Source organism: Lampetra planeri, chromosome 30 (genome assembly GCF_965212315.1).
Source record: "Lampetra planeri chromosome 30, kcLamPlan1.2.h2, whole genome shotgun sequence".
Lineage (NCBI taxonomy): Eukaryota > Metazoa > Chordata > Hyperoartia > Petromyzontiformes > Petromyzontidae > Lampetra > Lampetra planeri.
Genome location: NC_136136.1, coordinates 5,091,014 through 5,235,192, shown reverse-complemented (window position 1 = coordinate 5,235,192; position 144,179 = coordinate 5,091,014). Strand labels below are relative to the sequence as shown.

General features: G+C 49.0%; 4 protein-coding genes across 4 annotated transcripts; 2 read left to right on the top strand and 2 right to left on the bottom strand.

Moving 5' to 3' along the window:
* Nucleotides 1–9,600: 9,600 nt before the first annotated feature.
* On the top strand, nt 9,601–49,559 carry MIPOL1 (mirror-image polydactyly 1). Its single transcript, XM_078608515.1, has 15 exons — nt 9,601–9,839; nt 18,469–18,560; nt 23,096–23,225; nt 25,315–25,400; nt 30,940–31,148; nt 31,579–31,883; nt 32,915–33,014; nt 33,549–33,654; nt 34,071–34,200; nt 37,654–37,687; nt 38,645–38,815; nt 41,108–41,215; nt 43,420–43,514; nt 45,571–45,891; nt 47,085–49,559. The coding sequence occupies exons 1-15, from the start codon at nt 9,754–9,756 to the stop codon at nt 47,134–47,136; spliced, it is 2,025 nt and encodes a 674-aa protein (XP_078464641.1). The 5' UTR covers nt 9,601–9,753; the 3' UTR covers nt 47,137–49,559.
* A 5,151-nt stretch (nt 49,560–54,710) lies between these two features.
* Nucleotides 54,711–67,352, bottom strand: LOC144728831 (hepatocyte nuclear factor 3-beta-like). The gene is made up of 2 exons (XM_078608514.1): nt 66,793–67,352; nt 54,711–56,227 (listed from the first exon to the last, which is right to left on the bottom strand). The coding sequence occupies exons 1-2, from the start codon at nt 66,880–66,882 to the stop codon at nt 54,842–54,844; spliced, it is 1,476 nt and encodes a 491-aa protein (XP_078464640.1). The 5' UTR covers nt 66,883–67,352; the 3' UTR covers nt 54,711–54,841.
* A 14,786-nt stretch (nt 67,353–82,138) lies between these two features.
* On the bottom strand, nt 82,139–114,699 carry LOC144728830 (tyrosine-protein phosphatase non-receptor type 21-like). The gene is made up of 8 exons (XM_078608513.1): nt 114,088–114,699; nt 110,490–112,029; nt 104,597–104,737; nt 101,852–102,046; nt 94,151–94,279; nt 91,420–91,693; nt 88,859–89,022; nt 82,139–86,549 (listed from the first exon to the last, which is right to left on the bottom strand). The coding sequence occupies exons 2-8, from the start codon at nt 111,456–111,458 to the stop codon at nt 86,421–86,423; spliced, it is 2,001 nt and encodes a 666-aa protein (XP_078464639.1). The 5' UTR covers nt 111,459–112,029; nt 114,088–114,699; the 3' UTR covers nt 82,139–86,420.
* Nucleotides 114,700–125,301: 10,602 nt separating this feature from the next.
* LOC144728713 (potassium channel subfamily K member 2-like) lies at nt 125,302–142,064 on the top strand. The gene is made up of 6 exons (XM_078608322.1): nt 125,302–125,490; nt 128,629–128,749; nt 133,699–133,859; nt 134,333–134,519; nt 138,794–138,936; nt 140,730–142,064. Exons 1-6 carry the CDS (start codon nt 125,302–125,304, stop codon nt 141,321–141,323), a joined length of 1,395 nt encoding a protein of 464 aa, XP_078464448.1. The 3' UTR covers nt 141,324–142,064.
* The last annotated feature ends 2,115 nt before the right edge of the window (nt 142,065–144,179 follow it).

Sequence of the window (144,179 nt, the reverse complement as noted above, 5' to 3'; positions counted from 1 at the left end):
TCTATACAATTGCCGACGTTTCGGGAAATGGTCCTTCTTCCTCTGGGGCAATGTCCGAAACGTCGCCAATTGTATTTGTACTCTTGGTTCTTTCGGTAAAGTCATGTAGGTAAAGAAAATAATAAATACAAATAAAATAAAAGATATAAATAAATAAAATAAAATCACGACGTTTTGGTTGCAACACAAGCAATCATCATCAGGTGTGAACAGCACAGCAAGAAAATGTATATATTTTATGTCTAAATTTATGTATAAATATATATGTATACATTTTCTTGCTGTGGTGATCACACCTGATGATGATTGCTTGTGTTGCAATCGAAACGTCGTGATTTTCTTTTATTTATTTTAATTTCATTTTTTTATGTTTTTTACCTACGTGACTTTACCGAAAGAACCAAGAGTATGGATCCATTCAGTCACGAAAACTTCAAATCTAGAATTGTATTTGTCTTTCGTTTTTGTTATGGCGGTGTTAGTGACGAGAATGTATCTGGGGCTGTGTTGTTTGCGCTTGAGCACCACTGCCTCCCGCAGTTTCACAATGCACGTTGTATGATTTATACATAATTATCTGTAAGCAATAATGTCACACAAGCAATGCTTTTACAATGTCTAAGCCGTAAGAATTATTAAAACATCTATTGGCTTAAATACAAACAATCATTTTTTGTTATTTGCTGGATTTTATATATACACACACACAGCATGTAAACTGTATATGTAAGGGGGGTGCAGAGTTGGTGCAGTAGTTATCGCATTGAAACAACTGGTCCCTGTCATAAAACTGTGGAATTGACAGTGACTGACTCGGGAATGTTTTGACATTGACTTCATACGCAGTGTCGAGCTCTGGGTGGAGCGGTGGGACAGCGGTACATCACAGTCCACTGACAGGTTGCGTCTCGTGGGGTAAAGTGTGCGTACTCCTACCTCTTCCATGAGGTCTGGTAAAAGAGCTATGAAACTGTACGTCTGTTGAACCTCTTTCGCAACGTATGTAGCCGCGAATCGGTGGTGCGGGGGTACGACAAACGGTTCTAAAGAAATTAGTTTTCAATCCAGGTTTAAAATGACATCGCACCCAGTGGCTTCCTGATATCGGAAGAAAGAGCGTTCCAGACGGCCGCAGAAGCGCACCTGAAAGTGCGCGATGCACTGAAGTCAAACTCAGACTCGGAGTCGAACTCAGAAGGCTGCTGCTCGCGAAGCACTTAAGCACGGCTATATATATCTCTCTCTCTCTCTAACACACACACAATGATCCTGCTATATAGCCATAGAGACTGTTGGGGCAAGTGCTGTTTGCGAGAGTACCTGTGAGCACACATATGAATGTCCGCAAAGATAATGACAAACTAACCGAGGAAACAAGAATAAATATGCATGCATGCTATAAAGCTTTCCAACATGTTTGTCCTAGGAAATATTTTATTATTAATCATTATTATTGATGAATGCACATTACCTATGAACTGGATGAGACACACGGACATAAGCAGATACAACTTTTAATTGTGCAAATAATGGAGAGTGTTCAACGAAGAATGGGGAAATATTTACTGTACTTGCAATTACGTTGACAAACAGAAACAGGAACACGTGGATTATACATAAGTTCTAGAGAGACATATTTTTATCTCCATGCAACCGTGGATAGATCACAGCTGGTGGTGATGAGTGATTTGGACCATTCCCGGTCTCGCCCCGGCGTCCCCGGCCCCGATGAGGCGGTTGAGTGGGTGACTGCTGTCAATTATCACGATGATCTAGAAGGGCTATAGAAAAGTGACATTTATAGTCAAGTTTTTCCCCCCCTATAATTCTATAATTATAATAGGTTCGAAAATTAAACAGCCATCTTAGCTTGTATGTGTATATGTTGAACTTCTATCGCACCGTACGTATCCAATCGTGCTAATCGGAGCTTGGCCTATGACCAAATTTGACGTTGCTATTCATACCGAACATACTAAATGGGGTCGATTTTCCACCACCCTCACGAACCAGGAACTCGTTACCGACCCCTGTCCAAGAAACAGTGCTCAGCCCTGAGCTGCTGCAGCACGGGGCATGGCAGATGCGGTCATCTCCTCCTTCATCGGTGGACAATGAAGAAGAGTCAACAGAGTTTACTGATGTGGTCACCAGAGCCAGACCATCGATTTGCATGATCTCTACCCAGCCTCCACGGACGCTCTTGGATGGCTTCGTAACCTCGACATGCTGCAGAGAATATTGTAATTTTTTAGATTGAAACTCATTTATTTAGAGCTGCTTTTTCGTGTTTAGTTTGTTGTTCTTTCCTCGCACCTTCGATTAGCGCGGTTGGCTACGTAGGGTGCGAAAGAAGTTCAACATGTATTTTTACCTTGCCACACGAAATAAGATAACCAAATCACCCTATCTCGTCAGCCATATATACACATACAGTAACATTACATTGAAAATGTATTACTACTACAAGTGAATTGGCACTGCTGCAGTACTACTTGTGCAACTGCGTTTAATAGTCGTAAAATGAATGATAATTACTGTGTTATTTATATATATATATACACATAAGATCGCTTGTAAAGCGATGTCACCGCACACCAAGGGTTATATCACGGGGCCGGACACCGTGCGATGAGCAATACATGGACGAAACGAGCACGGGGGAAGTGAACGCGCACTTTGTGGTGGAGTGATTACAATCTCCCAGTCTCTCTCTCCACAGAGGCCAAATCCCAGCCTCCGGCTCATGTGCTGTCTCTGGGCGAGAATGAGGCCATTGCCATCACGTCACCGTAAAATGGCGAGGTACTGGGTGCGTGAGCAACAAACAAACAACACACCCATACACATAGTACCCAAACGCGGTTTTATGTCAATCTACTGCCGGGTGACGGCCTCTCCCACACGCCGTGCCAGTCGTCTGCTGTCGTTCCAGTAGACTCCACCACGCTTGTCAGTGCAGAGGGTGAGGAAGTTGATTGCGCCACCGTGGCGAGATGTTAACTACCTCGCCTGATATGCAGGAGACGATCCCGACCCTGACGCCTGCTGTATATTTGGAATTTGCGGTGTCTCTCTCCTCGTGGTCCCGTGGATTTTTCTCCGGGACCACCGGGTTTTTCCTCCACATTTAGGAAACATGCGTTTAGAGTACTTACTCGGCTGCTATAAATTCCCACGTGATAAGCCACTTCGTCGAGCTATCATTTGTGGCCAGGTCGATTGTGAAAAAGAGTTACATAGCTCAGTGGGTATTACCCGGTAAAATAAAAAGTGTCGTTTTAATTTGATTGGTCGCCCAGCACAAGGTCAGATATTATTCTCCACTGATGTTGGCTGTGGCCTGGAATGGAACTCTGGTCGGCTGGCTCAATACGCACCGCTCCACACACAAAGACAAATATCCCCCGTATAGCCTGAACAAACTGTCGGAGCAAGTGCTGTCAGCGGGCACACGAAAGAGTGGGTGACCAACACCACGCCTGGCCGCCTCCCGTCGTCTCCCCAGTTCAGCATGTACTCATTTAAGGCTGAGCCCACCTAGGGACGGCCCAGTACCGGTTCATATATTCGCCACTGTGATTGGTCGTGAGCGGGAATGGAACTGAAGTCGGCTGCTCCATAGCACAGTGCACTAACCAGTGCGCTACCGCTTGCCCATAATGCAAACACACGTGTGTTTTTGATTTAAAGCTTTTGTGACTGCAGGGATTCATATTCTTGGTTCTTTCGGTAAAGTCACGTAGAAGAAAAATAATAAAATAATAAAAATAGAAAACAATAACATTCTCACGGCGTTTCGACTGCAACACAAGCAATCATCATCAGGTGTGAAATCCACAGCAATAAAATGTGTATTATTTCCCTTCTACGTGACTTTACCGAAAGAACCGAGAATACACGTGTGTTAATATATCCTTTGAAAATATTTTATCGTGTATGAACTACCTTTAACAATCGTGATAATTTCAAATATTAATCGTTGAAGTTTGCATTCAAACGTGACGTTCCATCAGTGAAGCAATCTTTTACTATAAACGCGTTTATATTGTGAAACATTAAGCAAAAGTGCATTCACGTATCACTGAATTGAATATCGTGACTTCACGAGACGTCACATTTTTCGGATCATCCGCAATTTCATTTCTAGGCCTGACTCTCAAGAGTTTTCTTTTTCAGATGAAATCGTGAACGAATTTTCTACAGCCTAATTATATACGGTTTTAATTTCACTACAAGACATGGGGCGTTATTGACACAAGCGTGGTGAGTTTGTAGTCATTCAATTGTTTGAACACGGGTGACATGATACATCATTGCCTCCTCCACCGTCTATACACAAACCGAGCAAAAGCGCCAGCAGACGCATGTGCTCCTCCAAGTAAGCCACCGGTTGGAAAGGCGGTGCCAAACACACCCAAGCGTGACCTCCTTAACTGAACACACACACACGCACACACACACACGCACGCGCACACACACGCACACACACACACACACACGCGCGCACCAACACACACACGCACACACACACACGCACACACACACGCGCGCACACACACGCACACACACGCACGCACACACACACGCACGCGCACACACACGCACACACACACACACGCACACACACACACACGCACGCACACACACACACACACGCACACACACACACACGCACACACACACACACGCACACACACACGCACACACGCACACACACACACACGCACACACACACACACGCACACACACACACACGCGCGCGCGCCAACACACACACACGCACACACACACACGCACGCACACGCACACACACACACACGCGCGCGCGCACACACACGCACACACACACACGCACACACACACACACGCACACACACACGCACACACACACGCACACACACACACTGCTCAATTCACCACGCGCAGTGCAGGGAGCGACTGGGCACGGACGTCGAAAACTCCAAATTATAAAATTGCACTCCAGCGGATTTCTGTCCCCAAAAACAGGACAATTGCACAATAAACGGTGTAAGCCCAAGAACACCGCCTGCTCGGATCGAGTTTCGTGTCACCGTCGCTTTATTTCATTTTTCTCCGCACTCGGCCTTCCATGCGGATAAACCCACGGCTTTGTATTTCCCTTTGAGCGCCGGCGCGCCGAAGCGGTTTTTTTTTCGCTTCTCGTCGCGAAAAGGGTTGGGATTATTGGGCTCTCCGCTGGTGCGCGGCCGCGATTATTTGTTTTGCTCGCAGGAGGAGTAATGAGTGTTCTTGTTGTCGGGTCCCCAGTGCCCCCACCATCTCCTCCCCCCCAACCCCCTCCACCACCCCCCCGAACCCCCGACGCGCAGAATTAACGAAGCCACGTTTTCGGCGACCGCGTGCGACAACTGGCCCAGCCTCTGGCTGCTCACGTGTGTATGTGTGAGTGTATGGCGAGGGGGTGGCTAAAGCACAGCAAGTTGGCACAGCAGGGGGCACAGGTGGTGCATCAGCCACTCATCTCGGTCATCTCAGTCAGTCGACCCGTGGCACCTGCTGGGTCTGCCCCGTGACCTCCTGCCAGCGGGCGTTCGACACTTCACGTGGTCTCAAGGTGCACATGGCCTGGCACAAGCGTCGTGGCGACGTCACCGTCACTTCGTGGCGAATGGCGGGTATTGGTGTATGGATGTGCAGGTGCTCGCTGACCGCACTTGCCCCTAAAAGTGTGTGAAGGCTATACGGGGGGTCTTTGTCTTCGCGTGTATAGGTGGAGGGAGCGGTAGGGTAGCGATTCCCGCTCACAGCCAACAGCAGTGACGATTATCTGAACCGGTCCTAGGCCTCCCCTTGGTCGATTCAGCCTAAACTGAGTACCTGGTGCAGTGTGTAAACATCGCGGCTCGGGAGACAAAGGCAGCCGGGCGTGGTGCTGGCCACCCACCCCCTCGTGTGCCGTGTCGGTCATGATAGGTGTTTGCTAACAGCACTTGCCCCTAAAGTATGTTAAGGTTATACGGGGTATCTTTAGCTTCGTCTTGGTCCTATGTGCGTTTTATCGCCTTGTTTAAACATAATAATTATAATTGTGGTATTATATTTTGTGGGAACATTTGGGGAAGTTAGATTCACGAATTTTGGTTCAATAATTGGTGCCGCTTTTTGATGAAGTCCACGGTGATTATTCGATCTGGCCCCAGGACCTTACGCTTTTTAAAATTCTGTAAAGGGCAGTGTTTACCTCTTCGAGTGTGACACCTGGGACTTCCCTTTATCCGAGAAGAGAATAAACGTGATTCCCGAAATGTTTTTTGCTGTAGAGAGATCAGCATCAAAGTACTGTACTAAGTTTAAGTTCCATCTCTATGTATGTTTGTTGAACTTCTTTCGCACTGTGGTTTAACCTCCCTCCCGATGGGATAACATTGGATAAATAGAGGCTTAAATATAACTGTAGAAAATATTCATCATCCACGTGATGAAGAAAGAGGAATGCATGGATCAAAGAACAGGTGAATTTAGAGACATCCTATTGACTACGCTTTGGGTCTTTCGGTTAAGTCACGTAGATAGAAAAATAATAAATTAGTCACGAAAGGCTTTAAGTCAAGATTTATCCTATTGACTATTAAGACAATTGAAGTTAGGACAGGGGTAATGGCCCTTTCTGTTGATAGAAAATGCGTATTGATATTACTCGCCCTTTGCCAATTTAAGTTAGTACAGGGGTAATGTTTATAGAACATGCATATTGATATTACTAGCCTTTTGCCAATTGAAGTTAGGACAGGTGGAATGGCCCTTGCTGTTTATAGAAAATGCATATTGATATTACTCGCCTTTTGTCCGTCCAAGGACGGGTGTATTTCAGTAAATCTGAAACTTGCAAGCTAAAAGCAGACCGCGACGTGATATTCATTGCATCAATGCGCGTGCTATTTGTAAGGGCGCGGTGACACAGACCTATTTCATTTAAAGGTTATAATCCCTTGTTCATCATGACGTCCTTTTTACTTCGATGTCTCAACAGCGTCACGGAGATCGCGTGACGTGAGGGTTCTGCCTTTGTAGTGAGAGTTGTGAGTTGACGCTGAGGAGGGGGGAGGAGGTGCCTCGGCCCCCCATGTGGAGTGACGTCAGCTGATAATTATTATTAATGGAGGGGCGTGTCCATTTGGAGGACGTCACCTCTTCATGATTGTTAATGAGGGGGGCTGTTCGATGTGGAGTGACGTCACCTGCTCATGATTATTAATGAGGGGGTTTCTCTATGCGGAGTGACGTCACCCGCTCATCATTATTAATGAGAGGGCCTGTTTGATGTTGAGTGACGTCACTTGCTCATGATTATTAGTGAGGGGGGGGGGGTACTCCATATTGAGTGACGTCACCCGCTCATGATTATGAATGAGGGGTGGGGGGTCCATTTGGAGGACGTCACCTGCTCAAGAATATTAATGAGGGGGGTGGTCGATGTGGAGTGACGTCACGAGCGTTAAGGACATCCCTAGGTGATTGCCCGAAACGTCGCCTCATACATTTTAAGGAAAGTGTTGTTGACGCATGCGTTGAGTGTTGTATTGCTATTTGTGCTTGTGCATAAAGTAAATGTCATTTTCGTTTTCTGTATGTTGAACTTCTTTCACACCGTGTGTAGCCAAGCGTGCTAATTAGAGGTGTGGGGGACGGTCAACACTAAAAGCAGTTCTAAAGAAATTAGTTTTCGATCCAGATTTAAAAGTGCCATAGCTCCAGTGGCTTCCGAATATCGGAAACAGGAGCGTTCCAAACGGCCGCAGAAGCGCATCTGAAAGCGCGCGATAAGGTGACCGTCTTTGCTCGATGGCCAGCAGCCAAAAGCCACTTGCCAACCAAATTGCCATCACATTAATACTCATTGAATTTTGTACAAAGGGGCCGTCGATAAATGACGTCACGCGATTTTGGACGATTTTTGACCCCCCCCCTCGTCACACGATGTCACAAAAAGTCAGACCCCCCCTCAAATATGACGTCACAAAGCTCTGTCCTACCCCCAAAAAAATAAAACATGCTTCCAATCGCTTTAAACTATTGTCATTGTAGTGCGTATTTAATGTGGTGCTGCACTCTGATGTTGTAGGAGAAAACATTTATGAAAAAATCTTAATTTTAGAACTTTCGTGACTGCAGGAATTATTATTTGTTTCTTTCGGTTAAGTCACGTCTAAAGATAAAACAATAAATTAAATTAAATAATAGAATACGACGTTTCGATTGCAACACAAGCAATCATCATCAGGTATAATGAAATAGCGACATAAAATCTAACCAGAAAACTATAGACAGACATATTAGCAGACAGATATCACCAAGATACCTACCTGTGTTGCTCTCGCTATGTATCTTGGTGATATCTGTCTGCTAATATGTCTGTCTATAGTTTTCTGGTTAGATTTTATGTCGCTATTTCATTATACCTGATGATGATTGCTTGTGTTGCAATCGAAACGTCGTATTCTATTATTTAATTTAATTTATTGTTTTATCTTTAGACGTGACTTAACCGAAAGAAACAAATAATAATTTATGAAAAAAGTCGATTTAATTAAGTAGACCGTGTTCTCTATATTTATTTAAAGTTGCGCATTTTGATGTGACGTCACATTTCTCGAACCCCCCCCCTCGTCACAAATGTCTGACCCCCCCCCCCAGGTGCGTGACGTCATTTATGGACGGTCCCAAAAGCAATATAGAAAAATATAGATGCACCACTGCCACCTGAATAGGGCATGACAAAGATCCCCCGTATAGCCTTAACAGACGGTTGGGGCAAGTGCTGTTAGCGAGCACCTATGAAGGCCGTAACGGCACAGGAGGTGGGCCCGACCGCCTTTGTCTCCCCAGTGGCGATGTTTTTTTTATACACGGCACCAGCTACTCATTTGAGGCTGAGTCGACCTCGGGGGAGGCCCAGCACCGGTTCAGATAATCGTCGCTCGGTGTTGGCCACGAGCGGGAATCGAACTCGGGCCGCCGGGTTCGTAGCGCAGCGCGCTGACCGTGAACAACCAGTGGCATGGCCATGATGTCACCACGTGTGGGGGGGGTGTGGGGGAGGGGTGTGGGGGGAGGGGTGTGGGGGGAGGGGTGTGGAGGGGAGGGGTGTGGAGGGGAGGGGTGTGGAGGGGAGGGGTGTGGAGGGGAGGGGTGTGGAGGAGGGAGGGGGGAGGGGGTTGTGGAGGGGGGAGGGGTGTGTGGGGGGGAGGGGCGTGTAGGGGGGAGGGGGGTGTGGAGGGGGGAGGGGGTTGTGGAGGGGGGAGGGGGTGTGGGGGGGGAGGGGGGTGTGGGGGGGGAGGGGGGTGTGGGGGGGGAGGGGGGTGTGGGGGGGAGGGGGGTGTGGGGGGGAGGGGCGTGTAGGGGGGAGTGGAGGGGGGAGGGGGGTGTGGAGGGGGGAGGGGGGTGTGGGGGGGAGGGGCGTGTGGGGGGGAGGGGCGTGTAGGGGGGAGTGGAGGGGGGAGGGGGGTGTGGAGGGGGGAGGGGGGTGTAGAGGGGGCAGGGGGGTGTGGAGGGGGTACGAGGGTGTGGGGGAGGGTATGGGGGTGGGAGAGAAGGGTACAGTGGCCCGGCAGGTACCGCCCCAACCACCGCGTTTCGTAAAACCCGACACAAAACCCGCACTCCAACCGCTCGTGACGCCAACCAACTCGAAGATTAAAAATTAAATAAACAAACAAATCCGCCGCCCCCCTTAAGTGGCTCAAGCAGAGCCCCCCCCCCCTGAACGCCATGGGCCCGCCTTGCCGGGAGCTACAGCAGGCGGTGTGCCGCGCCAGGACAAAGCTGCAGAGTCTAGAACGAGAGCTTCACCACAGGTACGAGCGGGCGGCGTGGTGGTCGTGGTGCTGGTGGTGGTGGCCGTGGCGTGGTGGTGAAGAGGAGGAGGCGCGCGGAGCGGTGGCGACAGCAGCGCTACGAAACCCGCCGAGCAGCCGAGTTCGATTCCCGCCCACGGCCGACACCGAGCCGGTCCTGGGGCCCCCTCTACCTCCCCCACCTCGGTGACTGTGTAAACATCGCCGCTGGGGAGACAAAGGCGGCCGGGCCGTAGTGCTGGCCACCCCCCCCCCCCCGCCCGCCCGCGTGTGTCACAGTGCCGGCCTTCATAGCAGCACTTGCCCCGACATTCTCTGAAGGCTTCACGGGCCATCTTTGCTGCTCTATCCACTGCTGGATGGGGCCGTGTCGGCCTGCTTTGACCATACTTCACCCCGCTGGTTCGGGCGATGACTCCGTCGCTGAGGTTCAGGAGCCGTGGCCCCGAATCGAACTCAGGTGGGCGGCCGGGTTCCTACACAGCAGAGGTCGCAAACGGGTTTTGATTCCTTACCCGTACTCGGCCGCACCAGGGTCGCAAACGGCTACCCGTACCCGGTCGGGTACGGGTACCCGGATACGGGTACCCGGCCGGCCGTTCCCTACCTACCCGTATCCTACCCGAAATGAGTGACAAACGGTTACTCACCAGTGACTCACGGCCTACCCGTACCCGGCCGTACCAGGGTCGCAAACGGCTACCCGTACCCGTACCTGGCCGGGTACGGGTAGCCGGGTATCGGGTAGGGTACGGGTATCGGGTACCCGGTTGCGACCTCTGCTCCACAGCGCTGTGCCCTGAACCGCTGCCAACCCACAGAGTCTCAATGTCATTACAAATGTTTATTGTTGGCATGCTCGGTGGTTATCTGAGCATCTGTTAAGGGGGGGGGGGGGGTGGTGATGACACCCGGCCGCCTTTGTCTCCCCACTGCTGTGTTGTTTCTCTACACACACACGTGCACACCAGAGGTCGCAAACGGGTACCCGTACCCGGCCGGGTACAGGTAGCCGGGTATCGGGTAGGGTACGAGTATCGGGTACCCGGTTGCGACCTCTGGTGCACACACCTCAAGCCAGTTATACCGCAGGAGTCGTTTTATTTTAAATGTCTTGAGCCGAACTACATTGAGGCCCAGGACCGCTTCTCGCTGCCGATGCCAGAGAGCCGTGACCGCGATCGTGATGCGAACCGAGGTAGGCCGGGTGCGTGGGGTGCCCAACCAACACGTGCGTGGTTTGTGCCCAACACGTGCGCGTCGTGCCCAACACGTGCGTGGGTGCCAACACGTGCGCGTGGTACCAACACGTGCGCGTGGTACCAACACGTGCGCGGGTGCCAACACGTGCGCGTGTGTGCCAACACGTGCGCGTGGTACCAACACGTGCGCGTGGTACCAACACGTGCGTGGGTGCCAACACGTGCGTGGGTGCCAACACGTGCGCGTGTGTGCCAACACGTGCGCGTGGTACCAACACGTGCGCGTGGTACTAACACGCGCGTGATACCAACACGCGCGTGGGTGCCAACACGTGCGCGTGGTGCCAACACGTGCGTGTGTGCCAACACGTGCGCGTGGTACCAACACGTGCGCGTGGTACCAACACGCGCGTGGTACCAACACGTGCGCGTGATACCAACACTTGCGTGGGTGCCAACACGTGCGCGTGGTACCAACACGTGCGCGTGTGCCAACACGTGCGCGTGGTACCAACACGTGCGGCACAGTCGAACTGTAGGAGCCCGATTTGAAGTTCTAGTGACTGCAGGGATCCATCCTCTTTGGTTCTTTCGGTAAAGTCACGTAGGTAGAAAACAAAATAAACAATTGCCGAAGTGGGCAACAGGGAGGCTGCTTGTGACAAGCAGCTTCCCTCTTGTCCACGGAGCAAATTGTTTCTTGCTGTGGCTGTCCCACCTGATGACGGGCACTTGTGCTGTGCCCGAAACGTCGTGATTTAGTTTATTTTTCGATTTTTAGCTTTCGTGACTGCAGGGATTCATCTTCTTGGTTCTTTCGGTAAAGTCACGTAGAAGGGAAATAATAAAATAAAATAATAAAAATAAAACATAAAAAACATTTTTAAATACAAAAAATACAATTGTCTTTTATTATGGTTAATTTTTTATTATTTTATTATTTCCCTTCTACGTGACTTTACCGAAAGAACCAAGAAGATTAGTTTTTTTTTTGTTTTCTACCTACAGTACGTGACTTTACCGAAAGAACCAAAGAGTATGGATAGGAAGGAGCCCGCTCTCTGTGAGTGAGTGAGCGAGCGATGGATCCAGGGGGGAAGGGTGCAGTTTGCGAGCACCTATTAAGGTCGCCCCCCCCCACTACACCTGCTCGGCCGCCTTTGTCTTGCCAACATTAGCTAATGTATTAATGTTAGGCCGAGTCTGACTGCGGTGACACACCCCAGCTCCGTGAAGCTTCTGTTTGTCGGCGTGTGGTGTTTGGTTTTGCGGCTTAGATTGCGTTGTTGTCTCAACCACAATAACTTAGTAACGGATTTAAAAAAAAACTAAATGGGTGGGGAGCGGTGGCGCAGCGGTTTGCGCGCTGTGCTGTGCATCCGGCGACCTGAGTTCTACTTCCCGTAGACGGATAACATCAGTGGCGAGTGACATTTGAACCAGGTGCTGTGTGCATGGGCGCCTCCCTCCCACCTCCATCACAACGTACCGACCAACGTGGTGAAGTATGGTCAACCAACCCCTTTGATCAAAGGCGTTGTTGGGAGGCCTTCAAAACAGCAGTGGATTGTCAATGGGCCGAAAGTAACACTTCCTCGGTCAACATTGTCAATGTACCGTGGCTGCTTCTAGCTGGCATGTACGTTATTGGCTCTTTGAGCCTATAATACACGTTCAGTAGAGTACATCTCCTCTGTTATTCCACTGCTGGATGAGAACCTTCGCACGCCGTGTGGGTGTTAAATGACCGTACTACTTCTCCACGCTGGTCAGTGCGAGTTGGTGACGGCGTGCAGCATATACATGGGGGCATAGTGCAGGACACCAATTTATTTTTCTGCACTTTCCTCTGCTGCCAAAAACGTAGCTCCGCTGTAGCCTTTCCACCATGCATACATCCACCATTCATACATCCACCATGCATACATCCACCATGCATACATCCACCATTCATACATCCACCATGCATTCATCCGCCATTCATACATCCGCCATGCATACATCCGTCATGCATACATCCGCCATGCATACATCCGCCATGCATAGATCCGCCATGCATAGATCCGCCATGCATACATCCGCCATGCATACATCCACCATGCATACATCCACCATTCATACATCCACCATGCATACATCCACCATGTATACATCCACCATGCATACATCCGCCATGCATACATCCGCCATGCATACATCCGCCATGCATACATCCGCCATTCATACATCCACCATGTATACATCCACCATGTATACATCCACCATTCATACATCCACCATTCATACATCCGCCATGCATACATCCGCCATTCATACATCCGCCATGCATACATCCGCCATGCATACATCCACCATGCATACATCCACCATGCATACATCCACCATTCATACATCCACCATTCATACATCCACCATTCATACATCCACCATTCATACATCCACCATGCATACATCCACCATTCATACATCCGCCATGCATACATCCGCCATTCATACATCCGCCATTCATACATCCGCCATGCATACATCCGCCATGCATACATCCGCCATGCATACATCCGCCATGCATACATCCGCCATGCATACATCCGCCATGCATACATCCGCCATGCATACATCCGCCATGCATACATCCGCCATTCATACATCCACCATTCATACGTCCACCATGCATACCCGTTATATGCATGGTGGATCACCCATTAAAAGCACTATCCAGAGTCAAACCTGTTTTGATTTTCTGAGTTCTGACAAGATCAGTGGTCATAGGGCGAGCCTAATGCACTTCCACCGTAAATGAAACCGCAGTAATGTGATACATCTGTGTTCACAATATAGTACGTGCATAGCAGCAGGATATATCCATAAAAGTTTTTCTTGGGGTTACATCGCGTAAATATATAAACGTGTCGTTAAAACCCGCCACCACCCGACACAGCCAACTGGTAGGATTTACGTTTGCCCTGTTGCTTGGCTTTCGAGAGTGCCGAGTGGGCGAGCGAGACATGACATAGTGTGTAGGTACAACTGACTTTCACGCCACCGTGTTCACGTTTTTGTGTTTGGGCTTTCACAGGTCTGAATGGCTCAGAGTAAACTGTAAACAAACTCTGCCGCTCGCTTGGCTTGCCGGGCATGCTCAAAACATTTTGACATCCCTTTTTTTTAATCTCCTCCGCATTCTGATTTTTTTTGTGTTGGGAGAAATTTGACCCCAAGGTTGTTATGGCAGTTAGGCCAAAATTGCTTTGCTTGGTGATGTGTGGAGGGTGTCGTGTTCTTACTCGCGCGGTTGTATCGGAGTTATGAACGCCGTTTGTATGTAACACGCCATTCGGAGGGTGTTTTTTGCAAGCGGTGAGGGCATGAAAGCAACAAGTGAAACGTTGGACACCATGTCCTTACAAGGCGCAGTTCGACCAGGCATACGCATCGGAGAGATATATTCACCACGACAGCAAAAACCTAGGTAATTGTGATTTGCAATTCACAAATTGTAGCCCTTGTGAGAAAGATGGAACCATCAATCAGCATGACAGGGAATTACTCTCAATTATCGTGGGAAAATTTGTAGTGAAAATAGTAAAAATTCCATAGAATTCAACCGGTTGCTCAGAAGGAAGTTCTATATGTCACACCTGAAGAAGTGAACGCTACCCTTGATAGCAGGACAAAGGGAAGGCTCCTGAACCTGATAGTGTAACTGTGGATCGATCTTGGCTGATAATGGTGATGTTATATTTTTGAAGGAGTTGAATAATAATAAGATAACTGCAGTCAGAAAACTAGCTCTATCCATAAATTCATGACTTGATATTCAAGACACTTTTTCATGAAGGTCCTGCATTGGGATGTTTGACCAATTCTTCTCATTAGTAGAGTGAGTTTGATGCACATGGGAGGAAACTTAAGTGTCCGGATAAATGTTGCGCATGCGAGAGGATGGCACTTCAAACTCTGCAAATATGTTGGCAACCTACTTGCTCCACTGTCGTCTTCAGGCTCCATCTTGGCGATCCACCAGCCCTTCCCTTCATGTCGCTCGATCGCAGGCTTGCCCCCCCCCTCCCCCAACGTCACACCCACGTTGGTGTAATGCAACAGAAAATTATTCCTGCCATAAAAACGGCTTAGGTCCCATGTCTTCGCAACAGGGCAAGTCTAAACAGGTGGCTGTAAAGATTGCAACTTGACGTGGGTGGGTTGCTTTCAGACCTGACACCGAGAGTACGATTGGGATAATATCGAGCAAAAAATGGAAAGAAAAATCTACACTGGTTTTTGCAGTTGTACCGTTCAGCTCTCCGATGCATTTTCAGGTGGTGTACCACTCGTTGATCAGCACGATATTTGACGTTTTGCTCGACCCGTTGCGAGCTTCTGGGACTAAATTAACACCAACAGGAGCTGGCAAACGATATGTAATCGAGGGACAATGTGTGGCTGCTCAAAAGCGTCGAACGACGACCCGGTAACAACCCAAAAACACATTTAGAGGGCTAGAAGATGATCAGTTGTTTATTTTTATTTATTTATAAAGTAAGCCGCCTTTTAAAATTGTTTTCTATTGCGATAAAAAATGCGAACCGGGTACAACTCGCCGGTATCCAATAGGAGAGGGACAGAAAATCCGTGGATGTTCCCCATCGCCGCGTCAGGACTGTACTTAGTAGGGGTAGAATTGGGCCTGCTGTCCCATCCAAGTGGGGGACCCCGTGTCCGGGGGAGCGGGGGGGGAGCCTCCTTGCTTTCATGTAGTCTGGATAGCGTGGCCACGTGAGCAGCCGAGGCATTGTCGCTCTTGCTGTCATAGCACGGCAGGAATGTGGCGCTCACAGGTTGCAGCCACGCACCACGTGCTCTCTCCACACATGCCTGGCTGCCCACGAGTGGACCGCACTCTCCTGCCGGACACGCCACGACTTGCTGGGTCCCCGCCGCCCTGTTTCCCTCGCAGGGCCTCGCGGAGGCCATGGACATCGCCTCTTCCTCCCCGATTCCCACCGGTGTGCCGGTGGAAAAAGTAAAAATTCGTCGCAAAATCGGACAAAGTGGAATTTGGCCTCCGCCCTCGTTAGCTGCGTAATTAAGCGGGTAACATTGCAGAAAGGTTCCGATTCGACATCTTGATTGGACTTCCCCTAGCGGTACGATGAAGCTCCACGTTTCTGGCGTTGCGATTGAATTCGACAGTCGCCTAGTTTGGCTTTTTTACTATCTTGTTTTGTATTGTTTTTATTTTTTTCTGTGTGTTTTCAACAGTTTGGTTCACGCAATTAATGTAACATTTTAATATTCCATAAAAACACGTGGATATTTGTATTGCTTTAATCATACGATTAACACCAATCGTATATATAATCGATTCTCACACACATCATTCGATGCATAAACAAAATAATTAATTTAAGTGAATCTGTCTAAAATATCAAGCTAATCATATGTCATTGTGGAGTTGATTGTATCCCTAAAGATATATTTAATTTTTAAAAGCATTGCCTGTTTGATAAAAAACACGCTGTGGCCGCTGTGCAAATGTCGGTGTACCGTCCTTTATCCGCTGCCGCTGTTAAAATGTTTCGATTTAAAGCTTTCGTGACTGCAGGGATTCATCTTCTTGGTTCTTTCGGTAAAGTCACGTAGAATGGAAACAATAAAAATAATTAAAAAAATATATGATTTTATTATGTTTTATTTTATTATTGTTATTGTTTCCATTCTACGTGACTTTACCGAAAGAACTAAGAAGATGTTAAAATGTTACCGCATTCCCCAACTACCCAGCTGAAATGCACCTCATCGCTGGCTTGTCGTCCTCCCGGCGAGCGTTTCCTCGCTCTTGTCGGGGGCAGCTGGTGGCACCGGCAGCGATCCGGTCGTGAGCCTCGAACCCATGGCGATGTGCGGCGAATGAGCTCATGATATCTTGGATGCGGTGCCACTTCATTCATTTGAAGAAGAAGAAAAACACTTTCACGTGAAACGAGAGCTGCAACTATATATGAATGTTCAATCTTCACTTCAAGCTTTCGTGACTGCAGGAATTCATGGTAAAGTCACGTAGATAGGTTCAAAGAAAATAACAACAAAATTCAGGACCTACTTAATGATGGTAGCTATACCAAAATTAAAAGAGATCCCACCAACCGCCTCGTTACGAAAACCAAGAATATCACTGATTCGGCATCTTTGATCGAACCAACCAAGCGGTTTTCCTTAAAACCCTCTGCTGCTAGACCACCCAGATTATATGGCTTACCAAAAATCCATAAAGAAGGGACACCCCTTCGTCCTATCGTCTCCATCATTGACTCACCCACCTACAAACTATCCCGATTTCTGTCTGAGACCTTACAACCATTCACTGGTAAGACCACCTCAGCTGTACTCAACTCAGCTCACTTCGTATCATATTTTCTTTGAACCTATCTACGTGACTTTACCGAAAAGACCCAAGAATATGAATTCCTGCAGTCACAAAAGCTTTAAGTCAAGATTTAAGAGCTATGTAGCTCAGTGGGCCTTATCTGGTAAAAAAAGAAAATTCCTTCTGTTCCACACTGGCCAGATATTTTGTAATAAGTATGAGTATCCGCATTGTACACCAACATGAAACCTAACTGTGGTGTTACCCATCTACACTGCGAGGTGGATAGGGCCAGGGCAACTTAAGAAACTGGCACCATTTCAACTGCTGCACCAGGAGATCGAACCGTTGACCTCTGGATTTTCAAGTCCAGAGTGAAAACCATTGCATCACAGAGGCATCAAAATGAGGCGAAAAAATAAACAATTCTTTAGTCAATTCTCGAACCTGAACAATGACATTTTATTGAATCGCTGGTGCTTGCTGGTAGGTGTGGGTGAAAGGTTATAATGCCTGCAAATGTTTGCTGCTCTACAGCTGCGATGATGTGGTAGCGGTAAGCACCTGCGGCAGTCCATTGTGCAGCGAGCCACATCGCTGGAGCCCGTTAATAATGAATGAGAGAGTTTCCGTGATGTTGATCGTCCCATTGTCTGCACTGTGCAATTTCCAAGCGGAAATACCCTTTGCTCAGTCAAAAGCCATGCAGGGAAAAGTGAACGTTCACAATGTGATGTTTGCACACCGTACCAGGTATGGGCACCGGATATCACAAAACCTGGACCGGTTCCGATATCACTCGCCCGCCGATGTTTGCCATCGCTGGGGAAGGAACCGTGCGCCAAGCACAGCGTCACAACAACAACAACAACCTTTCGCCACCAAGTGGCAGTGACATCACCACGGCGCTCGTCTCAAACGCGCACACACACGTTCGCGTGCGCGTCGTTCTCACGCTTTCTTCGAGACGTTTTGCGGGACCTGCTGGGGATCGGCGGGGCGAGCCAGGATGTGATTGTGCGGTGCGCGCAATGCAAGAGCATCTGTCCGTGTTGTGCAGGGACGTGGCGCTGGAGGAGGAGGAGGAGCTGACGGGCGCTCTGCAGAGTCAGAACGCGCAGCTCAAGAGCACCCTGCTCGACCTCTACAAAGGCAAGACCTCGCAGTTGCATGCACGACACTCGGTGTTTTACCTTAGCTGGGCTGTGGTGGTGGTGGCGGCGGCGGCTACATGCACATGGCCTGACATCCAGCGCTGCGGAGGCAGCTAGGCATCGGCAAGGTAAGGTAAAAGTGTTAAAACAACGAGCCTACCTTTACCCTACCTTTTACCTTACCACAATACAATCATTCTACCCTACCTTTTTACCCTTTAGCAGGTAAGCTAAAAGGTAAAAAGCAACAAGCCTACCTTTTACCCTACCCTTTACCCTTACCCCTTGGAATGTTGACACCTTTACCCTTTACCTTTACCCTTTTACCCGGTAAAAAGGGTGCAATTACATTCGTGCGATTCACGGTTGGTGAATCGCACGAATGTTGCGAATGTTCCGGAGGTGTCGTTTCCTGTTTTTTTCAGGAGAAGGCAGTACAGCAAGTAGACTAATTGCAATAAATTTCCATCTTTACGGGGAACGAGTTTCCCCCCCCCCCCCATTGCATACGTGGGTTTTCTTGGGTGCTCTGGTTTTCTTCCCACAGGTATAATAAACACACATACATGGCTGAAGACATCTTAAAAAATCCACTGCAAAACCATCCTAGTCCTTCGACTCAATGTGGCTTTACTGTGTATATCAGTAATTATATTGTTTTTCTTATCCCAACGCTCAGTCTCCACGTTGATCGTATTCGTAGATGTGTTCTCTCATGTGGCTGCTATTCCGCAACCAGTCTCGATTCACGTACACGTTGGATCTGATGAAATTGCCTCGGTCGAGATTCCACTGGCGGTTGCTACTTGTATCGCAACACGATTAATAGTGGATTATTGAGACTAGTTGCGATCCCAAATCGATTGAATCACGAATTTTTACAAGGGACTAGTGGCCAGACTTCGAGGGTGGTAAGACGTTGTCCTCAAGCCATGCTCAATCCACTGCTAGATCAAGGCTTCTCCCAAGATTTTCGTTGTCTCTCACGGTCTCGGGATGTAACAATTCCTTCGAGGATGTGCACGTGGGCCGATTTCTTCACCCCAGTCTTTGCAGTGTCTCGTGGTTCTTTGATAGTGGATGACACTTTTGTGAATGTTACATTATATTATCTTAATGACCGTACATAAACCACCCAGTTTGTGTTGAAGCAGTTTAAGAACGTGTATTAAAACTTTTAACGTTGGGTCGTGCACGCATGTCCGTTGGTAACATTGTAAAAAAAAATTGCATCTCTAGAGGGCAGTGTTAGTCAACGGTTAAGACATTTTGTCAAAACTTCCACTGTCTTTATAATTTTTACGCTCTTTTTACCAAGGGAAAGCCTCGTCGAGTCTCGTGAAACACTTTCAGGAGAGTCCCGGCACATTTTTGCAGCGCGGGGCGATGAATGCTACGTAGATTCCTACCGAGTACCTTTCACTCGGTCCTTTGTATGATCGGTATCTGAATCTGGTCTAGACTTCCATTTCAGTCGCTTTGGCCTAAAATGAGGAAGTGGGTTAACAATAATAACAACAACGTACATTTATAAGGCCCATTTCATCTGGAGATCCCAATGCGCCCCGTGTATGGAATGCAGGAAATAAACAACCAGGATAAACGGTCATAACTCGGTCGTGAAGGACAATTTAAAAAGGTTTTCAAGACATTGAAATAGCTCTAACGACTGTTGTATTACCAAAGGCAAAGCGTTCCATAGTCTGGGTTCTGCACAGTGGCAAAAGCCCCATCACCATTAGAAACGGAGCCTTGACCTCGGGAGTACTTAGAAGAACAGGATCAGAAGATCGCGAGGGCATCGTTGGCGTATGAACATGGATCAGTTCCTGCAGATATTGTGGGGCGAACCCATTGGGCGCCGCGTAGGTCAGCAGCAGGATGTGAGGGTTGTGTGTAAGCATCGGTGCTGGGAAGACAAAGGTGTTTAACACGTAGGCTTTCTGGCGAACTGCCCGATGATGCTGGATGCAATTATTAGCGAAACGTCGTACTCAAATTGTAAATGTTGTGGTTTCGCGCTTCAACACACCGGTGGGCTAAAGCAGTGAACTATTTGTCTTTTGTCCACGTGACACTTTTTTACTGATTGGCCGTGTCGGGTGGTGGAGGGTTACGACACATTTATAAATAACGCGATCTAAACCCAAAAACGTTGATTATGAATGATTATGAAGACAAAGGTGACTGAGTGTCTGTGGTGATAGTCATACTCCCCACCAACTTGTGTATTCCGCAGCCCCTAATATAATTTGCTCCAGCTGTCTCTGCAGTGTGCCTGGAGTTCTTTAGAGTTTTTGGAGGCAAGTGCCAATTCGTCGATAGCAAACGATTATGACGATGTACGTGTAGAATAGTGCGTGCTGCAATGGATTGCTTACGATTGATGCAAATTATCTTCTTATGTTCGAGTTGGTGTCACCTATACAGCACTGTTGAGGTAGGCAACAGGAATTCAGTCATAGTTAAGGCCCAAAAGCTGTACTATTAAGTTCAAGTTTATTTTTTTATATATGTATGTTGAGCATCTTTCGTACCATACGTAGCCAACCGTGCTGATCGGAGGTCCTTAACAAGGCCAGAACCCAAGAGACCTGGATGAGTCCTTTGCAAGAGTGCCCTGAGGCATTGGTGTTCCGGTCGGGGGTGATGATTGCTGTGTCCAAACCCAGTTAAGTACTTGTAGTACTTTGAGGTTAAGAGAGGCAAAGTGTCGTCCGATGGCATGATGGTAGTTCTTGATCCATGAACCTGCCCTTGATTGTAAAACCGAGAAAAGAAGGCAATCGTAAGCTAATGTTACATTCGGCGAAGGATAAAATGAAACGGTACGAGCGAGGTCAAATAGAGAAACGATACAAACCAAACGGTAAAAACGAGTCGTAGGAGAGTTTGATTCTTGACTCAGGTCGTGATCCTTGAGCCGTGAGAATTCGTCGATTGATTTGGGGGGGGGGGGGGGATTGTGACATGCCCCTCCCCCCATGTTGTCGATGTTGCCAATGTTAATGTAAGGTTCGTGTTGGGCAACTTTTTTTCTTCCCTAAGACGTGTCGAGCATTTTTCTGAGTCCGTGGGAAGAAAAAAAAAGGTGAACTTTCTGAGAAAGAGAGAGTCCTGTGACTCATTTGAGGTCTTTCTGGACAAACACTCCACATAAAGGATCACTCTCGTGTTTGTCAAGATTAGAGGTGGGCCCCTATTGTCATAAGGGGGTGACCTGTGCACAGTGTAAGGCCAGGTGGGCGAGTGGGTGGGAAGTTATTGAGTCGGCGGTCGGTCGTCTTGGGTGAGGGTTGAACGGGGTGGGCTGTGTGTTGTTTGGTTAGATAACTGGCTAAGCAGCTGAGTTAATCTTTGTTTTTAATATTTAAAAAACCTCCCCCCCCCCCCCGCCCCAGTGTTATCCCAAGTGCTATCATTGTCTTGTCATGAGATGAATGATTCCATTTAAATCTCTCGCAGGGCAGTGCAGAGCATGGCCCGTGGAAGTGGATATCGCAGAGGTACTTCTGATATCGCTTGGAAGTGACGTTTGATCGACAGAGTAGAAGGGCAGCACCTTCCTCCACCCCCCCCCCGCTGCCACTGAGAATGATGCTCATTCGATCATTTTAGTTTCTCAGATACAATTTCGCCAAATGTAGCTCGCAACCAGATTGCACGTGACGGTTATATATGCAGCCATTCGTCTTGTTCTGGCCACGTCACCCCTTCGCATGACATGGCCGACCTTCATAGGCGCTCGGTAACTGCACTTGCCCCAACAGCCTGTAAATGGGGAATTTTTGTGTACGTGCCTCAAAGTGCAGCTGACTTGGCACAGTGCTGTGGTGACGTCACCGCCACTTAGTGGCGTTTGGCGACTGTTGTTTTTGTACATTGAACTTCTTTCGCACCGTATGTAGCCAACTGTGTGCTAAGCGGAGGTGTCTGTGTGTATTTTCAGGTGTGTGTGCGTGGAAGTGGGGGAGTGGTGGTGTAGTGGTTGGCGCGTTGCGCTACGAACCGGGTGATCCGAGTTTGATTGCGGCTCACGGCCAACATCAGTGACGAATATCTGAACTCGTCCTGGGCCTCCCCTAGGTCGACTTATCCTCAAATTAGTACCGGGTGTGGTGTGTATACATCGCCATAGGGAGACAAAGGCGGTCAAGTGTGTTACAGGCCACCAACCCCCTCGTTTCCCGTGCCGGCCTTCATAGGTGCTCACTAACAGCACTTGCCCCAACAGTCTATTAAGGCTATACGGGGGGGGGGATCTTTGTGTGTCACACATGACTTGGGGAGCGCTGATTTCAATGAACTACTTGATTCAAGCAAGCACTACTGCTGATGAGACATTGTAATGTTGAAACCTGTTTTTTTTTGTACTGAATCATTTGCTGCTGAATTGATTCACTCCCAGAAGGCCGTGGGGCCCGATGTCTTGCGCAAAGCAATAACTCGTCTTCGTTTGTGGAAGTGTACAATGCCGTGGTTTCATCGGAGGAGCGTTCACGAGTCCGTCCCCGGGGCGCCTCTCGCACACAGGGAACGCGCAGGTGAATCGTGAGCTGCGGGAGAGGCTCAGCCCTCGACCCAAGCCGTCAGCGCGCAAGGCCGAGCGGGAGATCGCGTCGCACCGGCAGTTCGCCCGCGAGCTCGCCGCGCTCGCTCTGCCGTGAGTCAAAGAGAAAAGGGACGCGCGAGGTGGGCCAGCTGGTCCGCGGGTCAAAGGGCAGAACCACTGGCACCATTGATGTTAGAAATGGTGGCGGCCGCCCCCCCCCCCCCCCCCCGTGATTTGTACCGGGGTGTCGGGCGTCTCGAACTGATGGCGTCAGCCCGGTCGCCCAACAACAGCACACGCACACAGACACAAAAAAAGAACATTGCATCATATTTGGTTCGGCACTTACGTTGCGAAATTCCAGCTCTGAAATTTTTTTTTTGTAATCGGAGCCGGATTATGTCTTGCTGGGTGCCCTAAAGTTATGTCAAGCTTAGGGTTTGTAAATCGAGGATTGCTTGTATATTTTTTGTCATATTGGAATGAAAATAACCGTTTTAAGAGTTTTTTCCTTATTGCCTTTACTTTTCAACCTATTATGTAAAACTTTAAACTTATTTTTTTTTTAATGTGACACCCAAAGCTGTAGCTTAGCTTATGCCTAAATCTGTTATTATTTGTAATTTGACAAACTTCACCCTGTGGTTCTCGGAGGGAGCTCTGTGGTATTTGCTCCCATGGGTCCGCCCCTTTACACGAAGGCTTTACTGTCGGTGAAATCTGAATAAGTTATTTGGCCATAAGTGGCAATAGCAGTCGATCGATCGTCATGCATCATCAGCAAAGGGCTATTAACTCAGTGGACATCTTCAGCAAATAGTGCTTTTGCTGTCATTCCTGTGTCAGCGATAGACTAAACAGGTAAAAAGAAAATATAGAGAATATAAAAATAACTAAGATTAATAATGAAATGAATGCTTCCAACTCGAATCCAACACCAAATCTGTAAATGTAATTTTGCGATGATGCTCTTATGCACGAGATGACTTTGCGTCTCTCTGATTTATGTTTGTTTGGGTGCATATTTAAAAGGGGGCAACCACTCAGGAAATGGAGCGATGAAATTGGCTTGTGCCACAGGCGCCAGACTGATCACTTGCGTAGCAGCGCCGTGAGAGATGGGCTATGGCTTGGGGAAGCAGCCTTCATCCAGCAGTAGACTGATCGTTGCCAACATCGATGATGATAACGGCCTTTGACTCGCTTTAAATGGAGTTAACGAATGAATTAACGATCGAACTGACGTATGTTTGGCCATGGCCGTCGTGCCGTACGCAAGAAGAGGCAGCAGCTGCTGCTGTCGTTGTCGGAGGGGCGGTCACGTCCGTCAGACGATTCCATCGGACAATGGCCGTGTGCGCGATCACACGGCGGCCGCGCGTGTTTCACACGATCCACCGGAATGCCGGCCGGAACGCCGGCTTCCCAGCAGCAGCAGCAGCACCCCCCTTGTGCCCTGGGTGGTGCCTGGCACTGCTGGCGAAGCCGGCGCCGGCCTCAATGGGACTCGAACGTTGGGGATAATAAATCTGGGTGCTGTCTGCCCCTGCCCGCCCGCCCGCCTGCCCGCCCGCCCCACCACCCTCCTTATGAATTCGTCCACCTCGGTCTCGGGGATGTCATCGAGCGAGCGATCGATTTGAATTTCCCCGCGAAATAGAAAAATGCACGGGGTCCATCAGAAATCCATTTCTGTTTAGCGTCCCACTGGCGTGTTATTATTTTGATACTTTGTTTGGCTTGCATCTGTGTGCAAGCAATCTTCTCCTTCACGTGGCATTTGAAAGAAAAGAAAGAAAGAAGGGGGGGGTTTATAAGCAACGTGTTGAGTGTGGAGAGCCATCGAAGGGGGCGTCGTCTGGGATCACCAGATGCATTCCGTTTGTACCTCCTGCAAAAGCATGGTTCGGGGGGCAATGATTGATGATGTGAGTGATGGATCGCACTTCGCCGCAGTTAGACTCGCACAGAGACCCACAGACTCGCATAGAGGTCTATACCAGCCGAATCTGCCACCTGTGTGTGTGTACAAGCAATGCAACAACCCTTGCGGTAATTGAACCAGCAGGCATGTGGCGATACAACTCGTTTTATTCTGCACGATGTGGTACGTTCGCTTGGATGGAGAGTCGCTTGCTGGACGTTATGGTTTGTAGACTGACGCGGAATTTCCCTGTGCCCCGGGTCGTGATGCATGCAGGACGATCGCGGCCTCGCGCATGGATTCGGAGACCACGGATATGGGGAAGTCATTTGGCGATGAGGAGGGGAGCGTCGGCGCAGCGAGTAAGAGGCGCCACCTTTTAGCGCAGTTGTGTTTTGGTGTTGTTCACTCGTGCAATCATGTGGATACTTAAAAAAATATATCAATGTCTACCTACATATCAAACTGCCTACTGACCTACTTGTCTACCCAACTACTTAGTGAACTACCAACTTACTGTTCCACCTACCCACTGACAAGTACCTACTCGCCTACCTTGTGACCCACTGCCTTTCTATCTGCTTGCCTGTCTCCCGACCAACCTATCTTCTGACCTATCTGCCCATCTATTTACCCACCTACCTCCATGCTTATTGACCTTCTGACCCACTTGCCTACCTCTCTACCAACTTACCTGCCCACCTACCAACCTACCTATCTGTCCATCTACCTACCGCCCTACCTTCTCACCCATGAGCCTCAACTATGTGTGCGTATTGAAGAGATAAGCAGACGGGTTTAATTAGTTGGACCTGTCAAGATATTATCATTTCCAATCCAGAGCAGTGAGCCAATGTGTGCCCAAATATTACATGCATCAGTCACGCGTCAGCTGCCAACCACGTCTGTTTATAACGCACATTAATCACCTGGACTTAAAACGGCATGGTTTTGTTTATTGTGCCATTTATCATTTTGATTGTACATGTATATATGCACGTGAAAAAAATAGTATTGTTCATTAGAAAAATTTCACTCGTACCACCTGGTCGTTGGCGAGGTGTAGACAAAGGTTGACTTTGCGTTCAAATTATTAAGTGATTTTCGGCTCAAATGAGCTTTGAATCGGTGCTTATCCCCCTTTTACAGCCAGTCGGGGAAATTCCATGTTCATCACATCTATCCAAGGGACAATGACGGTCGACTTCCCCACTAACTGGTATTCATTTTTATTAACCCTGGAGAAATGCATAATATTCATAATATAGGTTTTTGGGTCAGATCACGTTATTTATAAATGTGTCGTAACCTTCCACCACCTGACACGGCCAAACAGTAAAAAATGTGTCACGTTTTACAAAGGACAAATTAATTGACTTCTTTGGCCCAAGAGAGAATCAACAGCATTTTGAAAATTTGAGTAGTCCGACGTTTCGCTGATAATTACAATCAGCTTCATCGGGCAAGAATGGTGAAGCTCTCCTGTTGCTTCCGATCTTAAATAGAGAGAAATTATGGAACGAGTCAACCCCCAACTAGGATTCGAACTTCCGCAACCTTCCGATTGCAAGCCACTCGCTCTGCCGCCCACCTGGTCATGTGGATGAAAGCGGTTGGATGCTGTGCTAGATTCTGAAGTTGATTTGCCTCTCTCCTCCGCCCATGTAGGGTGCTTTTGACGTGCGACTGAGGCGCAAGCAATTGCCGACTTAATTAGAACGACCCGAGAGGATGAACCACAACAAACACGCAGTTGTTGTTTGCGTCTTTATGAAAAAGGGGGCCACATTTGCCACGCAAGAATGTCTGCGTTTGGACCTGGACGTGGGCTTGTGGCGAGAAAATATTTTATTGAACGTCATCCATCGTACACCACAAGTCTAAACGACAGAGCGTGGATGCATTTTCGTTGCACTTTCGCGCTGTACTAATGTGGTAGGGACATGTTCCAGGTTTTGCAGATGAATCTAACAAAAAATCCTAAAATATGGCCGTGATATGAAATTACAGATTATCTGAAAAAAATGTTTGTTTTGGATTGATCAGAAAACATGATATCACAGGACATGACGTCACTTGCTGTGATGTCACTTCCATGGTGGCACTTTTTTGATTTTCCTTTCACAAGGGCCGTCACATGACGACATTTTTACGATTTGTGATATCACATTTGCTTGAAATATTAAAATATAGAACAAAAACATTTCTATTTAAAATTTTAATTTGACTAAACATTTACAACTTTTAAATTTATTATAATTAATCCATAAAAAAATCCGTTAATAAAATGTAAGCTGCTAAAATCCAAACAAAATCTGAACTTTTACCTAAAATCCAAAAAGTAATTGTCCGAAACTCGTTTCCACAACATAGATAATTAGGCAGTAGCAACAGCTATTGTCGTCGCACTGGTATCTGACAAAATAACAGTTCTGGTCCGCATTGCAATTTGGCGTTTACTTTGGAAGCGCCGCGCGCTGTGTGGAGTGCATGCGACGGTCGTGCGGCCTGCGTTTAAATCTCTCTCCCTCGTGAGACGCCGCCACCACCACCACCGCTGCCGCCGCCACTGCCCATAAATAGTTTCTGCCGAGGTTTGCGATTGTGCCTCGAGTTTGGAAAAGTCAACTAGCGTTCAAATAATACCAAAGGGAACAGTTTCCATGATAATGGACGAGAAGAGTGACTTTTGAATCGGCGCCTTTCGCAGATTTTGCCTCCTAATGTCATTACACCGCGAAAGTGGCTGAGAAAAAAAAAACGAGAGCAGAAAAGAAAAGGGGCCCTCCCAGCGGCGGCCGCACAATGCGGGGAAGGCCGAGCACGAGTGGGAAAGTAAACAGCGCCGGGCGGGGGCCGGCCCGCAGCTATGGAGCACGATTCTCTAAGAACGCCGTCCCAGCGTTTGTCTTGCGTCTGACGAAAATGCCGGTATCCTGGGCAGGGGACCGCGGCAATGGGAGCTCCTGGCGACAGGCCCTGGAAGGGTGGGGGCAGTGGTGGGGTGGGGGGGGGGGCACGCTCCCTGTTTGCTCAAGACGAGAAACAAAAAAGCGGAGAGAGCGGACGGGTAGAGGTTCTAGTGAGTGAACGAGCGTGCGAGAGAGAGTGAGACGCAGAGAGAGAGTGTGGGGTGGGGGGGGGATTGATACAGGAGGGGGAAAAAATGATGCGAGCGAATGCGGGGAGCAGGAATTCCGATGTCACCGCGTTTCTCGGTGTTGTAGCGGAGGACGTTGATTGAAAGCGGCGTTGCACTCTTTGGTGTGACGACGATGATGGATGTGGCCAGGCCGGTTGGACGGCCGGGCGGCCGGTCGGTCGGTCGCCGTGCCATGGCGGACTTTGACCGTCGCTCGGTTTTCTGTCAGAGCCAGCGACCAGACGGGTACCATTGTGCCGCTCGCACATCAAAGCCAGCCCCCAGAAAATGTTTCCTGATAAGGGCTTCGTCGGTGCCCTTTTGTGATGTGGCTCGCCCATGCTGGCGCGAACATTTTTATTCGTCAAGCCGATTTGGCAACCTCCCCCGTGTGGAAAAGTCCACATGTCATCAGTTTTGTTTTTGACAATGCATTTTTTTTTGGAGAGCTACGAACAAAACCCATTTTTTTTTTAAAAAATACACGCACCGTGTGAAGTAAAACGAACTTACGACGTTACGATTCAAACACGAGAGCGATCACCCGTTAGTGATTATTGTCGTTGCGTTCACAGCAATTTAGATTTTTAAAAGCAACGGCGGCTATTCACACCTCCGTTTCTGCGATGTGTTGCTCGTTTGTGGTGAAAAGTCATCGTCGTCGGCCTTTCCGATCACAAGTCTTGGTCTTGTTGAGGTGGTGGTGGTGGTGGCATTACAGGTCTTGGCGGCAAAGCTGATGATGATTATAGTTTTACCCATTTCCTCCAGAATTATGATCTGCTCTGCAATTAGTACTATCCCAAACTGTGTAGTAATCGACGACTCATTTGGGTCAATAATCAGAATGGTTGCACCCCTCACTTATTGAGGCGGTTCGTTTCTGACCAAAAACATGGATTGTGCCCCTCACTGCGAGGCACCGGCATTCGTGTTTCACGGGCAGTGCAAAGCGCTCTAGCGTGGATCTGCAGTCGGGGTGGCTCGGAGGTCAGAGCGCCGAGCTGGCACGGCCAACATCCTCTGCGTCCAACCACTTGCCTGTGATGCAATCGGTGGAACGAGTTGCGAGTTGCTGATCTCAGCCCAGCCACCAATGACTGCACGATAAGAACGTTTCGTGAAAAATGTTGATCCTGGACTAAATTCTAGCTCTGAGAATTAAAAAAATAATTTTTATTTTTTTATTGTCCAGGTGTCCCTTGAAGGGACCTCGGATTGATCGCTTTGACGCTCACTTCCACAGGCCATCCTCTTTAACACTCAACCTTGCGCTGCTCTGTGAGATTTCCAAATGAATGTTTAGTCTCGTGATGCGCAGTGATCGCACAGTCGGAATAACGTTGAGGAAAAAGAGAAAACACTTGTTTGTAAACTGTGGACCGCAAGCTCTCATTCCGGACCTATCACCACCACCTCTCCTCGCCCTTCCGCCAGACCACGTGCCTCTTGAGAACGCTCGCTAAGCCGCGACGCGGACGTTCTCGTTTGCTTGACGGACGGGGCAAAGCGCTTGACGGGCGAAGCGCTGGCCGGCTGGCCGCCGGAGGGCCTCCCGCAGCGGAGATGCCACACACACACAGCGGGTTTACACAGACTGTGCAAACAGGTTATAAACCAGCGCGGTGCAAACGCACGCGCAGCCTTGGCGAATTACCGCGAGCTGTTTACCTCCCTCCCATCTCGGGGCCCGGGGAAAATGTTGTCGGTTCTACTGTCATCGCTCGGTGGTGGTGAAGTGGTGTTTGAATTATTAAGCGAGTTGCCAATAACCCCCCCCCCCCCCCCCCCCCAGCATTTAAAAGTATATAATAATAATTGGTCATTTTCAGCCTTATGCCGCTTCATCACCGAAGTTGGTGCTGGCGTCCGTCGGATTACCCGCTGCAGCACAGCACTGTGCTGTAAAACTACCAGGAGTGACCAATAAACAGGGCATTGTTTTAAGCGCGGTTCGCTAAAATAAGATAATACTGTGTTGTTCGTTTTTATAGCGTTGGTGGATGAAGGTCTCCATAATCATACTGTGTAGGCCATGTGGGTTGTTTGACCATACTTTATCATGCCGGTCGGCGAGCGTTGACACAGAGGGAGGGGAGGTACCCAGGACTGCTTCTGATACCAATGTTAAGCCGTGTTTGGGATTTGAACTCTGATTTCCGGGTTAACAGTGCAGCGCATTAAGCACTGCACCACCCCCAGCAATATCAAACAGTCGTGTAATTAGTAATTTGCAGCGCTTTGTTAAACCACTTCTGGATGAAGCCCAATTCTAACAATAATGAAAACAATGCTAATATCAGGAATCTGTTGGAACATATATTCTCCCTTGTCTTAACAATGGCAATGGATCTCGCACTAGGCAGGCTCTGTGGTCTGTCATGCGATCGGCATCCCACCCCGCACCACTCCCTGCTGACCACAAATCCCTCGTCGTAGCAATATCGATTCGATAACATTTCGGTGCCAAAGATCACATCTTCTTATCGGACCTCGAAAGTTTAGCTAGTGTTGGGCCGTTCCTTCGATAACCCTCACTGACCAGCATGGTGAAGTATGGTCAAAAAACCCCCTTGACCCTGCACGGCATGATGGGAGGCCACATCTAGCAGTGGGTTCGCTAAAGGGCTGTCCGGGTGTGTGTTATGTAATTTAGGGGCTCGCTGACAATTCCCACCCAAACAGCCTGTGGTTTGACAGAGAGGGCTGTACATGATACATGGAGCAGAACTGTCTTTGGTCTCCTTCACAAACGCCAGGTGGTGGAGCATCGGACCCACTGGAAAAACGGCCCAACTCTGGTTCTTCATCTTTGGAGGAGGAGGAGGACGAGGAAAATGAGGATGTGGAGGAGGAGGAGGAAGACCGCAGTATTGCTTCACCGAGTTCCGGCACCAACGAATCCCGGCTACTCTCACCGGCGCCGTCATCCGTCCCTCCGCGGCCGCTCCCAAGAACCTCTCTGCAGGTCCGCATACTTTTGTTATTCTGTTCATCGGTTTCACCTTGGCATTCTCACAGCGCAGTCGCCTACAGCGGTTGTACATGTGTTCAATGTTGGTGTGAGGGGTGTGTAATTTCCCCCCCCCCCCCCCTCAATGTTATCAGGTCGGTCAATCGGTGAACCCGGGAAATGTTTCCATTTCACCATTGCCACGTTCGGTTTTTCCCTGTGCACTGCCGTCTCCAATAACGTGACTAAATTATCTCGGTCAGCGTTTTTGTCCGGACTCATTAATTTCGAAGTCGTGCTTCCATCTCTGTTGGGCAGTGGGTCGCGGTCCTCGTCGCGCTTGATGATCTTCGTTATCTTCGTCGTTGACTAAAAACACAAAAGCACTTCATTCACGAATAAGTTACCCGCTACTTTTGTTCGCAAAATTGCTCTCCGTTCGCAGGCGAAACGGTCTCCCACCACCCCGGACTCGATTCCCCGGCCGCCTGCCAGCACGGCGACGACTCCTTCGGCGGCTTCGCCGAGTGCCCGCGACGACCCCGAGGCCCCGTCGGGCGGAGAGAGCCGCTGCAACGGTTTCCCGTCGCGCCACAACGGGCAGGCGGGCTCGGTGACGACCGTCGGTCCTGCTGCGCCAGGCAAACTTTCCCTGCGGAATCCGCGCAGCCTGCCCTCCGCGGGAGTGCCGGTGGGCGACGCGGCGTCCGCCATGTCTGCCGTCACCGCCGCGCGATCTTCCATCTTCAGGTGCTGACTGCGAATTTGGGGATTCTGGGATTGGCAATGCGAATTCGTGGTTTCTGGGTGCTGTTTTTTTTATTTGTTTGGTCACTGTAAGCGCGTGCTCTTAGGGTATGTTGAACTTTTTTCGCACTGCACGTAACCAACCGTGCTAATCGGAGGTGCGGGGGAAGGACAGCAAACTAAACACAACAAGTATTTCTAAAGAAATTAGTTTTCATTCTCGATACAGGGTTTGCACATCTGTTTGCTTTTTAATGCGACTGCGTCTGTCGAATGGGCGGGGGAGGGCGGCCGTTTTTGAATAAATGTTGAGATATTTTTTTGCCTGCGGAGTGGAATTGAGGGGTGATCATTCTACAGGGCAGAGAGGGGAAAGCGGAGAAGGGTGTGCTTCAGGTGAGAATATAGACAATTTCAAGATGCCCGATGGTTCTCATGGTCCGTTTGAGGACTTCGGACGCTTGCACTTTTACATCTGTGGCCCCCTACCCTGTGGAACCTCCTCCCCTTCCACTTTGTCGGATGAGAGATGGGGGGAGAAAGAGAGAGAGGGACGGAGTATCAGTAAGTAGAGAGATTTAAATCTGCGCTCAAAACCCCCCCCACCTCTTTAACCTTGCTCTGTCCGAGTTTGAATTCACGATGGCCAAGCTTTCAATTCTCTGTAACGCGTAGTAGGCTTTCGCGACCAATATTATTCATAATAAAGGTTTTTGGGGTTAGTAGTAACTAATTGACGCGTTTAGTTTACGTGACCAAATCTTACTGGCTGTGTCGAGTGGTGGAGGGCTACGACACATTTATACTTCCGCGATCTTTCAATTCTGATTAAATTTTCGTGTGAAACAGCTTTGATACACGCCGTGACTTCGCCATTTTGAAATGAACATGTCAATAAATGTTGAGCGCCAACGCGCTGATCGGGGGGGGGGGGGGGGGGGGGATGGGGGGGGGGGGTTTAAAAAAAAAATCTAAAAACAAACAAACGAGCGTTCGACGTAAGTGACGGTCACCTCGTCTTCTGTGGGCGGCAGCGGGAGCCACGCTGGTCCCCTGGCCGAGCCGGGAGGACACCATAAGCACGTCCCGCTCCTGCTGGCCGAGCTGGAGGCCGCGTGGGAACTCAACAAGCAGGTGCCCCGCCCCCTTCTCCTCCTCGTCATCATCGTCATCTGCATCGTCCTCATCCCTTCTCCACCTAATCATGATTTTCATCATCATCGTCAGCCTTATCTTTCACTTGCTCATCCTGAACCTCCTCCTGTTCCTCATCATCATCGTCGTCATTCTCATCATCTTGCTTCATCATCCATCTTCATTTCTCCTCATCTTCTTCATCACTCATCCTTTGCATCTTCCCCATCAGCCTCTTCCTCATCCTTGCTCACACTTATGCCCACCCTTATCATCCCTCTTCATCACCCTTCTTCCCATCCTCTCACTCCTCCCCCTACTCCTCCTCTTCCTCGATCCTCCTCCGCTTTGAGCTCTAAGGGCTACCCCACCGTCTTCGCGGGGCAGGGGCAGGGCTGAATTAGGGCCCTTTTCTGGGCCATCATAGACCGGGTCCGAGCAAGGGCTCGTGGAACCGGGGGAGTGAGACGTGTCGTCCCACCTCCCTCCGTGTCTCGCACCCCCTCCACCCCACCCCACCCCGTGTCATCGCAGCTCCAAGAGCGTTTGGGTCGCGCCGAGCGGGAGCTGCAGACGGTGGCCGTGGACGCGGAGCTGCGCGAGGAGGCCGAGGAGGCGCGCGTCGCCGAGAGGGCGGCCGGTGGGTGGGGGGGAGGACGGGGAGGGGGTGGGGGCTTTGTGTGTGTCCGTGTGGTGTGTGTTTCTGTGTGGTGCGTGTCCGTGTGGTGTGCGTGTCTGTGTGTTGTACACGGTAGTGTAGCGGTTAGCGCGCTGCGCTACGAACCCGGCGACCCGGGTTCGATTCCCGCTCACGGCCAACACCCAGTGACGATTATTTGAACCGGTCCTGGGCCTCCCCTAGGTTGACTCGACCTCAAATAAGTACCTGGTGCGGTGTGTAAGACATCGCCACAACGGAGGCAAAGGCGGTCGGGCGTGGTGCTGGCCACCCACCCCCTCGTGTGCTGTACTGGCCTTCATAGGTGTTCACTAACAGCACTTTCCCCAACAGGCTGTCAAGGCTATACGGGGGATCTTTGTCTTTTTAATGGGCAGCGCTGGTGCAGGAGGTGTACGCGGCACAGAGGGAGCGAGACGCCGCGGTGTTGGCACGAATGCGCTTGGCTCAGCAAGAGCGCGACGATGCACTCCTCCGTGCACGGCAGATGGAAGAGGAGCGCCTCCGGTAACGCTCCCTCGCTCACTGAATCTCGCGTTCGCCCTCTCACACTCGTGCTCACCTGGCCGCTCATCTGTAAGCTCAATTGCACCGTCACCTGCCCAACCTCACGCTCGCCCAACCTCACACTCGCCCAACCTCACACTCGCCCAACCTCACATCCACTCAACACCACACTCACTCAACCCCACACTCCCTCAACCTCACATCCACTCAACACCACACTCACTCATCCTCGCATCCACTCAACCTCGCATCCACTCAACCTCACATCCACTCAACCTCACATCCACTCAACCTCATATTTCAACTCGACCCAACACTCGCCCACACTATTGCATTTCCCCAGAGAGACACTTTAGGTGAAAACCAGCCCCCACCCCACTGACCCCCCCCCTCCCCCCTCCAAGCTTTCACGGGTAAAAATAGTTGTCAGATACCATTTATTTATTTACCAACAAAAGCCTCATGGCGTCTCAACGCTCTTTGTTGAAGAGGGGGTCTGCATTGGAATGTTTGACCAAGTAAATTAATGAGTATGTGGAGAAAAACCGGAGAACCTCGAGAAAATCCTTGCACACAAGGGGAGAGTGGGGAGAGGGGGTGGTACATTCTCAAAGCTCCGCACAGATGGATTCAAAAATCTATTGCTGTCCTGCCATCTGGGTCACCTTGCAAGCCCAAGCCTACGTACGGTAACTGGTATTCCCAGGCAGTCACCAATCCAAGTACTATCCAGGCTCAAACTTGCTTAGCTTCTGCGATCTGATGGAGTGAATTTTTGCCAAACCGTTAGAAAAGGTCGGCGATTTTCCCGGTTTCAGTCGCTATTTTTGGTCAACTTTTCCTTTCTATTTTACTTCACTGTGACCCGCAGACCTTTTGTAGGTTTTAACAGTGTTTGTCCAACTGGCCGGTCTGCCTAATAAGAGTAGAGGTCATCTGTTTTATAGGGGGGGGCACTATGGGTGGAGTCGGGGTGGGAGGGGGGGGAACGCCGAGCTGTTCGAAATAACTTTTTTTTTGCAGCCCTCGACGTTCGGCAACCTTTGTCCCGAGGACACGGAGAGGGCCCCCCCCCCACCCCCCCCCTAGTTGACCTCCCTCTCCTGCCCCATCCTCCGTGGTCGTCAGGTTGTTTCCCACCTTTGCGCGAGCTCCTTGTTGGGATAAATATATAGTTAAACAAACTAACACGGAGCGATTTAAGGTTCGCAAAGCGATGCATTGGGGCCGGTGGCGTTGGACGGGCGAGCGTTGTGAGTGACATATTCTTAGGTTTTTTCGGTAAAGTCATGTAGGTAAAAAAATTTAAATTAAAATTAATAAAAGTAAAATAAAAATAAAAAATCACGACGTTTCGGAGGCAACACAAGCTTCCGTCTTGCCTCCGAAACGTCGTGAATTTTTTATTTTTATTTGACTTTTATTAATTTTAATTTAAATTTTTTACCTACGTGACTTTACCGAAAAAAACCTAAGAATATGAATCCTTGCAGTCACGAAAGCTTCAAATCTAGAAGTTGTGAGTGACCCTCGCTTTGCCCCGCATCTCACCGCCTCCTCGTAACCCCCCCCCCCTTCTCCCTCCTCATCCTTCTCTCATTCTCTGCGTGGCCTCTTCGTGGGCACCGGTGAAGCACGCGGTGGTGGCGGCGGCGGCGACGGTGGGGCCACCACCACCCAACGCCGTAAAAAAAAAGTGGCCGGGCCCCCATTGTTTGCCAGGGGTTGCCGCTCTCGACGCTGCATTCCGCAGCGTCGGTGGTGTCTGGCCGCGTTTTTTTTGTGGTTTCTCCCCGCACAAGGTGGGGGGTTGGGGGGGGCTGGGGGGGGGGTATTGTGGAGGTTGGGGGTGCGAGGGGGGGTTGGGAGGGGGCAAATTCGGGGCTTGCCGCAGCACAGCCATGCCGCCCGCTGCTGCCCTCGTTGAGCAAACACACCTTGCCGTGTGGAGTGTTTGCCGAGCGCTCAGACCCCGCATTCCTGCGCGTTTGTGTTTTCCCCCCCCCCCACCACCTCTCTGTTTTTCTCTATCCGCTGCTGCGTTGTTGGGCGAGTCGCCCTCACGGAAGAGTTCGTGGGTCCTCCGTCCGTGGAGAACTTAAACTAAACTGTAAACTATTTTTTATTTTACCAGGTAAGGCCCACGGAGCTTATATAGCTCCTTTTCAGAAGCGACCTGGCCACAAATGATAGCTCCGCAAAGTGGCTGATCAAGTGGAAATTTATAGCAGTCAAATACTCTCTAAACGAGGAGTAGAAAACCAAAGGATCTTGAGAAAAATCCCCACGACCATGGGGAGAACATCCAAACTTCAAATATACAGGCATCATCAGGGTCAGGATGGAACCCACGACCTCCTGTATACCTGGCGTGGTAGTTGACATCTTGCCACTGTGACCCCCCCCACTTGCCCCCCCATGACCGTCTCCTCTCCCACTACCTCCACGCTCATCAGTGTCATCATTGATACAGCCCTACTGGTCACTGCATTCACAAGCAAGTTACTGGGATCATTGATTGGCGACTTGTCACTGTGAATCTTGACATTTCATCGAATCGCCATGTTGCACCCCCTAATCTCTATCCTTTCGTCACTCCACTGATGGACAAAGGCCTCCCCCAGACCGCGTCGGTGATGGGGGTGGATAGATCATACTTGACCATGCTGGTCTGTCGTGGGTTTGTGAAGGTGGAAGGTGGTTCCGATATTACTCGCCACCGATGTTAGCTTCGGGCGGGAATCGAACTCGGATCGCCGGGTTCGTAGCGCAGTGCACAAACCACTCCATCATCGCTTCACCTCCCGCAAAATGTCCACCCCCAAAACCCCTCGCCTCTTCCTCCAAACTCCGTTTCCAAGAATAGAAGGTGGAAGTTTGTTACCCTTTTCTATGTATTTTTTTCCAGTGGTGAAATTCCATTTGTGCATTCGGTTGCTAAATCATCAGACAAAGAAATCCATCTTTACATTTCATTGAATTGTCGCAATACAGGGTCGTGATTTTATTGAACGTTTGAAACTAAATTAACATTGTGGTGAATGTAAGCGGCCTCTATCGACTGGAGCGAGTCACCCCAGACCCATTAGGTGCAGCACTTACAAACATGAGAGCATCGATTCGTACACTACGAGACCTGATGCCAGTATCGTGAACTGGACAATCGATATTAGTTGATCAATCTATGCGTCGTTACACCACCGCATCCCACCGCCCCCCCCCCCCCCCCCCTTAGTAGTCACATCCCTAATAGATTGTCAATGTGAACATGCGCCCTGGGAGGTGGGTGGCAGGGCGGGGGCTGCGATTGACTGCAGCTGCCCTCTCATAAACACGTTTTTATATGAGGAGCCGCTCTTTTGTCAAATCGGCGCTTTTTTTGGGGGGGGATATTCTAAATAAATAAATAAACGTGCCCGCAAACCGTGTGTCCTCTGCGTGCGTCTGCTCTAGGTCTGAACCCCAGGAGCTCACGGACTCGGATGTGGTACGTTACACAAAAGCCACAGACCGTGCAACGTGCTGCGGGCACGGCGCGCTGCACTCTATCGCCATTGCCCCCTCCGTCGCTCCGCTGGCCGCTGTAGGTGGGCGCGGGTAAACAAAGAGGCGACGCACATTCCCGCAGTGCTGCAAAAACTTGCTCGGGGTCACGCCTGGGGTAATAGGGCAATGCCGCACTATGACTAATAACGACGATGATGATGATAATAATAGGAACGCCCTTTATTTAACTCGGAAAGAGTCGCCGAGTGTCTAGACCGGGCGGTGGGAAATTTATGGCACCGTGAGCCACACCTTTCCCACGACTTGGGGTCTTGGCCACGTGAGGTCTTCCACGGCGCGAAATGGCCCGTACCACAATATGTTTATGTCGCTGCAAGCATCTTGGCAACACTAATCAGGTTACCAGAGGGAAATATTTTTGACCTCGAAACAACGCTGTGTTTCAAACTTTAACGTCCTTGGTCACTTATGTCACTGAAAGAGGACCTCTCGTGTTGGTGTGCTGTCGGAGATATTGATAGTCTTATTCTGCCATCGGCAATGACAAAGTTGCTTATGACGATGAGAACAACAGACAATGCTAAAGATGACAAGGTGACGACGATGACAACTATGACGTGACTCTTCTTGGTTCTTTCGGTAAAGTCACGTAGAATGGAAATAATAAAATAATAAAAATAAAACATAATAAAATAATTCTCACGACGTTTCGGCCACAACGCAAGCAGCCGTCCTCAGGTGAAGAACAGGTTGCTTGCGTTGTGGCCGAAACGTCGTGATAATTATTTTATAATGTTTTATTTTTATTATTTATTATTTCCATTCTACGTGACTTTACCGAAAGAACCAAGAAGATGAATCCCTGCAGTCACGAAAGCTTTAAATCGAAATTTATGACGTGACTCTTAACGACGTGTGCGCCGGTGACCCCTGGCAGGCGCTGGAAGAGCTGCTGGCGCGGATCGGCAGCGCCGACTCGGGTCCAGCCATCGAGCAGGACGGCGCCATCATTGTGCGGCGCATCGCCCGGGCACGCGAGCGCTCACGGCGAATAACCGCTGAGGAGATGCGCGCCGTGCTTGCGGAGAGGGACGGCGCCCTCGCACGGGTCAGCCCTGCCCTCCCCCCTACCCCTGCCCTCCTCTCTCCCCCTGCCCTTCTCTCTAACCTCGTAGTGCTGCCCTCCTCTCCCCAGCACGACACCTCCTTCTCGCCGGCCCTTCTCTAATCTTCACTGTTCCTGTCTGACTGCCCTGTTGTTCCCTGACCTTTCCTGCCTCCGTCTGCGATCTCCTTGGCCCTTCACTAATCTTCTCTGCTCTGGCTTCCCTGATCTCCCATGCCCTCACAGATTTTCTCTGATCCTGCCCTCATTTTCCCGGCCCTTCCCAGATCTCTTCTCTCTTACCCAAAATCCCATGTCCTTCCCTGCTCTGGTCTCCCCAAGGCTGCCCTGCCCTGATGCTTCCATACCTTGCCATTCCTTACCCCGATGGACACGGTTGGATACGCACGGTGCGAAATAAGTTCAACGTACTGTACATACAATATTGGTGTCTCCTTTCAAGCGCTCCCCTTCCTTGACCTGCTCTGCTCCTCACCCTCTCTGCCCTGCCCCCTTGTCCCCTTATAACTCAAACCTCAGATTTGTCATCATCATTACTGGGCACTGACTGAAGCTGGGGCCACTTGGACTGAGCGCAAATAGTGTCGTGTGCACCTCATGTCCCTTGCATGCCTTTTATGATGCAAGAAATATATTTCGGGTCAAGGGTAGGTTACAAGTGTATGAACAAATACAGGTATTTGTACTGTTCATATTCGGTGTACCATAAAATGTGAAATATGATTTGAATACTTTCCATTGTATGTAGTGTTTTTTTAAAAAGTCTCAATAAAAATCAACCCTCAAAGATGAGCCAAGGTAATATGTAAGGGTTTCTCACCATGATGTTCTGCGATGGCTAGTATTTAGCTTGTGTTAAACCGGGACCCATGGTTAGATATTGGTCCTGCCCCATTCTAGCCTCTTATCACAAAGAGAATGGTCCCATAATCTTAAGAGTCCTTGGGTAGCACAATCTTTAAAAAAGAAAAGGATTTCAGTTTTTGTAATCAAGAGGTGTGGATTTAATTTGAAGATTTAATGAGATTAACTATTAAAACCCTAAGAGAAAACACCGATCCAAATCACAGGATTTACAGCAGGGATGGGAAATCTCTGCCTTGCCCAGGGTTGACCACGGCTCTGAAAAATACTTTTTTGTGTCAAGCGCTCGTTAACACACGCATCTCGGTCACTTCTGCCACGTCGCCCTCTGCTACCTTGATGAGTGCGGCTACGATACTTGCAGCGTCGGCTGAACATCATTTGCCGGCAGCTCCGCAAATGACGTGGCCACGGGTCGTCTGAAGGGACGCTGTGGGTCGTATCTACTCCCCCCCCCCCCCCCCCTGCGCGTCGCAGATTCCCCACCCCTGCTTTACAGGGACGAGGCTGATTGTTTATTTGGGTTCCAGGCAATTATCGTGGCAGCTCCATGAAAGCTCGCCCAGCTCGCGAGTCGGCGGCCGTTTCTGTGAACGAACGAACGGGCGAGCGGGCAGGATGGGTGGGTGGCGAAGGCCGTCGCACTTTGACAGGAGGAAGTGAATTTCTGTAAGCTGTGCGGAGCGACGAAGCTCACAGCCCCCGGCAAACGTCGCACCCAAGTGCCGGGCGGCCGTCCCATTTGCGGCGGTTGCCCACCTGGCGCCCCGGCCGCCCCACCCCTACCCCCGCGCGCCGCGCGAATCGCCGGGGCATTTGCGCCTCGAAACATTGCGGCCCCTGCGCGAAATTGGGCGAGGTGTTGAGATGTTTGTGCGAAAATCCGCGAGCGTTGAGTGCGGCGTTTCGGCGCGGTTGTGCGCGGTGACGCAGCGTGGCCGACGTCGGCCCTGGTGCGAGGGATGAAATGAGCCTCGCCATCATCCACAATCAAATTCTACCCCGCCACCCCTCAAGCCTCATAACCTCGTACAGGACCATAAGCCATGGTGCATCTGCACCACCTGCACGCTCAGTAGCCACGCTACTGAGCGGTGCAGATTTATCATTGCAGATTTAACATTGCGCGGTGTGTCGAAAGTAAGCACCACGTTTAACAATACCAATCATGACATTGCTTCGAATGATCAGCATGTCCACATTATGCTTACGATCGTGACTGTACGAGGAGCAACGAGCGGGTCGACCAGGGCTTGCCCCAACACAGCTGAGGTCACAGGCGCGTGCCACCATGGCCAGGTTTATTTCTGCGTCGGGGCGTTGGCCAAGTTGAGTGCGGCCCTGGCTGCATTTTATTTTAAATGTATTTGATTCCCCGCCGTGTCACCCCCCCCCTCCCGCCCTCCACAGTGTGCAAAGCTGGAGGAGGAGCTGGGGAGGTTGAAGGAACAGAACGTGTCGCTGGCCAACAACAAGCGCAACTCCGCCTGCGAGGGCATCCCGGACCGAGCCATAAAGGTCGACACCCCTCGCCCGCTCCATCTCTCCCCCGCTCCATCTCTCGCCCGCTCCCTCTCGCCCGCTCCCTCTCTCGCCCGCTCCGACTAGCCCGTTCCATCTCTCACCCGCTCCCTCTCTCGCCCGCTCCCTCTCTCGCCCGCTCCCTCTCTTGCCCGCTCCATCTCTCGCCCGCTCCCTCCCTTGCCCGCTCCGACTAGCCCGCTCCCTTTCTCGCCCGCTCCATCTCTCGTCTGCTCCCTCTCACCCACTCCCACTCGCCGGCTCGGCTCAGCCAGTAGAGAGCAACGGGAGGAGAGAAAAAAATACCCAGCTGATTGACAAAATAAAAATTACATGCGCTTTTTAAGTGAAATTTTGCGCTGCAGTCGTGGTGATGTTGACTTGCGACTAATAACTTAATTCAGTTACCCTCCGTTTTGTATGTCTACGTAAAACTATCATTCCTTTTGGTCTGTTGGCCGTGTGGACTTTGAGACTTATGTGATCCAGCAGCATTCATTATAGCCTGCCCGATTCTGCCATGGTTTTGAGCTTCAGGGTCTCATCTGTCGTCAGGATTGTGACACAAACACACGTGATTTATTAGGTTATGTTGGTAAGTGCCCTCTCTCTACACCCTGGGCCATCGGCGTGAGAAGAAAATACCGTTTCAAATCCTCACGGAGCACTACATTGGGGTTTTCTGGATAATAAATGTAATCTACTCGACAGTGGGTAAATTATGGATGATTGATTGAAGGGTTTGTTTGATTCTAAATATCCACCGATGAAAAAAAAACATTTCTATCAATCAAGCTGTTCATTTGTCACCCCTCCAGTTTTCCCAGAGCCCCACAGCGTAAAGTTCCGATCCCCCATCTACAACTTACTCCATTTCCCAAAACGTCAGTGTACCGTGCGTTTTTTTTGTTTCGTGCTATTGGTGAATGTGGTGAGCAATTTGTTTGTTCTTTGGGTGGGTGGGTAGACGGGTGTGGGGAGTGGTCGCGGATCGGTAAGCGTGCCGTGCTACGGATCCGTCGACCCGGGTTCGATTCCCGCTCATGGCCAACACCAGTGACGAATATCTGAACCGGTCCAGGGCCTCTCCTAGGTCGACTCAGCCTCAAAATGAGTACCTGGTGCGGTGTGTAAACATCACCACTGGAGAGACAAAGGCGGCCGGGTGTGGTGATGTCCACCCACCCTCTCGTATGCCGTGCCGGCCTTCATCGGTGCTGCTCACTAACCACACTTGGCCCAACAGTCTGTTAAGGCTTTTTGGGGAATTGTTGTCTTTGTTGTGTGTGCCGGTGGGTTCGTGGGCGGTTGGGAGGGAAGCTTGCACTGTTGGCATGGTCGGGGTGGGGGGGAGGGGCCGAGGGGAGGGGGAAGAGGGCGGAGGGTCTGTATGTGGTGGGGGGCGGTGGATATGGCCACTTTGGGTTTTCATTTACCTGCTCCTCGACTTAACAAGATCACCAAGGGTCCTCTGTTATTGTTGTTTTTTGTTTTCTAAAAGTGTTGAGTGTTGGTGGGCTGCCCTTTGCTACAACCTTAGTGCCCTCCTCAATCAATTGAATGGGCGTGCTCGTGGCCGCTGTGTTCTGTGTCAGTGACCCCGTAGCTCTGTGTGAATGCTTGCGCTCGCGTGCACGCGGAGAGCGGTGGGTTCAGTGGTTTGCGCAAACTGCCATTGCGGAAAACCTAGGTTCGATTCTCGACGACGGATTAGGTAATAACGTCTACTTTGACACCTGTATTCTTTTTTAAATTGTTCTATTATTTGTTTTTTTGCTGGAATTCTTGATTTTCTTTTTGTATCGTTGTTCTCGTCCGTGGCCTGACAACCAGGCCCCATATTTCTTCACAGCGGCCGCTACAACAACGATTGTAGAGCCACCTGCGACCCTGTCCTGGGCACAGTCGTACGAGCAAGCGTGTTTGTGTGTATGCGCGTGTCTGTGCGTGTGTGTACGTGCGTGTCTGTGCGTGTACGTGCATGTCTGTGCTTGCGTATGTGTGCACTTGTGTGTGCACTTGTGTGCATGTGCGTGCGCACACGTGAGTGCTTGTATGTATGTTGAACTTTCGCACCGTACGTAGCCAACCGTGTGTGTGTGTACGTACGCATTTGTGAGTTGTGCGCAAGTGTTTGTTTCACCTTGTATTGATATCCCTCCTTCCCTCCTCTCACCTCCCTTCTCCCCTCCCTCCCGCAGGCTCAGCTCGTGGCCACACAGCAGGAGAGGGACATCGCGTTGTCACGCTGTGACAAGCTGGAGGAGGAGATCCAGACGCTGCGCGTTTACTACAGGTGCGCGTAGCGCGACGAGCACTGGCCCCTCTCTCCTCGCGTACTTGTGGCGGAGGAGGAAAGCCCCATGTGTGTGTGTGTGACCCCATGTGTGTGACCCCATGTGTGTGACCCCATGTGTGTGACCCCATGCTTGTGTCTGCAGTGTTGTGGGGAGTGGTAGCGCAGCGCACTGGCCGCTGCGCTACGAACCCGGCGATCTCGGATTCGATTCGCGCTCACGGTCAACACCAGTGACGAATATGAAAACCGGTCCTTGGCCTCCCCCAGGTCGACTCGGCACTCAAATCAGTACCTGGTGCGGTGTGTAAAAACATCATCACTTGGGAGACAAAGGCTGGCCACCCACCCCCTCTTGTGCCGTGCAGGCCTTCATCGGTGCTCGCGAACATTATCTCCTCCTACAGTCTAAGGCCTTTGTCTTTGTTTTGTCTGCAGTGGTGTAGCCGTTGAGTGTGCAGGTGGATGCAACACCGCGCCGTTGATTTTTATACTGTTCCTAGGTATTTAATTGCGTGCATTTATACAATACGTCTCCATCACTTCTACCAATGGAAGAGGCCCCTTGTAGTGATGGAAGTGACGTAAGTCTCGTTTCCAGGTTAAAAATAACCCTCTGCTGCACCTGATTAAAGCGGCCAAGATGCTTGCAGTGGCGTATGAATCGCCACTGATGATAGCCATGGTCGGGAATCAAACTCGGGTTTTCACCGGGCCATTTCGAAGTTGTCGGCCTCCTGTGACCATGGTGCAGTTGAACTGAAGTTGTGGGCCCTGTCCAGGCCCACGAGCCAATGGATTCCCCACACCTGGTTTGGGCTGCAGCTGTGAGTGGCCACCTTAGGAGAGAGGAGGTAACTTCTGTTGCTGGAGGCAGCAGCTGCGGCAGGGACAAAGGGAGTTTACATTATGGCCACTAAGCCAATCACTTCAGCTCAGTTGACTGGCAGTGCCCAACAAAAGGTAGTCTGGAGCCGGCTAAGGACCCGCTCTGAGATAAGGTGGCTAATTCCCCAGCCCCTTATCTTGATGGTGGCAGTTGTTCTAATCCAGCTGCTAAAAGGGCCCTTGCTGTGGCCTCAAAGGTGGTGATAGCTGTAATTGCAGGAGGGGAAGGTTTGTTCAGTATCTAAATCAAACTCTTCATAATTAACAAATAAATAAAAACCAGACATTATGCCTCCTTCACATATCTGTCTCTCCGCGTAAAAAGAAATTAATCTATATTTGAAACATCTCATCAGTCACACTGCCTTGTGTGAGTGCATAATTTCACAAGGAAAATTCTGGAATGGGTTTGACATTGTGTCCCATCAGCAGAGTCATACAGCGTGAGAAGTTTAATAATAGTTCAACATTCCATGGTTCGCCGAAGACTTAAAAGATTCATTCACAATGGCCGGTACTCTAACTGGAGAGTCTCCCAGCTCCGCATTCCCGTGTTTATCAAGGTTACCGAACGCCGAGACAAGGTCGCAGTATGAGATAGAGAGCTGAGCTTTATTTGTGTGCAGGTAAGAGCCCCCACTTGTTTTTGGATCGTAAAAGTAAGTGCAGGGGCTCGGGCAGAACACGTCTCGAAGAGACGATGATGGCCAGTGGACAAGGCCAACAATAAAGTGGCGGACAAAGGGACATGGCCCGGGAGGACGTCCACCGTGCAGAGATGGAGCGATGAAATTGGTTCATGTGCAGGTGCAAGAGATGGATTGTTCAATCGTGAGACCATGAGAGACGCTGACGGCTTGCGGGGCGAGGGGGGGAGGGGTAGGCCTTTATCCAGCAGTGAATAGATAACAGCTGATTATGATGATGTACTAAAAAGTACTGTGGACCTAATGACTACATGCTCCTCGCCTGCAATGGTTCTGAATCGAAAATGAATTCATCTCATGATTTACTGTAACGGAGCTGTTGGTTAACACTCGGAGCGCCGCTCGCCTTTGTAGTTTCAAAAGTAACTATAATCATCGAGTCGCGTGGTGTCAATCGGAATATAATTTGTAGAACAAAATAGCGAAAGTATAACGCGTGATTGTCAATCACGTGTACACAGCCTCCACAAGTCTCTGTCCCAAGAGACGGGCAGCCTTGGCGAGCGACGCGGCGGCAATAACAGCCACGACGGCAACCACCACGGCAACCACGACGGCAACCACGGCAACTCCGACAGCGGCGGCAGCGCCGGGTCGCGCTCGCCGGACGGGGCCAACGGTCCCGCCGCGGCGGGGTCGGCGCACGGGGAGGTCGAGCGGGGGGGTCATGGGCACCCGCCGGACGGGCGGCTGCAGGAGGCGGAATCGGAGCGTGACGCCCTGCGGGCCCGGCTGCTGCACGCCGAGCGTGACCGCGCCGTTGCCGACGACAAGGCGGAGAGGTAACGTCCGGCGGCGATGGCGACGGCGGCGGCGGCTCTCGTGGATTCAAATGTTTTGTTGTACGTGCTGTCCAGCTAAGGTTGGCAGCCATGGTGGCGAGATGTTAACTGCCTCGCATGGTGTGCAGGAGGTCATGGGTTCGATCCTGATATTTGGAGTTTGCATGTCTCTTTCTCTGCGGTTGCGTGGATTTTTCCCCGGGTCTTCCGATTTTTCCCTCCACATTTAGAAGCAAACACACATTTAACGTATTTGGCTGCTATAAATTTCCGTGTGATAATCCACTCCGTTGAGATATAATTTGTGGAAGCCAGGTCGCTTCTGAAAAAGGGCTATATAGCTCAATGTACCTTACCTGGTAAAATAGAAAATTGTTTAGTTTATATTTTGACTTGGTGATTCTGCATTGGCAGGGGTGCACAAACACAACAAATTAAAATCTCACACTGTGGCCTTCAAAGATAAAAAACGTGGTTTATGTGCTCTAAAGATGGGCCATTGCCCAAAATGTCACCTATAAAATATATTTATTTTTCTCCTTTTAAGGCCACAGAATGTGAGTTATTCGATGTAAACAAAACTGAACTCTCAGTATCCTGCTATTTCGGGACTAACGCTATTAAAACTGGCCACAATTGATCAAAGAGGTTACCCAGAACTTGGGAAGCGCAAGCCACAGCAAAAAGGACTCGTTTGCGAATATGCAAACTGAATTTTCCCCAAACCCACCGGTTCGCGCTGCGCCCTCCGGCTGGGCTGGGCACGGATCGTGCGTCGATGGCGAGCGAGCTTGAGATTACCAACTCCTTTTTGCCTGCACCGCTTCGCTGTCGTTTGACGAGCTGTCGGTATGACGGCATGCCATTGCGGGCATTCGCAACGCTCGATAAGTGGGTGTGTGTGTGGGCAGCTTTACGAAAGTCCTTGAAAAGATTTTCTCCGCGCAGTAACAACACAAACAACAATGTGTAAAAATTTTTAAAAGGGTTTTTCCCTCTTTAAGTGGCATTGAAATTTCTTTTTTTTACCGTCAGAGAACCCGTAATGTGTAAATTTGTTGACGTATCTGGCATTGCAATTGGGCATCGTAATACACACTCTTTAAACAAACAGCGCCATAAAGATAAGCGTGCGTGCACTGGAGGCTGATGGGATATTTATGTGCGTGTTTATCTCCTCTCTCTCTCTCCAGGTTGGAGAGATTGGTTGGAGTTCTGCGCAAAAAGCTGGCTCATCAGACGTGACGTGACAGTGATGTCATCTGCACCAGCATCAACATCATTAGTGGTGGCATCGTTGTTGTCATCGGCTGGACCCTGAGCATCATTCATCATCAGCAGGAGTATTAACGCGCCAATGTAACTGGCGTTATTAATGCCAGCAGTACCATTGGTTTCATAATCAGCAGTGTCTTAATCATCAGTAGCATCGCGTTTCTATTGGTGTCATCGACACCAATAGCATCATTATCATAAGCAGTATTTGCATTATCATTGCGATCATCTGCAATAGCATCTTCAACATTAGAATCGTCACCCCACCACCACCATCAGCAGCAGTATTATAGGATAACCGTCAGCATAGTCAGAATCATCAAGGGCAGTGCTATCATCATCCTCAGCAAGGAGTAGCACCGGCTTCTAGAAGCTGTATCATCTTTGTCATCAAGAGCAGTGCCTTCATAATCATCAACAGCAGCACAGTACTAGCAGCATCTTTATCAGCAGCAGCAGCAGCATCATTATCAGCAGCTGTGTCAACATCATCGTGAGGAGCGGGTCTAATAATCTTAGCTATGATCATCTCTCATCCTCCACCCTACTGCGTGTGACATCATGGAGGGTAATACCTGTGTCTGTTGCTGCTAAGGTTGCACACAACGCAGTGCAGAGCTGGGATGTAACCCGATTAAGTAATCGATTACTCTCCCGGTTATCGTTTCGATTAATTAGGCTAATCGGATAGCGGTTGTAAAATGAAAAGGTTTCACCGCCGTTCCAACATGTGCCGAAGGACGGGTGGTGAGGGGCACGGCTTGGGCACGGAATCGGCATCGTCACGCTGGGCGTGGCTCGTGGTTGGAGTGAGGTGGGAGGGTTGGGAGGGTTTACCGCCTTCAGGAGACAGAATATGGAGCTTTCGTGACTGCAGGAATTACTCTTTGGTTCTTTCGTTAAAGTCACGTAGAAAGATAAAATAATCGAAACGTCGTATGCTATTATTTAATTTATTATTTTATCTTTATACGTGACTTTACCGAAAAAACCAAAGAGAGACAGAATATGTTTGGGAGATGGTGGGGAGGGACCTTTTTTTATTATAGTAGCCAGAGTAATTGACCACAGAAAAAAACTAGTTTATTGCAATTTTTTTTATTGATTCATCATCCCAGCTCTAAACCAGTGTTGGCAGCTTAAGGGCCTAGCAGTAGATTTTCCTGTCCGCCATACGTTTGTAAATGCTGCAAACAAAGAAATTCAGGCACGGTGTCGCCGCGGTTGTGGGTTAGCCGTGTGTGTGTGTGGAGGTGTAACGAGGAATCGATGCACGCGTCAAAAATATCGTGCAGCAGTAAAGAATTTGGTGTTTTTCTATCCGTTGCGTGGCGCGTGTACGTAACGGATTTAACGTCACCCCCGCTCAGCTAAGTTCGCAAGAATGTAAAGGAACGTTTCTCGAATCGAACCGCGACGCCGAACAGCGACAAGTGGCGGTGGCTAATTATCGTTTCACCGCTGTTGGCGATCGATTCGATGTTTGTGAAGCGAGAGAGGGGGGGCTTGCCTTCGAGTTTAAAGGGTCGATGATATTGAATCGAGCCGTATTCGAGTGTTGTTACAAGCGTGCGATGCAAATGTTTTATTTCAGAAATTTGTTGTACACTTTACAAAAAGAGTAAAGTCAAACAGTATTTAATTGTAAACACTCGGGAGGCTGGGTGGCCAGTGATAAAAAAAAGTGTTTAATTATGAATAAAAAAATATTATTGGTGAAGCCCCGTTTGTTTCATCCACTGTTGGATTAAGGCCTGTCCATGTCGGTGACATGCGATTGGTTTGACCATACTTCACCACGCTGGTCCGTGTCGGTTGGTGCAGGAAAGTGTGGGGGGAGGAGGGGGGGGGCGAGAACAGGTTCAGATTTGACTCGCCACTGATGATAGCCGTGGGCGGGAATCAAACTCGGTTTTTCACCGGATCCAGAGCGCAGTGCGCTAACCACTGTGCCACCACTCCGCAACCAAAACATGTATGTTGAACTTCTTTCGCACCGTACATAGCCAACCGTGCTAATCGGAGGTGCCGGAAACATGTATTTAAGCACCACCAATTGTACGTCCACATTAGTTTGCGATTCACGTGTTTTTTTTATACTTTATATATATGTACACAATGTTTATTTAAACAGCTTTTTTTTTATCAAAGTCCAGCGAGGGCAGACAATGATCGCGAGCGATGATGAAAACCGCTCTAAAAGTATTCATTTTATGATTTTGAATTTCATTGACGGTCACATGGGGTGTGCACGCGCCCGTCTTAATTGTGACGTACGTATCGATGTCTTCAGTCACATGGCGAGTGTGTGTCATAAAATCAGTCAGTTGTAGACTACAGTATTTATTTTGTCGTGATTGCTAACCTGCAATAAACTATTGCCGAGTTTTCAAGTTTGTGCCGCGGTTCGCTGCCACATGTCTGTGTTTGCGTCTGAGCCTGTATCTGTGTGTGTGTGTCTACAGATCGGTGTCTGTGTTCGTTTGTTCACTTTTTGTGTATTGGGGGTCTGTACCTTGTCAATGTGTGAATGTCTGGTACACGTCTGTGTCTGAGTGAAACCAATCAATACTCCGCTCTTTCTATGATAAAAGCCCGGCGTTCCGTTTGTCCATCAACTAAATTGTGAGAGCCTTCCAGAAGGCCCGAATCAAAAAGTAATAGAAAGTGGAGCCACTCCCACGTTTGGGGGTAAAAAGTTGATCCAACAGTTAAAAAAAAAATTGTAGACCCCCCCCCTAAATTTTTTTCACTCCCCACCACACCCACCCCCCCTCAAAGAAGAGGACATCAGTGGGGGCGACGGGCGAGGCGCGGAGCGTTGATGAGAACTTCCTACGATCTTGAGCACGCAGAAATTCTGGTGTCTAAAATCACCATCGACAGTAACAGCCATGGATCGATCCAGCGTCATCTGTCACGATCCTACGATCCAACGATCCACCAAGCCACGTGCACAACAACACGAGCTGAAGTTCACCGCTCCGTCTCCTGTGTGTCTGCGTGCTCGCGTAACGCACGCGCTCCCATCCGTCGGCTTCAGAAGATGACGTTACTCATCGTCACGGATCGAGTCGTCAGTTCACACACAACACGCGTTCATAACGCCGGCGCGTGTCCATGCATACGTAGTGAACATTTATAACTTTATTTAAAACAATAATTTACATTTCAGGAACACGTTGGGAGAAACGACGACTGCATCAAAACAACACCGCGGTGTCTTGCTTGCAAAAGAAAAGTGCACACACGTTAAATTTTAGACTGAAAACTTTCGTGACTGCAGGAATTCATATTTCTTGGTTCTTTCGGTAAAGTCACGTTGATAGAAGACATAAAAAATAAAATCAAATAAAATTAAGATAAAATAAAAAATTGAAAATAATAAAAGCAAAAAGCCCACGACGGTTCGATCGCAACACAAGTGGTTTTCATCAGGCGCATGGTGTTTTGCATTTATTAATGTTTTGCATTTATTCTTTTCATTAACATTTTATCTTATTTTTTATTTTCATTTTTTGGTTTTCTATTTACGTGACTTTACCGGAAAAAAAACAAGAATATGCACACACGTTGTCTCTCTGTGTTGTGTCCAATATCCGGGGCTTCATCTTCTCAAGGAAAGTTTTCCGGGGGCAGCCCAACCCTGACGGCCTCGACCCGGCTGGGTATTTAAGCCCTGGTTCGTTTTATTATCCATGCACAAGGCCGAATTCACAAGTCGTGTTTTGCTTGTCAGCCAATTGTTGGTTGATTGAAACTCGACAATATTTTTAGGTCGTCTTGTCATCAACCAACGATGCCATGGTTGGTGGTGGATAACTAAAGCATAAGATCTGTTGGGCAAAACGCGATTCGCAGCCACACGGAATGTGTGCAGAGGCAGAGCCGTCCCTCGCGTACGGCGAATCTGGGTGACCGCCCTGGGCCCCGCGCTTTGGGGGTGGGGGGGGCACACAGGGTGCGGTTTACCCCAGGACCCGCACCCCCCCCCACCTCCCATGGACTGCCCTGGATATAGGGGAGCAGTGGCGCAGCGGTCAGCACGGTGCGCTAGGAACCCAGCGACCAGAGTTCGCTTACGGCTAACATCACCTAGGTCGACTGGGCCTCAAACGAGTGATCTACTGTGATGTGTAAGCATCGCCACTGGGGAGACAAAGACGGCCGAGCTTGCTGCTGGCCCACCCACCTGCTCGTGTGACGTCCCGGCCTTCAATAAATACCGGCTAACAGCACTGGCCCCAAAAAGTCTCCGAGGCTATGAGGCTATGGTATAAGTGTGCGCGGGGCTGAATTTCGATTGGAGCTGTCCGGGGCTGAGTTCTGGAAAATATGTCGCGTGACGCCATCTCCCCGACTCGCATTTTTTTTTTAAGTCGAAGCAAACTCCATTATTCCTTCTTACCCGTGAAACCAACAATGTTTTAACGCCACTAATTAACCACGCGTGCAGCCCTGCCCGTTTTGTATGTAGCTTATGTACACGTTGTCTTAATGCTGTATATATGTATGTACACGGACTGTATATTTGCCATCATTGACATTGTTGAAGTTAATACAGACGTACGCCACACACTCACCCGCCTAGAATTATAATACAGAGGCACGACTGAATGAATATTAACAACACGTGCACGCGTGCGTTCGGTCAGCAGAGACATGGGTCACTCAACACACGTGACGCAAAGAGATACGTCAGAGATACGTCATAGGACATGCCTCACCAGACACACGTGTGAGTTACATCAGACACGACCAATGACATCAAGAAAACCACACGTGTAAATCGGACACACGCCACTTATATATGCCATCACACGCATAGATTGCATCGCACATGAACGCTAAACACGTGTTGAACATACACACACACACTCACATAAATATTAAAACACACCAGTTACAAAAAATCGTAACCATACACACACACACATACGAAATCAGAAACATTAATTTACAGACAGTAAACACACGCGGACATGTTACGCAAGACATCACAAAACAACGTTCCCAACACTTTGTAGACACGTCATCATTTTCCGACACAAAGACCCCCCCCCCCGTTTTACCTTGACCCTGCTGTTAGTGCAAGTTGCTATAAGCGAGCGCCTATGAAGGCCGGAACGACACACAAGCGGCGGTGGGGGTGGCCAGCATCACGCCCGACCGCCTTTGTCTCCCTAGTGGCGGCGCGAGAGAGAGAGAGCGGAGTGGTTTGCGCACTGCGATAGGCGAGGTGGCCTTAAGATTGGCCAGATGTTAACTCCCTCGCCTGGTGTACAGAGTTTCATTCCCACTCACGGCCAACACCGGTGACGATTATCTTAACTGGTACTGGGCCTCCCCTAGGTCAACGCAAGCCTCAAATGAGTACCTGCTGCGGTGTGTAAACATCGCCACTAGAGAGACAAAGGCGGCCGGACGTGATGTCGGCCACCCACCCCCTCATGTGTCGTGCCGGTCTTCATATGTGCTCCTAGCTAACAGCACTTGCCCCAACAGTCTGTTAAGGCTATACAGGGGATCATTGTATGTTTGATATTGAACAACACACGTGTACATACATCAGAACTTACACATACACCATCAAACACCATCGGACCAAAGTGGTAATACACGTAAACCAAAGACACCAGTCACCAAATATTACACAATCCACCAGATCCTGCGAACATACATCAACAGGAACATCTCTCACCAGATTACAGGAGAATCAACACACACACATTCGTCAAAAGCACTGTATGTGGCCTTGAAAGGAAAACAAATATGTATAATGTCTGACGTTTCGGGAAATGGCCCTTCGTCATAGGACATACTCAGAGACCGGAGTGATAAAGTGCATACGACTTAGAGAACGCACCTCATACTACGGGGCTTCTGTAATTATGTGCTGTGAAGAAGCGTCATTGCCCGAAACGTCGCCTATCATAAACGTATAACTTAATTCAGTGTTATTGAAACCGAACGTGTTGAGTTTTTGTTGTTGTTGTTGTTATTTGTGCTTGTGCACCACTACCAACGCAGCAGCATCACCAAATAAACCAAACAAAAGTCTGTCTCTGTGCAAGCTTGTCCTGTACATTAATAGTTGCTGACAGCATTCGTCATATTTCACAACGAATGGACATCTGTGTGTGTGTGTCAACCCGTGGCGCCTGGGTCTGTCCCGTGACCTCGTTGCCGGCGAGCCTTCGACAACACTTCACGTGGCCTTCAAAGTGCACCTAGCCTGGCACAAGCGCCGTGGTGACATCACCACAACTTGGTGGTGAATGGCGGCAGCTGTTGTCGTCGCGAGGCGTCTAGGGTGCAATCGGCTGGGATTATGTGACACTGCACGGCCTGGGTTTCACGTTCTTGGAATGAACGCGGCATTAAAATCTTCGTTCGCAATTATTGTTCCTGACGGTTTTTGTTGTTGTTGTCGTTGTGCACATTGCGGTGAATGTAGCGGCCTCTAGCGGCTGCAGGGATCCTTCTGCATCATCGTCCATCAGCCACCACAGCCTTGATTCTTGTCCACTGTTGGATGGAAGCCTCTCTCTTCGCCGTCGTCGCCATCTCTCGTGATGTCACATTTCCTAACCGCGTGAGATGACCCATCGCGTCGCTCAGTCTCCGCCAGTGGTCACCGCGTGTCGGCTGGCTCGTCCGTCGCTCTCCTGCTCCTCGACCATTCCCTCGCCATCGTGAATGTGCCCGTGCCGCCAGTCGACCTAAGTCTTCCATGGCCACCCGATGTCGATGTCTCGTTCAGCGCGTGCGGATTGGAAACACGGATTTCGTTTTTGACACGCGAACATCGCGACCGTGTGTGCGCGTCGTCGTCGTTTTAGCTTATGAATCGATTCAGCCTATTCACCTATTCTCGTCTATATATGTAGCCTTGTTCGGGGTATACTTTGAATTCATCTCGATGTTGTACGCACGCGTTTTTGATGCCACTTATCGTAGAACCTTGCTTATTGATGTGAATTGATGCACAGATAGAGTCATCGTGACACCGCTCATCATGGGCTCAATGTTTATCATCTTTGCGAATGCACGAATCATAATATTCGTTCGAATTCTGTTTATTGTGTGCGAGTTGTGGCTGTTTCTCATAGTGCTGCATGCATTGTGCTGTCCGTAAAAATGTCATCCATTATTTTATAGTGACTATAAGGCAAATGTGTGGGTGTAGGTAAAACTATACCAAAACTTCCCTCTAAACCTCTACTCTGCAAACCTGAGTTCGATTCCAGGCCACAGCCAAGACTCGCGAGGAATACCCCAGCCGCCCCTCCCCTCTCCCCCATTCACCAAGCCGCACTGACCAGCGTGGTGAAGTATGTTCACACGTCGCCCCCCATGACAGACGATGGTGTGGGGAGACATTTATCCAGCAGCGGATTGCCTAAAAGGCCGTGTTCATATCCTACTAACCTTTTAAAATATTTCTCCTGGACTATCCCTTGAGATGGAACATCTCGTTTGAATTGGGGTGGTGCAGGGTGTTGATTCACCTTCATGAATGGATACCTCTATGAATGGATGACACCTTTATGAATGGATTATCTGATACCTTTATAAATGAATGATACCTTTATAAATGGATGATACCTTCATGGACACCCTGCTAGATACATCACACACACACGCACGCTCACAGATGAGAGGTCTGATATAATCACGAATTCATGAGTGGCCGGGCATACAGACCTCTGTAGACTGCTGGGTCAGTGGTGCCGATGGACGTGTGTTCCATCAGTGTCTTCCCGTGTATGGCCGCGTGCATGTCAGACTCGTACCCGGACAATCCATGCACTACCTGCTCATAGCCCTTGTAATCCATCCTCTGCTGATGCTGTTGCTGCTGTTGTTGCTGCTGCAGCAGCTGCTGCTGCTGTTGCTGATGCAGCTGTCCAGAAGAAATGAGGCTGGTGATTGAGAACGGGTGGCTAAAGTAGTTGGGGTCCATCTTAAGGTGCAGAGAGGCCGGATCGGTTGCGCCGTGCTGCTGCTGTTGCTGTTGATGATTCTGCTGATGATGATGATGCTGCTGTTGCGGATGCTGCTGCTGCTGCTGCTGATGGTGGAGGCTCTGGAGTAGCGGTGGCAGGACCAGCGCGCCGTCCTGGCGGCTAGAAGACGAGACCATGGCCTCGGCTGGCGGCGAGTCCTCGTGATGGTGCAGAGCTGAGGCCGAGCTTGGCCGAGGCTGCTGCTGCTGTTGCTCCATCTCCTCCGCACGGCTACTCTGCAGTTCACCTCCTTGCTGCTGCTGCTGCTGCTCACCGCAAGTGCTCCTGGCCGTCTTCGCCGTCCCTTTCTTGTCGCACTTGAAGCGCTTCTGCCGACGCAGGTAGCAGCCGTTCTCGAACATGTTCCCCGAGTCCGGGTGGAGCGCCCAGAAGGAGCCCTTGCCCGGCTTGTCGGGCGAGCGCGGCACCTTGACGAAGCAGTCGTTGAAGGAGAGCGAGTGGCGGATGGAGTTCTGCCAGCGCTGCTGGTTCTGCCGGTAGAAGGGGAAGAGGTCGGTGATCCACGAGTAGATCTCGTTGAGCGTCAGCATCTTGCCGCTCGACTGCTGGATGGCCATGGTGATGAGCGAGATGTACGAGTACGGCGGCTTGGCGTGCGTGTAGCTCCGCCGGTAGCCCTTGAACGCCGCGTCCTGCGCCGGGCCGCGCGCGTCCCCCGCCGCGCCGCCGCCCTGCAGCAGGAAATCCTCGCCGCCGTAGGGGTCCCCTCCGAGGGGGCTTCCGCCGCCGACGCCGACGCCACTGCCGCCCATGAGACCCCCGTAGCCGCCTCCTTGCAGGGCGCCGGGCGCCGTACCGCCCTGCTGCATCACCCCGCACAGCTGCGGGGATGTCGTGGTGGAGCTCTGATGATGCTGCTGCTGCTGCTGATGATGATGATGCTGCTGCTGCTGTTGTTGCAGGGAGCCGTACGTGGGGAGCGCCACGGAGGACGGTGTCTGCAAGGCCCCGTGCATGTGGCCCATGTGGTAGCCGTTCATGGAGACGAGGCCGCCCAGGCCCGCGTTCATGGCGGCGGAGGTGCTGTAGGCCTGCAAGTCCCCACGGAGCAGCGAGACACGGGCGGGCAGGTGAGGCGCGTGTGTCTGTTTGTGTCTGCGTGCGCGTGTGTGCCATAGGTGCTCGCTAACAGCACTTGCCCCAACGGTCTGTTAAAGGCTATATGGGGAATTTTTGTCTTTGTGTCTGTGTGTATATCAACTCAGCCTCAAATGAGTACCTGGTGCGGTGTGTAAACACCGTCACTGGGGAGACAAAGGCGGCCGGGCGGGTGTGGTTCTGGCCACCCCATGCCCTCGTGTGCCTTCATAGGTGCTCGCTAACAGCACTTGCCCCTACAGTCTGTTAAGGCTACACGGGGGATCTTTGTCTTTGTGTCAACTCAGCCTCAAACGAGTCCCTGGTGCGGCGTGGTGCTTGGCCACCCACCCCTCGTGTGCTGTGCCGGCCTTCATAAGACTTCGCTAAACCGCTTGATTCCAACAATCTGTGTAGGCTCTATGGGGTATCTTTGTCATCGTGCGTTGTGAGTTTAGCATATGTGAGTACATGGCTGTGCGTCGTTTTTGGGGGAGAGGTGGCGTAGCAGTTGACGCACTGCGCTACCAACCCACAGCCCTCTAAGTTCGATTCCCGACCACTGCTATCTAACATCAGCGGCAAGTGATGTCTGACCCAATTCTCCACCTCCCCCGCTAAGCTGAACGCCACGTCCGGCCGCCTTTGTCTCCCCAGTGCTGATGTCTTCATGCCGTGCACCAGGCACTTCATTTAATTTGTTGCCAGAAAAAAGCGGAAATCCTATTCTCAAGTTTTGGTACTGGCAAAGGAGGTCCCATGATGTAGATGCTCACCCCTTGCTCTCATTACTCTGATAGTGCATTGTCTTTGTGCTGTACGCCTTTTGGCGTCCTCTGGTCTAACACCGTTTGAGACGAGGCTAAAAATAAAGTTGTCTCTGGTGGGGACCAATCAGTTTCAAGGACAATGCATATATTATCAGCGTGTTTTTTTTTTGCATTCTGACCACAAGTATTGTGGTTAATGCAGACATGATTCCTTGTAAAAGGTTTCAGTTTGGTGTTTTAACATCTTAACACCTGTTTTGTTGCAAGAAAAAAGGGGAAAACCTATTCTCATATTTTGGTACTGGCAAAGGAGGTCCCATAATGTACTTAATTTAAGGTTGAGTTTATCTAGGGGAGGCACGGGACTCGTTCAGAAAGCGGTTTGCGCGGTCGGGAATCTAACTCAGGTCGCCGGGCTCGAAGCGATGGAACGATTTGGTCGTGTGGCAAAAAGTGCTCGCTAGTAGCACTTACTCATCAGAGTCTATATAAGGCTACGCGGGGGATCTTTGTCTGCGTATGCTTATGCGGTGTTACCCCCCCCCCCGCGTGCCGTGCCGCTCTTAATAATTAACACACAAAGGCAACCGTCCACCGTGTACCCTTACGTAGAATGTCGGGATAAGTGCCTGTTAGGGAGAACCTATTAGCCAAAAACGATCAAATTATCTGGAACGCGCGCCACGATCTCGTCGGGAAATATGAAGATAAGCAGGAGAATCAAGCCTGTTTATAACTTACTCTGTGGTTCTTTCGGTAAAGTCACGTAGGTAGAAAAAATAATAAAAGAAAACACGACGTCTCTACGTGACTTTACCGCAAAGAACCAGAGAGTATAGATTCCTGCAGTCACGAAAGCTTAAAATCAAGATTGTGTATCACTTCTTCTTGGTTCTTTCGGTAAAGTCACGTAGAATGGAAATAATAAAATAATAAAAATAAAACATAATAAAATAATTCTCACGACGTTGCGGCCACAACGCAAGCAGCCGACCTCGGGTGGAGTATGTTTTATTTATTATTATTTTATTATTTCCATTCTACGTGACTTTACCGAAAGAACCAAGAAGATGAATCCCTGCAGTCACGAAAGCTTCAAATCAAGATTGTGTATCACTTCTTCTTGGTTCTTTCGGTAAAGTCACGTAGAATGGAAATAATAAAATAATAAAAATAAAACATAATAAAATAATTCTCACGACGTTTCGGCCACAACGCAAGCAGCCGACCTCGGGTGGATTATGTTTTATTTATTATTATTTTATTATTTCCATTCTACGTGACTTTACCGAAAGAACCAAGAAGATGAATCCCTGCAGTCACGAAAGCTTCAAATCAAGATTGTGTATCACTTCTTCTTGGTTCTTTCGGTAAAGTCACGTAGAATGGAAATAATAAAATAATAAAAATAAAACATAATAAAATAATTCTCACGACGTTTCGGCCACAACGCAAGCAGCCGACCTCGGGTGGATTATGTTCTATTTTTATTATTTTATTATTTCCATTCTACGTGACTTTACCGAAAGAACCAAGAAGATGAATCCCTGCAGTCACGAAAGCTTCAAATCAAGATTGTGTATCACTTCTTCTTGGTTCTTTCGGTAAAGTCACGTAGAATGGAAATAATAAAATAATAAAAATAAAACATAATAAAATAATTCTCACGACGTTTCGGCCACAACGCAAGCAGCCGTCCTCGGGTGGATTATGTTTTATTTTTATTATTTTATTATTTCCATTCTACGTGACTTTACCGAAAGAACCAAGAAGATGAATCCCTGCAGTCACGAAAGCTTCAAATCAAGATTGTGTATCACTTCTTCTTGGTTCTTTCGGTAAAGTCACGTAGAATGGAAATAATAAAATAATAAAAATAAAACATAATAAAATAATTCTCACGACGTTTCGGCCACAACGCAAGCAGCCGTCCTCGGGTGGATTATGTTTTATTTTTATTATTTTATTATTTCCATTCTACGTGACTTTACCGAAAGAACCAATGAAGATGAATCCCTGCAGTCACGAAAGCTTCAAATCAAGATTGTGTATCACTTCTTGGTTCTTTCGGTAAAGTCACGTAGAATGGAGATAATAAAATAATAAAAAGAAAACATAATAAAATAATTCTCACGACGTTTCGGTCACAACGCAAGCAGCCGACCTCAGGTGGATTATGTTTTATTTGTATTATTTTATTATTTCCATTCTACGTGACTTTACCGAAAGAACCGAGAAGATGAATCCCTGCAGTCACGAAAGCTTAAAATCAAGATTGTGTATCACTTCTTCTTGGTTCTTTCGGTAAAGTCACGTAGAATGGAAATAATAAAAATAAAACATAAAATAATTCTCACGACATTTCGGCCACAACGCAAGCAGCCGACCTCGGGTGGATTATGTTTTATTTTTATTATTTTATTATTTCCATTCTACGTGACTTTACCGAAAGAACCAAGAAGATGAATCCCTGCAGTCACGAAAGCTTTAAATCAAGATTGTTTATCACTTGTATCGGGAGGCTGCCTGGGCATGCCAGGCTTGGGCTGCGAGGAGGTGGCCTTAAGATTGGTACCACGGTGCCCAGATGTTAACTACCTCTCTTGGTATACAGGACGTTGTGGGTTAGATTCCGACACTGACGCCTGCTGTATATTTGGTGTTTCCATGCCTCTCCCCGTGGTCGCGTGGATTTTTCTCCGGATCCTCCGAGTTTTGACTCCACATTCGGAATCAACATCACGCGTTTAGAGTGTTTGGCTGCGAAACATTACCACGTGATGGTAAAATAAAACATAGTTCAGTATAGTTCCGTTTAAGACGGCCAGTATTCTTGAGTAAGTCGGTGCGGAGATTTGAGCGGTATCTCCTTTGTATGCGTAGGGTTGACAGAGTTTTTCCATCTCATATCGGAATCAGAATATTTATGAATACTGGAGGAATCCAAGCGTAAGAAACGCAGTTCTCTCTTGAACATAAGTTTTGAGTCCCAATGAAGCTCTCCCTGCACGATAAAAGGTGTATTATTAATAATAGGCGCTCTACCATAGTACTTGCTCCGATGGTCTGCATGGTTACACGAGGATCTTTGTATTTGTATGTATGGAGCGGTGGTGCAGTGGTTTGTGCACTACGCTACGTTACTGAAGTCCGATGGTCTGCATGGTTACACGGGGATCTTTGTATTTGTATGTAGGGAGCGGTGGTGCAGTGGTTTGTGCACTACGCTACGTTACTGAAGACCAGGGTTCGATTTGCCTCCCACGAACAACATCAGTGGCAGACAGGCGAACCTCTAGACCAGTGGTTCTTAATCTTTACTGCAGCCGTCACCCCTGTGGTTCTCAATTGTTAACGACATTTAGAATGTGAATAAACACTCAGGGGTTTGATGAAACAAAGTAGTTGTGATTGCGTAACCGTGCCTAACTTTTGTTTTCGATTATTTACCTTCGAAAAAAAAATCTGGCCCATGTCTCGCACCCCCAGAAAGGGCATCTCGCACCCTCAGGTTAAGAAGAAGAAGAAGAACCACTCCTCTAGATCGACTTAACCTGAAACGAGTCGCTGGTAGTCGTTGCGCCGGCCACGTCGCTCGTTCCTAACCCTCGCCCCAACAGTTTCCATGCGCACTCGATGGTGGTGACGGTCTTAGGTTTTAAATCACAAGAAACGGGAAAGGATACACACACACACATGTACGGTATGTGTAACACTAATGAGCCCTTTGGTAATTACCTCCTTTAGCTACTTAACAATTTTATTAACAGCGAATTAAGGATACAATTAAGTTGTGGTTGATTTGGTTTAACGTTTGCTCGAGAGTAACATTTTCATACGCACGGTGTACAACTATTATTCCCGGCTTGTGAAAATATTGTTTCCTATCGTATATGTATTGTACGTGTGTCAAATATATATATGTACAATTAAGTATACATTTTGTACGCAGTGTTAGAGTGTACGTATGAGTTTCTATGCACGCCGACCGATAAACAGAATATAATATATAGGAATCATTCCCATAATTATGAAATAAATCGAACGTTAAGTTTTAGTCCATCCACCTAATTCACCCTTCGAACCAATATTACAGAGCAAAAAACTCGCCACATCCGTCAATAACAGTGTGTGTGTGTGGACATTAAAGGAAATATAAACCATAGGCGACGTTTCGGGCAATAACCCTTCATAGCACATGACCAAACATGACCCATGATGTAAAGTGCAGTCTCAAAACTCTTATCCGCTCTATCTGGCCTACTGAAGAAGGGGCATTGTCAGAAACGTCGCCTGTTATATATTTTGCATGTTAAGACCACACATCCAGTGTTATTGACGAATGTATTGATGGTTGTTGTTGTTGTTCATTGTGCTTTTGTAACACTGCCGATGCTGCAGTAGCACCACCGATGTTATACAGGGTGCTTCAAATGTTTTGAACACTTATTTGGGACGATCGTTTTTTAATGGAAAATAACGGATAATCCACTGTAACGTGATAACAAATGTAATGTTAATAGCTTCAAAAAGTCAAAGAGTCTCCCACTTGTTTGCCATCGTTGTCAACGCGTGCCTGGAATCTTCTCTAGGTGGTGTTGTTGCAAATCCTCAGACGCGTTAAACATTCATACTCTTAGTTCTTTCGGTGGACGCAGCAAATCTGGCTGTGACGGTCCCACCTGATGACGGAGACTTGTGTTGCCTTCGAAACGTCGTGATTTTATTCACGACGTTTTTTATAAATTTTAATTTCATTTTTTACCTACGTGACTTTACCGAAAGAACTAAGAGTATGAATCCTTGCAGTCACGAAAGCTTAAAATCTAGAATGTGTTAAACATTGTTTTGCTGCGTCTGTTATTAAACACCGGAACCTTTGGTCCGGTTTCGTCGTTTACGGGTCTCATCAGACCCGTAGACGGCGTACCAACGGAGGCCTGTTCATTTATTTGAGGAATGTTGCACGCTAATTACAATTGTACGCGCTGACCTATCAAACGGCTTTAATGGACGGAACATTTAACAACTCAAATCAGTCGAATGCATACCACGTTAATGAATACACTTTGCGAATTTAACTGTACCCTTTCTTAAAATGTATTGTTACAGAACTATAAACAATTATAATTTAATCACCATTCACTCTCCAGAAACAATAGCGATTCAACCGTAACGCACTTCTCAGATGCTGCTGCTGTGGAGCGGTGGTGCAGCGGTTAGCGCAACTGCGCTTTGAACTCGGCGGCGATCTGATTATGAGTTCGATTCCCAGTCACGGCTAACATCATTAGCGAGTGATATTCAAATACGTGTTGCTTCATCCCCACCTCTCTCACCGATGTAACCAACCCGTATTGACCAGCGTGGTGAAGTATGGCTAAACGACCCCTAAGACCAATACGGGCACAAATAATGCTTCATCCAGCAGTGTTAATGGATTATAAGAATTATTAACATGGGTTCAAGTTTAATTACAGATATTAGCAATGGTTCACTTAATACATCACACGGACGTTCAGACGGCAGAATATAAACAAACAACAATAGTCCAGTGGACAAACATATTTGTAAATATAATGCACATGTAGAACCCCTTTTGCCCAATGCACTGCTGGATGAGAGAGCCTTTGCACGCTGTTGCGAGTCGTGGGAGTTTACTTGACCATACATCACCACGCTGATCAGTGTGAGTTGGTTACGTAAAAAAATACACACATATATATACACACACACACATCCATTTATAGATACCCCGTCAAACATAAGCGATCATTTATTGTCTAGACAAAAAAAAACACTTTATAATGTCAAAACCTCCTCTACGCGTCTGCCACCAACCCCCACCACGCGCAGAAGCGTCCCTAGGGGTACGGCGAATCGGGCCGACCGCCCCAGGTCCCGCGCTTTGGGGGGCACCCACGTTTTGCCGTCACGGTCTCGGATGCTCCGGAGGAGCGGTGGGGGAACGAAGTGGGGGTTGTACCGCGCCCCGTAATCTCCCTATGGACGGCCCTGACCACACGTATCAGTATGTATGTTGAACTTCTTTCGCGCCGTACGTAGCCAACCGTGCTTATCGGAGGTACGCGAAATCCCCTACCCGCTCTCCTCTATAACGCGAGAGATCCATCGTTTTCTAAGAAAATGTTCAACTAGTTGTTTGAGAAGAACAGGCGATCAAGAAGGGCCGTTGCCCGAAACGTCAACTGTTTTACTTTGAAGGGAGTGCTATTTAGGAATGTGTTGAGTATATATATAGATTGGCACAAAAGTAAGGGCACATGGGGTTATTTCCCTTATATTAACACTGGCATTAAAACATTTTAAAATGTTTATTCTAAGCTCCTATTTGATCTGTTATCGTCTTTATTAATATATAAAAACATGTCTTATTCCTTTCCAGATGACATTTAGAAATGGAAAGAAAATGTACGAAAGACGAACGAGTTACATTCGTTTTTTTTATGTATGCTATTGAAGGCAGCTGTAATCCTAAAAAAGTAAAGTCCTGAATTAATTTCTAAAGAGAATTCGTGCATCATACATCAACTGTGTATTGGAAATCAGTTTGAACATGTGTTAGAATACATTAAATATCATTATTTTATTATTTCCATTCTACGTGACTTTACCGAAAGAACCAAGAAGATGAATCCCTGCAGTCACGAAAGCTTTAAATCAAGATTGTTTATCAGTTGTATTGCGAGGCTGCCTGGGCATGCCAGGCTTGGGCTGCGAGGAGGTGGCCTTAAGATTGGCACCACGGTGCCCGGATGTTAACTACCTCTCTTGGTATACAGGAGGTTGTAGGCTAGATTCCGACACTGACGCCTGCTGTAATCCTAAAAAAGTAAAGTCCTGAATTAATTTCTAAAGAGAATTCGTGCATCATACATCAACTGTGTATTGTAAATCAATTTGAACATGTGTTAGAATAAAGTAAATAACCTAACGATGTTTGTTAAAATAAATACAGGGTGCTTAAAATTGTTTTTAACACTTTTATGGGACTATCGTTTTTAATGGAAAAAATAACGGATAATACACTGTAACATGATAACAAATGCATGTTAATAGCTTCAAAAAGTCAAATGGTCTCCCACTTGTTCGCCATCATTGTCAACGCGTGCCTGGAATCTTCTCCAGGTGGTCTCCAAAGTTCCGGAGGGACATTTCTCGTGGTATTGTTGCAAATTCTCAGAAGTGTTAACACGTTTTTGAAGCACCCTGTATAATAACCCTATGTGTTTCGATTTAAAGCTTTCGTGACTGCAGGGATTCCTCTTCATGGTTCTTTCGGTAAAGTCACGTAGAAGGGAAATAATAAAATAATAAAATAAAACATAATAAAATAATTCTCACGACGCTTTTTAACACGACACATGCCATTCGACACTGTCTTTCCGACAGACCTGTTCTTCACCTGAGGATGGCTGCTTGCGTTGTGGTCGAAACGTCGTGAGAATTATTTTATTATGTTTTATTTTGATTCTTTAATTATTTCCCTTCTACGTGACTTTACCAAAAGAACCAAGAAGATGAACCCTATGTGTCCTGACTTTTGTGCGGCCACCACCCCGTATAGTTCGTGCTTTGTCTGTAGCACTGCTAACACTGACCGCAACGCTCCTCCAGGTGGTCCGCGATGCTGTGATGCATTTGCAGGTTAATCCGGAAATAATCACGATGTTTATTGCTTTTTAACACGACACGTAGTAGTAGTAGTTGTAGGCTTTCGCGAACAATATTTTCCACAAGAGGTTTTTTTTGGGGGGTTAGATCGCGTCCATATAAATGTGTCGTTAATCCAGCCACCACCCGCGCATAGCCAATTCGTAAAGGTTGCCACGTAAACATAACGTGCCAATTTGTGCGGATTCAGAACACCGGTGTGTTGGAGAGTAAACACACAACATTTAGTATTTTTACTGATTGGCCGTATCCGGTTGTTGCGGTTTTAACAACACGTATCTAACCAAAGAAAACACTATTATGGATTTATAAACTTTGTTTCGGACATTAAAGTAATGTTTAACTTATGATGTTTAATAAAAAAAATTCAGTTAGGCAAACCACCATGCTTAAACTACCTTAACCCTAAGATCTAAATACCACACCCTCCCCCTAAAATAAACATTATTGCTGCGATTTAAAGCTTTCGTGACTGCAGTGATTCATATTCTTGCTTCTTTCGGTAAAGTCACGTAGAAGGGAAACAATAAAGTAATACAAAATTTATTGCTTTATATTTTTATTATTTTATTGTTTCCCTTCTACGTGACTTTACCGAAAAAAAAAAACACGAATATTATAGCTGCGTTTAAACAAAAAAAATACGTTTCGGGAATATGAATAATTTTATATTCCTGGTATTTAGAAAGATACGTTCATTCGTTTTGTAACCAGGGATGAAGGAGAGGGGGGGGGGAATGTTTGAATCGGCTGAGTAAGAGCGAACATGAACCGGGATGACCAAAGGATCGATGCCCTTTCTGGCACGTGGCAATGTGTTGTAGCCCCTTACCACCTCTACCCTATATATATTTTGTTGTTTTTCTCTACATATTTTGTTTAAACAAGTATTTCTGAAATTATCTACGCAGCCGCGACCCCGTCGCCTGCACTGCGTCACCTGAGTGGGAGAATAAACTGTTTTATAAACGAGTGGTCCGCGCGTCGAACACAGCTTTGAGAAACGCTCACAACGGAGCCATAATCGTCATCTGGCTCCGCGTCTCGTATACATATATTATATTCTTTATATATATACACACGCATACTATGGTGCCGAGTTAAACATGTGAAACAAAGTTTTGCGTGTGTTTTTACACAATGCTTCGTATACATCTTCATTATGAAGGATCATTTATGTTCTGCGTCAACACTGCTGCAACTACTTTCGACTACCACGTCTTGAGATTGATGTTAAAACTCAAGCGCTCTGTTGGTAGCCCGAGTTCACAGCTCATCTGTCAATTCACTGCTGGATGAAGGCCGCCCTAAACCCTGCACGGGGGGGGGGGGTTGTTTGACCATACTTCACCACGCTGGTCAATGCGGGTTTGTGAAGAGAGAAAAAGACTCATTGATAGTTCATATATCGCTCGCCCGCTGATGCTCGCCTTGGACTGGAATTGAACTTAAGTGCACGGGTTCACAGCGCCGAGCGCTAACCACTGCGCCACCGCTCCACACTACGTTGCTGTTACATATACACACATATACACTGTAGACACGTATGCTGTATATGTGTGTGTGTATATATATGTGCGTGTAAAGCAAATACAACGATAAATATTCCCCGTGTAGCCCAGTCCAGTTAAACGTTGGAGCACGTTCCGTCAGCGAGGGCATATTAAGCGACCCATCGCAAGAGTCGCTTCGGGTGGACAGGTACGACGCCCGACCGCATTTGTATCCCCGGCGCTCAAGCATATACGCTCAACACCTAGCTAGCCTAACTCGTTTAAGGCTAAGTCGACCTAGGAGAGACCGAACAAAGACTCGGTTGCCACTCCCCACTGATGTTGTCAGGCCATATACGGGAATCGAACTCGGGCTGGCCGTGCACGTGGGAACAAGTGCGCTGAGCCACCGCTCCGAGTTGCTCCCACTGCTCGCAGTTTATGCGCACAGCAAAACTTCGCCCAACCTGGGCGTTTATTCAGATTTTTTTCTTTCTCCGGCGTACGAGGGGGTGCCCGTGCCAGGCTAGGTGCACCTTCGCCTCGCCGTGGTAACCTCACCTCGCTCGGGTCGGCGTAGTAGGAGCTCCAGTCGGGCTCGTGTCCTCCCTCCATCTTCACGGACGCGACTCCCACGCACGGCGCGTGCATAATGCGCTCCTGCTGCTGATGATGCTGATGATGATGATGCTGATGATGCTGCTGATGATGATGATGCTGCTGCTACTACTGCTGCTGCTGATGATGATGCTGATGCTGCTGCTGCGGCTGCTGCTGCTTCTGCTGCTGCTGCTGATGATGATAAATCTAGCGCCGATGCCGCCGATGTTGCTGCTGCTGCTGATGATGATGATGATGCTGCTGATGATGATGCCGCTGATGCTGCTGCTCGTGGATGACTCTAGTCACGTCCCGCAGTGGGCATCGCGCCTTTGCTCATCCCGGTCCCTGCTCACTTCACTCTTCCTCCTCTTCCTCCTCCTCCGACGACGTCGTCGTCTTCTCCTCCTCCGGCTCCTTCGTTTAAAGTTATTTTTTTCGTCTTTTCGCTCGAGATGGGAATCCCCTCCCCGTCCACTCTACGCGTCTTTACAAACGACCATGGACCTCCCGCGGAGAGTCGCGTAGTTGCTCTTCCTTGTTATAGGACGTGTCGTCCTGTATATAGGGCGGCGGGGGGAGGGGTTGTGAATGTGTTTGGGTGTGGGTGGTAGTTGGCGATGGGAGGGGGTAGGTGGGTGGGTGAATCGTCGGGTCGGTGGGTGGTGATGGAGTCGGTGGGTAGGTGGATAGATAGATGGGCGGGTGAGTGGTGGATGATGCATCAAATCCTGCGGCGCCAACTCCAAACCATCACCTACGCGTGTGTCCACCCCACGAGGAGCGGCGGTGCAGAGGCGAGCGCGCTGTGCTACGAACCCGGCGACCCGAGTTCTATTCCCGCTCGCGGACCGACACCAGCGACGATTTATCTGAACCGCTCCTGCGCCTCCCCTAGGTCGACTCAGCCTCGAAATGAGTACCTGGTGCGGTGCGTAAAACATTGCCACTAGGGAGACAAAGGCGGCCGGGCGTGGTGCTTTGATTGTCGCTCGCCTCGTGTGTCCATGCGGTGGTGGGTTTTACCCGGGTTCTCTGCTCGTCCCCCCATGGTCAAACATCCCCATGCAGCAAGACCCTCCCCTTAACCAGTCTTGCGACTCAGTGAGGCTGCCATGGCCAAATACACAACAAGTGTCAGGGTGTACATCTGTTTGTTTTGTCTGTGGGTGTTTACGTGTCCCCTTCCAGTCTGTGTTGCTATGCTCCTGTGAGCTCATCTGAATGGGGAGCGGTGGCGCAGTGGTTGTGCTATCCGACCTGGGTTCGCTTCTCACATGAGCGGCGAGTGATATCCGAACCGCTCATGGATCTCCACACGGCCGGCTCATCCTGAAACGAATATTCAGTACGCCGTGTAAAACCTCAGCACTGCATGGGAGAAGAAGACGGTGGTGTGTTGACCACTGAAAACCTCCTCGTGCCCCGTGCCGAACTCAATAGGCACTCGCTATTCACTCCGAAAGGTGATGCAGCATTTGTCTTTCTGTCTGTGTACGTATTTGCACCGGCACACTTGCCCCAAAAGCGCGTGTAAGGCTACGGAGGAGGAGGAGGAGTAAGGGATCTTTTGTCTTTATCTTTGTGCCTGGGATGGAGACGCGAAGGTAAACACACGTTTAAAACAACAAACGATGTTGGGGAGGGGAAGAGGAGACAGGGAGACCCGCGGCGACTTGATATCAGCGTTTGGCGGGACTCGCGCGCCGCCTGAAACACAATGGGGATTAAAATGACTCAGTCGCTACACAGAGACTTGATGTGTAAAGCCGCTGGTCACGTGACTCTTGGTGGTTCACAGACGCCCGCGTCCGAGACGCTGAGCCGCCACCGCTGAAAGACGCTGGGTTCGAATCCGGATGTCGGCACGCTCTGATTATGTGTGTATGTTGAACAGTACCGGGGGCCCTGTAGCATATGTTATAAAGAGGGCCCTGAATAAAAAAGAAACACGTAAATATTCAAATACAAATTTGTAACTTGTAAAGTAATCGTTTTTTTCATTTGCTATACAGCCAGATTTATGCGATAAATCGCTAACCTTAAACACCCAGTCGTTCATAAAAGTTGAAGGCAGTATAGTACTATAGTGATAGAACAAGTGCAGAATCACTGAACCGGAATTGATAAAAGTTGAATGCAGTATAGTACTACAATAATACAGCAAGTGCAGAATCACTGAACCGGAATTGATAGCTTGAAAGCATTTAGCGCGGGGCCTTAGCAAACTTTTGCTACTAGGATAATCCGGCACTGATGTTGAACGTTTTTTCGCACCGTAAGTAGCTAATCGGAGGCAAGGCATTAAACCGGGGTTCTCAAAACCGAAGCGAGTTTTATGGTTCCAATCCAGTCACTGATAACTGCAACAATGAAATTGTGAGTGAGTTAGATTTTTTTTAAACTGACTATATTCCAAAGGTGACATTTTTGTTGTTGTTAGAAATACAAAAACAAATGGGATGTGTCAAACTATTGCGTGTGTGTACATGGCGAGACGCATTTTGGGAAAGAGGCTCGTTGCTCTGCTTACTCGTTTTGTCGCGGTGCTAATATTGTCCACGACAGCGCTGATGTCGGACGCGTTACGGGGAGGGGGGGGGGAACAAAAATACCGGGTTGATAGTCACGCGATAAACATGTAATTAATCTAGCACCGCCATGAACTAATTTCTTTTAGAACTGCTTTTTGTGTTTAGTTTTTTGTTCCATCCCCCCGCACCTCCGATTAGCGCGGTTGGCTACGTACGGTGCGAAAGAAGTCCACGATACATACACGTTGTACCTCGTGTGCGCAAGACAGCGAGTGAAGAGAGACCTCAGAAGCCTCTTCTTGGTACTTTCGGTAAAGTCACGTAGAAGGGAAATAATAAAACAATGAAAATAAAACATAATAAAATAATTCTCACGACGTTTCGGCCACAACGCAAGCAGCCGTCCTCAGGTGAAGAAATTCTTCAGAATACTTTTTTGTATTATGTTTTATTTGTATTATTTTATTACTTCCCTTCTACGTGACTTTACCGAAAGAACCAAGAAGATGAATCCCTGCAGTCACGAAAGCTTTCAATCGAAACCTCAGAAGCAGTTGTGTGCTAGCACCTTCCAGATGCAGGTAACCCCGCACAAGTCGGTGCTCTGCTTTCTGCGACAGCACCGAATGGATATTTATTTCAGTGTCGTCACCGAACAGTGATATACAAAATATCCTTAATTGTAATGAAGAAATTAGCAATTGTGTTTGTTTGTTCTACATATATATCCAGCCGATCGTACGGGGAGTGCGCGACTGATGTAATTGTTCACGATATTCTGTAACGACGAAACATCTTACATTTGATGCATATATATAGCAAACTATTCGCTAATAACTTTAAATATCCGAAAACGAAACGTTTCGATGTTTTTGGCCTCTAAAATGTATGAGATGAGAATAATAATTATTGTTGAACATTTTAGTTTTGGAAACTCGAAGCTCGGCCTCTTTACGCGACTCTAACCACGATGCTCCATCCATGCACATCCTGGCGGTATCGCTGACATCAACACTGCGTCTATCACATAATTGGATTGCACACGACGAAACCTTTGCATTCATTTATGACATTTTACTAAAAAAAATTACGAACAAAAAATAAAAACTGTTGCTTTTCACAATGCCATACGAAAGAAGAAGAATATACCCACACACAAAATCCTGTATTGCGGATGATATTTGTCGCGCAAGCCTGACTACGAGTTAAACTGAGAGACGGAGTGTCTGTGCTTGTTCCCAAGTTCGCCGCATTCCACCGTTGACATCAGATTTGAAAATCCAAACACGGTGGGGGGTTTTCTTCTTCCATTTTTGTATTCCCACATTTACGTACGCAATGTCTGTATGTCTGCTGAACTTTTTCGCACCGCATGTCGTCAACTGTGCTAATCGAAAATAATCTTGAGTTGTTTCGTTACAAGAATGTTTTTAGCCACAACGAGCGTTTGATTCTGGATTGTTTGCAGATCTGTTAAGTCATCTACACAGGGCATCAAATACCCAATGGCTCAAAGTTCCACGCCACTCTTTGGAAGAGTGTGAACTTCATATCGCCAATGGACGTCTCGGTTAAGTCCGCTCCGCTCCCAGCTACGAACAGAATGTACATACAACACGCTTAGCCCGTGCACCTGAATACACACACAGGGCATCTATCAGTCTCAACGCTGGATGGTGGCCTTTGTCACGCCGTGCGGGGATCCTTTGACTCCATGCCGGACAATGCGACAATTGCTGAAGGCCGGTGTGCTGCGTAGAGGCGGGAGCATAGAAGTACAGAACAACAATGGATATTGCTCCATGCGCTCCAACTTGTGTTGCCTCCGAAACGTCGTGATTTTTATTTGATTTTACTTTCATTAATTTTAATGTTTTACCTACGTGACTTTACCGAAAAAAACCTAAGAATATGAATCCTTGCAGTCACGAAAGCTTCAAATCTAGAATTTCCTGCCCCCGCAATGGACGGCGATTCACGTGGGGGGTGGCCAACTGCAGTCGCGCAAGTAAATGTTGATTGAATGCGCATGAATGAGCCCACGGTGCTGATTGGGCTGATAATAGGGACGCGGTTATCAGAGTCTCCATTAAATCCGCGCTGTAACTGAGAGACTGGGACGCGTGGCGACTTGCTATCGGGATTCTGTCGGGACTCGGGGCTCCCAGAAACAATGGGGATTATTGAGCTGATTCATTTGTTTCGGAGACTTAATATGTTAAGCCGGTGTGCCGTGGCTGTGGCCTGGCGACTCCGGCGGGGTTCACAATGGCCGTGTCGGAGACAGCGCCACCATGCACCGCTGAGAAGCTGCGTTCGAATCCGGGATGAATTCTCCCGTGGGGGTTTTGCCGGGTTCTCAAGTGCAGTGAGTCCGATGGTCTCAGCCCGGTCACCACCAGTGAATGCACGAAGAAGAAAAAACATCGTCCCCCCATGAAATTGCCTTCTGCACTTGATTTGGCAAAATATCAGCCGAGAGAATGAAAAATACTGTGCGATGAAAATAATTTAGTTCAACATTGATTCATTTATCGGGGGCATACTAGTCGATTTTAAACCATGATTCTTTGCATCATTAACAGTTTTTTTAATGTACCCTGTGTTTTTTATGCTTTACCAAGCAATGTAAACACTCCTACCAACCAGTGGGGGGGAGCGGTGCGTAATGGTCAGCGCACTGCGCGAGGAACCGGGCTGCCTGAGATCGATACTCGGCCACGGCTAACACCAGTGGGCGATCATATCTGAATCGATACTGGCCACCCCAAGCCCCCTTCACCCACCATCACGGTGAAGTATGGCCCAAACAACCCCCACAACCGACGCAGCTTCGGGAGGTATTCATCCAGCAGTGGAGTGATAAAGGAGGTTATGTATACAAAGCGCATTGGTGTAGAGAGAGAGCGAGCGCGCGGGTGTTTACTCTGGCAGGTGAAGCGAAACCAGGGCCGATAAAAGCGGGCGAGAGGCTACCCCCCCCATCTCCTCACCTCTCCTCACCTCTCCCTCCCCTCTTCTCTCCCGGGCCAAAAGTTCGTGTCCTTTCGGTGACCAGGTGTGGGTCGCCAACAAAGCGACCAACCCTTAAACCGATCCCACGAAACTACAGCGACCACCTGCTTCTGATCCCCCGTGTAGCCTGTAACAGACTGTTGGGGCAAGTGCTGTGAGCGAGTAGCTGCACCTGTGACCCACTCACAAAGACAAAGATCCCCGTGTAGCTTGTAACAGACTGTTGGGGCAAGTGGCCCTTAGCGAGCACCTCTGAAAGCCTAAACGAAACACGACGGGTTAATGGCCAGCACCACGCCGGGCCGCCTTTGTCTCCCCCAGTTGCGATGTTTTACACATCGCGACCAGGTACCCATTTGAGGCTGAGTCGACCTAGGGGAGGCCTAGCGCCGGTTCAGATAATCGTCGCTCGTGTTGGCCGTGAACGGGCATCGAACTCGACTCGCTAACCACCACCAACATCATCACCTCTCATCCCCAATGTAGATGAGGAAAGGCTGGGACGCCCGCTGGTTAATTCTACTCATTTGTGCAGCCATCTCCGACGAACGCTGACAATCTGTCTCTTCACGTGCATCTTGAAAAGTCAAAAAAGGGGGTGTTGAGCCCTTGGCAGGAGGGGGATCAGCTCCCGTTCCCTGGACGCTACGGGGGCTGCCACCCACTTAGCACCACCACCAACTCCCCCGCTCGGGTCACTCTTACAAATGGGACCATCCTGGCCTCTCGCTTTCTTACCTAGTTAATACCACGTGACGTTAGCCTCCACCACCAGCATCACCACCATCATCATCACCGTCGCCATCGCCTCCACAACCAGTACCATCATCATCACCATCGCCTCCACCACCACCACCACCACCATCATCACCACCATCGCCTCCACCTTCACCAGAATCACTGCTCAACTCAATCAGACGGCCCCCGTGTGGTGCCCAGCACAGACGAGCCCACTTGTCGGTAGCATCTGAGGTGGCACCATTTCTGTGGTGGCAATTCACGAATGTGGCCGACAACAGTGCCTTCACGTGATAACCATTGGGGATGTGTGGAGTTTCGATTTAAAGCTTTCGTGACTGCAGGGATTCATCTTATTGGTTCTTTCGGTAAAGTCAAGGAACCAAGAAGATGTGTGGAGTTATCAAGCCATTCGTTCGTGTTTGCAACGCGGTGGTGGCTATTCACGTGGCTGCCTGTGATGCCGCACTATTGTCTTGAGGTTGTTATTGTTTGACTTGCATCCCACTGGGATTTTTGCACACAGCGTTGAAACGCGGTGTTTTTTTCTGAAAGGCTTTGCTGTTTTTTCCTGGATTTTTCTGTTGCGTGTAGTCACTTTAAGATGTTTTCTTGTTCGTGTTTTTGTTTGTTGCAGTTGCACCCGAGTCTAGAGCCGCATGGCTCACAGGGTTATATACCTAACAAATTAAACTGAAAAATTAATGAAACTGAAAACGATTGGAGGCAGCAGCGAGATTTGGTGGATCACCGCACAGATGTTGTGAAGCGCCGAGGACACGGTGCCATACCCCTGGCTCGCCAGTAGAAGGCGGTACAGCAAGTGGACTCATCGCCAGCTGTTTCCATCTGTACGGCGATGGAGTGTTGCCCCCCGTCTCGCAAGGCGTGGGTGTTCTGTGGGTGCTCCGATTTCTTTTCACACGTATGATAATAATATTATTGAACGCAACTCATCATTCATTGTGGTGATAACTTTTGTTGTTGGTTATGCTTTTTCGTTTTTATGCCATTTCTTAATTACATTTTTTTTATTTTCCAAAATTTTGCTTGGTAGTCGGGTTTTCATTTGCTTGGTGTGTGTGTTTGACTTATTTCGCGCCGTGCGTAGCCAACCGCGTATATGGCATTTGACCCTCATATATAATTAACGTACATGGTTTTATGATGCTATTGACATGAATGAAGCTATACAAAACGAAAGTATAATAACTATTATTAATTGGCTGAGAACATCTTAAAATAAAAACCCAATTAAGCAGCAGCAGCAGGACCATCCTGAGTCCTGCAACGCACTGTGGCTCTCCTGGACACTAATTATAATTCGATGTAAACGAATGGGTTCGACCCAAGCTGTTGCCACCTTACGGGGTAGCGACTTCTTGCCCCCGGCCCATGGACTCCACCACGCGTCGAGTGGTCAGACTGCGCGCACGACGACGCCGCTGGTGACTGAGACATCATCGTCGAGGAGAGCGAATCCACGCGGCGGCCACACGTGATGACGATGGTGATGACGATTATGATGGTGGCGATGACGATGGTGATGACGATTATGATGATGGCGATGACGATGATGATGATAACGGTTGTGATGATGATGATGGTCACACAGCGCCTCCGCTATGCTCTCCATTACACATACACAGGTCAATACTGAAGGGAGTCGGGTCGCGACCACCATGCATAACAGGTGCTACAGGCTGTGGGCCTCGCTACGCTGCGTCCATTAGGTGGCAATGCGGTGAACTGCCATTGTTGTACTGCACCGCTGTGTTGTCGGTCGTTCGCTTCATCAGCCCGCATTGCCGGGTTCGCTCAACAGCGTGGGGGTATAAGGGCCTCATCCAGCAGCGGATAGACCGTGCCTCGTAATTCCGATGGCAATTGCGCGTTAATTCATCCAGCCTCGTGTGCTCACACAAGTGTCGTGTCTGCAGCCCTCGCTTCGCCGTCTCACGCCGACACCACCACCACCACACACAGCTGAGCACCTTGTCCTTCTCTTCCGCTCTGCTGCTGGACACAGGATCCATCCGGATTAATACGAGGGGCGAGAGGGGGAGGGGACGCGCATGCATTGAGACCTCAACGGCATTGCGCAATCACTGCCCATTCTAAACGCTGTACAAAGACAAATATAGCCCGTACAGGAAAACAGACTGTTGGGGCAAGTGCTGTTAGTGAGCACCTATTAGGTCGTGTGGCCAGCACCACTCCTGGCCGCCTTTGTCTTCCCCAGTGCCCATTTTTGTTTTCACACCCGCGCGAGATTCTCAGTTTAGGCAGAGGCCCTTTTCACGATGTTCGTCACTCATTGTGGCCGTGCGCGAGCATCGAACTCAGGTGGCCGCCGCGAGGTGCGCTGACCAATGCAAGACAAAGGCAAAGATCCCCCGTATAGCCTTAACAGACTGTAGGGGCAAGTGCTGTCAGCGAGCACCCATAAAGGCCGGCACGGCACACGAGGGGGTGGGTGGCCAACACCACGCCCGGCCACCTTTATCCCCGCAGTGGCGATATGTACACACCGCACCAGGTACACATTTCAGGCTGAGTCGACCCAAGTGCACAACTGTGCACACACCCACAAACCACACAGAAATTTGTTTCGACGGCTTCTTAAGAGGCTTAATGACTTAAATGCTCATTGTAACCTCGATTGCTTCAAGCGTGTTTCATTTACGCCACTTGACGTGTTTTGAAAACATGTTTTTATTTGGTTTTATGCGGAGAGACATATGCACGATAGATTTGATGAATTAGACATTTTCTTGGTTCTTTCGTTAAAGTCACATAGAAAGTCACGTGAGAATTATTTTATTATGTTTTATTTGTATTATTTTATTATTTCCATTCTACGTGACTTTACCGAAAGAACCAAGAAGATGAATCCCTGCAGTCACGAAAGCTTTAAATCGAAAAATGAATTAGACATTGCTTATCACCTTCAAACTTCAGCGTAGCGCGCGTAATCTATTGTTCTGGGGGAGCGGTGGCGCAGTGGTTAGCGCGTCGCGCCACGAAACTCGGCAACCCGAGTTCGATTGCCGGCCCCGGGCGGGGCATTTGTGCCCGTTCTGGGGCCTCCCATAGGTCGACTCAGCCTCAAAGAGTACCTGTTGCGGTGAGCGTGTTAAAGGTCGGCACCGGGGGAAACAGAGGTGTGGATGGCCACAGCATTTCCCTAGCCGGGGTCGTGCCACGCCAGCCTTAATAGGCGCTCGCAAACAGCACGAGCCCGAACAGCCCGGTGAAGAGGTGCGTACGGGCGATCGTTGTCTGCGTTACGCACCCAGACACCTCGAATGCTTCTTCGTCTGGTGGAAGTTGACGGCGCTTGGCAACGAGTCGCGCCTAAATCACGGCGCGACAATTATCAATTAACGCGAACAGCAACTCCCCCCCCCCCTCCCTCCCACCAATGTTCTACCCGCGCTCCAGAGGTGTTTATTGCAAATGTGTTTGGAAGTGTGGATTAGTGACTACCCCGGGGGGGGAAGGAGGAGGGTTGGGGGGATGAGTTTGGGGGGGGGGAGGGGTGTGGAGGGGGCGGGGGGTGCAGGATGTTACGGCTGTCGCCCTCCCAACCTCCTCGCAATTAGCACCTCTTTGTGACGCTCTCTGGGATGAAGAGGCCCCACGCTGTCTCGATTCGCGAGATGCGCTCGCTCATCCGTCGCCTCTCTCCGCAGCCCATTAGGGGTCATTCAGGTATTACCACCCCCCCCTCCTCCTCCACCTCCACCACCCCCCCCACGTCCTCCCCTCCTCCCCCAGATCCTCATGGCGAGTGGCCGCTCTCCATGGCAATGTGTGGCACGTGCACAGGCGTGGGATTCCATTGGGACTGTTTGGTCTAGCCAAAGTGTTTGTGATGATGCCCGCGTGTGTCTATGTAGTGTGTCTCCGCGTCTCCGTTGTCTACGTCGTCTCTTTGCTCGTCTCTTCCCGTGTCTCTGTCTTCGGGGAGCGGTGGTGTAGCGGTTTGCGCGCTGCGCTATAAACCCGGCGACCCGAATTCGATTCCCGCTCACGGCCAACATTAGTGACGATTTAAATATGAGAACTGGTCATGGTCCCCCCCTCCCCGAGGTCGTCACTAATAAAAGTAAAAAATATTTTATTTTTTATTATAAATTGCCGTGTGGTTTGTGGGTGTGCACAGTTGTGCAGTGGGTCGACTTAGCCTAAAATGAGTACCTGGTGTGCGGTGTGTAAACATCGCCACTGGGGAGACAAAGGCGGCCGGGCGTGATGTTGACCACTCACCCCCTCGTGTGCTGTGGCGGCCTTCACAGGTGCTCGCTAACAGCAATTGCCACAACAGTCTGCGAAGGCAATAGGGCGATCTTTGTCTTTGTGTCTCTGTCTCCCTGTGACTCTGTCTGTGTTTGTCTCTGTGTTTTTCCCTTTGTCTGTCTCCATGCTTCTTTCTGTAACTCTATCACAGCTCTGCGTCTGCCTCTGTGTCTCACTGTTTATCTTAATGACTTTCTCCCTGTGTGTCTCACCCCTGCGCGTGTGTGTGTATCTCCGTGCGTCTCTCTGCCCCCTCTTCTCTATTCTACGCGTTGACTCTCACAAGCTGTGCGCATGTAAGTTGAACTTCTTTCGCACCGTACGGAGCCGACCCCGCTCATCGGCTCCATACCAAAATTAGCCTATTTGATTTTGACTGCAGGAATTCATATTATTGGTTCTTTCGGTAAAGTCACGTAGATAGGAAATAAAAATAATAACAGAAAATACATTTTATTATAATAAAATTGTATTTTATTATAATAAAAGCAAAAAATAGTCACATTTATTACATTTTTTCAATTTTTTTATCTACGTGATTTTACCGAAAGAACCAAGGATATGTTATCCTATTGCTGTTCCCACCCCCCCTCCACCGCTCAACATAAAGTCATCGGTACCCCCCGCCCCCACTGCAGATGTCTATATCAGAAGGGGGGGAGGAGTGCAGGGGGATCACGAGCCACTGCTTAATCGCGGCAGTGGCTCTGCGGTTCGCACAGCGGGGAGCTGATGCGGTCGCGTCGAGGAGGAGGAGGGAGGAGCGACACGATTTGGACTAATTACTCATGAATGCCAAAGACACGTGCGCATCCGCTGGCTGTGAGCCGGGGTTGGGTGGATCACGCATAGATCGCCACACACGTGCAAGGGCTTTCCGTGCAGCTGCTGCTGCTGCTACTGGTGATGCTGTCTTTCGGAGTCAGTAGAGAAAGCAGGCTGTCGATATGTACAGCAATTGTCTGTCAATCTACGGCTGGATGAAGCCTCTTCCACGCCGAGCGGGTCGCGTGGTTGCATTGGCCATCGTAAAGGGAGAATGTCGGCAGATTTAGGGGGACGAATGGGAGTCCACTGTCGTTACCTGCGCCGGGAAACGCAGCTAAATTCATTGTTGTACTGTACTATGCGCCCATGCTGCACCAAATTCTCATCCGCGTTGCGCTGGGCGTAGCTTGCAGGGGGTTTCCCTCCATCTGGAGGCATCGCGTTGAGAGCAGCCACCACTTTTTAAAGGGCATGAGCAATCGACCACAACATAACAAAGAAGTCGATCATTCGCAAGAGTCGATTAATCAACCAAGATTCGTCCCAGACCCTAATTAAAGCATTGATTCCATGAGTTTTTGAAGTTGATACTCGATATCCGTAAACGGATACCGAAAAACACGGATATTCGATGATCAATCCTCGCCTACAGAGCTGGATCAACAGACGGGTGCTTGGCCACCACCACCATCACCACCAACTCCACGTCCACCACCACCTCCACCACCACCTTCACCACCACCTCCACCACCACCTCCACCACCTCCACCACCACCATCACCACCAACTCCTCTACGTCCACCACCACTACCACGTCCACCACCGCGTCCACCTCCACCACCACCTCCACCACCATCACCACCGCCACGTCCACCTCGACCACCACCACCACCACCTCCACCACCTCCACCACCACCACCACCTCCACCACCATCACCTCCACCACCACCACCTCGACCACCACCAGCTCCTTCTCGTGTACATCCGCAACGCGTCTCGCGTGACCCCCCCCGCCCCCCCCAAGATGAGTGAGTGACCTTCCCGCAACTCACACCTGTGTTTGCTGAGCTCCTCCTCTGTGCAGGCGCGACCCCCCGCGATGTCCACCAAGTCGGAGTGGGATCCGCCTCGCCTGCACGCAGGTGTCACCGCGACTAATTTAACGGCCATCAATTAGCGGGCAGCCCACAAATCGGCTTTGGAAATTGCCCACGACGGTGCCACGTGGAGGGTTTTTTTTTCTTTTCCCCCCGATGAGTTGGGCCAATGCAGCTGTGTTTGAGAAATGTGCCGCGCTTAGGTTATTGCGCTGCTTGGGAATGGGGCGATGGGGGCGGTGTGGGTGGCTCTGTGCACACGTGGCGCGCAGAGGGAGCGGCAGCGGTGAGCGCTACGAAACCGGCGACCCGCGTTCGATTCCCGCTCACGGCCAACACCAAGTGACGATTATCTGAACCGGGTCCTGGGCATTCCCTAGGTCGAGATAAACACACAGAGAAAGACAAACACACAAAGAGACAAACACACAGAGAGAGAGGCGCACATAGAAAGACAGAGACACACTATATATAATGCTTCACCACAGAGGCGTTGTTTCTTTGTGTCTCTGTGTGTGTCTCTCTGTGTGTCTGAGGAGCGGTAGTGTAGCGGTTAATTTAACACGTAGGCTTTCGCGACCAATATCATTCATAGCGGTTAGCGCGCTGCACTACGAACCTGGCAACCCGGGTTCGATTCCCGCTCACGGCCAACACCAAGTGACGATTATCTGAACCGGTCCTGGGCCTCCCCTAGGTCTACTCAGCCTCAAATGAGTACCTGGCGCGGTGTGTAAATATCGCCACTAGGGAGACAAAGGCGGCCCGGCGTGGTGCTGGCCAACCACCCCCTCCATAATAGATGTGTGTTAGGTTAGATCTCGTAAATATTTAAATGTGTCGTTGAAACCCGCCACCACCCGGCACAGCCAACTAGTAAGGGTTGTCACGTAAACAGAACGTGGCCAATTCGTCACTAGTACAGCACTAATGTATAGTGTAGTGTACTAGTACAGCACACCGGTGTGTTGGAGAGCCAAGCCACAACATTTACAAACTGAGTACGATGTTTTGTCAGTAATTACAACTAGCTTCATCAGGACAAATGATCAGCACGAGACTAAAAGAACATCAGATAAATATTAAATTATCTCAAATGCAACTGTCAGCAGTAGCAGAACACGCGTGCCAACAAGGACACTCAATTGATTTTGATAATGTTGACGTTTTGTGCAAAACTAGCGACTACTGGCCAAAACGAATTAGAGAATCTATCGAAATTGAAATAAATAAAAATAACTTTAACCGTTCGGATAGCTACCGCCTTAGTGCTGCGTGGAAGCGCATCATTAAAAAATACATTATTTAAATGCATGCCTACAAAGGGCAGCGTACTTCAATAGGGGTTACCGTTGGTAGGCTCTTTTAATCAACACAATAGACAGGAAGGACAAGTCCAAAAGGCTCGCATAATGCACATGCATCATGTACGTTGCCTCAGTGATCCATCCCCCCCATCATTGTGCAAGAACGCAGAAGGGTGGTCAACACATCTACGCCTCTATATAAGGAACGAAACAGTAAGAGACTTCTCCACAAATCTGGCTGTCGCCTGATGAAGCTAGTTGTAATTACTGGCGAAACGTCGTACCCAGATGGTAAATGTTGTGGATTGGCTCTCCAACACACCGGTGATGCTGTACTAGTGACGAATTGGCCACGTTCCGTTTACGTGACAACCCTTACTAGTTGGCTGTGTCGGGTGGTGGCGGGTTTAACGACACATTTATATATTTACGCGATCTAACCCAAAAACCTCTATTATGGATGTTATTGGTCGCGAAAGCCTACGCGTTAAACCACCCCCTCGTGTGCCATACCGGCCTTCATAGGTGCCCGCTAACTGCACTTGCCCCAACAGTCTGTGAAGGCTATACGGGGGATCTTTGTCTTTACTTTGTGTTTGTAGCCATTGGCTGAGACAGGCTGAAGCCATCAACTTGCTACCGTTGAGAGATCCGGTTTAACCAATCACGGCTGGCCAATTGTACTCGGATTTGAATCCCAGGATCTCAGTGGTGGCGGCTCTGAGACCCACGTGTGTTCTGTTGAGTACAACAATGGGGAGACTTCACCGCGTTCCAGACGGGTTGAATGAAAGTTCACTCGGTTGGACACGTCGAGAGGAGTGGGGAACACCACATGGGAAGGAACGTGATGGACGTGGAAGCACCAGAGTGGAGACCGATCGGCAAAACAAACATACTCTTACCTCTTCTTGGTTCTTTCGGTAAAGTCACGTAGAAGGGAAATAATAAAATAATAAAAATAAAACATAATAAAATACAATTCTCACGACGTTTCGGCCACAACGCAAGCAGCCGTCCTCAGGTGAAGAACAGGTCTGTCGGAAAGACAGCGTCTGAATTCACCTGAAGACGGCTGCTTGCGTTGTGGCCGAAACGTCGTGAGAATTGTATTTTATCATGTTTTATTTTTATCATTTTATTATTTCCCTTCTACGTGAATTTACCGAAAGAACCAAGAAGATGAATCCCTGCAGTCACGAAAGCTTTAAATCGATACTCTTACCTCTCTGGCCTATGCGTTGTGAAGAAGGGCCATTGCCCGAAACGTCACCTATTATGTATTTTGTTATTTTTAAAGCTACAGTGTTATTGACGAATGTGTTCCATGTTTGTTGTCAATTGGCGCTTGTGCGCTACTGCGAACGCAGCAGCAAAACAGCATCACCAAATGATTTGTTAAATTCGAAAGCCGCGGTTCGAAGTGGTTAACCAGGATGTGAAGAACCGTGGGGTAGATGTGTGGGTTTGTTGACCTCCACAGCAGTGGGACCCATGCCAAGAGGAAGCAGAAAAACACCCTGTCTCGTGAAAAAAAAGTGGAAAATTTTAGTTCCATGGAATTGTTTAATTATTATCGTTTATTCGTCCATTAATCAAATTACACTATTTACACGTCGCTTACATCAAAATGGATTTCGCGAACACTGCGTCATTCGCGTGAGCTGTCACCCCTTGTCAGCGTGTGTTTACACGTGGGTAGGCAATAAATCTGTGGCTGCGCTCTTGATACAGAGCTTTGTTCCGTGGGGTTTTGTTGTTGTTGTTGTTGCTGCTACTCGCAACCTGGCTAAAGTGGGATAAAAGTTCCCCAGCTGCGATATTTACTCAGAGAACCCTCGGCATAATCCCCTCGCCGCTCGCGCTACGATTAAGCCGCACGCAACACACTCGGACGGAACTCAAAGCATTTTTCAATGACGTCGTCATTAGCCTTGGTCTATCCACTGCTGGCTGAAATGTCCTCGCCAAGCCGTCGCCGCCTCTCACGGCCTCGCGATGCAACCAACCCAGCGAGCTCATGCACACGAGCTGATTTCATCACTCCATCTCCGTGCCGGATCTGCTGCCCTGGCGTGTTTTTCCCCAGTTTGGCTGTCACTCTGTGATTAGTCTCGGCCATCGCCTCTTCGAGTGACCGTAACCTGCCCGAGCCCACATACGTTTCATGGATAATGTTGTTCACTTTGCCAATAGAAATGACCTCTTCGTATAAAAATGGGGTTAAGTTACGTGCAAAAGCCACGCAATTGCTCACTGCGGATCTCTATGAAATTCACATGTTTGGGGATTTTTTTTTACTTCAAACATTCGTGACTACAGGAATTCATATTATTGGTTCTTTCGGTAAAGTCACGTAAAATAGAAAATACAAATAATAACATAAAAAATAAAAACCCACGACGTTTCGATCGCAACACAAGCGGTCTTCATCTCTCCGCCTGATCGTGTGTTTTTTGCTTTTATTTAATTTAATTTGATTATTTTTATTTTCTATCTACGTCACTTTACCGAACCATGAATATGCTTGGGGATGTTGATGATAACAGCCACAGCGTATTGTATACCTCGCCACATTCCCCATTATCAATTTCAAACATCATGAAATGCAGACGCATGTGGAACTTAGCACAGGCTATATCTGTGCTCTAAACATCGCATTGATACATCCGTTGTATTCGCTGCAGGGCAGGTCGGGAGGTATCAGCCAGTCAGTCAATTTCTCTCGGCTGCTCTCGAGTCCTGATGCTGGCTGGAGATCCTGGCTTTGTCTTCGGCCCAGCGATGATGATTGGAAGGCAAACAGCACCTGGTGGCATGATCATCCTTGATTTTGGCCTCTGCTGAGTGAGCTATGCTGTGCGTCCTATTGATTTGGCGTTCATTTCTCGCATGCACGATCAGTATAACTTTGGCTACTCTGTGGAGGTCATTGCGCATGAAAAACAATAGTGCGTCTGTGTTTAGATTTTTTGTTCAATCCTCTCTCTCGTAAAATACCCATCTCAAGAGTACTATCTATGATAACACTACGCTTTTTCAGCTTTTGTTGGTTATCGCTCCTTAACAATGACCTTGGTTGCTCGACAGCTCTTCAATTTTGCTTTGAGACATTTTTTCGTGTTTTGTGTATGTTGAAATTATTTCGTACCGTATGTAGCTAACCGTGCTAAATCGGAGGTGTGGGGGAAGGACAAGAATTTAAACATAAAAACCAGTTCTCGAGAAATTAGTTTTCAAAAAATTCTTATTTAAAAGTGCATAGCTCCAGTGGCTTGCTATTTTCGGACGGAAGAACATTCCAGACGGCTGCAGAAGCGCATCTGAAAGCAAGTGATGCAGTGACCGTCTTTGTTCGATGGCCAGCCAACAGCCGCTGCGAGGATGACCGGAGTTTGCGTGATGGCTTATACTCCTTGACGAGATCATCTTCATTCGGGCTCGGTTTAAATCAGCGGTTGATGATGAGAAAATCATAGATTGTCATAAAGTTTTGGGTTTGGGAACAGTTTTTTCGTTATTTCCAGAGCTTCATTTCTCACCGATTATAGTTGGGCCACTGGTTGACTGGAGGAGGTGGCACGTGACCAGCAGCCACAGCCATCAGCGAAAGGAATACTTGATGTGGTGAAGCCGGGTGTGGAAATAATTTGCGGGTCACTGGATCAGAGACGCACCGGCTGAAATGAATCCCTGATTATTTCCTCTCGACGTACAATCAACAAGATGTTAATTTTAAACAAAAATCAAATATTAAATGATCGGTGGGGCTCTGCAAGTCGTACGAATGAGATGCCCGCTCGGTGAACTTGGCTCTTTATCGCAAAAAAAAAAAACCCCCCCGCTGAATGACACCCGTTTCTTCGTAGGCGGAGACGCGAGGTAACTTTTGTTCCGGGGCTTTGTTCGCTCGGTCCGGTTTGTCCAGACGTCCGTGTCGGCGTTCGCCCTCGAGCACGTGAACTCCGATCGCTGTGAAGCTTTAGCCCGCGCGCGCGCTCCGATTTAATAAACAATAAAAAAAACCCCAACGTCTCGGCACGTAACCGTGTTGGTTTAGCGCTCGTGAAAAAAAAGAAAACCCTCCGTTATTGTCCTGTGTGGGATTCCACCACCGCCATCGTCACCACCACCGCCACCACCACCGCCACCACGATCATCATCACCGTCATCATCACCACCGCCTCCGTGAGATGAAGTGGCTTTTAGCGCCAGCCGCAAAGGGCCTTGGACAAACTACCGTTGGCGAGCCGTCTGCAACCTCAACCATTGGCTTCACACTCACGGATTCATGTCTTGACGACGATGATGATGACACGAATGCAGCACGTGGTTTTCATCGTCTGGGCGATGTTCTCTTGTAGTCCATCGATGAGAAAGTTTGCCAAATTAATTAAATTACAGGGAACTTTCGTCGCAACGCTGGGAAATGGGCATCGTGTTTTGCAGATGCCGTTCCTTCCTCGAATTCATTAACATTTGTTTTGTATTATATTAGCGTCGATGATATTCATATTGTGCCATCAGAGTTGTGTCGCGAGCAGAAGGACTGTTGTTCGTTTGGCAGAGCCCCGCGTCTTGCCGTGTGTCAGGGAAGGGCCCTCTTGGTGGCTCTGCTAAAGAGTGGTTCCCCATGTCCCAGTCATCTGAAATATATTTTATTTAAAAAATTTCTGGCTCGCACAAGCTTTTAAAGTGGACAAAAAAAAACATTTCGTGTTTCGCAGTCAACCTGCTAAACGTTAAAACTGTTTCTAGTATAGCTGATTTAAAGCCAGGATTCCAACAGTACGGGTGGAGTGCTCTGACATGACCATTATGAACCAATCTAGATTTGAAGTTTTCGTGACTGCAGGGATCCATACTCTTTGGTTCTTTCGGTAAAGTCACATGGGCAGAAAATAAAATTAAATCACGACGTTTCGGGCGCAACACAAGCTGTGGTTGTCCCACCTGATGACGGACGATTGTGTTGCGCCCAAAACGTCGTGATTTAATTTAATTTTATACCTACGTGACTTTACCGAGAGAACCAAAGAGCATTATGAACAACCCAAGAGAAAATGACACCAAACCTCAGACCTAAACCCGCAATCTCAGCAATACTGGCTGAGTTCTAGGACATGGCCATTATGAGCCACTTGAGAGAACATCACCCAAAGGATCTCAGCAGCACTCGCTTAGCTCTTGGAACATCGCCACTATGAATCACCCAAGAGAGAGAGAGTCATACACACCTCGGCATGAATCCAACATCTCAGAGCAGTACCAGCTCAGTGTTCCGACACGGCCACCCGTGCCACCATGCCCACACAGGATTTAACGTCTAATTATCTCCCACAGATCGGCCTCGGCAGGCAAAAAAGAGGATGTCGCCTGTCGACGCTGATGGTGCCCAAGTCTTTCCGAGTCTCTGCGTGAGTCTTCCCCGCGGGTCTCCGCGAGTCTCCGCGAGTCTTCCCAAGTCTGCTCGAGTCTTCCCCGTGTCTCCTTGAGTCTACCGGAGTCTCTGCGTGAGTCTTTCCCGAGTCTCCGTGAGTCTTCCCCCGAGTCTCCGCGAGTCCTTCCCCGTGTCTCCTTGAGTCTACTGGAGTCTCTGCGTGAGTCTTTCCCGAGTCTCCGTGAGTCTTCCCCCGAGTCTCTGCGAGTCCTTCCCCCGAGTCTCTGCGAGTCCTTCCCCGTGTCTCCTTGAGTCTACCGGAGTCTCTGCGTGAGTCTTCCCCGCGGGTCTCCGTGAGTCTTCCCCCGAGTCTCCGCGAGTCCTTCCCCGTGTCTCCTTGAGTCTACCGGAGTCTCTCCGTGAGTCCTTCCCCCCGGGTCTACGCGAGTCAGATGAGCCGCGACCTGCCGAGGTAGCGCGCGAGCACGCGGTACACGAACTTGTAGTGCTCGAGCGTGGGCACCAGGTGAGGCCGCTGCTGCCTCAGGGCGCCGAGCACCTGCGGGACGTCGACGTTCTGTGCACGGGGGCGAGCGGACGGAGGAGCACAAGAAAACAACAACAAATGAACGAGAATCAACGGCGAGGAGTGTGTGTGCATGTGGACACGCGCTGCCCTTTTGTCGGTCCGCCGCTGGAACTAGGACTTCGCCATGCACCGGTGTCAGTCACGTGGGTTGCTCACCATACTTCACCACATGTCCCAGTGTGGGTTGGTGAAGAGGGCAGCCCAGTTCCGGTTCGGGAAACACTCACCATTTATCGAAGATTTCATTAATACACCGACGGTGATGGCGATAATGCTGCTGCACCATTTTTGGACTCCACTTAGACCGGTGGGGGCTGCACGCGCTCTGACTGCCGGAGAAAGCACTGATGATGAAGCCACCGTCAGCGCATTCCAGTCTATGGGCATCAGTGTGTGTCTATGGGCCTCTGTGAGTCTATGGGCCTCTGTGAGTCTATGGGGTTCTCTGTGAGTCTGTGGTTCTCTGTGTGAGTCTACAGGCCTATATGTGAGTCTGTGGATCTCTGTGTGAGTCGATGGGTCTCTGTGTGAGTCTGTAGGTCTCTATGCGAGTCTATGGGCCTCTGTGAGTCCATGGGCATCAGTGTGAGTCTATAGGCCTCTGTGAGTCTATGGGCTTCTCTGTGAGTCTGTGGGTCTCTGTGTGAGTCTGTGGGTCTCTGTGTGAGTCGATGGGTCTCTATGCGAGTCTATGGGCCTCTATGTGAGAAAGCGCTGATGACGAAGCCACTGGCAACGCATTCCAGCTTCTCAACAAATCCACCTGCACCTTCGACCGGAAAAACCTCGAGTGGAGTTTTGTAGCCTCCGCAACCTGGAGCCACCGTGAGCCACTGCTGCTTATCATCGCACATCTAAACATGACAAACGATGAGCGAACTTACCTGTCGTGCGAAGATTAATCGTGCAAAGCGTCTTGTGATGTATGCCCCTTTTGTAATTATTTTTGTTGATAGTGGTGGTTGCCTCTGCCTGCCACTCTTAAAAAAAGATTTGAAGTATATATTTTGTGGAATTTCACAACTGTTTAGTTTTTGGTTATTTATTTGCGTTGCCTGCCTATTTCGAATGAGAAGAATGCGTTTGGATTTCCTCATTCGTAAAGGCGGGGGGGGGGAAGAAAAAAACCCAGCCCGTGTGTGTACCGATTGCGCAAAACTCGGAGACGTTTCCCTTTTAGCCAGGATGGATCGCCTCCGAGTGCTGTTAGCGAGCACCCCTTTGTCCGTGTCGGTGCTCTGTAAAAAATAATATATTACATTCTGGAAAGTTTACCTGCCCAGGGATTGTTTTCACAGATGCGGCTAACAATTAAGATGAAAAAAAAGAAAAAATGTTTCGTCTGTTTCCCAAACGTATTGAAAATTGTGCTAACAGAGCCACGTTATGAGATGAAGTGTCCACTCGCATTTCACGCAAGAATGGGCCGTGGAAGGGAATGTCATAGAACTACTTCTGAGCTTCCTTCGAGTGAACTCTTTAGCCACACAACGCACTTTCCCACGTGCCCTGCTACAGAGAAAAATGTTTGCCACATGGCAGTTAAAGAATATCTATTTGAATCCTCGATTTTTGCTGCGATTTTTTTTTTTGTGTGCAATCAATGGTAAACAGGCTAAGACAATCCGCTCTGCTTCCGTCAACAACTCGGTGTAATCATCGGTGGCTGAAACCCAGATTCACACCCAGGATTGTCAGCGGCGCAGGCTCAGTGCCCCGACTCCTGAGCCACTGGGCCACCTCGCTCGTGCTCTCTGTCAGTCCGAGTGGCCGGGGGGAACGCTCGTGGGAGAACGTCCACCGTGGGGAGGAGAGCGATGGAGTCAGCACGCACGCAAGAGATACACTGCATCGCGGGGCCGTGAGAGATGGTGACGGCACGGGGAGTCCCTCAACTAGCAGTGGATAAATCAAGGTAATAATGATGATTCTGATGCTGCTGCTGATGATACTGCTGATGCTGCTGATGTTGCTGCTGATGATGCTGATGATTATGCTGCTGATGCTAATGATGCTGCTGATGCTGCTGCTGCTGCTGCTGATGATGCTGCTGCTGCTGATGATGCTGATGATTATGCTGCTGATGCTAATGATGCTGCTGATGCTGCTGCTGATGATGCTGCTGATGTTGCTGCTGCGGCGGATGATGATGACGATGATGCTGCTGGTGATACTGCTGATGCTGCTGCTGATGATGCTGCTGCTGATGTTGCTGCTGCTGATACTGATGCTGCTGCTGCGGCGGATGATGATGACGACGATGACGACGATGATGCTGTTGTTGATGATGGACTGACCACGTTCTGCTCCAGGCAGGCGACCATGAGCTCCGAGAGGATGAGGACCCCTGTAGGACCGTCGTCGCTGCCGGCGCAGTGCACCAGCGTGGGCGGAAGGGGCGTCCTCGGAGGCAGCATGGTGCCCGTCAGCCTGCGCACCGACTGTAGCTCCTGCAGGAACTCTGCACGTGGCCGGGTGGTGGGAGGGGATGGGGACGAAGTGTCCCGCCGGCGATGATTAATAACACAACTGAAAATGTTGAGCCGATGAGATTGTTGGCTGGGAAAATGCACAGAGGGTTTATCGGACGGCGCGAGATCGAGCGGTGAAATGAACTCGCGTGCGGGGCGCCAGGTGGATCGTTATCGTCGCGGAGATCGTGACGAGGTCAGAATAGTTATTTAAACTGGAGGAATCCGATGAGCTATGAAGCTCTTTTTCACAGATGTCTCGTAGGGGTGGGTCAGGACGTTACAACAAGAAACAATACAAAAACTCGACAGGAGTGAAAATTATAGGAAGTGTAAACATATACAAAAAATACTAGATAAAACTGAACTATTTTTTGTTATTTTACCCGGTAAAGCCCACTGAGCTATTAGCTTTTTTTTTCAGAAGCGACCTGGCCACGAATGATAGCTCCACGTGGATGGCCATGTGTGGACAGCGTGAGGAGGCCTCCATCCTCTTTGGTTTTTTTCGGTAAAGTCACGTAGGTAAAACAATTAAATAAATGAATACAACTATCGTCAGCAGCTTGGCGGGCGCGCACACTCGCTCTGCTCGCCGTCGTCGTGGCGTCTAGATTGACGGGATTTTCATCCACAGCGCACGGTTTGGTAGCTGGTGTTATCGAGAATATCCGTTCATCCAGAATAATTGTTCCCCCCTAGGAATGATTATTATTCATACCCGCCCCAAGAACTGATATTTGGGAATATCGGTTCCCTCCCGGAATATTTGTCTCCTCTAATTTTTTTTTTGGGGGGGGGGGGGGGGAGTTTGTAACAAAGTAACCTCCGTTTAAGATTGAAAGTGGCAACTCACGTCTGAAAACGATTCGACAAAATACGCCCGCGCCTCTGACGAGGAGGCGAGGGTTTTGGCCAATCCCAGCCGCTCGAGATTGCTCAAGAGGGGCAATTGCATCTGGCCCATTCACCGCTCTCTTGACGTCACTAAAGTCTACACGACGAGCTCTGTGTTGGACAGGGGGGGGCCCCTCCACGGCAATTTTTCTCAAATGAATGCTGTTGACAACTCTGCTCCGGCACGTAAATAAATAAATAATATTTGGCAAACATATCGCCGCCACCGCCGCAGCTGTCGACCGGCCAAAGTCACACAACGACGGCGCGCGCCCGCCACGGCATCATCAATCTTCGTTTATCGCCCAATTCATCGGCGCTGCGAAAATAAACGCTCAGCCGCGCCGGTCACGTCATCGCTATCAGTCGCCCCGTCGCCTCGTGCCGTGGCGTAGAACCACCCTCACCCCCCGGTGCTCTTCCCGACTCTTCTCCGAGTCCTCCCCCAGTCCCGCTCGCTTGTTAACATCACCTGCCACCACCACCAAGCCCCCCCCATCCACCGCCTCCTCGGTCTTGCTCGGGAACTCCAACATGGTGACCACGTGTGGGGCTCCCGTTGAGGCTCCGTTTGCAACGCAGAGCAATTTCACTTCGGGATTCCGCGCACTGCCGGCTGCACAAAAACGTCTCTCGCCCAGAGACGATCCGTCCCTGGGTGAATTGCTCATTCCTCGAGAAGCAGCTGCCGCAGGACAAGCGGTGAGTACAGTGGTCAGCGCCCCTGCGGTGTATGAACACGGCATACCCAGCCCGTTCCCGGCCACGGTTTAACGTCAGTGACGAGCGATATCTCAACCTGTCCTGCGTGCCCCCATCAATTTGTTAACCCATGTTGACCGGCGTGGCGAAGTATGGTTTAACAACCCCGACACCCAACAAGGAGTAGGGGGATCTTCATCCAGATTGACAAATAACTGTAAATGTTTGCTAGACTAGAAGCACACACCCCGGTAACAAGCGCACGTGCGCTTATATCTGAAGTGTGCTTACATCAGAAGCTTCCCTGCGCACCCCCCCACCACCAGTGCCATGTAAGCGTGTGTTGCTTATATGAGAGCTGTGCTTATATCAGGCGTGCTTACATCCAGACTGTGCATCGCCCCCTACCAGAGGTCGCAACCGGGTACCCGATACCCGTACCCTACCCAATACCCAGCTACCCGGGGTACGGGTACGGGTAGCCGTTTGTGACCCTGGTGCGGCCTGGTACGGGTACGGGTAGGCCGTGAGTCACTGGTGAGTAACCGTTTGTCACTCATTTCGGGTAGGGTACGGGTACGGAACGGGTACCCGTACCGGCCGGGTACGGGTACCCATTTGCAACCCTGGTGCGGCCGGGTACGAGTAAGGAATCAAAACCCGTTTGCGACCTCTGCCCCCGACTCGACGCGCCCGCAAGGTGGGACTTCACCGTCACCACCGGCCATGATTAATCCACTGCTGGACGAAGGCCTTTCCCCAAAGCCATCGCGGCAGACGTCACTCACCCAGAAACCTCTCCACTCCATTGTCGTCGTCGTCGCCGCCGCCGTCGTCATCGTCGTCATCGTTGCCGCGGCTCCACTCGGGGTGGTGGAGGTGCCACAGGTTGCGTTCTTTCCCCGACGGCGCGTGCGCCACGCGTAGCCCCGTGGTGGCGCAGCCGCCCGCCGCCGTGGTGCCGCGGAAGGTGGCGTGGACCGCCAGGTCCCCGTACACGGACGGGCGCTGTCGCGAGCCCAGTCGCGGCCAGTAGCGATGCGGCTTCGTTTCCCCGGCGACCTGCGGTGGAACCACGTGGCGCACTCGGTCAAGGTGCCGTCGTAGACGTTGTTGTTGTTGTATTAGTACCAGAGGTCGCAAACGGGTTTTGATTCCTTACCCGTACCCGGCCGCACCAGGGTCGCAAACGGGTACCCGTACCCGGCCGGGTACGGGTAGCCGGGTATCGGGTAGGGTACGGGTATCGGGTACCCGGTTGCGACCTTTGATTAGTACTATTTGAATCGGTGGCTGCTCGTGACATTTCCACTAGGTGGGGCTGTTGTGAGTGACCTCTGAAAAGACGGTGTTCTAATTCAGAACAACTGTGTTATCTACCAACGGTGGGCATTTATTAACAATGCGAAACAAAACAACAAAGCGCTCAAATGCTGTACCCATGACCCTCAAGTCCACACTACACAACCCCTTTGACACTGCCAAAAGCCTGGAGCGTGTAGGCCGTGAGCTCTGAAATTGGGTCCATCTTTTCGAAACACCCTGTATTTGCACGGTGCCACCTCGCGTCGTGACATCGTCTTTCATTACAGCCACGGGCGCCTTCTACACCGCTCTGAATGGGTCTCAAACGGCGTGGATAAAATGCGAAGCTCATCGCAAGGATTGAAGGGAATTGTCCCACTCGGACGCCTTCACAGCCGCCCCGAGACCTCCCCGAGGCACAAATCAGACCGTGGCGTTGCAGCGGTTTCAAATATGAATAACTTAAAATTGTATCTTTATTAGGCAATTCACGTTGAAAGAATCATCATGTTAAATCGTTTTTAAACGCAACAAAACTATTAATATAAAAGTGTTTTTTATTAGAAAAATAATTTCTCGTTTCCAGCTTCTTGTTGGGGCAATGCCCCAACGCCCCTAGTGGACGAACCACGCCCGATGTGAATCGGTGCCTTCGTTGTCTTCAATCATCAGCGAAGTTCAAACCCCTTTCGGCTCTGCGCCTTTCCTTTTTAGGACCCGCCCCTTCTTATTTGAATGTTATTCATTTATTTTTATTCACTTTATTTTTATTTTAATTTTATTTTTTTATTCACTTTATTTGTATTATTATTTTATTCTATCTACTTGACTTTACCGAAATAACCAACGAATATGAATTCCTGCAGTCACGAAAGCGTTAATAAGTGATGATCACGCTTGTTTACCCAGGAGAGCCTCATTCGAGTCTCAATACTCTTTGTCAGGAGTGTCCCGACAAGTGTTTTGCAGTCGATGAGGGCGATGTTGTAGAAAATTTATATTTTGATTGAAAGCTTTCGTGACTGCAGGGATTCATCTTCTTGGTTCTTTCTGTAAAGTCACGTAGAAGGGAAATAATAAAATACTAAAAATAAAACATAATAAAATAAAATTCTCACGTTCCATTAGGACGTTGTCCTTCCGACAGCCCTGTTCTTCACCTGAGGACGGCTGCTTGCGTTGTGGCCGAAACGTCGTGAGAATTGTATTTTATTATGTTTTATTTTTATCATTTTATTATTTCCCTTCTACGTGACTTTACCGAAAGAACCAAGAAGAAGAAAATTAATAGATCGTGACGTTTCGATCGCAACACAAGCGACCGTCATCGGGTGAAACAGACACAGCAGGAGAACTGCTGACGTAGGAGAAAAAGCTGCTGCAACACGAGTTTATAGAAGATCTATTAATTTTCTACTACATGTGGATTCCTGCAGTCACGACAGCTTCAAATCAAGATTGTGTGCTCTTCTTACTCTTAGGTTGTTTCGGTAAAGTCACGTAGGTAAAAAATAATAATGATAAAATAATAATAAATGAAAATAACTAAATTAAATCACGACGTTTCGGAGGCAACACAAGCTTCCTTAATCAGGTGTAAAAAAAGGCACAGCAAAATAAATACAGTTACAGTTACTTTGTAGAGGATGGTGCATTTTCTGGAAGATTTTATTGTTTTTGTAGAGGATGTTTCAATTTGCGTACATGCAATTTTAAATGTATCTTGTAATGTATTGTTTGTTGCGGTTGCACCCGAATCAAGAGCCGAATGGCTCACAGGGTTATCTCCATATATATACAGCGAAAGGCAAAGTTGTGATTATGTGTGTCTGTTCAAAATGTTTAGCGTACTTCCCGACATGCAACAAACTTGAAATTTGCCATGTGGGTACTTTCCAGACTGTACACCATGCAAAAATGCTAAAAATACACTTATATTTTAACTGCTCCTGGGCCTCCCCTAGGTCGACTCAGCCTCAAACGAGTAACTGGTGTGGTGTGTAAACATCGCCACTGTTTGTTGCATGAGACAAAGGCGGCCGGGCCTGGTGAATCCAATTCTCCCGGGCGAAAGTAAAGCTAGTTCCAAATAAATGAAATTGAGTAAGCGCATGCAGAACAGGGAGGGTGGTGGAGAGAACACGAGAACTCCACAGAGGAAAAACGAACACCCCAAAGTCTGCAAACGAATTCTGGTGGGCCTCCTGAGCTCACCTGAGCCGGCGTGAGAGCCGCAATGACGTTCACTCCGTGTTCCCACACCATGTGCCAGAAGTCGCTCTCCGTGTGCGGCTGAGGCCACTGGGTGGCGATGTAGTGCCACATCTCTCCGTTCACTCGCACCTGCGTGGCAAAAGAGAGATGGGTTGGGGGTGTGGGGTGGGGCAGGTGTGGTGGTGAGCGCACGCCGTGTCCGGCCATCCGCAGGTGCTAATCGCTAACAGCACTTGCACCACAACAGAATGTTAATAGCGGAACGGGGGGGGGAGAGATCTTAGTGAGAGTGGGGAGCGGTGTTTTGTTCGAATTCCCACTCACGGTCAACAGCGGTGGCGATTGTCTGAACCGGTGCTGTAACCTCCCCTAGGTCGACACGGTCTCAATGGGGCCGTCCATAAATGACGTCACGCGATTTTGGACGATTTTTGACCCCCCCCTCCCTTCGTCACACAACGTCACAAAAAGTTAGACCCCCCCCTCAAATATGACGTCACAAAGATCTGCCCCCCCCCCCCAAATAATAAAACATGCTTCAAATCGCTTTAAACTATTGTCATTGTAGTGCGTATTTAATGTGGCGCTGCACTCTGATGTTGCAGGAGAAAACATTTATTAAAAAGGCTATTTAATTAAGTAGAACGTGTTGTCTGTATTTATTTAAAGTTGCGCATTTTGATGTGACGTCACATTTCTCCCCCCCCTCGTCATCACACATCGTCACAAATGTCTGACCCCCCCCCCCCCTAGGTGCGTGACGTCATTTATGGACGGCCCCTTTAATGTTGTTCGTTAATTACCCAGGCCACGACTCTACACTGTCGTTGACATTCTGAAAAATCCAGTTATGTCAGATGATCTCTTGGGTGAAATTGGTATTTTAAGCTCACACACACGTGTCTGTGTGTGTGAATTCTGTGTGTGTGTGTACTCTGAACGTATGTGCGGTGTGTGTGCTGTGTGTGTACTGTGTGTGTGTGTGTGCTGTGTATGTGCTGTGTGTGTACTGTGAGTGTGTGTTGTGTGTGTACTATGTGTGTGTACACTGTGTGTGTGATGTGTGTGTACTGTGTGTGCGTGCTGTGTGTGTACTGTGTGTGTGTGCTGTGTGTATGTGCTGTGTGTGTACTGTGTGTATGTGCTGTGTGTGTACTGGGTGTATGTGCTGTGTGTGTACGGTGTGTTTGCTGTGTGTGTACTGTGTGTGTGTGCTGTGTGTGTACTATGTGTGTGTACTGTGTGTATGTGATGTGTGTATACTTTGCATGTGCTGTGTGTGTGTGATGTGTGTACTGTGAGTGTGATGTGTGTGTACTGTGTGTGTGATGTGTGTGTACTGTGAGTGTGATGTGTGTGTACTGTGTGTGATGTGTGTGTACTGTGTGTATGTGCTGTGTGTGTACTGTGTGTGATGTGTGTGTACTGTGAGTGTGATGTGTGTGTACTGTGTGTATTGTGTGTATGTGCTGTGTGTATTGTGAGTGTATGTGCTGTGTGTGTACTGTGTGTGTGTACTGTGAGTGTGATGTGTGTGTACTGTGTGTGCTGTGTGTGTACTGTGAGTGTGTGTTGTGTGTGTACTGTGTGTGTCTACTGTGCGTGTGTGCTGTGTGTGTACTGTGAGTGTGTGTTGTGTGTGTACTGTGAGTGTGTGTTGTGTATGCACTGTGTGTGTCTACTGTGCGTGTGTGATGTTTGTGTTCTGTGAGTAAATGTACTGTGTGCACTGAGTACTGTGTGCGTGCATGCAGTAATTCGTGCTCGGTTGCCACACGCCCGGTCACCTAGGTTCGATCCCTGCTCATGGATACCATCAGCGGCAAGTGGTTTATGAACCTATAAACATGCCTCCTCCGAGTTAACTTAATTGGCTTGCTACCTGGTGCAGCTTAGCAGCCTCAACAGGTGCTCGCTAACAACGAATCTCCTTCACGCTCCACAAGTCTACGTGGGGGGGGGGGGGGGGAGTCTTCGCATGAAGGGTCTGTGCGCGGTGCAGCAGCAGCAGTAGTCGCTGTGCCATTTTGAACGAACTCCCTCTGACCGAATATGAATTAAGCCTCCAACAAATTCCCCTTCCGTTGCGACGCCAATCGACTGCAGCGTTGACGAGAATCGCCGTCACGTCCACCTCGGCCAGGAAACGATACCGAAAGCACCAAAGGGTATGGGAATGTGACGTGTCTTTTTTTTTGTATGATAACAAAAAATGTGGCGGCGGCGGTGGGGCAAAATGTGGGCAGCCACACCCAGGCTCGTGTTATTTAATTGGCACGGTACAGCAAACCTGTCCACCCCCTATCAGTGCCCTACCTTATTACAGGCCAATTCAGACCTTACTGGTCACCCCGTACCCCTTCTACATCTCAACGTTCATCCTACAAAGTCCCAATCGCAAGCGAGAAACACAACACAAATAGACTCAACGTAAATATTTTTGCCCGTATTGAAACGGGTGTACGCCGTATGGACCTGGAAACTCAATTTCCCAGTGCAAGAATACGGGTAAATCGTATGGGTTGACAGGTATGGAGTAGGCACTGTGTAGGAACTGTGCCTGGGGCCTACGAAAACTGAATGGAGACTACGAAAAATAAATGTGACTTTTTTTTGTATGATTTTTTTTTAAACCAAGATATCTTCTTGAATAAATAAATATATTTATAAATAGCAAACACATATTTTTATTTCCTGCCTCGCGATCGAAACGTCGTGATTTTTTTTTTATCTACGTGACTTTAACGAAAGACCCAAAGAGTACAGCAAATATAGTCAGCGTGTATATACAAAGAGGAAGAGCTATGTCAATGTCAGTGGGTTTTTCTTCATAAGGTGAGATAAATTAACATCGGAGATTAATCTTCTTGGTTCTTTCGGTAAAGTCACGTAGAAGGGAAATAATAAAATAATAAAAATAAAACATAATAAAATACTAGTTATTTTATTATTTCCCTTCTACGTGACTTTACCGAAAGAACCAAGAAGATGAATCCCTGCAGTCACGAAAGCTTTAAATCGAAAAATCGGAGATTAACATTTAGAGATTTTTGTTCACTGCAAAAGTAGCAAAGAACACCTTGAAGTGGTATTGTTCGCACGATATCATTCCGAACAGTGGTGCAAGTGTAGTCACATCAGGGCGGCAGCAGCAGCAGTACCATCTCCAGAGAGTTATCGCTGAAGGCCTACGAAAGAGAAGTGCCCAGAACCTACACGAACCTTCATCGGAGCCCTCGCCACACTCCTTATACGTAACAGGTTTGGACAGCATTGGGATGGGGCAAGTCGCCCGTTGTGGCAACACTGATTCCCCTCGCCCCGTACATTTACCACACTCGTGCGTACTCTTTGGTTTTTTCAGTAAAGTCACGAAGGTAAACAATATAAAGTAAATTTTGATTTAAAGATTTAAAGCTTTCATGATTGCAGGGATTCATATTCTTGGTTCTTTCGGTAAAGTCACGTAGAAGGGAAATAATAAAATAATATAAATATCATATTTAAAATATTGTTTTTGTATTTATTTTATTTTATTATTTCCCTTCTACGTGACTTTACCGAAAGAACCAAGAATATAATATAAAATAAATTAAAATGAAAACAAATAAATTAAATCACGACGTTTCGGAAGCCACACAAGCAACCGTCATCAGGTGTTGACTGCTCCAGCAAAATGACTGAGGCGTATGAAGAGAGTTATTAAGAGACAACATGTTTATATAATATATAATTGATTTGTTTTCATTTTAATTTATTTTATATTTTCTACCCACGTGACTTTACCTAAAAAACCAAAGAATATTGATCCTTGCAGTCACGAAAACTTCAAATCTAGAATCATACTCGTGCGTCTTGTACACTTAATAGGCTGGCACCGTCGTCGCGAATTGTTTCGCTGCGCACTGGTCTTGCAACACAGAGGCCGCCGGGTTCCATTCTATCTCCACGGCACGGCTGTTGAATGAATGGGGCAAGTTTTCTTGAATCCCTCCTCCGATGTGTGTTGAACTTCTTTCGCACCGCACGTAACCGACCGTGGAGATAGAATGGAACCCGACGGCCTCTGGGTTGCAAGACCAGTGCGCAGCAAAACATTTCGCGACGACGGTGCGGAGAAAGGACAACAAACTAAACACGTAAATCAGTTACTCTTAGTTTATTCGGTAAAGTCACGTAGGTAAATTTTTTTTATTAAAATTAATTAAAATAAAATAATAAAAATCACGACGTTTCGGAGGCAACACAAGTCTCCGTCATCATACAGCAAATCTGGCTGTGACGGTCCCACCTGATGACGGAGATTTGTGTTGCCTCCGAAACGTCGTGATTTTTATTATTTTATTTTAATAAATTTTAATTTCATTTTTTTACCTACGTGACTTTACCGAAAAAACTAAGAGTATGAATACTTGTAGTCACGAAAGCTTCAAATCTAGAACGCAAATCAGTTCTAAAGAAATTCGTTTTAAAATCGAAATGATTTAAAAGTGCATCGTTCCCAGTGGATTACCAATATCGGAAGGAAGAGCGTTTCAGACGACCGCAAGGGAGTGCATCTGAAAGTGCGCGCGGTGCAGTGAGCGTCTTTGTTCGATGGCAAGCCAAGAGCCGGCAGGTGATTTGTGGCGGGGTAAAGTGTGGGCACAATGCTGGCCCTTCTGCCAGCAGTGGCGTGAAGAGGCACTTGCAGGCATGCGCCTTTACCTTTACCCAAACGTAACCTGATTAAACGAAGGCTGCAGAAGCTCATGGCACGTTTGAAATATTGTTCCGTACGGATTGCCCTGTAAAATGGATATTCGTGTATTATTAATATTTTCTCCAAAAATGTAGATGTATTATTTACAGGGGCTGAGTGAGCCTGCACGGCTTCTTGTCGCGTCCGATTAGCGTAGCGGCAGTGTCAGCTGCGTTGGTGCCCACTCACACGTCTGCGCCTCTCTATCTGGTGTCACCCTTACGGGGAGCGGTGGAGCAGCGGTCAGCGCGCTGTGCTACGAACCCCGCGACCCGAGTTCGATTTCGGCTCACGGCCAACACCAAGTGACGATTACCTGAATCGGTCCTGGGCCTCCCCTAGGTTGACTCAGTCTCAAATGCGTACCTGGTGTGTGGTGTCTAAACATCGCCAATGGGGAGAAAAAGGCGGCCGGGCGTGGTGCTGGCCACCCACCCCCCTCGTCTGCCGTGGCGGCTTTCATAGGTGCCTGCGAACAGCACTTGCCCCAAAAGTCCGCTAAGGCTTTACGGGGGATCTTTGTCTTTGTTTGTTAACCTGAAACTACTCGCCACCCAGTGTCTACGGGACACTTGACCCGAGATGGCTCGAGCTAGCCTGAGTTGACCTGAGAGAGTTGACTCGAGAGAGTTGACCTGTGTGAGTTGACCTCATTTCATCCTAGCACCCCCATTCCTGTCCAGCTCGTGCTGAACAGGAATTCTGTCACGTGAATTGAGCAGCTCTTAGACATGCACGGGGTCATCTATTCATAAATACCCCACAGACCTGCAATGAACCTCTCCTTTCAAATGACCTCGGCGTTACGCAGTCGTTGAATGCTGTTGGGCAAATCACTGCACCGGTAATACGGGACGATGTGTGTCGGGAGAATGTCGAGAGATTTCATGTTGTTAATCGAGGCTTCGAAATATACAATGTTATTTGTCTCTACAAAGTCTCCCTGTTACTTTCAGCGGTTATACATAAATGGATCACCCTGTAAAAGTGAATACAACTTTCCCAAGACATATTTGTGAGTCAAAGATTAAGGTTGGGTTCATGACAGATTTAAACGTCATTATATGTTAAAATAAATATTCATCTTCTTGGTTTTTTCGGTAAAGTCACGTAGAAGGGAAGTAATAAAATAATAAAAATAAAACATAATAAAATGAAACAATTCTCACGACGTTTCGGCCACAACGCAAGCAGCCGTCCTCAGGTGAGGATCCCTGCAGTCACGAAAGCTTTAAATCGAAAAATAAATATTATTTTAAAAAGTGTGTTCCCGTAGACGAGACCATCTGCGATTGACACAGCTGGTGGCATATTCTGTTTCTGACGTAGAGAATTCATGCCATGCCTCGATGCAAAACCGGCTTGGAAAATTCTAGCAGCAGCCCGAATTCGCAACCAAATCAAGTAGATTGTTTTCGCCGACTGCCCGAATGGCAAATCGAGTTCAAACTCGGGTCATGTGTCCTATGGAAACAGGGTTTTAGGCTTAGAGTGAGCACTTGTTCGAGTGTCTGTGTGTGTCTGGCCCATGTTCCAACCTACATGAAAGTGTCCACGTGAATCAGAGAACTAAGCGGCTATTTTTAATTGTCCACAGAACCCCGTGTCTGTGTGCAGAGGTGCCTGTGTGTTCATGTGTCTGAGTCCATGGGTTCCTGTATCAATGTGTCCATGTGTTTTCACGTGTGTTGTCCATCCATGTCTGTATTTCCAAGCATGGACATGTCTGGCCACGTGCCTGCACATTTGTGTGTCTAAACGTGTGTGTGTCTATTGTTAGCACACCTGTGTTTCTGCGCGTCTCCGTGTGTCCGCGTGTCGGCATGTCTGTGTCTCTGCGCGTCTCCGTGTGTCCGCGTGTCCACGCGTCTGTGTCTCTACGCGTCTCCGTGTGTCCGCGTGTCCGCGCGTCTGTGTCTCTACGCGTCTCCGTGTGTCCGCGTGTCCACGCGTCTGTGTCTCTGCGCGTCTCCGTGTGTCCGCGTGTCCACGCGTCTGTGTCTCTACGCGTCTCCGTGTGTCCGCGTGTCCGCGCGTCTGTGTCTCTACGCGTCTCCGTGTGTCCGCGTGTCCACGCGTCTGTGTCTCTGCGCGTCTCCGTGTGTCCGCGTGTCGGCATGTCTGTGTCTCTACGCGTCTCCGTGTGTCCGCGTGTCCGCGCGTCTGTGTCTCTACGCGTCTCCGTGTGTCCGCGTGTCCACGCGTCTGTGTCTCTGCGCGTCTCCGTGTGTCCGCGTGTCCACGCGTCTGTGTCTCTACGCGTCTCCGTGTGTCCGCGTGTCCACGCGTCTGTGTCTCTGCGCGTCTCCGTGTGTCCGCGTGTCCACGCGTCTGTGTCTCTGCGCGTCTCCGTGTGTCCGCGTGTCGGCATGTCTGTGTCTCTACGCGTCTCCGTGTGTCCGCGTGTCCGCGCGTCTGTGTCTCTGCGCGTCTCCGTGTGTCCGCGTGTCGGCATGTCTGTGTCTCTACGCGTCTCCGTGTGTCCGCGTGTCCGCGCGTCTGTGTCTCTGCGCGTCTCCGTGTGTCTGCGTGTCCGCATGTCTGTGTCTCTACGCGTCTCCGTGTTTCTGCGTGTCCACGCGTCTGTGTCTCTACGCGTCTCCGTGTGTCCGCGTGTCGGCATGTCTGTGTCTCTGCGCGTCTCCGTGTGTCCGCGTGTCCACGCGTCTGTGTCTCTACGCGTCTCCGTGTGTCCGTGTGTCGGCATGTCTGTGTCTCTGCGCGTCTCCATGTGTCCGCGTGTCCACGCGTCTGTGTCTCTGCGCGTCTCCGTGTGTCTGCGTGTCCGCGCGTCTGTGTTTCTGCGCGTCTCCGTGTGTCCGCGTGTCCGTGCGTCTGTGTCTCTACGCGTCTCCGTGTGTCCGTGTGTCGGCATGTCTGTGTCTCTACGCGTCTCCGTGTGTCCGCGTGTCCGCGCGTCTGTGTCTCTGCGTGTCCACGCGTCGCTGTGCGCTGCTTACCCGGACGTGAGAGGAGGTGGCGCGCCGCGTGACGTTTCCCCGGGGAGACCGCGGCGCAGACGCTGGCGCGGAGGACGCCGGTTGCCGGATCCTCTCCGAGTCCACCACCGACCCTCGCTCCCCGGGTCCCCACGGGATATGACCAAATTCCTGCGCCGCATCCCCGCGCCGCACCCGCTCCGCCAGCTGCGATCCCTGGTGGGGAATCGCACAGTCGGCGGATCAATCTCAGGACGCGGGGTCAACGAGGAGAGGTCATCACGGACGATACTGTTTGTCGTCGCCGCACTTCCCCGTTGCGTCCTTCCTTCTGCCAGATCTTGCAAGGGCAGCATAGTTGCAATGTGACATCCGATTTGACCACAACAACCACCACCATCTGGGCGTGGCTCCAATTGTCTGTCTTGGTAATAATGCTAAAATCCTGAAATGAATCCTAATCATCATAAACTCATGATGTCCTCAATGTGAATTTCCTGAGATTACATTGATTAGTTTAATCGCCGTTTACATAGCGTGGGCAGACAAAATTAAGTGAATACCCACATTCTATGTCGTTTTTTTCTGGATTCAACTTGTTAAACGTTTGTTGATCATGGATAGCTGCCTGGCTTTGAATTCAGGATTCCAACAATACCAACTCAGTGCAATGACATGGCCATTATGAGCCAAACAAAATGAACAATTAACAAAATTACAGCCAAATGTCAATCCACTGCTGGTCGAGGGCCTTCCCCACACCGTGGCAGTCAAGGGCGGTTGTTTGACCATACTTCACCGTGCTGGTCCCGTACAGGTTGGTGAATCATCGGAGGGTTGTGGAACCAGCAACGGTTCGGATATCACTCGCCACTGATGTGAACCGTGGCCGGGAATCGACCTCGGGTCACACCAGTTTCGTAGCGCGACGCGACAACTCCGCTCTACCCCTTACAATTTAATATGCACGCGAGTTTCCGTCACTCCGCATTATTTATCCTTTATGGAACATTCCAGTGAAATGTCGCCCGTATGTAAGTTTTGTGCTCATCAACTATATTGCCAATCGTCTGTAAGAAGGCAGCCAGGCGGGCGAGCGGGCGGGCAATTATGTGGATGAAATATCTACGTGCCCGATGCAGATAAAAGCTTTCTTGTCATACTTGTACGCGTTTAGAGCTCGGAAGAGAGAAGCTTCCCGAAAAAAACTAAGAGTAGGAAAAAACTAAGAGTAAGCTTGGGGAGGTAAGAGTTGCGATATTAAAGCACGCGACTTGACACAGGGAAGGAGTGCAAGTGGTGCATCTGCCAGTCACCCCAATCAGAATCAGAATATTTATTTATACCGAAGGAATCCGATTAGCTATAAAGCTCGTTTTCACAGGTGTCCAGTAGGGGCACGGGGTCATAACGTCACAACAACAAACAGTACAAAAACACAATAGGAGTGCAAAGTATAGAAAAGGTAACCAAATCACTTTTAAAAAGTCTTACAAATAAAACTAAACTTTTTTAAATCTTATCAGGTAAAGCATACGTACCGTATGCCCATGCCGTACGTGTACTGTATGTGTACATACATGATAATAGTTTTTTTACCCTTCTATCTGGCAACAAAACTGACATCTTTTTTTACAAGGAGTCATGTTGGCATAGACCACAATACCTGCAGTCATAATGCAAACAAAAAACATAACTCTGATAATGTACGCACTGTCCTTGAAATTGATTGGTCCACACCCGAGACAGCTTTCCTTAGAGCCTAGTCTCACATGGGTTGGACCAGATGACACCAAAAGGCGTACAACTCAAAGACAATGCACCATCAGAGTATGAGAGCTCGGGATAAGCATTTACACCATTGGAACCTCATTTGCCAGTAAAAAATATAAGGGTAAAAAACTAATTATCATATTTTTTACTGGCAAATTAGGTTCCAATGGTGTACATACATGTCAAACAATCAGCCTCACTGTTTATATTTCGTATCCCTTGCTTACCCCAGCTCCTCTTCCCCCTCCCTTCCCCATCACTAACTCCATCATCCTTCTTCCCAACCTCCCTACCCATCCATCCCATCCGATCATTATCATCGACCACTCATTTGTCATCTTTCGCCATCGTTTTTTTCACACGCCATCATATTCATCACGCACTACCATTCTTCTCATCGACTCATCTCACGTCATCACACCGTTCTGCTGGTACAAATTGCTAATACAACACCTGTCGACCCATCACGGTTTACCCCGTATTCTTGTACAGGGAGTTTTCATATCCATGCGGCGTACAGCCGTTTCAATACGGACAACCAAAATGTGTTGTCTATGTGCGTGTGTTTCTCCATTGTGATGGGACTTTGTAGGATGAACGTTGAGATTTTAAAAAAAATCACTCGTGTAGCCTTATCAGACTGTTGGGGCAAGTGCTGTTTGCGAGCACCTATAAAGGCCGGAACAGTACACGAGGGGGTGGGTGGCCAGCGCCACGCTCGACCGCCTTTGTCTCACCAGTAATGCACCAGGTACTCATTTGAGGCCGAGTCGACCTAGGGGAGGCCCAGGACCGGTTCAGATAATCGTCACTGGTGTTGGCCGTGAGCGGGAATCGAACCCGGGTCGCGGGGTTCATAGCGCAGCGCGCTAACCGCTACACCACCGCTCCCCATGATGACCAATACGGTCTGAATTGGTCTGATAAGGGGTTGACAGGAGTGTAATTTAAAATAAGACGAGACGTGCGTGAGAGTGACCGCCGGCGCTTTACCCGGTCGGCAATGGGGCTGTCGCCCGTGTGCCTCCGGCTGACGGTGGTGAAGTTGGGCACCCCGGGCAGATTCATCCTGGGTAGAGTCGTGACGACCGGCTTCGTGAAATCCCCCGTGCTCGTGTTGTACTTCTTGGGTCTCTGCACACGCGCAAACGCCCGCAGGCAAGGCCAGTGCCGGATTAAGCTAGTGCGGGTCCTGTAAGCAAATGTTATAAAGCGGCCCTAAATACAATAAAAACGCAAACATTAAAACACAAATGTCTAACTTGAATAGTAAAGTACGGTAATTGTATTTTTTCATTTGCCATACGACAAATCGATAACCTTAAACACCCAGTCGTTCATAAAAGGTGAAGGCATTATAGTACTATAGTAATAGAGCAAGTGCAGACTCACTGAACCGGAATTGATAGCTTGAAAGCATTTAGCGCGGGGCCCTTGAAAGTGCGGGGCCCGTAGCTACTACACCTGTAGTAGCTACACATGTAGTAGCTGCACATGTAGTAGCTGCACATGTAGTAGCTGCACATGTAGTAGATGCACATGTAGTAGCTGCACATGTAGTAGCTGCACATGTAGTAGCTGCACATGTAGTAGCTGCACATGTAGTAGCTGCACATGTAGTAGCTGCACATGTAGTAGCTGCACATGTAGTAGCTGCACATGTAGTAGATGCACATGTAGTAGCTGCACATGTAGTAGCTACACATGTAGTAGCTACACATGTAGCATTTGTAGCTACTTTTGCTGCTGGGATAATAATCCGGCACTGGGCAAGGCTCAGTCTTCAGTCGCGGTGTGTCCAGGACTCGGCAGGTTGCCAACTGGAGTCTCTCCCGAGGCCGCATGCGACTCTTAAAAACATTTGCATAGGGCCCTATCGTAGGGCGGTAACGTAGCACATACGATCACAGTAGCAAATAATAATGAATTAAAGTTTCACGATAAGTTGTATGATATAATTTTAGATATATACACTTGACTCATTGCAGAACTCATGGGCATTTCTTGCCTGTTGGTCTGTTACAGGATGGCCACCCCGAGTCAACGATGCAGCCAATATTTGTAGCACCTGGCACACCACATCAAGTATAGCCGTCGCTATTGCCGTGGTTACTCGTCACGTGGACATCCATTCCCCGTCTACCAGCGGCCCGGAAAATATTTCCGATCCCGGCACACCGCATCGAGTATACATATCGCTGTGTCAAGCGCCATCTCTTCTTCCAGCGACCTGGGAAATGTTCAGTGAAACATGTTACCCCGCTCACGTGGCCGTCAGAGACGTTCGGATGTCAGCAAAAATTCGGAAGTAATAAATGTCTTTTCTCTAATATAGAATTGAAGCTTTCGTGACTGCAGAAATCACTATACTCATTGTTTTTTTTCGGTAAAGTCCACCTGATGATCGCTTGTGTTGCGTTCGAAACGTCGTGATTTATTTTCATTACATTTTATTTAGTTGTGTCTTTCCTCTGTTTTTTTTATATCTCAGATGAAACGTCCACTGCTGCGTGTTTGTGCACCAGCGTCCAATGTGCAAATCAATTTCTGCACTTATGAGAGAGATAGAGAGAAAAAATGTAATGCGACGTACAACAATTAAGTGCCGTCACATTCCGAGACCCCTGATCATGTTTTTGGAGGTTCTTGTAACCGCCCATCCCATGTGACACCACTCGTAATTGGCTGTCTCCCTGAACGGGCAGCCTCACCCGCGCTTATTAATAACAGCCCGTTCTCTGGCTCCTTAATGATATCGCAGGGCAATATAATATCCTCCCTCTCCCCCCTTCCACCCACGATTGCCCAAATCGGCATGTAATGATTAATTCCACACTGCAATTCCAGGAATTGTCACGATTTAGCATCACGATTCAAGAATTTTATTATTTTCATGTTGCCGGTCGTTTTTTTCTCGTGAGTACACTCGTTTTAGTTTTCGATTTAAAGCTTTCGTGACTGCAGGGGTTCATCTTCTTGGTTCTTTCGGTAAAGTCACGTAGTAGGGAAATAATAAAATAATAAAAATAAAACAATAAAATACAATTCTCACGACGTTTCGGCTACAACGCAAGCGGCCGTCCTCACCTGAAGACGGAAGCTTGTGTTCCTCATCTGATGACGGCTGCTTGCGTTGTAGCCGAAACGTCGTGAGAATAATTTTATTATGTTTTATTTGTATTATTTTATCATTTCCCTTCTACGTGACTTTAACGAAAGAACCAAAAAGATCGTTTTAGTTTGTTCTGTCGGCTCTTGCACCGTCTTGGTTTGTACTGTCTGTACCCTCTTTACTTGATACAGCAATCGTGCTGTGACGGTTCCACCTGAAGACGGAAGCTTGTGTTGCCTCCGAAACGTCGTGATTTTTATTTTACTTTAATTAATTTAAATTTTATTTTTTTACCTACGTGACTTTACCGAAAAAACCTAAGAGTATGAATCCTTGCAGTCACGAAAGCTTCAAATCTAGAATTGTACTGTCTTGGTTGAACTCTTTATCCGATCTGATAGATTGGTCTGTACTGTATTGTGTGCGTGTGTTCTCTCTTGTCTGCTGTGCAATATGATTGGTACGTACTATCCTGTGTGTTCGTCTTGTCTGTACTATCAATGTCTGTGCAACCTTCCTCAAGTCTTCCATCTCATTTGATCAGCCTCGTTAGTTTGAATCATTCGCCTAATGGATACAACATTTGCATGAACGTTGCATAAATCTAAACTTATCCATTCTCATGCGTAAGATTTAATGCCCGTAGCTTAATAGTGATATTTAATCAATGAGTCCATTATTAATTACGTCTGCTGGCTCAAAATGAAAATATGACTCCGTATCTTGCAGTCATGATGAGACAAATGATTCACACACACCCCCTTGACTGTATTCGTCTTATACTGAACACATGATTCGACAGGTGTTCAGGCAAATATTTTTTTATCAATTTCGCAACAGAGAGATACAGCTGACTTTTGATGAGACTCGGAAAGTCGATACTGGGAGCTCGAGGTGATTAAACCGGCTTCTCTAGCGTAGTCAGTTGGTGGTCTCCACCCGGTGACTAATGATTGCACACACACACACACAGACACACACAAACTCCCATCATATTAAATTCGGTTTTGCAATAAATTTGCCTAAACTGCAGTTCTCAAAATGAAAATAAATATCTTTATCTTTTATTGACCGTCATATGACAAGCAAATTCTTGCCAGAGTGTGTGGGAAAGTGGGCCCCCTCCTGTGTATAGGATGAGAAGGCCGCTTGAAGGATTTTGCCGATGTCCTGTGAACATCACCGTCTGGGCCGTCCTATGATATTTCTGAATGGGGTCTTCACTTCATGGCCCGACGTAACAAAATAATAATAATCACAATTGAATTAAATTGGGGCAAAAAGACCAAACGATCTAAACTAAAAATTCTACATTCTAGAAAAGTAAAAAATTAACCCGTAAAAACTAAGTTTTTCACTATAAATCCTTTATATACGTGGCGGCTAGAGTCCTCTCGTCCTCTGGCTTGAGATGGCTGCCACCTATGGGTCAGATGATTGCCTGCCACCATTAAGCAATTGGTAATGAAATATTATTATTTTTTTCCTAAAAAGTGTAAAATTATGGAAAAAACTTTTCACGAAAATAAATTGTCACACACAACGAGTCTGTGTGCAAAATGTCAGCTCGATTGGATCACGGGAAGTGGGTTAAAAAACGACCGAAAGATTTGCACGGTCGTAAGCGCGCAAGCAAGTGAACTTAATATAAAGGATTTAAAAACTCATCCAAGATGTGCATGCTTAAATGTTTCTTGACAACACGGATCCCACAGAAACTGATCCGCTTATAGCCTAAAACTGTTCATTCTTTTTACACGGCACAAGAAGAGGCTCTTATCTGTTTATCATTAATTCAATATCCACTCCTCGCTGACAGCCACATTAATTTTGGTATTGACAAGGACACCGAAGCCTGGCAGGCACAACCCTTGAGTTCATTGCATGCACATGCCGAGGCCCCCAAGTTGAAATTCCACCGGTGGCACCATCGTTACAACAGCGCAATGCGGACTCGCCATCTGCACGTGCACATTTCAATGATTAACAGACATTGCAATTATTGGAAAGCCACGCTGAGCAGCTGAAGCAGAGCTGAGACCAGCATACTCGTAACCATCTCTGCCCGATCGCCAGACACTACAGCCGCACAGGCACGACGTGAATGCCGTACCAAACGAGTTTGAATGAAACTGCTGCAAAGTTTTTTTTGAGTTGTGTTTCGCAGAAATAAATCATTTTAACTCCCTCCACCGCCGCAGGGTCGGGCTACTCCACTCACCCTGATGGGCAACTTTTACTAATATCCACCGCCACCACCGTAAATACCAAGCACGTGAATGGTTAACCGTCGCCTGCAAGAAATAAGCATCGCAACACGCCCGCGGATGTGTCATCGTGGGCATGTGGTGGCGTGGCAGCTGTCGAGTGCGCAGGCAGTGCAACTGCACCGGGGCCCACGCGTAAGAGGGGAACAGGCGCCGGGCTATGAAGAGGGGAGGAGGAGGAGGAGTTGGTGGTGGTGGGGGGGGGGGCAATTGGACAAGAAGGGTTGCCCCATTTCATGCCTTGCACCGTAGGGCCCATGCCAACTCCGCTGTGCCACTGTCAGAGCGTGCGTTCCATCACGCGAGTAGCAGAACTTCGTCGCTGGAGGTCTACGGTGGGTGTTCTATGGATGGACTGGTCCCCGTCACGGGAATGTGGAGTTTTGTTTTTATCGAACGACTTCTAAAGACTGTCCGATGTTCGCTTGACCAGTGCGACTTTGATTTTGGATTCTGTACATTAATAATCGTGTTCAGCCCTTTGTCAGTCCATTGCTGTTGGGGTGGGAGAGAGGGGAGGGTAGGGGGGGGCAGCCCCCGGGGGGGGGGGGGGGAGCTCTCGCTTCAGGTGCCATCACTGATGTTAGCCCTGGCAGTGGATCTAACTCAGATCGCCAGGTGCAGTGCGCGAACCACTCCCCAACTATGTACAAATACGCATTGAGACGAAACAAGATCGAAATCCATCGCGTACGTGAAACATCGTCTGCTGTACGGTACTGCAATGCCGTCCACCTTCACGAAAAACGCACTGATCAGTGTGGTGAAGTTTGGTGAAATACCCCCTCCCCTCAAAGGCCCACACGGCCTGGGATATACCAGCGTGCAGCAGTGGATTGACAAAGGGATGTACGTGCCCTCGCGTACACGCCTCGCCGCCAAGTGTCAAGATATTCAAGTTTCAAGTTTAATTTATTCGGTATAGCCCTGTGAGCCATTCGGCTCTTGAATCGGGTGCAACCGCAACAAACAAAAACATGAACAAGAAAACATCTTAAAGTGACTATGTGACTAGGTGCAAACAGAAAATCCAAGAAAAGACAGCAAAATATTGCAGAAAATGCACCGTACACCAACACTGTGTGCAAAAATCCCAGTGGGTGAGGTGGGTTTCTTATATTTTCAGGAGGGTTTCCTTCTTTGGAATGCTTGGCCAGTGCCACGCTGTTGTTCATGATGCGTGCACTTTGATCTCCGTGGGAGGAAAGCGGAGCGCCCAGGGACAGCCCACCACGCACACAGACTGTGCCGTGTGCTGCCACGTGTACCGCCTTCATCAGACTGTGTACTAACCTATGTGTACTGCCCAGTTGTACTGTGTGTACGTGTGCTGCCCTGTGTACTATGCCATGAGTGCTGCCGTGTGTACTGTGCGTGCAATTCCCCAGGTGTACCTGTGTGTGTACGTGTGCTGCCCTGTGTACTATGCCATGAGTGCTGTCCCGGTTGTGCTGTGCGCATTGGCCCATCGTGCGCCGTCCGCGCCCGTGCCGAGGGTGCACCTCACCGTCACGCCGTCCAGCTTCTCGAAGCGGATGTTTTTCGACGGGAGGAGTATCTCCGACGTGGGCCTCTCGCGGCCCGGATTGGCCCACTTGCGCAGCCTCACCGACGACCCGGCTCCGGGGTCGAACTCGGGCCTCTTCGGCGCTCGGTCCCCGTCGCCCTCGGCGGGAGCGGCGGCGGGAGCGGCGGCGCCGGAGGAACCTTCGAGGAGATCGAGGGACCGGGAGCCGCGCATGGACCTGAGGCGCGACGGGGCGGCCCTGGCCAGCGCCTGCTGCAGCCTCGTGTTGTAGGGCACGTTCACGTAGGGGATCAGGATGGAGGAGCCTGGCGCCGTCGACGGCGGCCCGTCCGCTGAGCCTCGTCTCGGGACGGTGCCGCATTGAGGCTCCGCCGGCTGGTGGCCATGCCCCGCGGGGTCGTCGGCGGAGGGGCCGAGACCCCCCGAGGAGATGGTGGAGGATCTCCGATGTTCTTCCGCGGAGTGTTGGGAGGGATGCGTGCGTCCTGAGGAGCGCGCGGGCGTTGTTAGATTTCCCGAGGCGCGGCGAGAGGTTCGGGCACCAGTGGAGTGGTTGGACGTTCCCAGGTCTTCCGAGGAACCTTGGGTGCGATCTTTCCTTCCCGGGGAGCGGTTCGCGTGAGCCGCATCTTCCGAGGAGACGTTGTAGGTGCCTCTGCGTTCCAGGGAGTGTTTGGAGGTGTCTGGCTCTTGAGAGACGCGGTTCGAACCGCTCACTTGTTCCGAGGAGCGGTCGGACGGATGCAAGTCTCCTTGTCGCTCAATCCCCTTGCCCTTGTAATCGGCCGTCGTCTCGAGCGGCCTCCCGTCCACACCCTGGCCGTGGTCTCTGCGGGGCTTGGTCTTGAGGATGCCGTGGCGAGGAGCGGTGGGTCCATTGGGCTGCTGCTTCGGAGTCACGCTGCTCTCTGGCCCATTGCTGAGATCTCTGTTTGTCTGCCTTGACATTTCGACCAAAGGCGCTGTCTCTGGTCTCGCCGGTGGACGGCGAGGCGACGGTGGGACTGTGAGTGTCCGCGTGCGCCTCGATTGTACGTGTCCTTAGCCTTGCGTGGACGTGTGTTTGTATGTCTCTGTGTCTGTATGTGTGTCTTTATGTGTCTGTGTGCACGTCTTTGTGCGATTGTATGTGTGCGCGTCTGTATCTTTGTCTTTGTATGTACGTACGTGTGTGTCCGTGTCTGTGGCAGTGTGTGTATGTATGTACACCTAGCCTGGCACAAGCGCCGTGATGACGTCGCCGCAACTTATCGGCGAACGGTGGTTTTACGGTTCAGTGTCTCTGTGTGTGTCTCTCTGTGCCTGTGCCTTTGTGTGTCTGTGTATGGTTGTCTTTGCTTTTTTTGTTTTTGTGTGTGTGTTTGTCGGCGCCGATATGTGTGTTAGTCGTGTGTGTGTGTGTCCACGTGTGTGTGTGTCTCCGCTACCGCTACAACAGTAGTCGTAAATCATTCACTTGGCTTCCACAATCATCTTCTTGTGGGGTGGGAGGAGGTTGCCACCACCAGGAAGGTTTTAACTGCCAAAGACAAACACGTAAAAACATCAGACGATGTAATCATGCGGGCGCAATTTAGAAGTAAACACGCATTCCATTACTAAACGGGCATTCCATCACGCGAACTCCAATTATCCTCACACAGCAGCGGCGTTTGGCTGCTAGCCATCGAACAGAGACGGTCACTGCATCACGCGCTCTCAGATGCGCTTCTGCGGCCGTCTGGAACGCTCTTGCTTCCGATATTGGGAAGCCACTGGAGTTGTGCACTTTTACGTCTAGATCGACACATACAATTTCTGTAGAACTGCTGTTTGTGTTTAGTTTGTTGTCCTCCCCCCTGCATCTCCGATTAGCGCGATTGGCTAAGTACGGTGCGAAAGAAGTTCAACGTACATACATTTCTGTGCAGAATTGCTGCATGTTCTTCGTCTGGAGCCACGCGCCTCTACCACCACCACCACCACCGTCAACTCTTTAAAAACTCACCCGCAACATTCCTAGGCCAGATAAAGCATGTTTGTGAAGTGCTATAATTCACGACGGCGGTGGGGACCCACTCTAACGTGTGTCCGTACAACACGTGGAGGAAAAAGAGTGTGCGGATATTTCCTACATATATGCAATAGGCAGGTAGTCCACTCAGCTACCCCAATACAACCACGCGTACCCTGGTGGAGCAAGCGGACTGCTCCACTCAGCTACCTCAACACAACCACGTGCACTCTGGTGGAGCAAGCGGACTGCTCCACTCAGCTACCCCAACACAACCACGTGTACCCTGGTGGAGCAAGCGGACTGCTCCACTCAGCTACCCCAACACAACCACGTGTACTCTGGTGGAGCAAGCGGACTGCTCCACTCAGCTACCCCAACACAACCACGTGCACTCTGGTGGAGCAAGCGGACTGCTCCACTCAGCTACCCCAACACAACCACGTGTACTCTGGTGGAGCAAGCGGACTGCTCCACTCAGCTACCCCAACACAACCACGTGTACTCTGGTGGAGCAAGCGGACTGCTCCACTCAGCTACCCCAACACAACCACGTGCACTCTGGTGGAGCAAGCGGACTGCTCCACTCAGCTACCCCAACACAACCACGTGTACTCTGGTGGAACAAGCGGACTGCTCCACTCAGCTACCCCAACACAACCACGTGTACTCTGGTGGAGCAAGCGGACTGCTCCACTCAGCTACCCCAACACAACCACGTGTACTCTGGTGGAGCAAGCGGACTGCTCCACTCAGCTACCCCAACACAACCACGTGTACTCTGGTGGAGCAAGCGGACTGCTCCACTCAGCTACCCCAACACAACCACGTGTACTCTGGTGGAGCAAGCGGACTGCTCCACTCAGCTACCCCAACACAACCACGTGCACTCTGGTGGAGCAAGCGGACTGCTCCACTCAGCTACCCCAACACAACCACGTGCACTCTGGTGGAGCAAGCGGACTGCTCCACTCAGCTACCCCAACACAACCACGTGTACTCTGGTGGAGCAAGCGGACTGCTCCACTCAGCTACCCCAACACAACCACGTGCACTCTGGTGGAGCAAGCGGACTGCTCCACTCAGCTACCCCAACACAACCACGTGTACTCTGGTGGAACAAGCGGACTGCTACACTCAGCTACCCCAACACAACCACGTGCACTCTGGTGGAGCAAGCGGACTGCTCCACTCAGCTACCCCAACACAACCACGTGTACTCTGGTGTAACAAGCGGGCTACTCCACTCAGCTACCACAACACAACCACGTGTACTCTGGTGTAACAAGCGGGCTACTCCACTCAGCTACCCCAACACAACCACGTGTACTCTTGTGGAGCGAGTGGACTGCTCCACTCAGCTACGCCAACACAACCACGCGTACCCTGGTCGAACAAGCGGTCTACTCCACTCAGCTACGCCAACACAACCACGCGTACTCTGGTGTAACAAGCGGACTGCTCCACTCAGCTACCCCTCTCGATGCCGTGGAGTGGCTAATGACCTTCAACAAAATCGTAACCCCTTGCTGCTGCTGCTTTTTTGACACGCTGAGCGAAAATAAAATAAGATTTACAACCCACCTCACATCACGGAGTGATGATGATGACCAGTAGCATCTGCAGATCGCGTTGTCTCCACATTTCAAGTGAGTTTAATTAAGAAGCAGCTGATGCAGTTAGGGCCTTTTAAACGGTGGCACTTTTTTCGATATTTGTTGCTGTTGTATAAAGACGGCGAGATTAGCTATTGCCTATTGACGTTTGGCCGTCTATTTTAACTGCGTGGGCCTCATGAGCCACTTAACTTTTTAGTTTGTGGCCGTCACGAAAGCCGGCCACACATTTCGTCGACGACGCTGCGAAATGGGAGACGTCTCGCCACCACCTTGCATTCGTATTCGTGAATTATCCCGTCTTCGACAAGCAGGAACCGCTCATTCACCCGTACATCACCATCACCATTCTTCTTCTTTAAACAAAAAAATTGCGACGAGTCAACGATGTTAAAGCGCAGAAGACGACGCTACGATTAATTAATTGAAGGCCCTGGCAGGACAGGACGAATTAGACCACAGCTGCGCCCTGGCGAATGTGCGCCTTTGTACCTGACAAGTGTTCAAGCGTAGTTTCACTCGGGTGTCGCTTGCCTCGCCGAGCACTGTTTGGCCTTGGGCTTCAAATGGGTGTGTAAAATTAAATGACTGTCGAAACAGGAATCCAGTGCCAGGTCGGCATGCAACGAAAACTGAAAGAATGTCAGCCCCGCCTAGTCAGGCTGTCGAGTGTTAAAGCACTGTACAGGTACGGGCATTTAGCACGGTCTGCCACAACGCATGCACTGCCCTTTAAAGGAAAGACGCGCTCGCGCAAATATTTATAGAATGGGTGACGTTTCAGGCAATTGTCCCTTCTTCCTCGCCGAGAGATGATCTGGAAACTAAGCAGAGCAATCTGCCAGGTGGCTAAGTGGGAGAGCTAGAGGCTCGTAATTGGAAGGTTGCGAATTAAAATCCTGGTTGTGGGTCGACGCAGCCCATCATCTCTCCGGGAGTATTGGCGTGGGGGGGGGTCGATAAAATTACTACAATTTTGTCGAGGACGTCAACAGTGATTAATTATCATACGGAGATATTCGCCCCTGCCATATAACTGCTTTTTGTATTTTGTTTGTTGTATTTCCCCTGCACCTCCCATTAGCACGATACGAAAAACGTTCAACATAAAATTGAAACGACAATTGACCTAACCTCTCGAGTACAGAGTTTAATCATGTGTGGCTGAAACCCGGATTCGAACCCAGCCTCTTAGAGGTGCTGCATGTATTATAAAGGATGTTTTAGTTAACATTGTGCAATGTTGACAAATGACATTCCACAACGCGTAGCCACGACAGCGCTTAAACACACGAATCATTCGAATATTTTTAGGAACACCGTCGCGGAGACTGGAGGGACGTTGGTTCCTGGTGAGTTTGATTTCCGGCCACGGCTGACATCAGTGATCAAGTGATAACTGAACCGGTCATGGGCTACCTCTGCCACCCCCACGCCACCTCAATCTCACTTGCACTGTCCAGCGTGCTGAAGTATGGTCAAACAACATCAGTGCGTATGTTTGAGCATAGCCTATGACCAAAATCACCGATCTCATCGTGTCTTATCCGACATAGGTTTACATAGCGCCTTATCGCAAGGCACTTTACAACAGCTATGCAACTGTACGTAAGATGATGGTGGTTGAAAGACATCGTAGGCTCAGCAGGTTTGAGCCTGGCGAGTGCATGGATGAGCCATCGCCGTGCACAACAGGTTGTTATCGGCTGCGAAGATACGCGTAGCGCAGCAGACGGACAGTGCAGCGAAATCTATCGCATGTTCCCAGGTTTTTTCGGTAAAGTCACGTAGGTAAAAAATTAAAATTAATAAAAGTAAAATAAAATAAAAATTAAATAAAAATCACGACGTTTCGGAGGCAACACAAGCTTCCGTCTTCAGGTGGAACCGTCACAGCCCGACAGCTGTATCAAGTAAATGAGATATTACAAGAGATACCACTCTGTATATAATGGTTGAAGGGGGGGGGGGAAGGGCCAGGATACAGCTGTCGGGCTGTGACGGTTCCACCTGAAGACGGAAGCTTGTGTTGCCTCCGAAACGTCGTGATTTTTATTTAATTTTTATTTAATTTTACTTTTATTAATTTAAATTTTTTACCAACGTGACTTTACCGAAAAAACCTGGGAATATGAATCATTGCAGTCACGAAAGCTTCAAATCTAGAACTATCGCATGTTTTTTATGTGCCCCCCATACTCCACACCTTCAGCAATCTGCACCACTGACCAGCGTGGTGAAGTGCGGCCACACAGCCCACGATGATTGGCACGGCACGGGGAGGTGGCGCTCAACCAGCAGTGGATTGGCAATAGCAAACCGTGGGCACTTGTACACCTGAGAGAATAGAAAGATGCTTACTCACGCTATTTTTACACACACCCGAATTCCGAACATTCCACCGTGCCGATGAATGAGCGAGCGAGCGTGCGAGCTGCAGCGGTATGTATGCATGTAGGGCGAACTGATTTCGCACCCACCGCACGTGGCCAAACCGCGCGGTATGAACGTGGGATTGGGGCACCAGTAGCCAAAACATCACTGCAATGCATTTCTCAGTTTCAGTGTCAGCTGTGTTTACGGTCCGTGCTGATGCGGAATTACAGGATACACGCAAAGAATTACGATTTCTCGCCGATAAGACAACGTAAAACAAACAAATCCGCGAGCCACCTTGTTCTGACCACGCCTGTTCTGACCGCCCTCAAGGTAAAACCTGTTCACGTACGGCACTCTGACAATCTACTGCTGGTTGATGTGGGACATTGTTTGACCATACTTCACCCACGCGGGCCAGTGCAGGTTGGTGAATCGGAGGGTCGGGAAACCAGGACCGGTTTGGATCTCACTCGCCACTGATGTTGGCCATGACCGGGAATCGAACTCTGGTCACCAGTTTTTTCGCAGCACAGCCGGGGAGACGAGTTTCCGTGGGATCCCAGGACTCGTTCAGAATTCCAATATCACTCGTCGCTGGTGGTAGCCGTGACCGGGAAGTAAGCTCGCGTTACTGGGAACATCGCGTGGGTCCGCTAGCCATTGTGCTACCGCTCGCCTGATGATGATGATGACGATGATGACGATGATGTAAGACATATTGGGTCATGATGAGCGATGGGTGAGGTTTCCCCGCTACGAGATTGGTATATGTTATCTCTGATCTTAGGGCTGCAAAGGCAGGTTCCATTGTGAATTTGATTTAGCTTAAACGTGGGCACAGACTGGCATATCGCCCTTTCCCCTTCTCCTGCCTCCCCCACGTTCCCTGGCGCATTACATAATCACTCGGGGTTGAAATGATGCACCATCCAACAAGCAAGCAGGCACTACCCAGGCTCAAACCCCGCTTAGCTTCCGCAATGTGACGATCTCGGGTGCATTTTCGGTCTTAGGCAATTGATGTCATCGGCAATTGATGGTACATACTATATATATACACACACACACGTGGCCTGTGCCTTTCTTGGAGTCAGCAAGACGCCTGGCTCGGACATCGAGCGCATCTCCCAGAGGCAGCTGTAGCTTTGCGTAATGAGCCACAGAAGCTCTTGAGTGGCTTTGGCGCCGTTCGAGAGGGATGATGTAAAATAGAATGCAGTGCCTCTGCTTCGCATCACGCTGAGGTGTACAACACACACACGCACGCGCGCGCGCGCACATTGGCACACACAAACGTATCGAATGCCCGCCCCCGTGTTGCCTTTCACAGACTGTTGAGGCAAGTGCTGTTTGCGACCATCTATTATCAGCCGGCGAGGGGCACGAGGAGTTGGTGGTGTGGCTGCTAGCACCAGAGGTAGGTCCAAAGGAGGGGGGAAGGGGCCGATGAGGGAAATCGCCAATGCATCTAACAATCCTTAACAGACTGTTGGGACAAATGCTGTTAGCGAGCACCTATGAAGGCCGGAACGGTACACGAGGGGGTGGGTGGCCAGCACCACGCCCGACCGCCTTTGTCTCCCCAGTTGCAATGATTACACACCGCACCAGGTACTCATTTGAGGCTGAGTAGACCTAGGGGAGGCCCAGGACCGATTCAGATAATCGTCACTGGTGTTGGCCCCGAGCGGGAATCGAACTCGGGTCGCCAGGTTTGTAGCACAGCACGCTAACCGCTACACCACCGCTCCCCAGACACACAGAGAGACACACACACACACATAGAGAGACACACACACACACAGAGACACACACACAGACATAGAGAAACAACGCCTCTGTGGTGAAGCATTATATATAGTGTCTCTCTCTCTGTGTGTCCCTCTCCGTGTCTGTGTGTGTCTCTCTCTCTCTGTGTGTCTCTCTCCGAGCTTGCATTCTTTCACACCTGATGACGGTTGCTTGTGTTGCAATCGAAACGTCGTGTATTCTATTATTTATTTTCTTTTCTTTCTACGTGACTTTACCGAAAAATCCAAAGAGTAATTCACGAAAGCTTCAAATCAACCTCATATTATTTTGTTTCCACGGCGGGCAAATGTCATCACGGGCGTGTTCTCTCCTTTGACAACCAAAGCCCACGTTTTTGATTTCTAAACTAGCTTGTTTGCCCATCCAAGGACGGGTGTATATTGCAGTAAATCTGAAATATTCAATAGAAAAATTGTTCAGCTCATGATTATTAATGAGGGGGGTTGCCCCATGTGGAGTGACGCCACCCCTCATGGTTATTGGGGAGGGGTGCGGCATGTGAAGTGACGTCACCAGTTCACGATTATAAATGAGGGGGGGGGGCTCATGTGGAGTGACGTCACGCGCGGGACACACACATTTTTGGCTCATTTTCTTTATTTCTCTGTAAACAGTAAATTTTTGCTGCTTTTTTAATTTGAGGCTGCGACATAAATGACGCATGGTCCACGGGGCTAGGCCTTAATGTGGAGAAATAAAATGTACGACTTCGATTTGATTTCTTTTCGGTGGGGGGGGGGGGGAGGATTTTAAGATTGTAAGCATCGCAATTGACTTCTTGTCCACTGAGGGAAGAAACGGGAACGTTTCGTTGCCCCATGTGTGTCTATCGGCGGCAGCCGACGGCGAAATCGTTATCCCGGGGCGAGATGGGTGTCAATCGTGGGTGCGTTTGCACAGAGGGCCTCTTTGTGTCCGAGTCCCGCCCTGAATGCCAATCATGGACATTTGTCAAAAAAAATTGTTTTCATCGAAAGTTGTCCAGGTGTCACACTTATGTAGTGCATTTCGCTTAATTCCAAAATGACTTGCGAGTACCAAAAGCACCACAGATTTTGCCAAATGGACGTGATTATGTATGGAATATATCACACGCTCAAATCCTTCTTGGCTTCTGAGATCTGATGAGATCGCGCGTTATTGAGAGTGATTTGGTCATTGGCTTGATAATGAACATGATGGATGTTTAATTATGATTTACAGCAAGTCCTACAATAGCAATCAAGTTGCTGCCTCGGTGAATTTGTACTTTAAATAGAAGGTTAGTTAGAACAAATCACAACAGGGGTTTTGTTGTTGTTTGCTCTCACAGGAAATAACGATATAATGCAGGTATTGATGTTTACAGAGAGAGTTTTAAAGATTCCTGGTGGGTGAGGTTTGGTTTCCAGCGTGGTGTCGTATGATGAGTGCACTGCGGCGAATTTTAACTCATCGGTGTACGACGTGAATTTGAACGCATTCCAGATTGTCTGGCAGAAGTTCGATGAGACCTCTCTCATTACGTACACGACCAGACGGTTCCATACAGGAAATAACGACATAATATTATATAAAAATTATTATGTTTTATTTTTATTACATAATATTTATTATATAATAATTATTATTTATTATTTTTATTATTTTATTACTTCCCTTCTATATAATAATTATTATGTTTTATTTTTATTATTGTATTACTTCCCTTCTACGTGACTTTACCGAAAGAACCAAGAAGATGAATCCCTGCAGTCACGAAAGCTTTAAATCGATATTTATATCCTCTGTGTGTCTGTGTTGTGTGTCTCTCTTTGTGTATCTGTGTTCTCTCTCTCTCTATGCTTGTGTGTCTGTCTGTGTGTCTCCGTGTCTGTGTTTTGTTCTCTCTCAAATTTAGAAGTTCACTAGGTTTGTTTTATACCTGATGACGACCGCTTGTGTTGCAATCGAAAAGTCGCATTCTATGATTTAATTTGTTTTCTTTCTGCGTGACTTTACCGAAAGAACAACAGAGTATATATTTATAATGTAAACATTTACTTTCCAGATAATACTTAATCCATTGCAGGATGGACGAAGCCCACATTCTGTGTCAGTCACGGGGATTATATTTGAGTGCAGAGGACGGCGGCAAGCGAGCCAGAAGGCCCGAGGGACAAGCCTGGCGATGCAACGACAGTCAAAGGAGGGAAACAACGAAACCGGGAGAGGCTGACGGCGACGAAATGTCACGCACGTGTGTTGAACTTCTTTTGCACCGCACGTCGCCGATCGGAATCGGCTCGTGTGCGGGAGCGGGGTGGATAGTGGCTCGGTCAGACCACGGGATGCGCCTGTTATTCTGCCCGCTGAGCGCAACGCGGCAGGCGCGTCGGACAAGTGGCGTGTGCACAGCAGTCACCCGCGAGTGGACAGCGCCGCTCCACACGGAGATCGCTCTTCAGCGTCCAGATCGATAACTGCGACACTCAGCAGGGGCTCCGGACCATTGCATCCATCAACTCAACGCGTTTGAATTTGCCTCTCCGTTCTTGGCCGGTTTCCTTTTGGCCTCCCCGGATCATATCCCCCCCCCCCCTCCTTTTTATATATTGAATATCGTTTTTTTTAAATATAAAATTTTGGCATTGTGGTATGGTAAAGGTACAGGTGAAGTGCTTGCAATTGGTTGTTCACGCCACTCCTGGCAGAAGGGCCTCCACTACGGAGGGCTCCGGAGAGCCCCTCTTGGTGGCGTTTTGGCCTCCTCTTCCACGCTCGTGCGGCGACTTGAACGTGAACGTAAGTAGACGGTGCGCGGGTTGACAAGATGAGTCGTAGGTTTGGCATTGGAGTGAGGAATGATAGAAGTGAGCGTCTGCTCGAGTTCGCAGCCAGAATAAAAATTACACACGAGAATAATGGACCACTTTCTAAAAAGAAGGAATCTGGAATAGCCCACATTGACAAATGATGAATGCTACCGACGTGATTATAATAGACAAACCACAGATTGTATTATGTTAAACTTCTTTCGCACCGTACGTAGCCAACCGCGCAAATTGGAGATTGTCAAATATGCATGTGTCCTCCGCAGAATTAACACGGGGAGCAATCGTAGCCTGATACAATGGCATTACAGATTTATACGCACATTGTTGTTTGACTGTATACACGTAAGTATATTTTCACACATGTCACTTTTACATGGACCTTCCACACGTAGTTCACATTTTTTTGCACAGTCCAAACCGTGTCAACGCGATTGCGTTCGCGTTTCCGACAGCAGAGAAAGAGAGAGAGAGATAAAGACGGATGAGAGGGCCCGCTAATGAGAGTTTATGGAACAAGCAGGAATTGCGGGGCTGGCGGTTCACGTGGTGGAGGCACGGCGGTGGGTGGCGAGTGAGCTTGCCAAAGGTGGTGCCAGCGAGGTCGATACACCAATCAGGGCAAGATTGGAATGTGTGGACTCCTCACTGCTTCCCAGAGCGGGAGGCAATAATCAACAACTGACGTGTGAGGTTTGGATGGGGGGCAGAGGGGAGGGGGGCAAGAGGCGATAAATGAATTTATTAGAATGGCAAATGAGCCCTCAGCAGCCAGTACGAACTATGGGTGAGTTTGGATTTCAAAAATGAGGATTTTAAAGGACAATTTTGGATCTATTTCGGATGAATGTTCATGGTGTACGAACGTCAATTGTCTTTCGTGCTAACAAGAGCGACCTCGTCCGATGCAACGTGACACCACATTTCTCCTGTAAAAGCGTGGACGTGACTTTTCTATCGCTTCCGATTTTGGGGCTCAATCCACAGGGAAAAGTCACGCATGCGAGGGGGCAGCACTCGATCCCACACAGAAGGGACAGATGATATCAGTTCACACTTTTCTGTACCGCATTCTGCTGGCGAGTGAGGGTATTACACCTCGATGCTCATGTTGTCATTTTTCCGAGCCACCAACCCTCGCTACCTCCACAGTGCCGGATTACATCTCGCATATTCATACTGGAGGATGCCTGCAGCTAATAATGATGATGGCTCACTAATTGAGACGTGGCTTTAATTTCGATTTAAAGCTTTCTTGGCTGCAGGGATTCATATACAGTACGTGACTTTACCGAAAGAACCAAGAATATTAGTCATGGCTATTAATAGAGCTCAGCCTTTTTCGAGATTAATTTACCAAGGTTCCATTGAATGCCACGTCTCATCCGTGGCGCTAGTAAAACGCGTGAATAAATCTACCTCCTTTCTGTCTCTCCGCGTAAAAATAAAATACGGTTTAACCCATTACCCTAAAGACAGTCCATACACCATTAAATTAACCAGCAGCCTTCATTTCAGCAAACTCTGAGCAGGTAGTCATTTGAGGCCGAGTCGACCTAGGCGAGGGCCACAGGACCGGTTCAAATATTCGTTGCCATCAATCACGAGTGGCAATCGTGACTCGCGTTTTCCGGATTCGTAGCGCAGTGCTCAAACAACTGCGCCACCGCTCCCCACAATGTGCCTAGCCACTGCATGCGCCACTGGAGGTGTGCACTTTTAAATCTACATCGCAAATTAATTTATTTAGAATTTATTTTTGTGTTCAGTTTCTTGTCCTGCCCCCGCACCGCCGATTAGTTCGGTTGGCTACGTACGGTACGAAACAAGTTCAACATGCACACACGTGTATGTGATGTGTGAGTGCAGACGGGGAGCGGTGGTGTAGCGGTTAGCGCGCTGCGCTACAAACCCGGCCACCAGAGTTCGATTCCCGCTCACGGCCAACACCAGTAACGATTATCTGAACCGGTCCTGGACCTCCCCTAGGTCGGCTCAGTCTCAAATGAGTACCTGATGCGGTGTGTTAAGCATCGCTACTGGGCAGACGAAGCCGTTTGGGCGTGGTGCTGAACACGCACTCTCTCGTGCACCGTGCTCCCAAACATCACTTGCCCCAACAGCCTGTGAAGGCTATACGGGATGGGGGAGTGGTCTTTGGCTTTGTCTTTGCAGACGGGTGCACTGGTCCTATCGTTGCCTAAACGAGTTAAATATACCCCACGCCGGGCGTGCGTTCAGAGTGAATAGGTAAATATATAAATAAATGAGCCATCTCACGAAGCGTCGAGTTTCCGCGGAGGCAATTCATTCTCGCCGAGCCGTGGAAGCGCGCCGCGCGTGCGTCTCTCTCCGTCTCGGTCTAGACCCCAGCCAGACAAGCCCTCCTCTGCCTCTCTCGCTCTCTCTCGCACGCCTACCCCTCCACTCGCACGCCTACCCCGCCTCCCCCACGTCCACCCCTCCACTCACTCGCCTACCCCGCCTCCCCCACGCCTACCCCTCCACTCGCACGCCTACCCCTCCACTCACTCGCCTACCCCGCCTCCCCCACGCCTACCCCTCCACTCGCACGCCTACCCCTCCACTCACTCGCCTACCCCGCCTCCCCCACGCCTCCCCCTCCACTCCACGCCTACCCCTCCACCCCCACGCCTACCCCTCCTCCCCCTCGCCTACCCCTCCACCCCCACGCCTACCCCTCCACTCACTCGCCTACCCCTCCACTCCCACGCCTATCCCCCCACACCTACCCCTCCACTCACTCGCCTACCCCCCCCCCACACCTACCCCTCCACTCACTCGCCTACCCCCCCTCCCCCACACCTACCCCTCCACTCACTCGCCTACCCCTCCACTCACTCGCCTACCCCTCCACTCCCACGCCTACCCCTCCACTCACTCGCCTACCCCTCCACTCCCACGCCTACCCCTCCACTCACTCGCCTACCCCTCCACTCCCATACCTACCCCTCCCCCCCCCACGCCTACCCCTCCACTCGCCTCAAGCACCATCACCGTCGTCTGGGAGTGTCTCGTCACTTGTTCGTTCTCACCGTTGATGTGAGTATCGTTGTGAACGTGGAATTACAAATATTAAACGCGTTCTCTGTATCTCCTGTATACATTGTATGGTATTTTTTTTTGGAATAAATTAATTATTACACATTTTTTCTTCTTCTATTTCTAAATAGATTTTTTTCATGGATATTTTAACTTAACACAGTCAGTTCAAATAGATCAGAAAATAATTGCATCGCTAATTTAAAACATTTTAATACGGTTTATAAATATACAACCACGGTTCCATGTAGAATGCACAATATAGTACTTCGTAATGATTTACCTTTCCATACTCAAATATAATTCTAAAGTAAAGTGACAAAACATTGCATGCCCATACATATACACATAGACAAATACAAGTGTTATATATTTACCCTTTAGCTCTGAGCTTTATAGCTTATCGGATTTCTTCAGTCTAAATACATATTCTGATTCAACACATCACGTGCGCTCGTGTCTGCTGATGCTGCTGCTATTCCTACTGCTGCTATCACTGTTACTGCTGCTGCTGCTATTACCACTGCGCTGTTACTGCCGCTACGTATCGCTGCTACTAAAGCTGCCGTTACTCATCTGCTGTTACTGCTGCTGCTGTAGGAGTTCCTACTGCTGCTACATACATACATTCTACGTGTATATGTCTTCTCTTTAGCACTGAGCTTTGAGCTCATTCATTCAGTGCGCTCTGGTCTGCTTCTACCGCTGCTGCTACCTCTGCAGCAGTAGCAGTTGCTCCTGCTGCTACTGCTGCCGCTGTTGGTCGTGATACAGCTACCGCTTCTGCTGCTAGTACTACTGCTGCTAGTACTACTCCTGCTAGTGCTACCGCTGCTAGTACCACCACCGCTGCTACTACTACTGCTGCTGCTGATAGTACTACTGCTGCTAGTGCTGCCGCCGCTGCTGATAGTACAACCGCTGCTAGTGCTGCCGTCGCTGCTGATAGTACTACTGCTGCTAGTGCTGCCGCCGCTGCTGATAGTACTACTGCTGCTAGTACTACCGCCGCTGCTGATAGTACTACTGCTGCTAGTGCTGCCGCTGCTGCTGATAGTACTACTGCTGCTAGTGCTGCCGCTGCTGCTGAGAGTACTACCGCTGCTAGTGCTGCCGCTGCTGCTGCTGCTGGGGCAATGAAGTGGCAGGCGGTGCTGGTGCTGCTTGCCGTGGTGCTGGTGTACCTGGTGGCAGGCGCTCTGGTCTTCCAAGCGCTCGAGCAGCCGTTTGAGATGAGCCAGCGCTCGTTCATGAACGCCGAGAGGGTGGACTTCCTCGCCAAGCACGAGTGCGTGAGCCGACACGAGATGATGTCCCTCATACAGGTGAGCGGGACGAGCAGGAGGAGGAGGAGCAGTGGATGAATGAGGAGATGGAGGCGGGTGACGACGTGGAATTGGTGCTGTGTGTTGTGTTGCCGTTACCCCGCGCACCTCCTGATTCGCACGGTTGGCCGCGTACGGTGCGAAAGAAGTTCAACGTAACGTACACGCGACTCCACGCCTGTCGCCTGAGCGTGAGCCTGGTTCGTATTTGCACGGGCGACTGCCTGAGAAGCCCAGGGGTCCTTTGTATGATGTTGTCCGCAAGGCGGCCAGGAGATGGCAGTGGGGCAACCGATTATTGAATCTGTCCGTGCGGCGCTCAGCGTGTGTTATCAGGTCACGTGCGACTTGTTGGGGGGGGGGTGCCTCCGGCTTCTCCCGGTTCCGTCGCGCATGAAGCCAAACACCCATTGATGGATTGGCTACCCAGTATCCGCCATGTAGGTAGCGGGAACCTTCCGACAAAGAGTCGAGAGACTGCGTGAGTCTTTCCTTGGTTAAAGGGTTCGCGGTGGAGCAGTGGGTGCATTGGTGTTGGTCGCGTGCACCATCAAACCCAGCGAACCGAGTTTTCTCCCCGACCACGGCTAACACCGATGGCGAGTGATATTCTAATCAGACCTGCTCCCCCCCCCCACCTCTCCTCCAACGCACGTTAACGAGACTGTCGAAGTATGGTCAAACAAACCCCACGACCAACACAGCATGGGGAAGCCTTCATCCAGCAGTGGATGAACATACGGATTACATTTAGTATTCATTTGAGTTATTGGATTGATTGCACTTGTCAGTACCGCGCGAGGTGGCAGAACGTGTTGCGGCACCACCCTCCTGTATTGATATAGCCAGCCGCAGTGAACCACGTGACACGCCCAGAGACTTTTCAAATGAATGGGGCTATCACATCATTAACTGTTACTGCCCATAAAAATGCATTATTAGGCCTGCCAGTGACGTTTGGCCACCGAGGGTGCTAATGATATTTGCCTGCTGAAGATTGTCCAATCAGTCTTCTCGTTTCCAACGAGTAACTGGAGTCGTACTCTGGTCAATGCGAACGTGAAGTACATTTGGTAATTGCCACCACAACCGTATCCAAAACTAATTTGTATTCATAAAGCCGTGGTACCCGTGGCACGCCGAGCGCGTGGGGAGTAGCGGCAGGGATACAATTGACGTGGAAAGAGCAAGGAACGGGGGGAATTGAAGGGATGTCGGGACAAAGGTACCCAAGATGGACAAAGAGGGTGGTACGGCTGAAGATGAGCAGCAGGGAAATAGAATGAGGAGAGAGGCGTAGGAAGGGGAGGATAAGGGCAGAGAGAATTTATGTAAGGGGACGTCCATAAATTACGTCACGCACCTAGGGGGGAGGGGGGGGGTCAGACATTTGTGACGATGTGTGACAATAAATAAATATAGACAGCACGTTCTACTTAATTAAATAGACTTTCTAATACATGTTTTCTCCTACAACATCAGAGTGCAGCGCCACATTAAATACGCACTACAAATGACAATAGTTTAAAGCGATTTGAAGCATGTTTTATTTTGGGAAGGCGGGGGGCAGATTTTTGTGACGTCGTGTGACGAAGGGGGGGTCCAAGATAGCGTGACGTCATTTATGGACGGCCCCTAAGTATGAAAAATAAGAATAGGTTTTACGCTTTCTGGCAATAAAACGGGTGTTTAGATGTTCAAACACCAAACAGAAACCCTTTGCAATTAATCAAGTTCGTATTAACCACACACACTCGTTGTGGTGAAAATGTAAACACACATGCTCTGATAATGATATATGGCATTGTCTTTGAAACTGATTGGCCTACACCAGGGCCTCGTCTCACCAGTGTCAGACCACAAGTATACTTGTGGCTGATGCGAACATGATTCCTTGCAAAAGGTTTCTATTTGGTGTTTGAACCTTCTTCACACCTCCTGTTTTATTGCCAGAAAGGGTAAAACCTATTCTTATCTTTTCATACTTTGATACTGGCAAAAAAGCGTCCGTTTTTTTAAATTAATTTACGTATGTATTAATTCTAGATTTGAAGCTTTCGTGACTGCAAGGATTCATACTCTTAGGCGTTTTTGGCAAAGTCACGTAGGTGAAAAATAAAATTAATAGAAGTAATAATATAAATAATAAATGACGTATGTATGTTCGAACTTCTTTCGCACCGTACGTAGCCAACCGTGCTTATCGGCGGTGCAGAGGTGGGGACAACAAGGTAAACACAGAAAGCACTTCTAGAGAATTGAATGACCCGGCCAAGAGATCTGGAATGAGAGGGGAGAGAAGAGAGGGGCTAGAGTGAAGAAAGGAGCAAGCAGAGAAGTGAGCCTCAGTCTGGAAACTGATTCAATTCATTAGAGCTCACAATCCAAGGCCTTGATATAACCAAAAATATCTAGATGTCATCAAAACCATTTCTAAAATTGGGAGCAGCTGTGTTGAGACTGCATCAAGTAAACAAAAATACAAATCACGAGTCAGGCAAGGAGATGCGCTCTCACGAAGGCTAAGACGACGATGATTTTCTGCTAAATTTAACAGACAAATGGGAAGCATTCGAGTTAACGATGTTACATCCAGGCATGGTCACCGGGTGGAGACCCTAAGAGGTGGGGGAGACTGTCAGGACAGCTCTCGGGGGTCGTCGCTGCGTTTCTCGACCGTTGTGGTCGCGATGGCGAGGGGAGCATCAGCGGCTTTGGCCGTGATGACGTCTTGATCCCGAACGCATTAACCGTGTCACATTTTCTCTACGGCAGTCGTTAGTCTTCTTGGTTCTTTCGGTAAAGTCACGTAGAATGGAAATAATAAAATAATAAAAATAAAACATAATAAAATAATTCTCACGACGTTTCGGCCACAACGCAAGCAGCCGTCCTCAAGGTGAAGAACAGGTCTGTCGGGGGGAAGACAGCGTCTGAATGGGCACCACCAAGCTTGGCAGCGTATATTTAAGCTGGGATGGAGGGGGGGGGAAGAGGAGCGCCTTGACAAAAGAATTTGCATATCAAGAGGAATTTAGCATATTTATGGGAAATTCATTATGCGTCGCCGGGCATTTCTGTGTATTAATCCGCATTCATCTCCGCGTCTGTTTGTGTCCGCGGCACATCCACGAGCAGCACGTGAAAGATGCCATCAGTGCCGGCGTGGACCCTCTTGCCAACAACACGAACCACAGCAGCAGCCTGTGGGATCTAGGAAGCGCCTTCTTCTTCGCCGGGACGGTGCTCACCACGATAGGTGAGAGCGACTCGGCACGCCTTCCTTCGCAGGCACCGTTTCCAACATTCGAACGAATCCGGCGTGGGCAAACTTCAGATATACAGGCTTTAGGGTCGGGATCGAACCCACAACCTCCTGTATACCAGGTGGGGTAGTTAACATCTCGGCACCGTGGCCAGATGTTTTCAGCTGTTTTTTACATTTCCTTTGCTAACATTCATGTTTGTGATCCATATTTCACAACAGATAATATCCATCTTCTTGGTTCTTTTGGTAAAGTCACGTAGAAGGGAAATAATAAAATACTAAAAATAATACATAATAAAACGTGACTTTACCGAAAGAACCAAGAAGATGAATCCCTGCAGTCACGAAAGCTTTAAATCGAAATTTAGATAATATGCACTGATAATTGTTTTCTCTCTAGGTGCATTTGTGGGTGGCTTTTCATTATTACGTTCCGCTTATCGCACACGCCACGGAGAAATCGATCCTCATCCTTAAAACAAAGTAAATATTGGCGGGCATCCATTCGGTAGTATTTTTGAACGCATAAAACTCCAGGGATGTGGAGAAAAACGCTGTCAAACCCACGAAAATAACATTTTCTGAGTGCCACGGCCATAGATGAGGTCATCTATGACAGTTGCAAACTCTCGCTGGTGTATGGCTATAGGATAATGTGGAGCCATTGAGTTGCTCTTCCACGTTAAATCTCATCGCCACGTGGCGTAAATGCACACATTTCCCCAACAAGGTGTTATGAGCACGTTACGCTTTCTAGAACTACGCTTTAACCCTGGAGAGTGCGATGCCTGCATCCGGTGTGTTTTGCAGAAGCATTTATTTCCCCCGTGTGCAAAGAAATTTGTGTGTACGCGTATTCCCACATGCACAGAGGAAGCCCAGCATCCGGACCAAAAATCGTTACCCATTGCCCACAGATAATGAAGGTCAAAATTAGGCTAATTCGAAATTTACCCGAAAGTCACTCAATTAGAGTCAATTTGTAATCACCAGCGAAACGCCACAGCGCTCGAATTGTCAACGTTGTCGGTTTCATCTCCAACACACAACCGGTATGCCGAAGTAGTAACCAATTGGCAACGTTTTGTTTACATGACAAACCTTACTAATTGGCCGCGTCGCGTGGTGGCAGGTTTAGTGGCATATTCATATTTACGCAATCTAACCCAAAAAAAACACTTTAATATGGATAATATTGGTCCCGAAAGCCTACGTGTTAAACTACTCAATGGGAATTATGCACAGCAGTAATCGCCGCCTACAGACAGACCAATGCCCCAGGTCACTCTTGCAAGTGCGACTCAGTCGTCTCTGGAGTTCTCACCACGTGGTGAAATAAAATAAATTTGAAAAACGCATCTTGAACCTCCCTTTTGCTAATCCACTGCTTGATGCAGGCCTCCCCATGCTGTTGGTCGATGTTGGAGGGGGGGGCGGTGGGGGGGTCATTTGACCATACTTCACCATGCTGACCAGTGGTGGTGAGTGAGAAGGGAGAGGTTTAGGATTGGTTCAGATATCACTAACCGCTGATGTTAGCCAGCGCCTGGAATCAAACTCAGGTTGACATATTTGTAGGTATGTATGTTGAACTTCTTTCGCACCGTACGTTAACCAACCGTGCTAATCAGAGGTGCGATTCGGAGAAAGAACAACAATAACTTCTAAGGAAATTAGTTTTAAATCCACATTTAAAAGTGCACAGCTCCAGTGGCTTCCTGACATCGGAAGGGAGAGCGTTCCAGACGGCCACAGGAGCGCGTCTGAAGGCGCGCGATGCGGCGACGACGGTCTTTGTTCGATGGCCAGCCAGGAGCTAGCCACGTAACCACCGCTCACTCGTGGTCCCCTTGCTCATAAATCAAACGGAAAGCACCAGCGTCCCGACCGCAAGCTGGACCCCCATGCCACCCACAATTAAATGCGCGAATGGTCACGTGGAAGTGGCACGCAGCGGACCGCTTCTTGCAGTGCCCGCGCTGTCGGGCGAGCGTGGAGAAAGATGCCCGCGGTTCACGTTTTGCTCGAGTTACCTCGCCGCGTGTTGGGTGTCGTAGCGATGATAATGGTGGGCCCGGCATTCGTCGGAGATGACGGACGATGATTCGTGGCGACTGCTTCCCTGTCAACCCACCCGTATTCTTGTGCAGGGAAATTGAGCTTTTAGGTCCGTACGGTGTACAGCCGGTCCGATACGGGCAATTTTCTTTCATTTTTTTGTCTATTTGTTTGTGTTTCTCCCTTGTGATGGGACTTTGTAGGATGAACGTTGAGATTTATAAGGACACTGGGTGACCAATAAGGGGGGGAGAATACAATTTAAATTAAAAGCCTCGACACATCGCCCACCGATCTCAATAACAACGTACATTACTATATATATGTTTTTAACTCTCGCCGGATGTACTTTGTCCAACGTCGCCACTGTGAATTGCTTTACAAGCCTTCCGTGATGACGACACTTACGCCGAGGTCACCGATATCTTGCGGCACACACACAAACACAAAGACAAAGATCCCCCAGTGAAGTTTTAACAGACTGTTGGGGCAAGTGCTGTTAGCGGGTAGCACCCATGAAGGCCGGCATGGCACACGAGGGGGTGGGTGGCCAACACCTTTGTCTCCCCAGTGGCGATGTTTACACACCGCACACCAGGTACTCATTTTAGGCTGAGTCGACCTTGGGGAGGCCCAGAACCTGTTCAGATAACCGTCGCTGGTGTTGGCCGTGAGCGGGAATCGAACACGGGTCGCCGGGTTCGTAGCGCAGCGTAGCGATCACCGCTACACTATCGCAGCATGCGCACATACACACACACACAAGGTCTTTGACGTGGCCCTTACAAGAGAAAATATCCAGAGGCGAATGCTGGGGCAATGCGATTGTTCCATCTCCGACCAAAAAAAAACAATCGAAAAACGTCTCCTCCCGTAACACCCACGCGTCACGGCACGTGGGACCCTGGTTCAACCGATTTAGCACGTGGGGGTATTCACAACGCTCCACATGGAATCGTAGAAGCGCCGGAATGAGGTCCGTGTCTGTAAGTTCATTTCCTCTCTGCGGAAACATTGGTAGCGTAATAATAGAATCCGGTTCATGTGTGTGGTGTTTTGAGTAGCGCCAGTATGGCGTGTACCATCATAACCCTGGCAGATTCTGACAACTGGGTTTATGTCAATGGATCACTCTGTACATCTGTAATGCTGCTAGTCTTTAATGCAATAACTAAACGCTGATTGCTCCGCATGTCTGTAGAACACATCGCAGATGTGTTTATCATTCCTCCGACTGTTACATTCTTAATTTATGTACGAGCGGCAGTGTGCAGCTGTTACGACTATATTTAAGGATTTCAAAAATAAATCTTAATCTTTATTTTTCATTCGCAGAGTAAAACGATACGCAGCTGGCAAACACGCTACAGTTTTTCGAGCGCATATACAAGTCGTGAGCACAAACGATGATTGTCTTTCGTGAACAAGATATTTTTCTTTTTGATATATATGTGTAAGAAAACGGAATTTCTTGGACGCTTGCACACATTTAAACTTCTTCTTTTTGAAATCCCAGGATTATTTTTTCACACCTTGTCGTTAAGTGGCAAGCACCGGCGTGACCCCATCTTGACAAGACGATGATGTTACTTCGCACAGACTTGAGCCAAACTCCACGGCGGTATCGCAAAGTTCCACGGCCGACACCCACCCCTGGCGATCGGCGTGTCTCTACCGCTCTATTTTTATATAGATAAGAAATGTGGGGCACATTCACACTCATAGCCAGATGGCACGGGGTGGCTCAAGGTGCCCGAAACTGTCTGGGCTTCGGCGTAAATATTTCTCCCTTTCATGTGCCCCTCTGCCCCCTGATCCCTGCTCGCAGACCTCTGCCCTTTCAGTTTCAAGTGTCCGCGTGCCCCTTTAAAGCTGACAGCCACGCAGCTGCGAGTGACCAGTCTGTCGAAGTGTTCACTCACTGTCCCCTGGCTTGTGGAGACCTCCTGCTGCGGTGATTGGGTGGATTAAGATACCAGCGTGCGTCGGCGCTAGCACCGTCGATATCCTGGGTTTAAATTCGGGGTTCAACCGCCCTTGGTTAAACCAAGTTGTCAAGCGGAGCGAGTTCATGGTCTCAGTGCCCTCTCGCCAAAAAAACGGAGGATCTTCGAGATGGCGAACGCAGCCCTGAAGTTGATCTTGGGATTGGATCGGGAGTCGGTGGAGGGATCGGAGTGCGGTGTTGGGGGTGGCTTGCTCACCACCTTTGCTGGCGTGGGTGAGCAATCTGGCGGCAGCGTTTTGAATCGTCGTGGATTCGTGAGAGATTTGGTGAGGACGTAGTGGACGAGAGGGTTGTAGCATTGGGTCACTGGTGCAAGGAATGCAATGGGGCCCCTCGTGTCCCATCACTGTGCGCACTTCCACCGATACAGGCCGAGGTTCCTTGATGTCACGTGAGAAGATCACGTGACATCCCCGGTGTCATTCGCCCCCCCCCCCCCCCCCCCAAGACTAAAGAACTTGACATTGGTGCCTCTCCAGAGTCTGCTATCACTCAGGGCCAATTTCCTATGTTGCCTAAAGCTGGAACTGCCAGGGCCCCCAAGCCATCATCGTAGCCTGGCACCTGGGCCCCGCCAACCCGTGGACCCCGGTGCAGTTACACCACCTCCGGTGTGAAAGAAGTTCAACATCTTCTTGGTTCTTTCGGTAAAGTCACGTAGAATGGAAATAATAAAATAATAAAAATAAAACATAATAAAATAATTCTCACGACGTTTCTTTAAATCGAAGTTCAACATGCACACACTCGATACTTGATCCGTCGTCGGCGATGATGACGCCGATGATTTGAGGGCGACAAAAAACGATGACGACGGTTGACGACGGTACACGATCGATGATTCCGTGTTCGCGTCCCTCCGTGTCGTCGTCAGGCTACGGCAACGTGTCGCCCAGCACGGACTGGGGCCGCATCTTCTGCACGGCGTACGCACTCGTGGGCATCCCCATCTTCGGCTTCCTCCTCGCCGGCGTCGGCGACCAGCTGGGGACCATCTTCGGCAAGGCCATTGCGCGTGTCGAGAAGGTCTTCATGGTGAGCCCCCTCCAGCTGTGACGCTGCCTCCATAACGTCACCCACTCATAACATCGGCATTCCCTACTTGCTTGAATCGTGTTGTTTGTTTATACTGGAGGAATCCGATGAGCTATCAAGCTCTGTTTCACAGATGTCCAGTAGTTTTTCACAGATGACCGTTTTCCTCTATGGTGGCCTTTTGGCGTCATCTGGTCGAACACCATATGAGACTAGGCTCTAAAGAAAGCTGTCTCTGGTGTGGACCAATCAGTTTCAAAGTCAATGCATAAATGATCAGAGTACTGTTTTTTTTTGCATTTGACTGCAAGTATTGTGATTAATGTAAGCATGATTCCTTGCAAAAGGTGTCAGTTTTGTTTCCAGAAAAAAGGGGAAAAACCTTATTAGTAATAATACTTTTGTTCTAATTGTACTCTCTCGTATTCTCGGCCCGTGCGTGCACACGTGGGCATTTGTTCGCCGGCCTCCAGAAGTGGCACGTGAGCGCCACGTGGATCCGGGTGATCTCCACGATCATCTTCATCATGATGGGCTGCGGCCTCTTCGTGGTGCTGCCCACCATCATCTTCATGCACATCGAGCTGTGGACGCCGCTGGAGGCCATCTACTTCGTGGTCATCACGCTCACCACCATCGGCTTCGGAGACTACGTGGCAGGTGGGATATGCAGAGGGCTTTTGCTCCTCACCGAACGCTCACCGGGGTGCCGCTGGGGTACGGCACGTGGATCGTAGCCGTGGTAATGCTGCAAAACGTAGGCACTAGATTTAACCCCCCGACCCCCCCTTCCTTGACCTATCGGACCCAGAAGCAAGAAACTATTAATCACGTACGGTCTCCAAATTGTCTTATGCAATAGATAAATAGATAAATAAATACATGGTTGTGCATTTCATTGAGTATAATTTGAACACAGCCACAATGGTATTTGAAATTCATTGCATAGGTCCGTGATTTGATCAACAGTCTTCACGTGGTCGATTGTAGAGAAACCTTTCCCAAACCCTGCCTGCTCCCGTGGTCGGCCGGCATCTAGTTTTATCATTATTCTGTCCCCCAGTTGGATGCAACTGGGAGTATCTGATGCATGGTTCTTGAGTAATATCATGGGCACAGCTGAATGGAAGGCCACGATCGCCTGCATCTTTGAGAAAGGACGTGGCACGTAGAGAAAGGGAGTGTGCATTTCAATTAATCTCAACACACGTCTTTGTGGGACAGTACGATTAATCGTAATGCACTCGGAGCGAAACGTCCCACATCGTGACAAACAACACGTGTAACTAAACGACAACGCATCGGAGAGCAAAGCGTATATTTTCACTTTATGAAGAGGATACAAATGTAACGCCCTCCTGTTTCGGGTGAAATAAGGGCGGCGTCTTGAGCAATTAGCGCGTTTTGGGCAAGTGTTTCTGTCACGTCGAGACTGCTGTTTCGTCTCTGCTCGGTGCTTTTCAGAATTCAGTTAGGAAGGCCCCCGAAGCGCTACGAGCAGGAGTGAAATTCCTCGGGGATTTTTAGGAATTGATGGTCTTGCCCGTGGCTTCCCGAGCCAAGCCAGATCATAAACAGCAATGAGATATGTTGTTGAACTGTACACGCATGTACATGCACAGCATGTACATACATGTACATGCACATGCCGAAGGTCGTACCTCTTGGGACTTCTCTTCACTTGATACAGATATTTTGCTGTGACAGTTTCACCTGAAGAGGGAAGCTTGTGTTGCCTCCGAAACGTCGTGATTTTTATTTTATTTTGATTTTACTTTTATTCATTTTAATGTTTTACCTACGTGACTTTACCGGAAAAACCTAAGACTATGCACAGCCCCGTTAGTCAATCCACTGCTGGATGAGGGCCTCCCCACACCGATCGGGTCATGGGGGGTTATTTTTGCCATACTTCACCACGCTTGGTCAGTGCAGGTCGGTGAAGATGTAAAGCATAAAAGTGCAGCATTTAAGGTCGAGTACAACGATGATATTTGCTGCACTGCCCTCCTCTGCTCACGACATAGACCCTGCAACCTATAACACCTGGTATGCATGGTGGTCGCCCATCAAACAGAGGCATGTCTATTTTTGAAGTCTGAAATTAAGTCTAATCCATTTTTCAATTTCGAGTTTATCGCATCGGCGGTCTGGTGGTATTATCCACTTATTTCAAAACTGATTCCAGTGCAGCATTGTTCGCCATCATAGCAGGCCGAAATGCATTTAGATTAATTACAACTTGTTAGTATTTCTTTATTTGTTTATCTGACAGACAATTAAAACCATCAGTGGTTTCAGGTGCCGGCTTGAGCATCGGACAAGTTGGGCGGTTTCAATTCCTCTCCCACCCCCAACCCCCTTGTCGGTCTCTTGAGTAATGAAAGTGATTTGGATGAGCGTTCCATACAATTGTAAAGGCTAAATTTAAAGCTTTCGTGACTACAAGGATTCATACTCTTAGGTTTTTTCGGTAAAGTCACGTAGGTAAAAAATAATAAAAATGAAATAATAATAAATGAAAATAAATCAATTTACTGTATCAAGTATCATCTTGATACAGTAAATTTAGCTGTGACGGTCCCACCTGAAGACGGAGACTTGTGTTCCCTCTGAAACGTCGTGATTTAATTGATCTATTTTCATTCATTATTATTTTACTTTTTTATTATGTTTTACCTACGTGACTTAACCGAAAAAACCTAAGAGTATAATTGTAAAGGCATCTACGGGGCAGTGTGGGAGGAGGGGTTGCTGATCGCTCCTTCAGCCGATGAACCCCCCCCCCCCCACCGCGTGTTGACGTCACGCAAAGAGCACTGGAGTGTAAAAACCAGATTTAAGACTCCGCAAAAGACACAACAATAACACAGCTATCCATTTTTAAATCGATACGGGTCCGCTTAAGTGGTACATCTTGCCGTGTGGGTAAGTAACGGCAATGACAAAAAAAAACCGGGCACGAGAAAGGTGGATATCTGGTGCAATACGACACGAGCATGATGCAGCCCCATTAACTTAGCATCTCAGTCCCGGGCCACTTCCTCGCCCCACCCTCCCCAGTCGCTCCAGTAGAGCAAACGCGTACGCGTCTTCCTCGGCCCCGTGTTTGACCACCACGTCAAATAGAACAACGTTGGGACACGTGAAACAACGGTTGCCTCCATTGCTGACGGTGGCCCGGGTTCAAAGCAAAACCGGGGGCAGGTCAACAGGTGGCCTCTAACCTCTGAGTACATCGAGGACCGCACGGTAATGAATGCCGGTGTAACAGGCTGAAATAACCCCTGCCCCGATTAAACCCGGGTATAGTTTGGCCCAGGCCAGAGTATACCCGGGGGGATAAAGTGTCCTCGGCTAAACTATACCCCCCGGGGGTTTAAAATCGACTGGGCCAGGCCATGCCCCTCCAGGCCAGAAGATGCCCCATGTGAAAGTTCAAACGAACTTCAATCGATATCTAAAAAGCGTTTAAATGGAAGTAAAAATCTCAATTTGATCAATTGAAGCATTTTTAGGGTTAGGTTAAGGGATAGGGTTATTATTAAAGTTTTTCTGGTTGAAGTAATCAAAGTCTATGTGTTTACAGTTTTAAATAAAATGTTGGAAACATTTAGTAATTCCTGTGTATATCGCTCAACACTATTACTATCATGGGGGTATAATTTGGCCTAGAGGGGTATAATCTAGCCTAGGCCGTTTTAACCCCGGGTATACTACGGTCTGTTACACCGGGCCACTGCATAACGACTTTGAATCATAACAACGGGCAGTGACGGCGCACGCCTAAGATCCAGCGCCGCGGAGGCGAGGGTCGGTCGATCACGCACGAGTTGCGAGGCTCCCTTTACGTGGCCACTGAGGTGCCAAACCCTGGCTTGCCGGGAAAAGGCGGGCACGTGCATGTCCTAAATCGAATCGGTAGCCTCCACATCGTAGGGATGTGTTGAGCAATCATCATGCACGGCTAGTGTGCAACCGCGTTAAGTCAGGGATAGCGGCAGAGGTCGCAAACGGGTTTTGATTCCTTATCCGTACCCGTACCCGGCCGCACCAGGGTCGCAAACGGGTACCCGTACCCGGCCGTACACGTACCCTACCCGTACCCGGCCGGGTACAGGTAGGGTACGGGTATCGGTTACCTGATTGCGACCTCTGGGATGAAGCCATGTTGCAGGCGCGGGTGGGTTGATTCTAGGAACTTGAATTGTGAGAAGAGACAAGACGTTGGGAAATGAGTGACAAACAGTTACTCACCAGTGACTCACGGTCTACCCGTACCCGGCCGCACCAGGGTCGCAAACGGGTACCCGTACCCGGCCGGGTAGCCGGGTATCGGGTAGGGTTCGGGTATCGGGTACCCGGTTGCGACCTCTGGATAGCGGCCAACAACTGAAGAGTCGAGCGGCTCTTCCGCACTCATTACGCACAGAGTGCTTGCCGCAAATGAACCGCGATGCCTTGCTGATCTGGTCAAGGAGCATAAATCGTCACGCGAATTCCGCTCATCCTCGCCGCGGCTTTTGGCTAACCATTGAACAAAGACGGCGGTCACCGCATCGCGCGCTTTCAGGTGCACTTCTGAGGCCGTCTGGAACGCTCTTCCTTACGATGTTAGGAAGCCATTGGAGCTATGGCACTTTTAAATCATTCAGATTGAAAACTCCTTTCTTTAGAACTGCTTTTTGCGTTTAATTTGTTGTCCTTCGCCCCCACGCCTACGATTAGCACGGTTGGCTACGTACGGTGCGAAAGAAGTTCAACATACATACACTGCTACACGTACGTACGTTGCGACAAGAAACAAGCCGCGCCGGCCCGGCACGGTTCGCGTCCGCCACTATAAAGGGCCGCGAGAACGCATCAATGTTGCGACAGGCCTGACTCTGACCCGTACTATTGTTTCGCCGTCCACGCTGCGCTTGCGACGGCAGGCGGCAACCGCGACATCGTGTACCGCGAGTGGTACAAGCCGCTCGTGTGGTTCTGGATCCTCCTGGGCATGGCCTACTTTGCCGCCATTCTCAGCATGATCGGGGACTGGCTGCGCAAGCTGTCGGAGAAGACGCGCAATGAGGTTCGTGCGCGGACCCCCCCCCCCCCCCCCCCGTTCCACACTCGGCACACCCGTCCTCCATTCGGGGCGAACCCCTGCAGACACTAGAGGCCGCCGCATTCCCCACCGCTGTGAAAGACGAGCAATGCACGCGAGTCGAAATCGCGGACTCCGAATGGTCATGGATTCGCCAAGGGGTGGTGTTGTGGGGGGGGGGGGTCACGTACCGTCACACTCCAAATTTGTAGCAAAATTCGATCGTGCATTGTGTTTTTGTAACAAAAAAACTGTATAGAATTTCTCTTTCCAAAACCCATTATTTAACGAGGTTATTCATAGACAGCCAGACAACAGTATTACACCCCCCGCCCCGCCCAGTATTGTACCATCACGTCTTATAAATATTAAACATTTCCAAAAATACAAGATTTTTTCTGACACCCCCGTCGGCAGCAAAGCAATCACCCTAAGTGGTGCGCCGCTGTAAATTCACGACAGGCTAACAAAGACCAGCGGCCTGCCACGCTGCCTCGTGTCAGCGAGAGCGCGTGCAGGCATTTCGCAGGACCGAGTGCCCTGGCCGAGCGGCGTGACGCTACCAAGTATATTTTCGGTCTTTGTGCATTCGCGACATCAAAGCCGCTCTTTTGGTGAGAGGGGCAGGGCAGTGCAAATATCTCTCCCCCCGGGGTGGGGGGTGGGTAATTCTTGACCTTGCTCGCTGCACTGGCATCGGTGTCTTGAATCTGCTGTGTGCGACGGTTGTTTGCGTGTTGCGTGGGCATTACCGCATTTGGAGCAAGATATTGGTCGTGAAAGCCTACGTGTTAAACTGACATTGCTAGCCATACAAATAATTTTTTTCCCGAGTATTGTTTAATCGAATAAAGGGCTCTGTACAGTCCTTTAACACGGTCAACTATTTAATATTTTACATTTATTTTACCAGGTAAGACCCACTGAGCTATGTAGCTCTTGTTCAGGCGCGACCTGGCCACAAACAACAGCTCAACGAAGTGGCTTACCACGTGGAAATTTATAGCAGCCAAATACTCCAATCACATGTTGATTCCAAATGTGGAAGGAAAAACAGGAGGACCCAGTGAAAAATCCACGCGACCAGCAAATGTACAGGCTTCAGTGTCGGGATTGAACCCACGACCTCCTGTATACCGGGTGAGGTAGATAACATCTCACCACCATTTTGCCTTATCGTGGAGGTTGTATAGCCATATCAGTCAATATTGATGTTAGCCGTGCCCGAGAGTTGTACTTCGGTCACCAGGTTTGATCATGCAGTGCGCTAACCACTGCACCACCGCTCCCCCGAATGGCGCTTATTTTAAAAGGTTAGGAAACATTTGTGTTTACGCGTGGATTATGTTATCGGTAGCTGGCAGGACAAAATACGTTACAATATTATCAAATAGGCCTCTTTTTCTGGTTTTGGGCAACCCAATTGTCAATAGGGTAATGTCCTAATAGAAAGACAACTTCATCCTAAATTAATATTTAATATTATTTCCTCTGCCAGACAGAACAGATATGCATAACCACTTGTGTTGCCTCCGAAACGTCGTGATTTTTAAAATTAATTTTAATTTCATTTTTTACCTACGTGACTTTACCGAAAAAACTAAGAGTATGAATCCTTGCAGTCACGAAAGCTTCAAATCTAGAATTACGCTGTAAAGTTTCAGAGAGTGAACTATAATTTCCGCGAGTAGCGGTCCTGTCGGTGATTCCGTTGGTCGTGCCGCCGTACCCCCCACCAACTCCCTGTGTTCCCCGGTTTTCTTGTCATCCCTGTGCAGATGGGCGGCATCTCGGCGCACGCCTCCCAGTGGACGGCCGATTTCAAGGAGTCGGGAAGCCGCTTCACGGGCGGCATTCACGACAAGCTGAAGGCGGCCAGCACCGCGCTGCCTGGCCAGCGAATGCCGGGCTCCTTCAAGCGCAAGCCGAATGGCGCTGGCGCCGCGGACGGCGATCAGCTCGATCAGCTCAGCGGCGGCGAACAGTCTGGCAGCGAGGGCGCCGCTTCTCCTCCTCCTCATCCCCCTTTTCCAAATGAGAACGGCCGGCCGGACGATACGGCCCAAGCCGGCACGGGCCCGGCGTTCTGGCCCGGCTGGCAGAATCCAGACTCGCCGGACGACGCCGGCGCAAAAATGCTCACCAAGGCGCTCGGCCGGAAGGCGTCGACTAAGAACCCGGCGGCTCAAGTCGGCAACAACGATGCCGTGGAGCGAGAGTCGCCCGAGCGCAAGCCACCGTTCGCGCTTCCCGAGTCGGACCTGGACGACGCAACGCAGACCCCGGCGCTCGAGAGGGCCAACCAGAAGGGGACGCGGGTCAGGGCCGGCTTTGGGGATGACGAGAAGGAGCCGAGAGCCACGGCTGTGTGAAATGTACTTTGTAGACAACAGCGTGTGTGTTTGCCGTCACTCACTCCCTCTTATTTTCCACTGCACACCCGAGCAGGTGACGCGGCCGTGCCAAGCCACGGGCTGGCTGGGGAGCGGCCAGGTTTTTTTCCACTGCAGAAGCTGAGCCGTGCCATTGTCATTGCACGCGGTTATTGAGTCGAGACAATATGTAGACGACGCGGTGATGCTGCATTTGAGCCCTACTGATTGACGTCGCACGCGATGAATGAGTAATTATCTCTGGCCCTGCTTGGCCCCGAGCCAGATTCGTGTCTCGCGAGGCCAGCGTATGTCACGATTTTGATTCCGGCTCGGCACGCCAAATAACCGGTGGACAAAAAATAAACCACGCGTACAATCAGGGCACCGCGCTCGCACGTGCCAGTGGGAAAAATGGGTACGAGTGACGTGATTTATTAAGAGTGAGTGGTGTCTTTTAGAGGCCGAGTATGACGCATGCTGGCGCATTGCATGGTGCCCATTACGACGTGGTGCTTGCTGCGTTCAGCAAAAGGACACGCGAGCCAAAAAAACTATTTCCTCGTAAGAAATCATGTAAAAGATGTGGTTTTGCGAGATACGATGTACGCAGTAAGACGGCGTGACGAAAGAAGCGAGATGAGGGTACGCCACGTACTCTGTCATTCCGCGTGCATACCCAGAATTCCCACACCCCACAGCCACCGCAGCTCAAGAAAGTAGTTCGTTGTTGGCCGCTCAGAAACCGCGTTATAACGGTGCGCGTTCCTCCTAATAATAATTTAAATTTACAACGCGCATTTCATCCTGGGATCCCAATGGAAAAACCGCGTTATATCGAAGACGCTTTGAGTGCAAACTCGTGAAGCGAGGGCTTACTGGAATCGGTTTACTTCTTCGCATGCTTGCATTCATGTGCGCAACAAGACACTGACCCTTGACGAGTGAAGAGCAGCAAATACTTAAAGGAGCGTGAGTGTAAAGGTATTTTTGTTTTTACATTTTTCGGATTATGTGCCCATAGATTACCAAGAGCAGAGGAGAAACTCCTCTGATCCGCAGCGGTGTGAGGCACGGACGCTGAGGATCATTGTTGTCCCCAGGAAAGGAATCGTGGATAATTTTGCGGATAATAGGACGCATTTCCCATTCAAGCACCTTTTACCTGCGATTATTTTTTTGGTGGATAATAGGAGTGACGATTTATGTTCTCGATGTGCATGCTGGGAAAAAGGGGCCGGTGAATAGAAGAGCATACCGGGGAACAGGGCCTGTAAAATCAGGATGGGAAAATCCACGATTAATAAGAAAAATATGTGATTTAATTTAGTTGTTTTTCACTTTTTTATTTTATTTTATTATTATTTTCACCTACGTGACTTTACCGAAAGAGCCAAAGAGTATGGATCCTTGCAGTCACGAAAACTTCAAATCTAGAAGAAAAATAGGGTTGCGGATATGAGGAGGTATCCTGTAGTTAGATTGTATGAGCGGTGGGAACAGCAGCAATCGGGAGGCTCGTGAATGTGTTGATTAACGAGTGGTGCAGGTACACTCTCAGCAGGGAGCGGAAGGGTTGCGGTTCTTGGAAGGAACGGGGGTCATGTCGACCGGCACATATACTCCTCTATAAATATCACCTTGCACGGAGGGATCATTGAACACCATCGACGTTTTCACGCGTGTGCAGGCGGTGCGCTAGCAGGGAGAATGGTGAAGCCTAACGTTAAGCTTTAATTTAAAAAAAATGTAATACCAAAAGCTCGATTTTTTTCTTCGTCTTCAAGAATCGACATTTTTACGTGCTCTTTCTGGGGAGAAGAGGCCGAGGAGAGGGAGATCATTAAGATTCGTACCCTATGGATGCTATTGAAAATTATGCTAAAGTGGCACGATCCCGAAGTGATGTAGCTGGATACTTTTCACCCATGGACAGTTACACCAATTGGGATATACGTATCGAACACTTTATGGATGCGGGCAATATTTGGTCTAATCATGGAGTGGCTTTTTACTCGGGTCTAATACACCAAGTCGGACTGTAATTCCATAATTCCTTGCTCGGTGGACACTTTGTGGTCATAAAGAGACTGTGGTGTCAGACTTACTCAGACGAACCGAATGTTTGGAGCACGCCGGGATTGGCAATGCTGCTTACAGTTCCGTGTATGTGTGAAATCATTGATTAATCCATTAAATAATCTACAGTTTCTCAATCTATTGATAAACTACCTTCAGCAGGACACCCTGTATGTATCGCTGTATTCTCCGGAGGATGATATGCAATTTTGCCCCTGTGTTATGAAGGAAATTTGGGGTTGTGTCAAATTTGGGCATATGTATGTATGTACTTCTTTTGCACCGTACGTAGCCAACCATGTGTGACCAGATCTGTGTAACTTTATCGACACAAGTTTGGAGTGAATTTCGATTTAAAGCTTTCGTGACTGCAGGGATTCATCTTCTTGGTTTTTTCGGTAAACTCACGTAGAAGGGAAGTAATAAAATAATAAAAATAAAACATAAAAAAATAAAAAAATATAATATAATAAAATAAAATAATATAATAATATAATATAAAAATAAAATATAATAATATAATAAAATAATATAATAATTTTATTTCATTTTATTATGTTTTATTTTTATTATTTTATTACTTCCCTTCTACGTGACTTTACCGAAAGAACCAAGAAGAAGTTTGGAGTGCATCTTACTTTCCGGAGCATCTTTTAATCCGGTGAATACGGTATTAGGATAAATGTTGCACGTTCGGCTGTGAGGTCACCTGAGTTGTGGGACTAACCCCCTGTAGCGCTACGCGTTATTGCACTATTCAGCCTCTTTCGTTATTCG

Excerpts from the sequence above, each read along its gene's own strand:
- LOC144728830 (XM_078608513.1), bottom strand. The coding sequence starts at position 111,458 with ATGTCAAGGCAGACAAACAGAGATCTCAGCAATGGGCCAGAGAGCAGC. Across the intron at positions 94,280-101,851 it reads CCACCTCCTCTCACGTCCGG|GTGCGAGTGAACGGAGAGAT; the intron begins GTAAGCAGCGCA and ends TTTGCCACGCAG. Across the intron at positions 89,023-91,419 it reads TGGAGTGGAGAGGTTTCTGG|AGTTCCTGCAGGAGCTACAG; the intron begins GTGAGTGACGTC and ends GGCCACGTGCAG.
- MIPOL1 (XM_078608515.1), top strand. The coding sequence starts at position 9,754 with ATGGGCCCGCCTTGCCGGGAGCTACAGCAGGCGGTGTGCCGCGCCAGG. Across the intron at positions 18,561-23,095 it reads CCTGCTCGACCTCTACAAAG|GGAACGCGCAGGTGAATCGT; the intron begins GCAAGACCTCGC and ends TCTCGCACACAG. Across the intron at positions 43,515-45,570 it reads ACGCTGCGCGTTTACTACAG|CCTCCACAAGTCTCTGTCCC; the intron begins GTGCGCGTAGCG and ends ACGTGTACACAG.
- LOC144728713 (XM_078608322.1), top strand. The coding sequence starts at position 125,302 with ATGAAGTGGCAGGCGGTGCTGGTGCTGCTTGCCGTGGTGCTGGTGTAC. Across the intron at positions 125,491-128,628 it reads AGATGATGTCCCTCATACAG|CACGTGAAAGATGCCATCAG; the intron begins GTGAGCGGGACG and ends ATCCACGAGCAG. Across the intron at positions 128,750-133,698 it reads GACGGTGCTCACCACGATAG|GCTACGGCAACGTGTCGCCC; the intron begins GTGAGAGCGACT and ends TGTCGTCGTCAG.
- LOC144728831 (XM_078608514.1), bottom strand. The coding sequence starts at position 66,882 with ATGCACGCGCCGTGCGTGGGAGTCGCGTCCGTGAAGATGGAGGGAGGA. Across the intron at positions 56,228-66,792 it reads ACTACGCCGACCCGAGCGAG|GCCTACAGCACCTCCGCCGC; the intron begins GTGAGGTTACCA and ends GGGGACTTGCAG.